Consider the following 144,179-nt stretch of genomic DNA (forward strand, 5'->3'; position numbering starts at 1 on the left):
GGATCTTCCGTCGGGAGTGGATGCCTTTGTTCAGGATTGCAGCAAGGGCCTGCTCTATGCTTTTCCTCCCATTCGGATGATTCCGAGGATGCTGAGAAAGATCCGTCAGGACAAAGCTCTAGTCATAGTAGTGGCACCCTTCTGGCCAAGGAGGGTTTGGTTTTCTTGGCTCAGGAAACTCTCAGTAGCCAGGCCGTGGGTCCTTCTGGAAGTTCCGGATCTTCTATCTCAGGGACCAGTTCTTCATCCATCATCGCTAAATCTTCATCTGACGGCCTGGCTATTGAGAGGCGACTGATGCTAGATAGAGGTTTACCAGATTCAGTCATTGATACCGTATTAGCTAGCAGAAAGAAAGTCACTTCCCAAATATATCTGAGGACTTGGAAGGCTTTTTGTAGATTCATATCTGTCCCGGTAAACGTGTTAATACCCCCAGACATTCCTAAAGTCTTGGAATTTTTGCAGAAAGGTCTTGAATTAGGGTTAAAACCTAGCACATTAAAAGTACAAATATCAGCCCTTAGCGCCTTATTTGATCATAAAATTGCAGACCACCCCTGGATTAGGCGGTTTATTAAAGCCACAGGCAGACTTAGACCCACAATTACACCCAGAACTCCACCGTGGGACTTAAACATCGTTTTGACAGCCCTGTCAGTATCACCTTTTGAGCCATTAGAGGAACTCTCAGATAAAATCTTAACCTTAAAATTGGCTTTTTTATTAGCAATTACGACGGCTAGACGAGTAGGGGAAATATTGGCCTTATCCATTAATAAGCCCTATATGAACATTCTTTCAGATAGAGTTGTCCTGTCCCCAGACCCAGCTTTTTTACCTAAGGTGGTAACTGATTTCCATCGTTCTCAGGAGGTAATCTTACCATCTTTTTGTCCCGAGCCTAAGAACGATGGAGAAAGAAGATTTCATGCATTAGATGTTAGAAGGTGCCTTATCATGTATTTAGAAAAAACAAAGGAATGGAGGAAATCTCAACAGTTGCTAGTCCTTTTTTCCGGCAAAAATAAGGGCCAGTCAGCTTCCGCAAAAACGGTGGCCAGATGGATTAAAGATACTATTTCCCTAACCTATTCCTCTTCTAAATTGGTTCCTCCTACAGGTTTTGGTGCCCATACAACTAGAGCAGTCTCTACTTCCTGGGCCGAGAGGGCTGCAGCATCTATCCCTCAGATCTGCAGAGCGGCTACTTGGAGCTCACCTCACACATTTTTTAGGCATTATAGGTTGCAATTGCCAGGTACTGAGGATCTCTCCTTCGGGAGAAAAGTCCTGCAGGCAGTAGTCCCCCCCTAATTTAGCCTAGTCTAGTCTCCAGGGGTGCTGTCATAGGGCGAGAAGGGAAAACTTAAATTACTTACGGTAATTGTTTTTCTTTGAGCCCATGACAGCACCCCTCTAAATACCCTCCCTATATTAAAAAAAAAAGTGTTTTCTTCACCGGGTGTGTTTAAATAGAGTTTTTTGGTATTATCATTAAACATATGAGATAAAATTAGTCATTCAGTTCTCAAATGAATGTAGAAAGCCTTTTTTCTAGTTGCTTATGCCTCCTTAGGTGGAAAGTGAACTCTCCGCTGAGGGGAGCTAGTTTTCTCTGCTGGAGAGCAGAGTTGTGTTTATTATCTTCTAGAATCCAGGATACTTGTGGAACGAACTGGTGTAAGGGGTTGATGCGGCTCCTTTTAAAGCTTGATTGATTGATTGATTGATTGCCTGGCGGCTGTTTCCTGTCTCATGAGAAGGGGGATGGATGCTCTCCAGGGGTGCTGTCATGGGCTCAAAGAAAAACAATTACTGTAAGTAATTTAAGTTTTCAATGACGATAACTTTAAACTAGTCCTAACTTTAAAGAAATACACTCTATACATTGCTAATGGGGTAAATGACTATTCTAGCTGCAAATGTCTGGTTTTTGGTGCAATATCTACATAGGTGTATAGAGGCCCATTTCCAGCAACTATCACTCCAGTGTTCTAATGGTACAATGTGTTTGCTCATTGGCTCAGAAGGCTAATTGATGATTAGAAAACCCTTGTGCAATCATGTTCACACATCTGAAAACAGTCTAGCTCGTTACAGAAGCTACAAAACTGGCCTTCCTTTGAGCAGATTGTGTTTCTGGAGCATCACATTTGTGGGGTCAATTAAACACTCAAAATGGCCAGAAAAAGAGAACTTTCATCTGAAACTCGACAGTCTATTCTTGTTCTTAGAAATGAAGGCTATTCCATGCGAGAAATTGCTAAGAAATTGAAGATTTCCTACAACGGTGTGTACTACTCCCTTCAGAGGACAGCACAAACAGGCTCTAACCAGAGTAGAAAAAGAAGTGGGAGGCCGCGTTGCACAACTAAGCAAGAAGATAAGCACATTAGAGTCTCTAGTTTGAGAAACAGACGCCTCACAGGTCCCCAACTGGCATCTTCATTACATAGTACCCGCAAAACACCAGTGTCAATATCTACAGTGAAGAGGCGGCTGCCGGATTTTGGGCTTCAGGGCAGAGTGGCAAAGAAAAAGCCATATCTGAGACTGGCCAATAAAAGAAAAAGATTAAGATGGGAAAAAGAACACAGACATTGGACAGAGGAAGACTGGAAAAAAGTGTTGTGGACGGATGAATCCAAGTTTGAGGTGTTTGGATCACAAAGAAGAACTGTGAGACGCAGAAGAAATGAAAAGATGCTGGAAGAATGCCTGACGCCATCTGTTAAGCATGGTGGAGGTAATGTGATGGTCTGGGGTTGCTTTGGTGCTGGTAAGGTGGGAGATTTGTACAGGGTAAAAGGGATTCTGAATAAGGAAGGCTATCACTCAATTTTGCAACGCCATGCCATACCCAGAGGACAGCGCTTGATTGGAGCCAATTTCATCCTACAACAGGACAATGACCCTAAACACACCTCCAAATTGTGTAAGAACTATTTACAGCAGAAGCAGCAGCTGGTATTCTATCATAGGTAATGGAGTGGCCAGCGCAGTCACCAGATCACCACCCCATTGAGCTGTTGTGGGAGCAGGTTGACCGTATGGTACGCCAGAAGTGCCCATCCAACCAATCCAACTTGTGGGAGCTGCTTCTAGAAGCGTGGGGTGCACTTTCTCCAGCTTACCTCAACAGATTAATAGCTAGAATGCCAAAGGTGTGCAATGCTGGAATTGCTGCAAAAGGAGGATTCTTTGACGAAAAGCAAAGTTTGATGTAAAAACAATGCGGGAGATTTATCAAACATGGTGTAAAGTGAAACTGGCTCAGTTGCCCCTAGCAACCAATCAGATTCCACCTTTCATTTTCCAAAGAGTCTGTGAGGAATGAAAGGTGGAATCTGATTGGTTGCTAGGGGCAACTGAGCCAGTTTCACTTTACACCATGTTTGATAAATCTCCCCCATTGTTATTTCAAATACAAATCATTATTTCTAACCTTGTCAATGTCTTGACTCTATTTTCTATTCATTTCACAACGTATGGTGGTGAATAAGTATAGTAAATAAATATATATATATATATATGTGTGTGTGTGTGTGTGTATGTATATATATATATATATATACATACATACAGTGGTGCCTTGGATTATGAGCATAATTCGTTCCGGGACCGTGCTTGTAATCCAAATCCACTCTTATACCAAAGCAAATTTTCCCATAAGAAATCATTGAAATGTAGACAATTGGTTCCACACCCCAAAAATCATTTTATAATCATTATAGCAGCAGTGTGTATAGCTGAGTGTGAGTGCAAGCACATTATAGCAGCAGTGTGTATAGCTGAGTGTGAGTGCAAGCACATTATAGCAGGAATGGAGACGATCGGAAACACAAGGGCTGACAGAGACTGCAGGGAGCATGAAGGAATGAGCAGGGCAGATGTGGACACAGTATAGCAGCACTCTCTGTCCGGGGAGAGAGGGGTTAAAGCTATAAAGAGATTACCTCCACAGTCCTGTCCCCTGATGCAAGCCCCAGCCTGAAGTGGAACTGCTATAAATTGGAAGGTGAGAGAGACTTCCTGGGTCAGAGTACTGTGCTGCAGACCCCGCTATGCAGGCCACGCCCCTCCCCCACTCATGCTCTCACCCAATACCAGGAGCTCTTAAACCAAGTCACAATTTTGAAAAACTGTGAGCTCTTCTTGCAAACGCTCTTAAACCAAGTTACTCTTAAACCAAGGTACCACTGTGTATATATATATATATATATATATATATATATATAATATATTTCTTCTCTGTAGTATGTAGTGGGGAAAATAAGTATTTGATACACTGCCAATTGTGCAAGTTTTCCCACCTACAAAGAGTGGAGAGGATCTATAAACAGAATCTAGAGAATCATATTGTATAATTTTTAAATAGTTAATTTGCATTTTATTGCATGAAATAAGTATTTGCTCACCAACCACCACGAATTCTGGCTCTCACAGGCTTGTTAGTTTTTCTTTAATAAGCTCCTCCAACTCTGCACTCTTTACCTGTATTTATTTCACCTGTTATGATTTTTGTTACCTTTTTAGAAAAAAAAAAAAACACCTGTCCACACACTCACATTCCAACCTCTCCGCCATGGTCAAGACCAAAGAGCTGTCTAAGGACACCTGGGACAAAATTGTAGACCTGCACAAGGCTGGGATGGGCTACAGGACAATAGAAAAGCAGCTTGGTGAGAAGGCAACAACTGTTGGTGCAATTATAATTAGAAAAAAAAGTTGATTATGAATCTTGCTCAGTCTGAGGCTCCATGTAAGATCTCACCTCATGGGGTAAGGATTATTCTGAAAAAGGTCAGGAATCAGCCCAGAACTACACAGGAGAGGACCTGGTCAATGACATAAAGAAAGCTGGGACCACATTCTCAAATATTACCTTTAGTTACTCCCTACATCGTCATAGATTAAAATCCTGCAGGGCACATAAGGTCCCCCTGCTCACGCCAGCACATGTCCAGGTCCATTTGAATTTTACCTATGAGTATTAGGCTATGTTTACACTATGTAAAAGTACGGCCGTTGTTGCCTTTGGTAACAATGGCCGTAATTTGTACGGGGTGGAACACTGACTATTCTTGTATGGGATCTCGGACGGAGCGTATACACATAGTATACGCTCTGGCTGGGATCCCATGTGACGCCGCAAAGAACTGACATGTCAGTTTTCTGCATCCGCAATTCAGTGAATTGCGGCCGCAGAAAGCCCTGTCAGTTCACACAATGAAGCGAGCGGCTCGGGCCGCTTGCTTTATTGTGTGCTGTGTGAAGTTCTGATGCGGGCGCGCGCTGATGCGCCCACATCAGAACACTGCGGCCATTCCGCGACCCTTACGTAGTGGGAACATAGCCTTAGAGTGATCCAGAGGAGGCATCCAGGGAAGGTCACATTGTCAGATGAGACCAAAATAGAATTTTTTGATATTCACTGTGTTTGGAGGGAAAAAAAGGATGAAAACAACCCCAAGAACGCAGTCCCAACTATGAAGCACAAGGAAAGGAAACAACATACTTTGGGTGTCCTTTTGTGAAATGGGGACAGGAAGACTGCACTGTATTTAAGGGAAGATGAATAGGGCCATGTATCACATGATTTTGGCCAACAACCTCCTTCCCTCACTAAAAGCATTGAAGATGGGTCATTGCTGGGTCTTCCAGTGTAACAATGATGCGAAACACACACAGCAAGGGCAACTATGGAGCGGCTCTGTAAGAATCATTTCAAGGTCACACACCGGAAACAAATAGAAGATCTTTGGAGGGCTCTGAAATTCAGTGCTGCCCAGCTGCCCTGCCCAAAACCTTAAAGATACGGAGAAGATCTGTTTGGAGAAAGGGGACAATATCTCATGTGTAAACTTGGTCAAGAACTACACCGTCTGACCTCTGTAACTGCAAACAAAGGTTTCTGTACCAAAAATTAAGTTATATTTTTCTATTGCATCAAATACTTATTTCATGCAATGAAATGGAAATTATTTAAAAATCAAAGAATTTTTCTGTTTTTTTTTTTATTTTTATAGATTCTGTCTCTCACAGGTAAAGTGTACCTACGATAACAGTAAAACACCTCTCCATTCTTTGTATGTGAGAAAACTTGCAAAATTGGCAGTGTATCAAATACTTATTTTCCCTACTGTATGTATTAAATATGTTGGTGTATGCATTGTTCTTTGTAGAATAATATGTATGTATTCTCTGTAGTGTATGTAATATATAGATGTATGCACTGTTCTCTACTTTGTATATATTGGTATATGTACTGTTTTCTGTAGTCTGTCTATCTAATATATATATATATATATATATATATATATATATATATATGTATACCATTCTCTAGAGTACAGATGAGCGAAGCCCTTTGTAAACTCTGAAATCAGTCTGTTTCTATTTAACTGACTGATGCTCTGTGCTGCTCCTCCTCTGGGTGCCGGGAAAAGCTGTATCCAGTCCTGGGAAACTGGCAGAAGTTTTCCAGGACTGATTCCAGCTTTTCCCAACACTCACGGAGAAGTGTCAGTCAGTTAAATGGAAGCAGGCTGATGAGCTGATTTCAGAGATAATGAAGGGCTTTGCTTCTTCGTTATTACTGTAAATTTTCTCATCTATACACTTAAGTATATAACGTGTTTCCTCAAAAATAAGACGGTGCCTTATATTAATTTTTCCTTCCAAAGAGACTCCATGTCTTATTTTTGTCCCCCGGCCTCCCCCCTTGGCTCTCTGCCCCTGGCCTCCCTCCTCGGCTCTCTGCCCCCGGCCCCCCTCCTCGGCTCTCTGCCCCTGGCCTCCCTCCTCGGCTCTCTGCCCCTGGCCTCCCTCCTCGGCTCTCTGCCCCTGGCCTCCCTCCTCGGCTCTCTGCCCTTGGCCTCCCTCGGCTCTCTGCCCTCGTTTCTTTGTCAGCGGCCTTCCCCCTTGGCTCTCTCTCCCCACAGGACATCAGGACGTCGGGACATGTGTACGGACGGACGTGGGGGCCATGGAACAGTGTGCCTGCTGTGTCTGCTTTCAAGATCCACAAGGGGATTAGGTGAATAGAGGGGTGGCTGGGTTGGGTGGGTGGTTAGCGGCCTTACTTTTGGTTTGTGCCTTACTTTTAGGGGGTACCTTAGTTTGGGGGAGGTGCCTTATTTTAGGCTAGTTAGGAAGGATAGTTAGGTAGGATAGTGAGGGTGTCTTATTATAGGAGGATGTCTTATTTTCGGGGAAACATGGCATATTATATATTATTGTGTACATCCTGTTCTCCCTAGTGTGTGTGTGTGTGTGTGTGTGTGTGTGTGTGTGTGTGTATATGTATGTATATACACACATTTGTGTGTGTGTATAAATATATATATATATATAATGTGTATGTACTGTTCTCTGGAGTATCTGTAATTTATATAGGTGTATTTGCTGTTCTTGCCTGTAACGTATGTATTGCATTCACAGTACACATGCCAATCTAGATATCATATGTACTTTTAATTTATACACTGTTTGTGCCTGTAATGTATAGTTATTGGTGCCACGCTGCTTTCTGCCTGTTATTTCTGTAGTATTCTGCCTCTTATCTGATCATTCAGAGATCAGAGTTATTAGTGTAGGAGTGATATGAGGTGGGTGTGATAATGCAGCTTGAGGTGTGGAACATTATCACTTATATCACTGCCACGTAGATAGACTTTGAGCTTCTGGGAAAGATCCTTCTATGATATCAGTTACTTCTCCCCATTATCACTTTGCCCTCCCCTCAGGACCCCAGACACATCATGTTTCATGATTATCTCCCTGCTAATCACAATGGCCCCCAAGAACAAGGTGAGGATAGGGTTAATAACAAGGCTTTCATTACATTCTATGTGCTGCCATGATTCCCAGTGGTACTGGGAGCAGTGCACAATACTCTGCCCATCCTGAGTGTGCTGGTCCATGAACAGAATGCCAGGAGCAGTGCAGACTGAAGGAAACATGGGATGCAATGGTTTAGAACAGTTATTACATGTGGAGAGCTGGTTTCTGTGGGTGCCCCCTTGTGGTCAGATCCCATAGCTGTCCCCGGGAAATGTCTATAACTCAGGATAACAGGATATATCCAGATGTGTGACTCACCTTAGAGACTCATTCTAAACCCCCCCCCCCCCCCCCCCCCCCCGCGGTGATGATGTGAACTCGATTCACGGAATCGGGATCGGAGCTAAATAATCAGGAAAGCAGCTGCTCGGTAAACTCCGTGACCTGGTCCTGTCCTAGAATTCCCTGACATTGTCCTGACACCTCTGTTAGATACCTGCAGTATAAGTAATCAGGCCATAGTCTATGCACATCACGGTTGATGCCCCCACTAGGGCTGATGTACTAGGGCAACACCAGTCACAGTGATTCAGGGAAGGTGCAGCGTCTGGATCCAGGGGGCACTCTTCTCAATGTCACGAGTGGGTCAGATAAGAGTCACTATCAGCTGCAGGGCAGTGTCGCAGTCTTGTGATCTCTTGCTGCATTGTGAGAGTTTCTACAAGGTCACACGACTATATTTGTTGTATGAACACCCAGCAACCTGCTTTTCCCTGTACCTGATATTAGACACGTATACTCAGCTAGAGCCTGACAGGGCTTGGCGGCTCAATGGAATAGTATACAGGGATGGAGCAGATGCATCCTGTATCACTGCCCCGGGGGTAGATATCTGCTGTCTCTTCATGTCTGCATGTACAGATTCTATGAAAGGGGGGTGGTGATGTCAGACGTGATCATATTGTACATAGTCACTGGACCTGTCTGTGGCCCTCTGCTTTGCACGCTCTATAGTAATGTCTATTTCTGAGAACAGAGATGACAACAGCCATAATGCTTTTCACCTCTACTTAATCTTTGGGTTTGTCAATCACATGTGTGATCACACACTAATATCATGTAACATGTGATGAGTCCTGTCTAACTCAGACTACAGTTTTTTCGGAAAAAAATTTGCTGTAACACTAGATTTTTTTGATTCTCTGTAGCCTGAATCCAGCCTGTGAGCAGACCCCATGGCGGTCCCTTCATCTATATCGCTACGATTGGTTTGATAACGCACAATGATAATGGGGCAAAGACCTTAGTGAATCAAGAATAAAAAGTTGGCTAAAGCCTTCCCTGCCTGGGTGGGGGGTTGCCGGGGGTCTTACGTTATGTCCCCAATACACATTACCTCTGCAGGGTCACATTTACCTCTGCAGCTAACTAGGGTCTGATGGTCACACAGAGGGTCTCATGTATCCCCTTCCTTGCCCTGTCCTTTATAGCTTAGATTCTTTTTTCACTTCTGCCAAATTTACGCTGTATTGAATAAAGTTATGTGACGGACCTTGCACTGTGAGCCTTCCAACCCCTTTACTGTAATGGAGGCACAGTCCATGGACAGGGCGAGGGATGGTTGTTGTCTTTTATCTTTCTTCCTCTTTGCTGGGGATTTCTGACTTTCTTCCTCCATGTGATTCAGGACTGGAATCTCGGGAATCCCTGGCTGGAGTTTATAGGAAGAACTTAGTAACCAGGTGACACCTCATTGTGTACTTCGGAATCCAGCAGTAGAGCACGTACCAGGGAGTGTTGTTATGTAGAGGCTTTAGAGGGGGCACTATATGGCTGCAGCCCCTATGTTAGGGTACAGATGTGATTTCTGCCCCTTTAATGTGACCTCTTGTGTTTTGCTGGGGCTGCAAAGAATCACTCTTGTTTGGTGGTGACTCCAGGAGGGGGGTATAGTCACTGCACCTGTTGTTTGTGGTGCACCTAATGATCCCCCCAGCAGATGCTTCCTGGGGACAAAGTCTGAAATCCTCTATTGTGAAGCCGCTGGGAACAGTCTGGAAACTTCCTGACTTCTTACTAATCAGACTCATTCGGAAGTTTATCAGGTGGTGGGGGGCAGTGTTTACATCCTGGGCCCCCAGTGAGAGGAGCTCTGACATCAGACTGGAGGATTGTGGGAGCAGGTAACATCTGAACAGGACAGAGACCCTTGTGTATGATCCCTCTGGACATTACAGATGGAGATGTGATCCAGAGCTGTAATCTATAGGGGGAATGAATAATGTATAGTGGAACACTAAGAGCACGCTGGAATTTGAGCGGGGGCGGGGGGGGGGGGGGGATATTGCGTCCTCAGCATTATAATCATTATATCCATAGAACCAAGCTATGTATCTTATCCTATTTGGCTGTTAAATGATGTCTTATCCTCCAGTCACCTCCAGAGCTGCACTCACCATTCTACTTTTTATATCATGTCTTAAACCTCCAGAGCTGTTCTCACTATTCTGTTACATCATGTCTAGAGATGAGCAAATTTGCAATAATAACTAAGCAATCCACTCATCAGCCTGCTGCCATTTAACTCACTGGTGCTCTGTGCCGCTCCTCCCCGGGTGCTGGGAAAAGCTGGATCAAGTCCTAGGAAACTTCTCCAAGTTTCCCAGGACTGGACCCAGCTTTTCCAAGGACCCGGGAGGAGCGTCAGTGAGTTAAATCACAGCTGGCTAATGAGCGGTTTAAAGAGATAATGAAGTTATTCGCTTTATTACTGTAAATTTGCTCATCTCTAATCATGTCTATTTCTTCAGTATATTTATACAGTAGCGACCTTCAGAGCTCCATTCATAATTCCTAACCAGCATAGAGAGCAGAACTGTCTACAGAACTGTCCATCCTGATTGGCTTATTCCTCTCCTGTAGCAGTAATTGTATATAGCTGTTTGACATCACAGTGTAATATATACCCTCCTGGGGCTCTGTGTATGGGACAGTGGATCCCTACCTTGACCCTCTGTGGATTATAAAGTAGCTACACCCAGTCATTATATTTATAATCTTTAGGTACCGCCATGGGCTCCCTGGTGATCCCAGCTCGTATAGAGGTGGCATCAGATTGACGCAAAGCTCGCGACCAGACCAAACCCCCATAGATTTGTAATATCTATGCGCTCAGGTGCGCTTTGTGTACAGGGATGTATTCTCAGCCACACACCCCTTTTCTTTGTGTCTCTTGCTCCTGGACTAATCCTGATTTGTGCCACATCAGATAGAGCGACACGTGACCCAGGATCAGCATCTGAAGGAGACAATAATCCCGAAGTCCGCAGCTTCCTTGTCTACAAAGGTCCCGACTGATATCCCTGTGCCACCTTACCGATCAGCAGCACTGAAACGCTGATCCCTGCGGGTGCGAGCTGTATTGTGTAAATTGTGATTGGGTGATTTCAATTTCACAAATCAGGACATGATGGTGGGGGCAGTGAGGTTGGGTGACAGGTCTTGGGGCATGTATACACTGGGCTGCGACTTGGGGTGGTTCGCCGTGCTCCTGTTTATCATAATCAGTTATATAATTGCTCCTTCTCATAGAGACAGGATGTGAGATCAGCAAAGCCAACACATCACAAGATCAGGGACAGCCATAGTGATGGTGGTGACACCTCTACTGTGTGTTCCTATAGATGCATCAGACCAAGGAGCCGATTATTATATCAGCTGGCAATGATAATTACAAACTCCATCAAGCTGATGATGTGCCTGTGTTATCCACCATGAGGCAATGTAAAAAAGATACACACTATAGCACTTCCCCACTTCTGTGTGCCATGCTGGAATAAAGTTTTCTTTTTTCCGTATTTCCGCCTAAGTGAGATGCTGTTACCATGCTATTGGATATCCACCAGGAGGCGACATAAGCAAAGACGAGGAAAGTGATGGTGGAGTCAGCAGCAGGACCAGTGACTTCTTCATAATTATTAATCATCATCACTGTCATCATCAGTCATTGTTCATCATCAGTTATCATTATCAATCTATTATGAATTATTATTACCATTATCATCAACCATCGGCAGCAGCTTCATCATCAATTATCGCCATCAGTTAATCATCATTGTCATCAGTTATCACTGTTATCATCAGTCATCATCATTATTCACAATCATCAATCAATTATCATCTTCATCAATTTAATGTCATCAACCATCAACAGCAGCTTCATCATCAGTTATTATCATCTGTTAATTATGACCATCAGTTAATCATCAATCACCATCATCAATCAACTACAATTCTGACAATTTGCAATGCTAACGAAGAGCGTGAGAGAGGAAGACTACACATGAAGGTGAGGGGCACCCAAGCAGCACAGAGGATGGCAGCAGAGGAGTATGCTGATCTTATAGGGGAAGTCATAGGAAGAGAGTTACATGTGAGGGAGCAGGACCCCCAGAAGCACAGAGGATGTCAGGAGAGGAGTATGCTGATCTGTCGGGGAGGTTACAGGGTAAGGCTTTATTCATGTTTGGCATGGAATACGGACGTTAAAGGCCTGAACTGGAGTGCCCCTCCCCCCGGCCGTCAGCATCTCTTATATGCAGCACAGAGGGTATCAGGAGTTGTAGATGCAGTGAGTGCTGGGCCTGTGTAATGTCAGGCTATAATACAGTGTGCACAGTGATTACTCATCGCTCCCCCTGTGTCACTGCGACATTTCGTTTGGTCCTGGCCCTTCCTGTCACTTCTCTCCCTGTAGCTGCTCTGCCCCTCATTGTTTACTCCACAAGCCGAACATAATCTCCTTGAGTCCCAGGAAATGAGCAGAATCCATCAGTAAGGAGATTCCCCTTATTTACTGTTTCCACAACCAGATTTATGTCTAATATCCCCACACGGTCACGTAATACAGAATCCAGCCGTTAGAAATTATAAGGAATATAACACCTCATACTACAGAAACAGCTAAACAACTGCTGACAACCTGCATGTATACCATGTGTGGTAGGTAGTCACAGCCCCGCCTCTCCCTCTGTATGACATCACTGATATAATGTTGATTTGTATTATTTTGGTGCGTTTTACACAGAGAGATTTATCTAACAGATTTTGGAAGCCAAAGCCAGGATTGGATTTGAGAAGAGGAGAAATCTCGGTCTTTTCTTTATGACCTGTTCCCTGTTTATAGTCTGTTCCTGGCTTTGGCTTGAAAAATCTGTCAGATTAATCTCTCTGTGTAAACGCACCCTTACATAGTGCTGTGGATATGACACACCCGCCCCCTGTGTGGTCCTGGATTATCTTGTTTGCTCTTATGAGATGTAAACAGCAGAGAAAGCGTCTAATGGTTTTATATCCGACATTCCTGCAGATTAATCAAATCCTCTGTGTGGGGCAAAGACTGGAAGGTGCGGGCGGCAGAGTGACAGCAAGAAACCAACAGCAGTGCCCTCAGTTAACCCTAGCTCCCTGCCCAAGGCTATCCAACTGTAGAGAGATATGATGCAACAGCAAAATGGTGAGTGCAGCTTTAGAGGTGACTGAAGGATAGGAGATGATGTAATACCAGAATAGAGAGTGCAGCTCTGGAGGATACCACATAATGTAACAGCAGAATAGTGAGTGAAGCTCTGGAGGTGACTGGAGGATATGACGTAACAGCAGAACAGTGAGTGCAGCTCACGAGGTGACTCAGGTATAAGACGTGATGTAACGGCAGAATAGTGAGTGCAGCTCTGGAGGTGACGGGTTCAGGGCCAAAGCCATGTTGGTAGAGTTTTGCTGTGAGGGATCCTCAATGTTACAAAATTGTTTTCAAGGAGATGAGCCTGGCAGCTCACTAGTGAGCGTCGGACAGCAGCCAATACTTAAGGTCATGTCAGCTTGTGGGTGTGCAGGTGGTATGCAATGCTCTCATACCTGCATGTTGGGCTATGAGATCTGTGTGAAGGGTCTGAGGTTGCATAACAGCAGAAAATAGTCAACTGGTGGCCTATTGTAACCTGCACAATCCAGGAGATGGGGAAGAGTCTTCCCCACCGACCATTGGTAGTCCAGTAGCCTGTCGGGTGACCAGTCCAGGATGCAGGGCAGAGCACCAACCACCTTTCTGGGAATGTTCTTTGATCACATGGTCTCAGCTGATGAGGATGACCCTACCTGTTACACAGAGGGTTAAGACTCCATCCAGCAGAGCCCCCAAATTCTCAGAGCTGCCCAACTTTGACCACCATATAGTGTTTACAGCCCTACGCCCTGGAACCTGCTTAGCCTGACACAAATAGCGGTGGTGAGGGGCTGGCGTCTCCTCCTCCCGCTGTCGGTATTTATAATCTGTGTCCTGGGTTGTCTATTCTGGTAACAAACTGATGGTTACGGAGCTCAATTTATAATGGGTAACCATCTGTAATAAACTGCCCCATGTCACGAATCGGCCTTAAATATAGAAACACCTCCCAATAATTGTCTAAAGTGACGTGGAAAAATGCACACCCTCCAAGTATTGTCTATAATCATATAGAATAAAACACACCTTCCATGGACTGCCTCAAGTCACACCTTCCTAGTCCACTTTCCATGTGTGGTGTCCCACCACGGGGGTTGCTATTGATTACAACCTTCGCAAAAATCTGTACTAAAAAGAGTAAGTGGTGATGTAGCAGTGCCAAAGTTTTACCACTAGATGTCGTTGTTACAAGTATTTTTGTCCAGATATTGCACAGCTGTAGGAGCTCAAGAGTTATTGTTTTCTCATGTACCACATGGATCTGTACACCAGTGAGAGTTCTTTCTTCTTTTAACCTATCACATTTCTCTTTACTACTTACACACACACTCCTCACCCACTCACAGCCTAGTTTACACATGCTGTAGGAAGGAAGTCACATGGGTAGAGAAAGTGTGAGGTCTTCTTGCCTTGGATTCGTTGGAGGAAGGATGCAAGATAGGACGCTCCCTACAGCAGTCAAGTTGGGTCCTGGCTCCTGCCAGGTCCCCAGTCCAGAGTTGTGGTCTAGACGTTAAGCATAGCACATGTATATGCGAGACCTTGACACAGATTCCCCTCAAGAAACCTTTTTGCACACTATGCAGTGTTAAGCTACTACTAGAGAGGACAAGTCAGGGATCATCTCAACCCACGCTGTGGACATCGTAACCCAGTGCAGGACAGTATCCTCAAGAAGTAAAGGAACTGATCTGAAGTTGCTAGAAGCCTAATCACTCTATCTCGCACAACAGGTATAATCAGAGAACTCTGACCACTCTGCTCATCCTAGGTAACAAGGTCTGGGGATTGTGTCACCCTCTAGGACGGGTCACCCGACACTGGTGGGTAATAGGTGGTGCAAAGACCAAGGAGTAAAAACACGGGCACAAGTATTAATTCTATTTATTCTACCTCTAATGTTCTGGCAGAACACAGTACTACTTGAGTTGGGACTCTCTCGACATCCTCCTCTCTACTCTTCTGAACCTCTTCTATCTCTCAGCACACAACCCAGCCAGCATGGCTGTGTCACCTTTTCACTCTCGGTACAAATCTGGACTCACATATCAAGGCATAAGTGTATTATATGTTCTCTGTATCAAGTATCTTGACAGTAAACAAGAGTATATTTATTTTAACGGGACTTTCCTTGGGTTATCTCCCCTTTCTGTGGGTGGCAGTGCCAATAGTCCAGGTGGATTACTACTCCACTCCGGACCACTGTGATAATTGCCCAAGGGACCCCCAAACAGCCCGGCAGGTTACTGTCCACAGGGGAAAGGGTATAGCCAGCCCGCTCAAAATAAAAGCGGGTGTGCCAGCATACCTGTGTGCCCAACCTTCACTGGCTGAGCTGTGCCTCGACCAACCACCACCTGAGCGACTGGTCGCACCTCACAGCACGGCATCACAACACATGGGCTTTCTATTGTCATATATGATGAGGCACACCTTCCGTGGACTGTCTATAGTCATAGCGGATGATGAACATTTTCCATATGCTGTCTATAGTCATACAGGATAAAGCACACCTTCCATGGACTTTCTATAGTTATACAGGATGAAGCACCCCTTTCGTGGTCTTTCTGTAGTCATAGAGGAGGAAACACAACTTAGTTGGATTGTCTGTTGTCTTACTGGATGAAGAACCCCTTTCATGGACTGTCATCAGTCATATAAGATTTAGAACCCCTTTTGTGGACTACCTGTAGTTTTATGGGATTAAGCACACCTTTCATGGATTGTCTGTAGTCATATCAAGATGAAGAACACCTTTTATACAATGTCTATGGTCATAAAAGATTAATATCTTTTTTAGATTGTGTATGATCTTATAATATAATACAGAATAAAACACTGGACTTTCAACAGTTCTATTAGATAAAACACACTTTTCATACAGGATGAAGCACACCTTCCATGGGCTGTCTATAGTCATATAGGAAGAGTTACACATTCTGTGGACTGTCTATAGTCATATAGGATAAAGCACACCTTCCATGGACTGTCTGTAGACATATAGCATGAAACACACCTACAGGATGAAGCACACCTTCCATGGGCTGTCTATAGTCCTATAGGATGAAGCACACCTACATGATAAAGCACTTCTTTCATACAAGATGAAGAACACCTTCCATGTATATTCTATGGTTATGTAGGATGAAGAACATGATTCATGGACTGTATATAGTCATATAGAAAGAAGTATACCTTTATTTATTGTCAATAGTTAAATAGCACACAGCACACCTACAGGATGAAGCACACCTTCCATAGAGTTATGTAGTCATACAGCAGTGTTTCCCAACCTTTTCAACCTCAGAGCACCCCTCGGAAAAAAAAATTACCTCGGGGCACCCCTACTAAATAATGTTCTACAAAATACGAAAACCATCATTCAGTCACTCACAGGTGATGTCTTCTTTGATGCATCACTTCCCCTTTTGCTCTCCATCCGGCCCAGACCTCCATGATGATTTCTTCCAGCTACATTTCATCTCTTTAGAACCTGCGAGACAAACATCTAAGGCTCCGCACATTTCTAGTAATGTTCTTCCCTTTCTCCCTCCTATAGGCTCCCATACAGTAGTAACTGCGCTGTTTGGTGTTATGTGCAATAAAGCGAGTAGGAATGTGGGTTGCCCCCTGTATGTAAGATCCCCTGCTGTGCCCTCATATACTAATAATGCCCCCTGATGTGTACCCCCATACAATAATAATGCCCCCTTATACTAATAATGCCCCCCTGCTGTGTACCCACATACAATAATAATGCCCCCTGTTGTGCCCCCTTATACTAATAATGCCCCCCTGCTGTGTACCCACATACAATAATAATGCCCCCTGTTGTGCCCCCTTATACTAATAATGCCCCCTGCTGTGTATACCCATACAATAATAATATCCCTGCTCAGCCCTCATTTACTAATAATGCCCCTTGCTATGTACTCCCATCAAATAATAATGCCCCCTTCTGTGCCCTCATATACTAATAATGCTGCCTGCTGTGTACCCTCAAAAAATAATGCCCCGTGCTCTGCCCCTTGTAATTATTGCCCCCTGATTTGCCCCCCATACTTCTAAGACTCCCACCTGCTGTGCACTAATACTTAAAAAAAAAACAACCAACATACTCACCTAATCCGGGCTGTGTGGCTGCAGGGAGCAGCTCTGCTTTCTCTTCGGGCTCCATCTTGCGAGCCGCGCGGATGGAACCTCCGGCAGGCGTGATGACGTCCCATAGGCTGCTGGCATGAAGTGAATGTGGGAGTGAATGTAAGAACAGGACACTGACAGGTCCTGCTCCTACATTCTGTTCACTTTAATGTTTCGCCCCCGCTCACAGTGCAAGCAGAACATTAAAGTGATCCTACATCCCTAGAAGCTGCGTGGCCACAGCTTCTAGGGATGCTTAAAGTGACAGTGTCACTATTCCCACCGGCACCCCTGGCGGGTTCTCGCGGCACCCCAGTTGGAAACTTACATGGACTGCCTATAATACAGGATGAAGTACACCTTGCATGGGCTGTTTATAGACACAGGATGAATTACTCCTTTCACAGACTGTCTATAATCATATAGGATGAAGCACAACTTCCATGAACTGTCTATAGCAGGGGCTGGGAACCAATGGCTTGCGAGCCAGATATGGTTCTTCTGATGGCCACGTCTGGCTTGCAGCTTGCCGGCCCTGCAATGACAGTATGTATGCACCACGGCCGGCCCCATGCTCCTGCTCTGCCTTTGCAAGCAGGTAATTCTCCTCTGGGGGAAATTTGCTGTTTACAGAGGTGGGGTAGGAGCATGGAAAACACATCTAATCAACACATGCATGGAGGAGCATGCCAGGGGCGCTACATAGAGGTCTGCTGGGGGGGGGGGGGGGGTCTATAAGGTATTACTGGTATGCTTTTTTATGTTTAGTATTATATGAAAAGTCTTGAAATTTTTTAGTATAAATTTCCTCTGTCAAAAAAGAGGACATCATGGTTATGAATGGCATAAGACAATTGCTTGGGATGTCAGGTCCAGTAGTGTGTGTGTGTGTGTGTGTGTGGGGGGGGGGGGGCATCAGGTGGGGTAGTGTGTGTCTGTGTGGGAGGGGGGTCAGGTAGGGTAGTGTGTGTGTGGGAGGGAGGGGGGATCAGTTGGGGTAGTTTGTGTGTGTGTGTGGGGGTTAGGTGGGGTAGTGTGTGTGTGTGTGTGTGTGTGTTGGAGGGGGGTCAGGTGGCGCATTGTGTGTGTGTGTGTGTTTGTGTGTGTGTGTGTGTGTGGGGGTTACTACAAAACTATGCAGCACCAGAAGTCACATTAGTGGAAAGAAGTATAGTCATCCATCCAGTCATATAGGACGAAGTGCACCTCCAAGGACTGTCTGTAGACATATAGGATGAAGCACAACTTTTATGGGCTGTTTTATAGTCATGTAGGATGAGTTACACCTTCTATGACTGTCTATAGTTGTGTGAGTGATAATTCTGGGGGTTCGGCAGGTGCTGTGTTTGCCTTGTACCCCTTGGTCTCTCTCCCTCTGACACGTCTTCTGGCAGTGAGCCGGCTGGATGGACAGATGCTGAAGGGGGCGACGTGCAGGAAGTCGTGTCTGTTGTGGCAGCTGCTGACTGTGAAGTCGGTAGAAGACCGAAGCGCCTGACACCAACACCTGCTTCCCGCGATCACCACTCCACGTAACACCATCCCCTCCCAATCCTATAGACACGAGTAACACTGGCAGCCAGCACAGAACCATCATTATATGGTTATTACATTGTAAGTCTCATCTCATCTCCTGACTGCACATAGGGGCTGGTTAGCAAAGTTATAGACGAATAGCTGTTCCTGTAGTATAAGGTGTGTGGATCTCATGCCTGATCTCCTATCATTATATTATATCAGTGATGACATGAAGGGGACGATGCTCAGACATGATATAGGAGCTGGTTGTCAGTTGTATATATTATATATGTGCTGGGTTTGTCCAGCAGTGAATGGGTTAATTCTGCTTCCTCTATGCAGTGATGTCTCAGTATTGTTTTGCTGTGAGATTTGGGGTGCAGACGTTGTGTCTTGTACATAGGAGCAGGTGTGAGGTTCAGGATTCCTTCCTCTTGAGGAGTCGCTAATCTGGGTATCCTTTTGGGGGCCTGGAGCTGAAGGTCTTATAGAGTTCTGTGGTTTGTGAGCAGTGTGTCTCACCGTGTAGCACAATTGTTATGACCATAAAAGTGGCAGCAAGGATGTCTGCAGGGCATCCAGTCAGGGGCCACATCTGGAGGAGGGGGAATGTGTACAAAAATGGGGGTCCTGACATCTGACTGAAAGTTGGAGACTCCTGGGGATTATAGAGAAAATTTCCATCATACAGGGGAGTATAGGAGAGCAAGAAAAATTATTGGGGAGCCTGCTGACTCCCCTAAGTATGTTTTATGGGTGTCAGGGTTAAGGGGTGTGAAGTGTGATAGGGGGTGAGAGAGTAGGGTGTGTTGTGGGTATGAGGGGTGTGATGGGGTGAGGGAATGTGAAGGGTGGGGTCATGCTAGAAGGTTGGGGGGGTCATAAGGAGTGTTATAGGGGTTGAGGGGTGTTGGGGTTGTTTGGGTCATAATAGGAGGTTAGGGATATGATGGGAGTTGAGTGGGTGTGATAGGGGGTGAGGGGTGTGATAAGGGGTATGATAGGAGGTGAGGTGCATGAGGGATTTGAGGATTGTAATAGGGGGTGAGGGGTGCTTTCTGTGTGTTCACATCATGGAGCTGGTGTTCTTCTCTTCTGCTGCACCATTTTGGTGTCCCCCTTAATAATGCATCACACATGATTAAGGGGAACATGACTCCGAAATGTCGCAGCAGACAGGAGGAACACCAGATGTGTTAGGTCTCTAGCTGCTGGCCTCCTCCTGTTGTTTTATGTATCCTTAGCCGTGGACCATTGTTTGTGGTACTTACTGAATTTAATAATGTTTTAATTAATAAAATGTATATATTTTTGCATAATTTTGGTTTGGCGTTTGGCATTTGTCTATTGATGGTTTAGCTTTAGTGCCAAAATCCATATTGGCTATTGTGCCTTTAACACAAATTTTCCCTACACCCTGTATAGATGGTATATACCTGTCTAGTGGATCTCTGTTTACTATATATTGGTGTATAATGATGTGAAAACACAGAAAGTCTTTTCAGTCACATGGATTGTTCAAATGAACAAATGAAAAATAAAAACAAACTGAAGACAACAGAACCATGAGTCTTACTCTAGTTTATTATTATTCGTTTCAGGCACATCTGGTTTTACCAACTTTGCTTCATTACACAACTCCTTTAAGGGTATAAACCCACACACCGTATAAGCAGCGTATTTACTGCTGCGATACGCAGCAAACACGCAGCAAACACGCAGCAGATTAGGTCTAAATAACTGAACACAGCATCAAATCTGTACCAACAAATCTGCTGCGTATTTGCTGCGTATTTGTTGCGTATCTGCTGTGTATACGGTGTGTGGGTTTGTACCCTAAGGCATTTTGGTTGCAATGGGTTACGGATCTACTTAAAGGGAACTAGACTAAATTGAGATGAGAAGGATCTTCACGGTTTGCTGCTGTGGTTTGAGAAGAGAACAGTCGTACTCACAGGAGAACTGTTCAGAAGCACTGTCACCAAGGTTGAAGTTGATCAGCACTGTCTCTGACTAGAGGCCTACTGAAAGAATGGCGATGCCAGGGGGTCCTTAAGAAGATTATCTAACCCTGGACTACAAGAAGAAGGTTGTATAAACTTGATTCTATTCTCACAGGGTGGACAGGCAGTAGTAATTTGACTTGGACGGCAGGTTGAGGGGCATTTGAGGAAAAATCTTTGGCTTGAACTGTCCAGATGAGAAACTTTATGGTAATTTTGAGCTCAGATGCTAAGTCAAGTCTATGCTTGTCTAAAAAAAGACTCATCCTCAGAATTAATTCTTTTTAATCTTATAAATTACCCATAGGGGGCAGCCCAGTGGTCCAGCAAGCCAGTTATCCAGCAACCCCAATGTTGCAGGACCAAGCCCCCAGGGCCAGAGCCGCACCATCCCGCAGACACGGCAAGCAGAGGCAATGGTCACCAACCAACACCAAATTTGAAGGGGTCATAAAGCTCACTCTATGTGCTCACAGCTAGAGTGGGAGAAAGAGGAGGCACTTACCATGTAGACCGCCTCTTCATAGTTGTTAACATCCTCCTTTAATAAGACCCCACTATCCTACCAACTAGCCTAAAATAAGGCACTCTGCCGTCTGAAAATAAGGCACCCCCCAAAAGAAAGGCCCCTAAGCACCCACCAAACCCAGCCCCCCCCCCCACTTACCTAATCCCCTCTTGATCTTGACACAGGCACACTGTTCCCCCACGTTCGTACGCACATCCCATGCACTGCTGCACGTCGTGATGTCCTGCCGCACTGCGTCCTGATGTCCTGTGAGTATGCCGCTGGGGGGAGAGAGAACCGAGAGGGGAGAGAGACTTACTGCTGTTTTCTACTTGATCGAGCAGGAGTGAGAAGAAGTCAGAGATACTCTGAATGACAGATCAACTAGTACAGACCCATGCAAGACACTGAGGTTATAAAGGAGTAATAAAGTGTATAAGCCGCCAAAGAAATTAAGAGAAAGAAGTTACAAGCAGATATCTGCCCCTATATGTAAAATTTAATTACTACAACACTGCCCCCTATATTTAAAAAATATAACTTTTATAATACTACCCCTATGTATAAAAATATATAACTACTACAACACTACCGGCTATGTACAAGAATACAGCTACTAAAATTATATTCACAAGAGAATAAATCCAGCACTTACCGCCGTTTCAGCTTGAAGACTTTTATTCCATATTCATCTTAATGCGGGTAAGGGATGACATAGGGAGCAGGGGCGCGTCTTGTAGCGACAGCCGTTTGAGGACATCCTTTGATGACAATAATGGATCTCTTTCAATCAGATACCAGTATTTATGTATAGCAGATCTAATGGTGTCTGCAAGTGGGCTAAACTTAAAGTGAATGTACCATCAGGCCCAGGCTGAAGCACTGGGGCAGGCCGACCTACCCCCAGTAGGAGGAAACCCCAGCCCCTCCATGATGCGGCTTCATTGATTGTAATTGAGCCGCATCATAGAGGGCGGGGGGTTCCCACCTCCAGTGCTTCAGCCCAGGCCTGATGGTACATTCACTTTAAAGTGACGCTGTCACCCCCTTTGTGCATTCTGACATCTCTACACAGGTGTAAAGGGTAAATTTAGCGGTTTTCATACGTTTTTTCATATCATACTTCATGGTGCTTGTTCAAATAAAAAGTGTCCTTTTATCAACTGCAGATTGTATTAAGTGGACGTGACCTCGCGGCATTAGCGCCACTTAGCCCCGCCCACAACTGCACCATCGGTCCCGCCCTCTTGACGGCCATTGGTTGGCCGACTGAAAGGGGGTGGGGTCTAGACCTTTCGGCCAGCCTGTTCCAATGGCCGACGAGGGGGCGGGGCAAACTGTAACGTTGTGGGCGGAGCTAAGTGGCGCTAATGCTGGTGCTAATGTCTGGATAGTTGTTTTTTTTTTTTTATTCTTGTGCTAATTCTTGTCTAAAAAAAGGCCCATCCTCAGAATATATTCTTCCTAATCTTTTAAATTTCCCATAGGGCACTGCTTTCTTGGTTGTAGTTGGGTGGTAACTAGAAGCAGCTGTAGATTTTCTATACCCTTCTGTCTTTAAAGCCATGTTCACATTAGTAACCCATACATCCAAAAAATTTAGCACCAAATCCCACTGGGCAGAAAGTACCAATTGGGACATTTAGGATGTAAGGGAGAAAGTTTGGTAGCCATTTTATTTGATAAAACTTCCTTCTCTACTGCCTATCATAAATTTGTCTGTAGGTTCGATTGTACCTTTTTTACAGGGTTAGACTATGTTCACATGACAATTTCCCCCTCCTTTTTTTTCTACCAAAGTACCATTTGAGTACCAATTGACATCCATCATTTTGCGGATTGAGGTCACCCACCATTACAATGACGGCTGTTGGTACATTATTCTAGTTCAGGCCCTTTTGGGTGCAGTTCTTTTTTGAAGGTCCATTGAAAGACGGTGAAAAAAAATGGTGTGAACTATTAAAAATAAGGTCCATTGTTTGCCAAATAACATCCACATAATTGTCATGAACATTAATTTGACTTCTGTGCAAAGAAAGTCCATTATTTAATACACTGTGTACTGGGCGGCCGTCATTCCATTGACTTTGATGCATTTCATTGACTTCAATTATAATTCGGTATTAACGGACATTATTATTTTATTTTTTTAAATGTGCTATGATTCTATGATGTGTCTCAGGGGGACACCAACAGTGAGAGGCAAACAAGGCCGTTTCTACAACCGGGCGGGCCGGGCCACCGCACGGGGCACCGACATCTAGGGGGCACCCGGCAGTGCCCGACCGGCCCCTGCGCACTCATGCTATCCCTCCGGTCAGTCGCCGGATGTAACCTGGAAATGATCTCTGAGGGATCCTCCAGCAGGGGCAGTGATGACGTAGCTGCAGCTGCTGGGATCATTCCAGCGACTGACTGGCTGAAGAGGAGAGAAGAGGGCAGGAGAGATGAAGACAGAGTATAATTATTATTATTTTTCTTTTGAGCAATGCAGGGGGACAATATATCTATATGGGGGACATTGCAGGGAGACAATATATCTATATGGGAGACATTGCAGGGGGACAAAATATATGGGGGACAATGCAGGGGGGCAATATATCTATATGGGGGACAGTGCAGGGGGACAATATCCTATATGGGGGACAGTGCAGGGGGGCAATATACCTATATGGTGGACAGTGCAGGGGAACAATATATCTATATGAGGGACAGTGCAGGGGGACAATATACCTATATGGGGGACAATGCAGGTGGACAAAATACCTATATGGGGGAGAGTGCAGGGGGACAATAAATCTATATGGGGGACAGTGCAGGGGGACAATATATATGAGAGACATTGCAGGGGGACAATACATCTATATGGGGGACATTGCAGGGGGACATTATTACTATATAGGGACAATATTACTATATGGGGACAATGCAGGGGGACAATATAACTATGGGGGACATTGCAGGGGGACAATATATCTATATGGGGGACATTATTACTATATGGGGACAATATTACTATATGGGGACAATGCAGGGGGACATTATTAGTATGTGGTGGGCACAGCAGGGACATTATTGCTATATGGGGGCACAATAGGAAACATTATTACTATACGAGGGGCACAGCAGGGGATCCTACATACAGTGGGCAACCCACATACCTACTAACTTTACTGCACCAAACAGAAGAATTACTACAGTTTGGAAGCCTTTAGGAGAGGAAAAATGAAGGAAGTTGCTGGAAGTGCGGAGCATAAGATGTCTGTCTGTCAGGTTCTGAAGAGATGAATTGGGCCGGATGGAGAGGAAAAGGAAAGTGACCCCTCAGATCAAAGAAGACGTCACCTGTGAGTCCCTGAATGATGTTTTTGTATTCAGTAGAAGACTATTTGGTAGGGGTGCTACACTGTTCTATGCTGTAATACACACGCTGCTTCTTCCTAGTAACCCGAATCCTGATAATAGCCCCCTTTCCTTCCCCTGGGCTGAACTAAGTGGGGGGGGGGCTTTTATCAAGATTCGCCCTGTTGCCAAAATGCCCTAGAAACTGCCCTGGGGGCAAAGAGAGGAGATTGTGTGGGAGTGGAAGACACTAAAAGTGTGGTTGAAGAAGTGAGAGGAGATCCAGTAGAGGGCCAACCTGGTGACACCAAGGAATGAAAGGGTTTGTAGGAGGAGGAGTGGTCAATTGTGTCAAAGGCAGAAAATGGGTCAAGGAGAAGGAGTATTGGCGTGAGGCTTTGACAGTTAGCAGGCCATTGGCCACTTTGGTGAGGGCATTTTTTGTACACTGGTAGGGGCAAAAACCAGATTGTAGGGGAACGAACAGCAAGTTGGATGAGAAATGGGAGAACAGTTGAAGGTAGACATGTAGTTCAAGGTAAGAGTTTTGAGGTAAAGTGGAGAAGTGGGAAGTGTTTATATGGAGATGGTAAGATGCCACTGGTTAGTGATAGATTGAAGAGCGTTAGGGACAAATGCTAAGGTAAGGTTGGGGATGAAGTGGTACGGGATTGGTTGAAGTGCACAGGTGGTGAAGTGCTATGCGGAGAGTTATTTGGAGAGCCGTTCTTCAGTGATGGTGGAGAAGTGAGTTAAGGTTGTATTACACAGCACGATAATCCAGGGAAAGCGAGCGCTGACCTGTCAGCTCAGCACTAGCTTCCCTCTCATTTCCTGCTCGCTGTCTGTGCTATTATATGCAAGGAGCAGTTGGAGGGGCTGCCTGGATGCTCCTTAGACCATTTGGGTGGCCTGTTGAAGTCAGTGGCGTTCTGCTGCCACCAATCCTATTGCATGGAGCGACAGTCGCTGCACTTATCTTTGCATTTCTACATGTTGAAAGACCACAATCAGCCAACATCGTGCATGTCAGCTGATCATGTTTTTTTACATGAACAATTACACCATACGAATATCGGCCAAATACGGCCAATAATAGTTTAGTGTAATAGGGCCTTAGGGTGAAACTCTCCCTGTTATCAGTTTTCTGGTTGTAGAATGTGGGGGTAGAGGGGTAGAGAAGGGAGCTGAAGGTGTTAAACCGTTGCCTAGGGTTGTAATACAGAGAATATATAAGAAAATTAAATTAATACTGCTCCTATGTGTCAGTAATTAGTTTGTCATGGTGTGCTGTCATCTTGCTCATTGAAATTTGTTAGTCTTCACTGTAGTTCTGGAGATATATATTTCAGAACTATTGGGTGTATTTTTGTACACAGCCCCCATGTCCGTGGATATCTGCTTTGATATCCCTGTACTGTGACATCACTGTGTGTCTCTTTAATGTTTTCATATTTTGAAAAGACGGTGTCCATGCTGTAGTGTGGCCCTATTATATATTTAGAAGAGGGGCCCTTTGGTGGTTAAAGGTGATTCAGCGGTGCCCCAGTGGATTCTGGGATGGGGCTGCGATATTGGGGCTCCTGAAGTTTTCAGGTGGAGACTCCTGGTGTGCGGGGGTGGGTCGAGCAGCAGTTTCTGCCAAACCACATGGAATTCTGGGCCAGTAATAATAGCAGTGACCATGGAGGGCTCTCCGCTTATAGCTGCTGTCTCTGTTCTCTGCGGTGTACGGGTCACAGGTCCATGGTGGGATTATTACAGCATGGTTACCATCTGTGCCATAATATACATCCACCCCCTCGCAGCCACCCCCTACTGGAGAAAAAGGGAAGAATCTAGATTCAGAAGACGTCTCTATGAGTAAATACGAGATATGGCTGAGATGAGAAATGGCTGGGGGCCTCTAGCCTGGGTACAATATGAGATATGGCTGGTGGTCTCTAGCCCGGATAGAAAATGAGATGTGTCTGGTGGCCTCTAGCCTGGATACAAGTTAAGATACAGCTGGCCACCTCTAGGCTGGACAAAAGATGAGATTTGACTAGGCACCTCTAGCCTGGATGCAAGATCAGGTGTGGTTTCCCACCACGGGTGTTCCTTATCTGGCACCTGTCGCAAAAGCCTGGTACTCAAACTTAAGGTGGTGATGAGGTTGTATATGAGTTTTACCACCAGATGTCAGTGTTATATGTATAACTTTGTACGTATCTATTGCACAGCTGTAGTCACTATAGGTTTGCTGTTTTTGTTATGTGATTCTGTGGACTAGTCAAGATGCTTCTTTCTTTTCTACCTATGTCTATTCTCCTTTCTATGTACACTCTCCTCCACCACTCACAGGGACTCTTACACACCCTGTAGGAAGTAGTCACTTGGGGAGAGAAAGTGTAGCGTCAGTTTCCCTCTGATTCTCCGAGGAGTAGGACACACAGATCAGGCACCCCTGCTGTACTCTGCCAGGCTTCCTGCTGTGAAGTAGTCAGACACACGTGTATGGAGAACACAGAGACTTTTCACTTCCAAGCTATAGCTACAGACACTATGCAGTGTTAGGCACGAAAAAGAGGACAAGTCAGAGATCACCCCAGCCCACGCCATGAAACCTCTCTTAACAGTGCACGGCGGTATTCTAGCTACAGAGGAACTGACTCGGATAGAGCAAAGCAACTGTAACCAAGATCTACGTACTGTATCTCGCAGCAGAGGTGAAACCGCGACACTCTCAGACACTTAGCTTCACCCAGGTAACTTAGTCTGGGGCTTGTGTCACCCTTGTGGGACGGGTACCCCCCCGACACTGCAGGGCAGAAGGTGGCTTAGTAAAACACGGGCACAAGTATTCGCCTCTTAAGTTGTCTTCTCTTCAGTATTCTTCTCTCGAGTTCCAGCAGAGCACACAATACTACCCTGGGTTGGGGATCTCCCGACAAACTCCTCTACTCTCCTCGGCGCTAAGCTCCACAAGCACTGCTACTCTACCTCAACACTTATTGAGCACAGATTTAGTGAGCTCAAGTCTGTATCACAGAAGTTATCTATTGCAAAGTTATCCTGTATTACCAGAGACTCAGATCAGTAAAGCCATCTTATTTATTCTACTGGGACTCGGTGGTCATTGCACCAGAATCTACACTTACCGGTTACACCTCTTGGGTTACTCTCCCCTTTTTGTGGGTGGCGGTACTAACAGTCCGGGTGGGTAATCTTCCCACTCCGGACCACTGTGACAAGAACCCAAAGGACCCATCACAACCCGGCAGGTCACCAACCATTTCAGGTGACCAGTATAGCCAGCCACCAAACAAAGCAGGTATACCACCACACCTGTGTGCTGAGTTAGTACTGACAGTACCATCACTGGCTAGGCTATAGTGCACTACCAACCACCATAGAAGTGGCTTCACCGCTACCACCTCAGTGTGTGACTGGTAGTAGAACACAACACCAGAGTGTATTACCCACCACACAGGTACGGTTGGGCACCTCTATTCTGGATACAAGATGACAAACATCTGGGCACCACAAGCCTGGATACATGATAAGATATGTTTGGGCACCTCTAGTCTGGGTACAAGATGACAAATGGCTGGGCACCTCCAGTTTGGATAGATAATGGGATACAGTTGGGCACCTCCAGCCTCAATACAAAATGAGATACAGCTGGACATGGAGGATACGGGATAAGATACAATTGAATATGGAGGATACAAGATGGGATACAGTTGTACATGGAGGAGAGAGGATTAGATACAGTTAGACATGGAGGATACAGGTCCTATATTGCGTCCTGCAAGTGCAACACATTCACCCACAGATTTTACAGTTCAGCCTGTAGATCCTGCACACTGTCGATTGTGACGCCATAAATGCTGGCATTGTGTTACCATCTTGAGAAGACATTCCTGGGAAACGTGTGTGCTGCAGCTGGAAGTCATAAGAGACAGCACATACCCCTCACATATCACTTCTAGAAGTGATTACAGTCCTATGTGATAGCTCCTACATCATAATAACACCAGCAGTAGTCAGTGTGCCCTCCCTACATAATCACACCAGCAGGAGCCTGTGTGCCCTCCCCACATCTTTAGACCAGCAGGGGTGCCCTCCCCACATATGACACCAGCAGGAGACAGTGTGTCCTCCCAACATTATGACACCAGTAGGGGGCAGTGTGCCCTCCTCATATCATCATACCAGCAGGAGCCAGTTTGCCCTTCCCACACTATCTCACCAGCAGGGGGCAGTGTGCCTTCCCTGCATCATCACACCAGCAGGGGACAGTGTGCCCTCCCTGCATCATCACACCATCAGGAGGCAGTGTGCCCTCCCCACATCACACCAGCAGGGGGGGGGGGGAGTGTGTCCTCCCTGCATCATCACACCAGCAGGAAGCAGTGTGTCATGCTAAATTTATTAAATTAGTTGTCCAGACCTAGAAAAACACCTATGATTTTTTCCAGAATCGGCGCCTCTCCTGCCCCCAGTTTGGATGTGGTCTTGCAGTTCTATTAAAGTAATTAGAGATAAATTGTACTGTGGTGTGCCCCCTGTAGGTGTTATATTGGAAGGATGCAGGTCACTTGCTAGGTGTTGTAGTGTGACACCACTCCTGTGGTGGATGGCCGAGATACAGCGGGACCTTATTATGTTGTCACGTGACGCCAGTGCCGGGTGGGCACACCTGCTTTTAGTGTGTAAGGCCGGTTGTACCCTTTCCCCCTCTGGTCAGTGTCCAGTGTATTTTTACCATAATAAGACCACGAAAAGTACAGACTTTGGAAACGGTGTATATAATAGCAACCCCCCTAGTGGGACACCACATACTCCCCAACTTAAAATAAGCCGTCCACAGCGTAACACCTTGAGAAAAAGCATGGGTTATCAGAATACTTTACTTTAGAAATACTTATAGGAGCATATACACATATAAAACTGGTTTGGTGTTTGGGAAATACTGAAATCGTCCACCATAAAACTTTTGGGGTTCTGGATGCATCTGTCCATATGCACTCTGAGTAGTGCTGTGATGCATCAGTTCCTTGTAAAAACAGCAATGGTGAGGCTCCTTCCTCACAAGAAAGGGGAATGTAGGGAAGGGGATCACGGCTAGGGGGACACACGAACTGTAGGCGCCAACATGGCTCAACAGAGCAGCTCAGCCGAACTTCCCAAGGGACAGCATAGAGTCCTTTTCAGCATCCTTTTGGGGGACACTCTTTTACTCGCTTGTTCAACATTCAGGGGATAGCCAACCAGTGTGAGATGGTGGGGCCTTAGAGGGCCGATGTTGTGGCTGTGCGGGCTGTAAACCCCGACCTCGGTGGCCCAGGCAGGAGACTGGGGCCGAGTTTGTCCGTGCTTCGGCTTTCAGGCAATAGTGACGCAGCAAATAAAAGAGATAGTCCCAAGGCAATAACGATGGCTCCCCCACGTTTGTGATGACTTATTCTGAGGCACGGATCTTCAGGGCAATAGGTGGTAGATATTTCAGTCCTTTGTGACGTGATGACAGTAGCAGGTACACAGTTCCAACAGTGAAATACACACCATACACAGCTTTCCAAGGTAGTGACAATAAACTGCAACAAGGCTTGTATCCTGTTCGTGACGCCACTTCTGTGGTGTGACTTGCTAGATGTTGTAGTGTGACACCACTCCAAGAGTTGTGGTGAGGTAGAGTAGCAGAGAGGAGGATGCCGTGAGAGTCTCAACCCATGTAGAAATGTGCTCTGCCGGGATGTTGGAGGATACAATAGAATACTTGTAGAAGAAGAAGAACAACAACAACACCTGTTCCTGTGTATTTGCCTTTGTTTTAGTGTTCACACCATCTTATGCCCACCAGCCTTGGCCGATCCATACTAATGGGTGACACAGGCCCCAGAGCTTGTTACCTGGGTTGATCGGAATGCTGAGGGTTCCCTGCTGGCACCCACGCTGCGAGATGGAGTTCATAGGCTTACTGCAACTTTGCTCCACCCTGATCAGTTCCTAGCTTTTTGGCTCTATAGTGGATACTGTCCTGCACTGTGACTTGTCCTTCTCCTTGTCCACAGCGCAGGTTGAGGTTATTTTTTGGCTGGTCCTCTCCTAAGAGGTTTAACACTTCATAGTGCTTTGTGTGGGTACTTGAGAGAAAGTTGGTAACAGCGTGCTGTCTTCCATCCTACCCATGCGGGGCACTGGCTAAGACTGAACTACACTTCCTCCTTCCAGCGTGACTTACTTCCTCTACAGCGTGTAGGGTGCGTTGTGATTGGGTGAACAGAGTGCAATAGAAGAATAGAGAGAAAGGTGATAGGAAAGAAGAAAGCAGAAATCCTACTGGTTCACAGATTCTGGTACACACAAACACAATAACCCTTTGCGGTCCTTCAGCTGTGCAGCTTCCATACATAAATACATAATACAGCGACATCTAGTGGTCAATTCTTAATACTACCATACCATAATAAGACCACAAAAAGTACAGACTTGTTCAAAGGGTGTATATAATACCAACACCTCTAGTGAGACACCACAGTACCACACACAACCTGGAGAAAGGGGTGGTGCTGTTTTTGCAAGAAAATAGCAGATTTTTAAAAATTGTATCTCCAGGAGAGAAGAGAGGTGGTAGCCAGGATCCCCCCTGTATTCCCTTCTGTCAGTAGTGATGGGTGGGTGGGGGGTCATATAGCAGATGGAGGAGGCTGGAGGAGTTAGGAGCCTTTATTATCGGGGTGTGCAGGTTGTCAGCAGCAGTGCGAGGGTTAAGCCCCGCTGTCCTCTATCTGGGTCTGGGGATTCAAGTTTCAGCTGATGCTACGTGTCTCTGGTGGCGTCCGCACAGGATAAGAGCAACAAGATGGGCATTGTGTCCTCCTGTAACACGGCCCCTGCAGGAAGAGACCATACAAAGCCGCTTCTCAGCAGAAAGACCCCTTTATATTGCTGCCAGGGGCCTGCACATTACCCCTATACTGCACAGTGGAGGATGGGAGTAGTAGTGCTGAGTGCAGGGATAGAGATAAGGGCCATAGCGACACCTAACCAACCCTCTACCCTATACTATCACTGTAGATAACTTTTCACTTTATATATGCTGGTTGTAATCCTCAGTATCTGCTCTTATTCTGTATATAAGGACACTGCACAGTACCACTTCTCCTGTCCTGTATACTGGGTGTAATCCTCAGTATCTGCCCTTATTCTGTATATATACACTGCACAGTACCACTTCTCCTGTCCTGTATGCTGGGTGTAATCCTCAGTATCTGCTCTTATTCTGTATGTATATATATATATATATATATATATATATATATATATATATACAGTGCACAGTACCACTTCTCCTGTCCTGTATGCTGGGTGTAACCCTCAGTATCTGCTCTTATTCTGTATATATGGACAGTGCACAGTACCACTTCTCCTGTCCTGTATGCTGGGTGTAATCCTCAGTATATATATATACTGCACAGTACCACTTCTCCTGTCCTGTATGCTGGGTGTAATCCTCAGTATCTGCTCTTATTCTGTATATATGGACAGTGCACAGTGCCACTTCTCCTGTCCTGTATTCTGGGTGTAATCCTCAGTATCTGCTCTTATTCTGTATATAAGGACAGTGCACAGTACCACTTCTCCTGTCCTGTATACTGGGTGTAATGCTCAGTTGAACTGTGCATCTCTGAAGGTAAACAGTGTGGAGTGCTGCTGGGGGGGGGGGGGGGGGGGGGGTACATATTTCTGCAGTGTTTTCTTGCTGGGGCACCTGGGCACTGTGCCCTTGGGGTCCGGTCCTGGCTTGCTGTCAGGAATGTGCGGTGGGGACGGATTATTTGCAGCATCTCGGCCAGGAATTGTTGGCTCAGGAAGTTTCGGTTTTGTTGAGATATTCTGAGGATGACAGAAGTGACAGCGCTGCCAGCCACCAGTCACATGACTGTGGGCAAGAGTGCTGTTACAGACACGTGCAAATAGATGAAGATACTACAGTATACACCACTGATCACCAGGGACAGGATTATGTGTGCACCACTGATCACCAGGGACCAAGTTCTGTATACACCACTGATCACCATGGATCGGACGCTGTGTATGCCAGTAATCGCCATGGTCTGAACACAACTGATTACGGAGGACTGGGCACTATATACACCACTCATCACCATGGACTGGATGCTGTATACACCACTGATCACCATGGACTGGATGCTGTATACACCACTGATCACCATGGACTGGATGCTGTATTCACCACTAATAACCAGGAATCAGGACCTGTATACACCACTAATCACCAGGGACCAAGTTCTGTATACACTACCAATCATATTGCACTGGACGCTATGCACACCACTGATTACCAGGGACTGGGCACTGTATACACCACTGATCACCATGGACTGGATGCTGTATACACCTCTGATCACCAGGAATCAGGACCTGTATACACCACTGATCACCAGGGACCAAGTTCTGTATACACTACTGATCACTATGGACTGGACGCTATGCACACAACTGATCACCAGGGACTGGGCACTGTATACACCACTGATCATCAGGACCTGTATACACTACTGATCACCAGGGACAGGTCTCTGTAATTACCAGCACAGTCACCGTTCTTCCACATTGACCTCACAGGAGGTGTAGCGGGAGGACGATGGGATTATGGTAGCAGCGCTGCTTACTTCACCAGAAACATGTAAAGTTTCGCCGTAACTGGAGACCTTTGCCCTTCCTGACAGGACGCAGTATATGCCAAGATGTATCAGACCAGAACTGGTGTGATGAAAAACTGACGTGTCCGTATGTGCGGCTAAGTGTTCTGAGAACTAAGACATTAGAGGAGCAGAAGAGCAGTACCCTGTCCCGTCTGCAGCTACTACCCCCAGCAGAGTAAGGACAGAGAAACTACTTATTGCCAGGTCAAAGCAACACTTTATACTACAGGAACAGCTAGATGGCATCAGTTTGCCTCTGCCGGGCTGAAGAATTCCACCAGTTTCCTTCTCCTCCAGTGTCAGTAGACCGCCAGCTGGAGGAAAACCAAAAAACAGGTACTTACCTGTTACCCTTTCCCCAGCAGCTCCTCTCCTGGCGCGCATTCTCTCATCTTCCAGCGCAGGCAACGTAGTATAGATGTGGTGTCCCACCATGGATGTTGCTAATAGTTACACCCTTTGCAAAAGTCTGTACTTTTTGTGTGTAAGTGGTGATGTAGTAATGTTAAACTTTCGCCACAAGATGTTGCTATTGTAAGTATGTGTAGTTAGTTGTTGCACAGCTGTAGGATTGAAAGGGTTATTGTTTATATATATGTCACATGTATCTGTAGACCAATGAGAATACTTTCTTCTTCTGTCCTATCATTTCTCTCTTTACTTCTCCTATATGCACTCTTCACCCATTCACAGCACACCTTACAGGGGCTGTAGATAGGAAGTCACATGGGTAGAGGAAGTGTAGTTGTCTTTTGTCGCTAGACGCTATAGAGACTGGCCGCTACCCACCGTCTCTTCTCGAGTAACTAACACTATGCAGTGTTAAACCCTCTAAAGATCATCTTAACCCACGCTGTGGACAAGGAGAGTCACAGTGCAGGACAGTATCCACAAAGAAAAGTAAAGGAATTTCTCCGGATAGAGCAAAGTTGCTTGAAGCCTATGAACTCTATCTTGCAGTGCGGGTGTAAGCAAGGAACCCTCAGCATTCTGCTTGTGTCACCCACTAGGGCGGGTACCCCGACCCTGGTAGGGCAATAGGTGGTGCGAAGACCAAAAGAGTCAAAACACGGGCACAAGTATTCTCTCTCTTCTCAAGTATTCTTCTGTTTCTACCTCCGATATCCCGGCAGAGCTCAGTACTACTTGGGTTGGGACATCTTCCCATCCTCCCTTGGTTTGAGACATCCTCCTCTCTGATCTTCTACTCTCAGCACGCAACTCAGTCAGCACGACTGTACTACCTTCTACATTCTCACTACAGATCTGGATCCTAAACTATTAAGAGTAAAGACGTATGTCAATGCAAAGCTGTATGACCTGCTGCTTACAAATACCTTCAGAGTAAAGCAGATTTTATTTATGATAAAGAGACTCAGTATACACACATTCCTTGGGTCATCTCCCCTTTCTGTGGGTGGCAGTGCCAATAGTCCGGGTGGGTCACTATTGCACTCTTGACCACCGTGACAACAGCCAAAAGGACCCCGCAACAACCCGGTAGGTCACTGTCCACAGTGGAACAAGGTGTAACCGGCTCTTTAAAATAAAACCAGGTGTGCCACCATACCTGTGTGCCCAACCGACACTGGCGTCACGACATAATATTATTGGGCCCGGCTACATCTCCATCAACTAGCATAGAACTGGCATCACGCTTTACCATCTGGCAAGTGACTGGCCGTACCTCCTCACTGGGGTTCACCACATAGAGACACTGCCTGAATCGGATATCCCTTGCAGTTCACATCACATTTTGTCGGGAATAAAAAAAAAAGTATGGTGATGTGCAGCATGGCATGTGGCCAACAACCCCACTGACGTGAATGTGCATGACAAAGTCATTTTGTCACTACATTCTGTCCATCTGCCCGACGGATACTTTTTTGTTCAGGACTCAAAAGCGTGGACCTCGTATACGTATACGTTCGGCAAATGAACAGAACATAGTCACAAAATGACACCGTCCTGGAGGAGTGGAGGAGAATAGGAAAAGTGAGCAACTCAGATAAGAGAAGACATCACCTGTGAGTCCTTGAATTTAACTGCAGTGTAATCAGCAATGTGGGGGGAGGAGAATGGTGGTAGGATTAAGTTATGGGGGACCCAGGCCCATTATTTGTGCTTCAGTTTTCTGCAGTCTGTGTCTACCCCTGTTGACAGCTATTGCGGTTTTGACTCTCACATGAACTAGTTCAGGGGTCCTCAACTGGCGGACCGCGGTCCGAACCCGGACCGCGGAGGCCAGCTGTCCGGACCCCTGGTCAGACCTCCTAACCGCCCCGGATCCGGTCCGTCCCGCTCCCCACCGCACTGCCTCCCGCCCCATAGGCGTACTGTCCTTAGATGTCAGTACGCCTGTGGGGCTGGGGGAAGTGTCGGTCCGGCCCCCGGCTGATACGCGCTCTCTGGGGATGTCCCGGGGATTCCCCAGCAGAGCGCGCACCACAGACCTCAGTGTACGCTGCCGGCCTGTCCTTCCCGGAAGTGACGCTGAGGTCACTGATGCGCGCTCTGCTGGGGAATCCCCGGGACATCCCCAGAGAGCGCGTATCAGCCGGGGGCCGGACCGACGGGAAGAGACGAAGACAGCCGCAGCGGGGAACGAGGTGCTAGGTGAGTTGTTTTTGTTATTTTTTTTTTTCTGTCTGGGGGGCATCTACAAGGGGAAAGCGCACAGGTGGACTATATACTACAGGGGGGACCTCACAGGGGGCTATATACTACTGAGGGGGCTATATACTACTGGGGGGAGCGCACAGGGGGTTATATACTACAGGGGGGACCTCACAGGGGCTATATACTACAGGGGGAAAGCACAAGGGGGGCTATATACTACTGTGGGGGACCTCACAGGGGGCTATATACTACTGGGGGGAGAGCACAGGGGGCTATATACTACAGGGGGACAGCGCACGGGAGGGCTATATACTACAGGGGGAGCTCACAGGGGGCTATATACTACAGGGGGGAGATCACAGGGGGGCTATATACTACTTGGGGGGAGCTCAGGGGGGCTTTATACTGCTGGGGGGAGCTCACAGGGGGCTATATACTACAGGGGGAGAGCACAGGGGGGCTATATACTACTTGGGGGGAGCTCAGGGGGGCTATATACTGCTGGGGGGAGCTCACAGGGGGCTATATACTACAGGGGGAGAGCACAGGGGGGCTATATACTACTGGGGGGAGCTCACAGAGGGCTATATACTACTGGGGGACAGCGCACAGGGGGCTATATACTACAGGGGGAGAGCGCACAGGGGGGCTATATTCTACAGGGGGAGAGCGCACGGGGAGGCTATATACTACTGGGGGGAGCTCACAGGGGGCTATATACTACAGGGGGAGAGCGCACAGGGGGGCTATATACTACTGGGGGAGCAACAGGGGGCTATATACTACTGAGGGAGAGCGCACAGGGGGGGCTATACACTACTGGGGGAGCAACAGGGGGGCTATATACTACCAGGGCAGTCACCCTCTTTGTACCTAATATCAAAGGCCTGGTGAGAGAGAAAAAAATGCAAGTTTTCCCGCTAATAAGCAGCAATTCTGTATATAAATAGTTGAACGTTTGTGACAAAGTAACAAAACACGTTTCCTACTGATGTTCAGCTCGGACCTTCACCTGACAATAGACCCCGGTAAGCGGACCTTCACTAAAAGTTGTTGAGTACCCCTGAACTAGTTAATAGTACTAATGCTATGTGACAGCATTAATATTATTAAAGCACATGTACAATCTGGTACATCGCTTTGGGTTATATACTGGATCGGAGCGGGGATTCCAGAGACGCGGTCCTTTAAGAGCATTGCTTTGGTTTAAGAGCTACCTGTACTGGGCAGGGGAGGGGCATGGTCTGCATAGCGGGGTCTACAGCCCTGTACTCTGACCCAGGAAATCTCCCTCACCTTCCAAATCATAGCAGATCCACTTCAGGCTGGGGCTTACATCAGGGGACAGGACTGTTGAGGTAATCTCTCCATAGCTGTAACCCCTCTCTCCCCGGACAGAGAGAGCTGCATGTATGTGCCCACATCTGCCCTGCTCATTCCTTCATGTTCCATTCAGTCTCTGTCAGCCCTTGTGTTTCCCATCCTCTCCATTCCTGCTATAATGTGCCTGCACTCACACTCAGCTCTACACACTGCTGTATAGAAAAGTTTCTGTCACTGTCTTCCTGCACAGCTCTGTGTGTCTTACTTCCTGATTGGTCCAGGCGGAACCCCCCCCCTCCTCATTGCTGTCATGTGACCACACAGACCTCTGACAGCAGCCCTGCTTCTCTATTCTAGCCTGTTGTACTACGCTCCTGCATTATGGGGATCTGCAGTTCCATACTCTACCTACAAACTGCTGCTGTTTTTTCATTCTTATGCACTTACTATACATTATACTCCACATACTGATTGCTATACTGTACAGTAACTTATAATATCACTTATTCAACTGTTTCTAAATGTTTGTTTCATTAGTTTTACATGTTATTCAGAATTTAAAAAAAAAATATTTTGGGGGTGTGGAACCAATTGTCTGCATATCAGTACGGAACAAATTTTGCTCATAATCCAAGGCACCACTGTATATCAGAGTTTGTACAGTGGTGCAAACACTTGTTTTTATGTTCCACTTTTATTTTTCTTCTGTGACGATTCTCTCCTTTTCATTTGAGAGGAAATGATGTGGAAAGAGACAAAGTAAAACAAAGAAATTGTTCTGTGTGGCATTGATGCAATGGTTGGGGGGGGGGGAGATTTGTTTGTGGGCTGGTGGGGTTTGTGTGCCAGGACTGCTTTTTAGTCCCAGTCCAGCCCTGGTGACAATGACCTGACCCATGCTCTAGGTGAGGTTACAGGTGAAAGTCCCTACATGTAAATATCTCTCTCAGTAAAGGTAAAGGTCTCTCTTGGAGAAGCCACAAGTGAAGGTCTCTATAGGTGATGCTGTAGGTGAAGGTCTCTCTAGGTGATGCTACATGTGAAGGCCTCTGTAGGTAAAACTACAGGTGAGGGTTTCCTGGGGAGTTCTTGACCAGGATATAAGGATCAGCCGCAGCACTGTTACTGTATACAGCATATTTCTGGCATTTCCTCTTCTCTCTCTTGGCTGCGTGTCCTGGTATCACCTCAGCCTTTTCTCCTTTAGGATATTAGGGATCCTAATATTTGCCTTCCTGGGCTGTGGCTTGTGTACACACCAGGCTCGTGTTTCTGTTATGTAATAAGCCAAGCCCTGGGAGGGAAGCGATGAACTCACAAGATGTGTACTGGAGTCACAGGAAGTATCATCATCTACTGCTGTGATATCACTCTGTATATTGGTCTGCCCCTTGTTGGCCATTAGTGGTGGTCACCCAGCATAGTGAAAAGGAAGTAATCTCCCACAACAATGGGGAAGTCATGACCTTGAACCCACATGTGTCCATCAAGTCCAACCCTGTAGTCATAACAGCATATAATATAGAGTCTGCAGGAGGGCCCCAATGTCTGATGGTGGTTTTAGTGGATGTCCTATGGCCCTCATTCCTTATTCATGCGTCTGTACAATGAAGTGACTGGTAGCAGAAAATCTATAAGTATACAGATGGGGAGAGACTAAGGTATGGCGGCACGCACCCACGTGAGTCACGGCCTCCACATGCCCTGTGAGTCATATCAGAGAAAACACTATTACAAGTGGGAGGAAGTGACCAGGTAATCGGGGAGGAAGTCTATATTTGCTTTTATACAAGGGATGGGTGACATCAGATCATGGGTGAAGGACCTGCAGTATTTATCACCCACAGAATGTTAGTAACGTCATTGTGGATCATGACTACATCATCAGTTGGGTAACATCTCCTCAGTAGGTGCAGGGTTAACCATGACACATTATCCACCAGTAAAAATACTCCAGTATCTTCACGATTTGCCGTTACATCTCTGTCCACACTATTAAGTTCTCAAAAACTTCTTCATGGCAGGATTATCATAAAAAGACATAGGGAGCGTACCGCAGGAAGGCGATTCACCCCAAACCTCGCCCCCCCCCCCCCCCACACATACTGGATCACCAATGGAGGCTTTTTAATGGCATTTAAATGCAGTTGTCAGTTTCTGGGTCTGAGTGTTCAGACCCGTACCGATCGGGAGATAGAGCGGTAAGAGGACCACAGCTGCAGTGCGTAAAAAAAAAAAAAAAAAAGAGTTGCGCTCCATAGGAGCCCATTAGAAGTCTGACTTTTTTAAAATTCTCCCAGCTCTATCTCCCAATCGGTCTGACCCGGACGGATCAAAACTTTTCGACATGTCTATGACATGTCAACAGTTTTTTATAACAACAGGTACACTTTAAGGGATTAAGGTGCTGATACAGCACACAGTAACAGTCTTTAGAACAGTGTTTCTCAACTCCAGTCCATAAGACCCACCAGTACAGTACGTCATGTTTTGCGGATATCCCATACAACGAACAGCTGTTACAGTTACTGGGGCACTGACTATAATTATATCACCTGTGAAATCCTCAAAACATGACCTGTTGGTGGGTCTTGAGGACTGGAGTTGAGAAACATTGCTTTAGAAGATACAATAATTTGTTTACAAGGGAGAATAGCTTGAGAGCAGGTCTGTCGATTAGTTCCCCTTTAACAGTACTAAAGGTGGCAATGACTGATTGGTGAATGATCAGTTGGCCCTCTGTTAAATCTCCCACCTGTCCGCCCCATACACTGGAGCGCTTTGCACGGCATTGTCTATGTGGGGCAGTAGCAAGAGCGCTCTAAAGTGTTAAGTGTATGGAGACCTTTAGAATATTGGTTTTAGAGACTTGAGAATACTTGGGATAGTCTCTGATTCAAGGGCCTTTTACCGCGGCAAAAAATTGTTCGAGTTTAAGCAATAATCTTCTGGTGTAAATGCAGCAATGATCAAACGACAAAGGAAGATTCATTTGTATGTCATTGATCGCATTTTTTAAGCTGACCTCAAAATCATTGTTAATCGTTATCAAGTCCTTATTTGTAAACACTCATCGTTCACTGTATATAGATATAAGCGCAATTACGATCATTCGCAGCATATACACAAACACAATTATGATCATTCACAGTATATAGATACGAACGCAATTACAATCATATGTACGAACATGAAAACTTGAATACAGCCTATGGCTGTATCCCAAGAATTCAGGGTTTCGCAAACTATCTCTAGTCACAGGATCTGCATCCTTAGGATTGATTTTTGCCACAGTTTTCCAGGTTTACTCCACAAGTAGCATCTGATCAAAAGGTGAGACAAACTACTGAGGTCATCAGGCCGAGCTTCCTGGTGCGACCTCTGATACACCCTGGTGATTAATAATACAGAAAGTGTCAGGACTTGAGATGAGCACAACTGGAACATATAAACATATATCTAAAGCTATATATAGATCCCATCCATACAGAGCAGACATAACCAATCCATCCATGTACACATCCCATCCTACAGAGCAGACATAACCAATCCATCCATGTACACATCCCATCCATATAGAGCAGACATAACTTATCCATCTGTATACTGGTCCCATCCATACAGAGCCGACGTGACTAATCCATCCATGTACACATCATATCCATACAAAGCAGATATAATCAATCTATCCACACCCCATCTATTCAGAGCAGACATAACTACTCCATCCACATACACATCCCATCCATACAGAGCAGACATGACTAATCCATCCACATACACATCCCATCTATACAGAGCAGATATGATCAATCCATCCACGTGGGTTGGTTAGACATGTCTGCTCTGCATAGATAGGATGCGGAGGGATTAGTCATGTCTGCTCTGTATAGCTGGGATGTGTATGTGCCTGCTCTGTATGGATGGGATGTAAAGGTGGATGGATTATTTATGTCTGCCCGGTATGAATGGGATGTGTGCGTTGACTGGTTAGTTATGGTCGCAGTGTGCACATGGTTTAGCTGGTAGTGGGGAGGTGTTTTGCCACCCTCCTGTTTGGTATGGTCAGGGTATGGCCATGGGTTGATTGGTCAGGTCTGTTCTGTATGGACAGGGTATGTCCATGGGTTGATTTGTTTGGCCTGTGGGGTATTTTCTTTGGTTGATTGGTCAGGTTTGTTCTGTATTGAAGCAGTATGTCCATGGGTAAATTTATTGTCTGTTATATATGGACTGTTTATGTCCAGGGATTGATTGGTCAGGTCTGTTTGTTATGGAAGGAGTATGTCCATGGGTTGATTGGTCCAGTCTGCTATGTATGGATGCGGTATGTCCTTGGGCTGATTGGTCAGGTCTTCTTTAAGTGGGGTTCTCCTACATACAGAGCAGACAGTCCTGACATCAGTCCCTGATATTTTAGTAAAGAACTGACTCTAGCTGCTGTTTGAAGAGCGAGAATTTCCTCCACCTTATTATATGCGACTCTGCGGACTCCTTACCCATTGGAATCTCCAGAAATAATCCCACAATGTGAGGAGGTTAATGTGAATAAGATGATAAAGCTGACGGTGAAATCTGTGGCTGATGCAAGCGGGCGGCTGGAAGTGACGAACAATGAGACATCTGATGCAACTGCGGGAATGTAATAGGGCAGAGATAGGGGGAGGGCATTGATACCGGCTGATACCAGAGACAATAGCTACACCATGAGGAAACAACGAGGAACTATTTCATCAGAAATCCCCCATCTGTGAGGCCATTCTGTTCATTCTCAGCCTCTTTTAAAATACAAAGACCCAATTAACATAAGAATTTATAGGAAGCTTGGATACGGTGGAGCTGAAGGCCGGCACTTTAGGCTGTGTTAACATGGCGAGGTATTTGTGAAGATTTTGCCTTAGAATCTGATGCACATTACAGAAAAAAAAATGTGGATTTTTTATGATACAGAATAAGATATTAGCTACTGGAAGAGTATAGGAAAAATATAGGCCCAGAACCCTCTGCTGCTCTATATGAGGGCGTTGAGACCTCAGACTCCATGATTGATGCCTCACAATAATCCTAAGAGGGTCCAAGCCTACATGGTGGCTCAGAGACTGGAGACCAGGGGCCCTAAACTGCGAAGAGCAATGTCGGGGATGGTGATGAAGTGATGGTCAGGAAAGGTCAGAGTGTGAGCTCCACTACCGCCATTCACCATTAGATGGCAGCTGCGCTCTTCACCTCTCTTTTACCCACCGTGCAGACCCGCTTTAGGACTGTAAGATTATGGCACAAGTTACAAAATGCTGAACAGTGTGAATGGTTTTAAAGAGTGGAGGACACATACCCAGTCCATCAGGGAGACCACACGTGGGTGCTGTATAGGATACAGTTGGATCCTCCACCTCCCAGGATGCACCTGGCCCCTCAGTGTGGCCCTTCAGTCCTGTGCCCCCCCCCCTCAGGTTCACAGCCCCAGAGCAGACTGCTTCCCCTCTGCTAATATTAACCCTACAACTATGCTCAGGCCTCTCCCAGCATCACTCACCCCTGTTCTGCAGAATAACGATAAGACAAGGCAATGGGGGACTATAATTCCCAGCATGCTCTGGATTTCTCACGAGAGCTCCTGGTGCACAAATGTCAGTCCTGTCAGACAGGATAGTACGGTAGATGTCACAGGTTCTCTGGGGTCTGCTGACGACACCATAATTCATTAGCATATCAGATAAGAGAAATAATAAGGGTGCGTTCACACGTACAGGATCTGCAGCAGATTTAAAGCTGCAGATTCAAAGCTGCTGCAGATCCTTTACGTGTGAACGCACCCATAAGGTGATTATCAGCGTCTCCGAGGACTGGCTTCCTCTGATGGTGTCTCATCATCATCCTTCATCATAATCAACCTTCATCATCGCCCTCATCATCATTCTAATCCTCAACCTTTATCATCATCATCATCATTCTAATCCTCAACCTTTATTATTATTATCATCATCATCATCATTATTCTCCTCCACACCATTGTCATCATCCTCCTCATCTTTATCATCCTCCTCCTCATCAGTATTATCATCACCATTCTCATTGTCATCATCATCATCACCAGTATTATTATCATCATCCTTAACCTCAACCTATCATCATCATCATCCTCATCATTCAAATCCTCAACCTTTATCATCATCATCATTATTCTCCTCCTCCACCTCATCGTCATCATCATCATCATTCTAATCCTTTTCCTTTATCATCATCATCCTCATCAATATTCTTCTTCTCCACATCATCGTCATTATTATCTTCCTCCTCATCAGTATTCTCATCATCATTCTCATCATCATCAGTATTATCATCATCATCATCATCAGTATTATTATCATCATCATTATCCACCAGTATCAAGTTACCAACCCCACTGCCACTATACATATTGTCCCCTGCAGGTTTATGATGTGACTGAAGGGGTAGCGGTGCCAGAAATCATAAGGTTAAGAAAGAAAGTTACAGAAGAACGATGAAGCTTCATATATAAAATACTGTAAATCCCCAAATAATATAAGACATGCCGAACAATCCCCCATCTCCCACTCCAACACCCTTCTTATAGCCTTCTTATAGCCACCTGCAGTGATAAAGGATTCTGCTCACCGACTGCACTACCGCTGAGCGCCTGCAGAGGGCAGCAGTTACATTGATTTGTGTGTATTCACTATATATTATATTACAGTGTTACATTATGTTATATCATTTTATATTAAGTTACATTCACATTACATCATGTTGTATATTTGATGGCTTTATTCATAATTTGATATTTTTTAAAGTAAGGTTTATTATGTTACATTGTATCTCATGACTTTACGTTACTTTATATATACTCTTCTATTCTATAAGTATCAGCCCCTGACTAATCCTGACTTATTTCTTCCTCACAGGCTCCTACACCCAGCGATGCCACCATCACACAGCCCATCGGGGACTTCAGATACATGGACCCTGAATGGTTGACAGGTCATGTGATCTCTGTATACGGCTCTGCCTGTGTCAGTCCTTACTGCAGATCTGGGATTGTAGCCCATACAGATGGCTGTGTCTGATACTACAGCTCTGCAGCCTTATAATTCTGCTGATAGGCCGGGGTCCTGGAGATTATACCTCTACCCGTCACTCATTCATGTCTATGCTGAGGGCGCCCCCTGGAGGGACTCCCTGGGGGTCTGGTGCCTGTACACACTATGTGCTCCAGTGCATCACTGACATCTCTAGGTGACTCCAAGGTGTCAGTGCATGGAAACCTGCGTCACAACTGCAGCGCAGAGGGGAGCGAGCGTATCACCCCAATGCTTTATATAGTAGAGAGGACAAGGTCACCGAAACCGCCATCCATCACTGTCTACTACACTGCCTATATCACAGAGCAGGAAGAGTTTCTGTGCACTGTCCATATATACAGAATAAGAGCAGATACTGAGGATTACACTCAGCATACAGGACAGGAGAAGTGGTACTGTGCAGTGTATATATATATATACAGAATAAGAGCAGATACTGAGGATTACACTCAGCATACAGGACAGGAGAAGTGGTACTGTGCACTGTATATATACAGAATAAGATAAGTGGTACTGTGCAGTGTATATATATATATACAGAATAAGAGCAGATACTGAGGATTACACTCAGCATACAGGACAGGAGAAGTGGTACTGTGCAGTGTATATATATATATATATATATACAGAATAAGATAAGTGGTACTGTGCACTGTCCATATATACAGAATAAGAGCAGATACAGAGGATTACACCCAGCATACAGGACAGGAGAAGTGGTACTGTGCACTGTATATATATACAGAATAAGAGCAGATACTAAGAAGTGAGAAGTGGTACTGTGCAGTGTATATATACAGAATATAGCTGGGTTCACACTACATATATTTCAGTCAGTATTGTAGTCCTCAAAACCAGGAGTGGATTAAGAACACAGAAAGGATCTGTTCACACAATGGTGAAATTGAGTGGATGGCCGCCATATAACAGTAAATAACGGCCATTATTTCAATATAACAGCCGTTGTTTTAAAATAACAGTAAATATTTGCCATTAAATGGCAGCCATCCACTCAATTTCACCATTGTGTGAACAGATCCTTTCTGTGTTTTTAATCCACTCCTGGTTTTGAGGACCACAATACTGACTGAAATATACGTAGTATGAACCCAGCCTATATATTCTGTATATATGGACACTGCACAGTACCACTTCTCCTGTCCTGTATGCTGGGTGTAATCCTCAGTATCTGCTCTTATTCTGTATATATGGACAGTGCACAGTACCACTTCTCCTGTCCTGTATGCTGGGTGTAATCCTCAGTATCTGCTCTTATTCTGTATATATATACACTGCACAGTACCACTTCTCCTGTCCTGTATACTGGGTGTAATCCTCAGTATCTCCTCTTATTCTGTATATATGGACACTGCACAGTACCACTTCTCCTGTCCTGTATGCTGGGTGTAATCCTCAGTATCTGCTCTTATTCTGTATATATGGACACTGCACAGTACCACTTCTCCTGTCCTGTATACTGGGTGTAATCCTCAGTATCTGCTCTTATTCTGTATATAAGGACACTGCACAGTACCACTTCTCCTGTCCTGTATGCTGGATATAATCCTCTGTAGCTGCTCTTAGTCTGGGTTCACACTACGCATATTTCAGTCAGTATTGTGGTCCTCATATTGCAACCCAAACCAGGAGTGGATTAAAAACACAGAAAGGTTCTGTTCACACAATGTTGAAATTGAGTGGATGGCCGCCATTTAATGGCAAATATTTGCTGTTATTTTAAAACAACGGCTGTTATATTGAAATAATGGCCGTTATTTACTGTTATATGGCGGCCATCCACTCAATTTCAACATTGTGTGAACAGATCCTTTCTGTGTTTTTAATCCACTCCTGGTTTGGGTTGCAATATGAGGACCACAATACTGACTGAAATATACGTAGTGTGAACCCAGACTAAGAGCAGATACTGAGGATTACACCCAGTATACAGGACAGGAGAAGTGGTACTGTGCAGTGTATATATATATACAGAATAAGAGCAGATACTGAGGATTACACCCAGTATACAGGACAGGAGAAGTGGTACTGTGCACTGTATATATACAGAATAAGAGGAAATACTGAGGATTACACCCAGCATACAGGACAGGAGAAGTGGTACTGTGCAGTGTCCATATATACAGAATAAGAGCAGATACTGAGGATTACACCCAGCATACAGGGCAGGAGAAGTGGTACTGTGCAGTATATATATACAGAATAAGAGCAGATACTGAGGATTACACCCAGCATACAGGACAGGAGAAGTGGTACTGTGCACTGTCCATATATACAGAATAAGAGCAGATACTGAGGATTACACCCAGCATACAGGACAGGAGAAGTGGTACTGTGCACTGTATATATACAGAATAAGAGCAGATACTGAGGATTACACCCAGCATACAGGACAGGAGAAGTGGTACTGTGCAGTGTCCATATATACAGAATAAGAGCAGATACTGAGGATTACACCCAGTATACAGGACAGGAGAAGTGGTACTGTGCAATGTGTAGTCATCACTGCTGTGTGATATTGGCACGTTTCTCCGCTGTGGTCATGTGATTACATGTCATTGTTACTCTTTTCTTTCTCTTATATCCATGTGTCAGTCTGTGACCAGTAAAGGGTTCACTCTTCCACCATTCAGTGTGATTTAACGATTTAACCCCTAAGTGCCCTGTGTTCTGGATAGTGGTGGGTGGCGGTTTGGGGGCTGGCAGGGGTCTCATCACTTAGGATCGTTCTCGCAGTCGCCGTCTCGTGGTTTTCTTCTCCATGTGATCTCCCCACCGCACTCCCCCTTAGTATGTGATGATATCAAGTGTCAGGGATTGGTGGGGAACCCTGTCACTCAGCACACACCCCCCTGCTGGCCCCGCCCCATCCTCCTGCTCAGGCTTGTCCTGTAATAACTGTGTGGAGTTACATCACTGTGGGTGGAGGATGGGGGTGACCGTACCAGCAGCTGACCCCATTGTCACGTACTGGGGGCTTATCCCTCCCATGACACTGTACATACAATACATTGTATCCGGGGCTCAGCTCCGCTCTGACGCAATGTAACAAATCAGCCCCAGGAGAAAGTGACAAGTGTGGGATCAGTAGAACTTATCCTACGCAATCCAGAGCTGAGATGGCGACCCCCAACCTGACAGCAGGCGGTGATGACAATACGGAGACCCCTGACTGGACGCAAGAAGGTGATAACATTATAGGGACCCCTTACTAGAGCTCAGGAGGTAACAACAGTATGGGAACTCTTAACCGGAGATCAGTAGGTTATAACAATATGGAGACCCCTGACTGTAGAGTAGGCGGTGATAACAATATGGGGGACCCCTGACTGGAGATTAGGGGGTGATAACAATATTAGGACCCCGGACCAGAGATCAGGAGGTGGTAACCAATAGGGGGAATCCCTAACAGGGATTAGTGGGTGATAATATGGTGACCCCCTAACCAGAGATAACGAGGTAATAACAATATGAAGACCCCCGACTAGAGATCTGGAGGTGATAATATAGACCCCTGACTGGAGATCATGGGGTAATAACAATATGGGGACCCCTAATTGGAGATCAGTGGGTGATAACAATATGGAGACGCCTGACTGGAGATTAGTGGGTGATAACAATATGGAGACCCCTGACTGGAGATTAGTGGGTGATAACAATATGGAGACCCCTGACTGGAAATTAGTGGGTGATAACAATATGGAGACCCCTGACTGGAGATTAGGGGTGATAACAATATGGAGACCCCTGACCGGAGATAAGGAGGTGATAACGAGATGTGGAGCCCTAACCGGAGATCGGAAAGTGATAACAATAGGAGGACCTCTGACAAGAGATCAGAAGGTGATGGAGACCCCTGACTGGAGATTAGGGGGTTATAATATGAATACCTATAATTGGAGATCAGAAGGTGATAACAATATGGAGACCTCTAATTGGAGATCAGGAGGTGGTAACAATAGGGGGATCACTAACCAGACATTAGTGGGAGATAATATGGAGACCCCTGACCAGAGATCAGGAGGTGATAACAATATGGTGTCCCCCAACTAGACATCAGGAGGTGATAAAAAGATTAGGAGCCCTAACCGGAGATCATAATGTTATAACACTATATGGACCCCTGATCAGAGATCAGGAGATAATAACAATAAGGGGGAACCCCTGAACAGCGATAAGGAGAAGAAGAGGACCACTACCCCGGGGGTGGTAACACAGGGATAGGCAGAAGATTTACCATTCAGGGGTGAGGGAGAGCTGAGTGACACCCCCAGTGAGCTGTTTGTCACCCATCTTTCCCAAATCCAGGGATGGGCCTCAGCAGCTGTGTGGTGTCTGCAGCCCCCCTCCCCCGGTGGACGCGCTGTTCTGCAGATTACAAGACGTGCTGAGCCCTCACTGCGTCCTTCACCGACACCACTCACTGTGGACACATGTGAAGCCTTCAGCAATACAGACACTATGCGGCCAACCATAGCGCCCCCTGTAGCCAGAGACGGGGGACAGGACCGACCCATTATAAACTATAATCACCTTCCTGACCTAAATGATAGAGAAATGCAGTGAGATAAAGTGGGGGTGCACCATGTGACATGTATCACCCCCCCCTAAAATTCATGTGATCATTACATCATAAGCGCATCTACTTCACGATCAGAATGACTGTTCAAAAACCTGACTACTAGCCTGTATATTATGGGTGAGAGGTAGTCACAGCCCCGCCCCCTGTATGACATCACTTCTATAATTCAATGACGTGATCAGACAAGAGATCCACACACCTTATACTACAGGAACAGAAATTCAACTAGCCCCTGTACCATGTTAGACAGGTAGTCACAGCCCCACCCCCTGTATGAAATATACAATAACCTTAATCATATTATATATTATACATATTTGGTGATTTCATTACATTGGTTTCAATATTCTTTTTTAGATACAATGTATCAAGGCCCTGTGTCATATATTCCTTGCTGTCCTGATCCGTCACATTACATTGTTTGCTCTGTGATCACTGGCATCTTGTGATGATAACTATGTGCACGTAGCCGGGGGGGGGGGTGTCTGAGGAGAGAAGAAGCATCACCACTGGTGCCACATGTCTTCACTGTCACCGAAACATGATTCCCGCATAGAGACGCTTCATGCCAGGGATGTCTCCTGTTTATGTTGTTTGTGTATTAGTCAATAGAATGCTCTCTGTATTGTGTATCAGTCAATAGAATGCTCTCTGTGTTATATATCAGTCAATAGAATGCTCTCTGTGTTATATATCAGTCTGTGGAATGCTCTCTGTATTGTGTATCAGTCAATAGAATGCTCTCTGTATTGTGTATCAGTCAATAGAATGCTCTCTGTATTGTGTATCAGTCAATAGAATGCTCTCTGTATTGTGCACCTATAATTAGAATGTTCTCTTTATTGTGTAACAGTCATTACAACGCTTAGAATGCTGCATTGTGTATGTTACTAGAATGTTCTCTGTTTTGTGTATCAGCCAATAGAGTGCTCTCTGTATTTTGTATCGGTCACTAGAATGTTCTCTGTATTATGTATCAGTCAGTTGAATGCTCTCTGTTTTGTGTATCAATTAGTAGAATGTTCTCTGTTGTATCAGCCACTAGAATGCTCTCTGTGTTGTGTACCAATTAGTAGAATGCTCTCTATTATACGAGTATGTCACTATAGAGTGCTCTCTGTACTGTATAATAGTCACTAGAATGCTATGTGTATTGGATATGGGTCACTAGAATGCTCTTTATATTTGGTTTTAGTCACTAGAATGCTCTCTGTATTTGATATCAGTCTGTGGAATGCCCTCTGTATTGTGTATCTGTCAGTAGAATTCTATTTCTATTGTCTGTCAGTCAGTGGAATGAACTCTCTCTTGTGTTCAGCCAGTAGAATGCTGTGTATTGTGTATCAGTTAGAATGCTCTCTGTGTTGTATATTAGTCAGTTGACTGCTCTCTGCATTTATATCAGTCACTATAATACCCTGTGTACAGTATATCAGTCACCAGAATCCACTCTGTATTGTATATCAATCAGTAGAATGTTCTCTGTATTGTATCTCAGTCACTAGAATACTGTCTGTGCTGTATATCAGTCATGGGAATGCTCTCCTTATTGTATATAAGTCACTAAAATGCTGTCTGTTTTGTATATCAGTCAGTAATATGCTGTCTGTGCTGTATATCAGTCACTAGAATGCTGACTGTGCTGTATATCAGTCACTAGAAAGCTCTCTGCATTGTATATCAGTCAGTAGAATGCTCTCTGCATTGTATATCTGTCAGTAGAATGCTCTCTGCGTTGTATATCAGTTGCTATAATGCTGTCTGTGCTGTATATCAGTCACTAGATTGTTTTTTGTATTGTATATCAGTCACTAGAATGCTCTCTGTAGTGTATATGACTTACTAGAATGCTGTCTGTGCTGTATATCAGTCACTAAAATGCTCTCTGTATTGTATATTAGTCAGTAGAATGCTCTCTGTATTGTATATTAGTCAGTAGAATGCTCTCTGTATTGTATATTAGTCAAAAGAATGCTCTCTGTATTGTATATTAGTCACTAAAATGCTCTCTGTATTGTATATTAGTCAAAAGAATGCTCTCTGTATTGTATGTGACTCACTAGAATGCTGTCTGCTCTATATATCAGTCACTAGAATGCTTACTGTTTTGCATTTAGCATTCTGAGCTGTTATGTTATGACGCTCAAGTTTTTTGTCTTTCTTTCACAATGTTGGTGCCAGAGGATGGTGCTTACTCCGCAGGTCCCATGTTAAGAAGTGCTCTATGAACACTTGTGGACTCCAAGATTGTGACATGTTTAATTTGTCAGTCGTCTTGTCCGAGGCATGAGAACTATGCGGAGATCTTATCTGAAGTGCGTGTTGCATGTGTAGTGACGGTGATGGTGTAGATAGCACACACGCCATGTGGTGCCCCGTTTACCCGGTGATGACTATCCTTACGATGTGAGAAAATCCATTATATCCAGAATACAGGATTAGTCTCTCCTAAAGCTTATGCTTTGCAAATGCTGAAGATCTTAAAGGAGAACTACCCCTCATAATGTATGAGCTGAGGTGCACGGTGTAAAGTCTTCCTTTTCCCAGTAGTCATTGTAATCTGGTTCCTATAGCAATCTGTGGCTGTTATGATCTCCATGACAACTATTTTCTCACTAATTGTAGTCAGGCTCCGTACCTTATCATTTTTCATAGTGTAGATGTATCATGGCTGCCATACCCAGGCGCAACTTTATTTCTATGTGTGGTGTCCCACCACGGGTGTTACCAGTATGTTACACCCTTCGCAAAAGTCTGTACTACAAGTAACTGTGGTCATGAAGTAGTACCTAAGTTTGGCCACAATATGTCACTATTGTATGTTACTGTACTTTTGCACAGCTGCACGTAACCAAAGGGTTATTGTTTATTGTGATCTGTACACCAATGAGGATTTTCTCTTCTTCTCTACCTAGCCCTAAACTCCTTTCTTTTCTATGCTTTCTTCTCCACCACTCACAGCACTCACAGGGGATATTACACCACCTGTAGGAAGTTGCCACAAGGAAGTATACACCCAGGGCTGGTTCCAGGTTTTTGCGGGCCCTCAGATGACAGAGCCTAAGCGGGCCCCTCATCTATCCACTATGCACAATCACTTGAGATACCACTAATCTACACAAACACATTATTGACACAGACACTGACTGACTGACTGACACACTTAGACACTGAAACGCAGCACTTACAGCTCAGTCTTCTCCCTTTTCCTCTCTGTCACTCTCCACACTGTAAGGTTGAGGACCTTCAAGTCATGTGATCAGGTCCTTCACCCTTTTTCTCTCCGTACAGGTCCTGCTCCATCTCCTGCGTCTTCTGATTGTCAGCGCTTACCCTGCACTACAGTGATCAGGCTGAACATTAGGAAACTGGGCCCCTCTCTGGAACCCTAGTGAGGCTGTGGGCCCCAGCACTTGCCCAGGTAAGCCCTGTGCTGATGCCAGCCCTGTATATACCCACACTAGTCAGTCTTAGTCAAGTTCCTGTGTAGAGCAGATGCACATGGGAGACCCAGACACCAGTTTCTTGAAAGCAGCACTTCTGCTCACTATGCAGTGTTAAGCTACTCAAGGGAGAGACAGGTCAGAGAAACCCCAACCTACGCCAAGAACAAGTCTAAAGGTGCAGGACGGTATCCTATAGCAGTGGAACTGATCCGTATAGCGCAAAGTTGCTAGAAGCCTATGTACTTTATCTCGCAGTGCGGGTATAACCGGGAAATCTTGGCCACTTTACTCAACCCAGGTAACGAGGTCTGGGGCTTGTGTCATCCTCACAGGCAGGTCACCCGGCACTGGTGGGCAAAAGGTGGTATAGCGAAAAAGGTCAAAACACGGGCACAAGTAAAAGTCTACTTTCAAATCTTCAGTATTCTACTTCTTCTTCTAAAGTTCCGGCAGAGCACCCTTCTACCCTGGGTTGGGACTCTCACGACACGCTCCTACTCTCTACTACTCTGAATTTGCAGTACAAACTCCTCTCCACTGTTCTGGACTCTCAGCACAAACTCCTCTCAACTCCTCTCAGCTCTACTTCTCTAAAGGTCCTTAGTACAGCTCCTGTCTTGTCAAGTCTACAGTCTGCTATCAGCTATTGTACAAAGTATTTCTATACAAAGTATTTTTATAGTAAAGAAGATTTATATATGCTAACAGGGCTCAGTGGTTATTGCTCAAGCACCTACACAGTAGAGACCACATCCTTGGGTCATCTTCCCTTTCTGTGGGTGGCGGTACCAGTAGTCCGGGTGGGTCACAACTCCACTCTGGACCCCCGTAATAAGTACCCAAGGGGCCCCCTCACCGGCAGGTCACCGACCACAGGGGAAAGGGTATAGCTCGCCACTCTAAACTAAAAGCAGGTGTGCCTCCATACCTGTGTGCCCACCTGGCACTGGCATCACAAAATTTATCATCTGTCTGAGCTATATCTCGACCAACCACCACATCAGTGGCGTCACTCGTTACAACTCGACCACCGTAAGGCGGCATCACATATGGACCATAAATGTATGATGACGGCCTTACACAATAGCATTGGGAGCAGTAGCCCCAGCAGGGGGCAGTTCTCATACTGGACAGGAGCCTCACTCCGGCAGTTCATAGCTGCTCTCCTGTGGGGCGTGGACTCTCATATCCTCATCCTATGTAGGATCCTTCCCCGGAACGTCTCGGAAAGCGATCCAGACTGATAACACTGTAATCTGGAGGATGGAAAATGTAATGTTTATTCCCATTAATCCGCAGGAGAACAGAAAGAATATGTGGTAATATACAGAGCGCATCTGGAGCGTGCTTATCTGCTGGGCGGAATATTTTACAGGATACTCACTATGTGGAAGGTCAGGGGACTGCTTTATGTCAAGAGTTACTGGTGCAACTTAAAGAGCCGGTGCACAAAACATTCTGCAGCTAGCTATGTGCTCAAGGAAATGTATCATTTGTTTTGCATGTAAACTGTGGTGTAACGTGCGTGCACCAATGTTTTTCTTGCACATCTCTAAACCTTGCACTCACTATTGTCACCTGTTTTTTAGCCTTTATCAGATTGCTGCTTTCAATTTTCAGATGCCTTTTTTAAAATTTAAAGTTGGAGTCTGGTTGCTATGGGCATTGGAATTTGTTTGCTATGGGCACCGAAATCTTATTGGTTGCTTTGGCTACTGCAATCTTATCCATTGCTGTGGGCACTTTAATGTTATTGGTTACTATGGGTATAGGAATCTGATTGGTTGCTATGGGTACTTGGGAATCTGGTTGCTATGGACACTGGAATCTGATTGGTCACTATGGGTACAGGAACCTGGTTGCTAAGGGGACTGGATCTGATTGGTTGCTATGGGTACAGTTATCTGGTTGATATGGCCACTGGAATCTGGCTATGGGTACTGGAAATGACTCAATCAAAGGCTCATAAGTGGTAGACTATACACTAGGTTATATAGTGCAATACAATTTTTATTTGGTAGACAAAAAATAATAACAGTGCTTCATATGTACAGTGACTCGTTTTCTTTAAAGGGCGAGGTAGCATCCATATTAGATAGTAACTGAGCAATATATGGATTAGTAGGTAGGTGTATGTCCACAGTAGAAGTGGCTATTGCACCCTACCTCACTCTAGGAGACCGCTGGGACTTAAGCAGTCTCAGTACCCAGCGGAAAATGTCCCTATTCTTTTGGTAAGTGCACAACAGTTAGTCTAGGAGTGGTGTTGTCGTCACCTCCTATCAGTTAGTAGTGGTCATAAGTCCGTACAATGTGTGTAAATACAGGGCTGTACAGTGTCTGTTCAGCATAGATTATGGTAAATACTGAGATCAAAGACAGCAGTTTGAATCATTCCACAGGTCATCCGACGCGTTTCCCCCTTGTTTTTATTGGTAGGAATAATTGGGTTCATCAGGGATGTTTCGTTTGTGGATGGTCAGCCGTGTAGCAGATCTCTCATATATGTCAGCTCCATGTAGTAGTTGTTGCCCAGAGATCCAATAACATTAATATGGATGATAGGATAGGATGATTAATGGCGTCATTTTTAAGCCACTGGAGATGTATGCCGGTATGGGGTAGCAAGATATTCCCCCAAATCAGTATAGATGCGGGTGCCTGAGACGTGGGTATATAATGAGTCCCTCCAATATGATTGTTGGATGAGCAGCCCGGCCACGTGGAGACCCTCGTTTTGATGAAGAGGGAAGTCCCGATGTAGCGCTTCTGATAGCCGATGTGCGTCTAGACGCACATCGGCTATCAGAAGCGCTACATCGGGACTTCCCTCTTCATCAAAACGAGGGTCTCCACGTGGCCGGGCTGCTCATCCAACAATCATATTGGAGGGACTCATTATATACCCACGTCTCAGGCACCCGCATCTATACTGATTTGGGGGAATATCTTGCTACCCCATACCGGCATACATCTCCAGTGGCTTAAAAATGACGCCATTAATCATCCTATCCTATCATCCATATTAATGTTATTGGATCTCTGGGCAACAACTACTACATGGAGCTGACATATATGAGAGATCTGCTACACGGCTGACCATCCACAAACGAAACATCCCTGATGAACCCAATTATTCCTACCAATAAAAACAAGGGGGAAACGCGTCGGATGACCTGTGGAATGATTCAAACTGCTGTCTTTGATCTCAGTATTTACCATAATCTATGCTGAACAGACACTGTACAGCCCTGTATTTACACACATTGTACGGACTTATGACCACTACTAACTGATAGGAGGTGACGACAACACCACTCCTAGACTAACTGTTGTGCACTTACCAAAAGAATAGGGACATTTTCCGCTGGGTACTGAGACTGCTTAAGTCCCAGCGGTCTCCTAGAGTGAGGTAGGGTGCAATAGCCACTTCTACTGTGGACATACACCTACCTACTAATCCATATATTGCTCAGTTACTATCTAATATGGATGCTACCTCGCCCTTTAAAGAAAACGAGTCACTGTACATATGAAGCACTGTTATTATTTTTTGTCTACCAAATAAAAATTGTATTGCACTATATAACCTAGTGTATAGTCTACCACTTATGAGCCTTTGATTGAGTCATTTCCTGTTTGATATACATAAGTGGGGACACTGTAATCACATATTTCTTATCTTTAGGGATCACATATCTTTTCCTAATTTTTGTTTATGGGTACTGGAATCTTATTGGTTGGTATGGGCAATGGATTTGCATTGGTTGCTTTGGCACTGAAATTTGATTGGTTACTATAAACACTGGAATCTTATTGCTTGCTATGGGCACTGGAATCTCATTGGTTGTAATGGGTTTACAAATATCATTGGTTGCTACGGGCACTGGAACTTCACTGGTTGCTACGGGTGACCACCCCATAGCACCAGTTTTGATTAATCTCCCTATTGTATATTGGTTTGCACCATTCTTGGTGATGATGGCAACCAACAGGACAGGAACAACTGCCAGAAGACAATACAACATACTAGGAGACAAGTCACCAGCTCCAATTCAACAGAAAAGGGGTAGCAATGGCCACCAGCTGTGTAGCAGATAGGAAGCAGCACTGTACAGCCATGGTAGCGGATGCTGATGTTTCCTTCCGTATCTAGGATCCCTCATGTACTCACACCCCCATCATTTGCTGACATAAGGCATGGCCAGCCGCCAGCGCTGACACAAGTGCCACCTGACAGCCTCCATTCCTGGAATACCTGGTCCTGTCTCTCCAGGTGTCGAGTCTTTCCTGACGCCGGCGGCCTTGCTGGTATTTTGGAACAGTTTCATCAGCTCCTTGAGGAGGTGGCAGTTTTTGGTCACTGAGAAACCGGAAGACACTTCACTTTTCTCTGTATATTTGGTTGCATCATGGAGGTTGGGCAGGTTCATCACCATCATCACCTTACTGTCACCTCATTCCTACTTAGTACACAGCTGAGGATTTCAATCCTCGGGGTTTCGATGTATCAGGTCCTGTGACAAGGCGTTCCGTGTTATCCTGGATATTACACCCTCCAACAATACATTTCTGTATCTTAGTCATTATTATAAGTCCTGGGAGATGACACGTCTTCAGCATCTGTGTGGCTTGAAGTGTCCCCTACCATGCAAGATATTGTGGAAATCTAGACGCCCCCATAGTAAGGTGCAGGCTCGGACTGGCCCACAGGGGAGCAGGGGAATTCTTCTGTGGGCCCTACCCTTGGTCGGCCTCCCTGTTTATTAGCCCCAGGATGACATATAATCCCCCAGCACTGCTGCATGCGCCTGTCACTTGGTCACTCACTGCCTCTATATAGTAACCTGTGGATTCATCTTATTATATTGAAGCAGCAAGTGACTAGGGTGACAGACTGCAGCATGTAATGTGAATCACTGGTCATATACAGAGCTCTGTGCAAAGTCACTAACGTGAAAGGTTTGGCACTGGTTATATCTGGTGTATGAATGGTGGGCCCCTAGAATCATATGGCCTGGTGGGCCCAAGGTACCCCAGGCCGACACTGGTAAGGTGCCATGATTCTATGAACAGTGAGGAATAAGTGCTGCTCTTGAGGTCGTGAATAGAGTCTTATAGCAAATAGTATATAAATATATAAATGTATAAAAAGTATATAAATAGGCTCTAAACATTCATCCTCCAGTTACACAATGCAGAGACCATATGTACACTAATCTGTCCGGGCCTAGCGGTTCACCCGGGGGACTGCATTGTGGATGGGAGGCCACATCTATTGTCAGTGCTGATGGCAACACCGCTCTGTGTAGAAACCCGTATGACATATGGCAAAGAAACCTTCGACAAGCTGGCACATGGAATGTATTGGTAAATGTAAAGCAATGTACAGCAACAGTCAGAGGCGTAGCTGGAAGGGGGGTGCCCCGTCCTCACCCCAGGATGATCACATACCAGACTGACATTCTGATAGGACACGATGAAAGATAAAAAGGAGGATGTGAGTATACAAGTTATCCAGAAGTTTAATAGCAGCACTCAGTGCCAGGCAGCAGCTGCAGAAGCAAATACAATTTTAGGTATAATAGAGAGGTAAGGATCCATGAGTCAGTATCAAGAAGATGCCTGGCACAGACCTATAATTCTCTGTATCACATGGGGGTCACACCTTCTCAGACTCTGGGTCATACATGGTGCTTCCTCCTGGGTACTTGCCCATGTGACGGGACCTGTGCCCACAAGGTTGGTACAAGGTGACCATGTCCTGGGCTTATATTAGTACTCGGCGCCCAGTGACGACACATCATCTGTCTCTTTCCGTGTGATGCGGTCTCATGTAGTCTCTCAGAATAGACACAATCGCTTCTTATTGTGGACATCTCAGACTGCTATTTATATCCTGGCTACTATATTTACCAGTGAACGGCAACCGCATATAACAGTGCAGTGTCAGGGTCTACCCTGCAGGGGGCATATCAGGGCTACAAATGGCTACCTTACAGTCTAGTCATAGAAAGATGACCATGTTACTATGTAAAGGTAGAGAGTAGATAGATAATATACACCGGCGGAGCTATAGGGGGTGACTGAGGGGCCCAAGACCACTCCCCTCTGTAGGAAGCCCCCCAATATTATTGATAGCACATGGTAGGGTTGAGTCCAGGTTCTTGTAGGTACCCCTCTGTAGATGTGTGGACCCCCATGTCTTCTGGTCACTCTCGCCAGTTCACATTACCCCTGCAGTCACAGTTCCAGTATGGTTCTAGAATGTAGAATCCTGAAGTTGTTCTCCCCATGCCAAGTGACCAAACCCAGCAATATAAACCATTGATATGGCAGTCAGAGGGGAGAAGACCCTGTGATCGGCCCTGGGCCCACAGCTATATTGATGACATGAAAGAACTAAGTAACCTAAGAATTTTTTGTAGGAAAATTCATACTCTAAAAGGAAAAGGTGATGACCACTGGGAATGGCGTAATGGCTCACCCACTCCTGCTGCAGGATGACAACTGGGAATGGCGTAATGGCTCGCCCACTCCTGCAGGATGGCAACTGGGATGGCGTCACGACTCGCCCACTCCTGCAGGATGACAACCAGGAATGGCGTCACGACTCTCCCACTCCTGCTGCAGGATGACAACCGGGAATGGAATAACTGCTCAGTCATTTCTGCTGCAGGATGACAATTGGGAACGGTGTAACGGCTCGCCCACTCCTGCTGCAGGATGACAACCAGGAATGGAGTAACGTCTCCCCCACTCCTGCTGCAGGATGACAACCGGGAACGGAGTAACGTCTCCCCCACTCCTGCTGCAGGATGACAACTGGGAATGGAGTAACGGCTCGCCCACTCCTGCTGCAGGATGACAACTGGGAATGGAGTAACGGCTCGCCCACTCCTGCTGCAGGATGACAACCAGAATGGAATAACGTCTCCCCCACTCCTGCTGCAGGATGACAACCGGGAACGGAGTAACGTCTCCCCCACTCCTGCTGCAGGATGACAACTGGGAATGGAGTAACGGCTCGCCCACTCCTGCTGCAGGATGACAACCAGAATGGAATAACGTCTCACCCACTCCTGCTGCAGGATGACAACCAGAATGGAATAACGGCTCAGCCATTCCTGGCCATGCAACAAGCCATGTAATGTCATTTCACCCAGCAACATTCATAGAGCTCTCAGTACAATCACATTGTGTAGGAGGGCAACAGGCAAGACACTTGCACTTAACCCCCCCCTGGAAATTATGTGTCACATCTGCTATAGAAGCTGTAGATGGCGCTATAACCCCTCTCATTCTGGATTGCTTCCAGCTCTCACCTTTTACTGTCCTGGAATAGGATATTGAATGAACCCCATCTGAGGGCAGCCAAGCGGACCAGGGCACCACATGGCACATGGCGAAACGTCTTCATCATATTACAAGACAATATGTTGCTTTTTTATAGACACAGAGGAAGCTGTTCTCTAGAGGCCACCATGATGGTGGGTACTGGGAGCAACAGGAGGCAGAGTCAGGGATACAATATCGGGGAGTGTGGAGCTTGTCGGGACATCATTGCCTACAAATACATCATCCACCCATCCTGCAGTCCTCATATCTGTACCCATGTGGCCGCTACATGTGCAGTCTTTGGCAAAATTACAGCCTTGTGAATTCTAATATGTGATATGCCTTTACCGCTCTCCATATATACTGTAAGTTACACTACCGTTCAAAAGTTTGGGGTCACCCAAACAATTTTGTGTTTTCCATGAAAAGTCACACTTCTTCACCACCATACGTTGTGAAATGAATAGAAAATAGAGTCAAGACATTGACAAGGTTAGAAATAATGATTTGTATTTGAAATAACATTGTTCTTACATCACACTTTGCTTTCGTCAAAGAATCCTCCTTTTGCAGCAATTCCAGCATTGCACACCTTTGGCATTCTAGCTATTAATCTGTTGAGGTAAGCTGGAGAAATTGCTCCCCACGCTTCTAGAAGCAGCTCCTACAAGTTGGATTGGTTGGATGGGCACTTCTGGCGTACCATACGGTCAAGCTGCTCCCACAACAGCTCAATGGGGTGGTGATCTGGTGACTGCGCTGGCCACTCCATTACCTATGATAGAATACCAGCTGCCTGATTCTTCTGTAAATAGTTCTTGCACAATTTGGAGGTGTGTTTAGGGTCATTGTCCTGTTGTAGGATGAAATTGGCTCCAACCAAGCGCTGTCCACTGGGTATGGCATGGCGGTGCAGAGTGATAGCCTTCCTTATTCAGAATCCCTTTTACCCTGTACAAATCTCCCACCTTACCAGCACCAACCCCAGACCATCACATTACCTCCACCATGCTTATCAGATGGCGTCAGGCATTCATCCAGCATCTTTTCAGTTGTTCTGCGTCTCACAAACGTTCTTCTTTGTGATCCGAACACCTCAAACTTGGATTCATCCGTCCACAACACTTTTTTCCAGTCTTCCTCTGTCCAATGTCTGTGTTCTTTTGCCCATCTTAATCTTTTTCTTTTATTGGCCAGTCTCAGATGTGGCTTTTTCTTTGCCACTCTGCCCTGAAGCCCAAAATCCTGCAGCCGCCTCTTCACTGTAGATGGTGACACTGGTGTTTTGCGGGTACTATTTAATGAAGATGCCATTTGGGGACCTGTGAGGCGTCTGTTTCACAAACTAGAGACTCTAATGTGCTTATCTTCTTGCTTAGTTGTGCAACGCAACTTCCCACTTCTTTTTCTACTCTGGTTAGAGCCTGTTTGTGCTGTCCTCTGAAGGGCGTAGTACACACCGTTGTAGGAAATCTTCAATTTCTTAGCAATTTCTCGCATGGAATAGCCTTCATTTCTAAGAACAAGAATAGACTGTCGAGTTTCAGATGAAAGTTCTCTTTTTCTGGCCATTTTGAGCGTTTAATTGACCCCACAAATGTGATGCTCCAGAAACACAATCTGCTCAAAGGAAGGTCAGTTTTGTAGCTTCTGTAACGAGCTAGACTTTTTCAGATGTGTGAACATGATTGCACAAGGGTTTTCTAATCATCAATTAGCCTTCTGAGCCAATGATCAAACACATTGTACCATTAGAACACTGGAGTGATAGTTGCTGGAAATGGGCCTCTATACACCTATGTAGATATTGCACCAAAAACCAGACATTTGCAGCTAGAATAGTCATTTACCCCATTAGCAATGTATAGAGTGTATTTCATTAAAGTTAGGACTAGTTTAAAGTTATCTTCATTGAAAAGTACAGTGCTTTTCCTTAAAAAATAAGGACATTTCAATGTGACCCCAAACTTTTGAACGGTAGTGTATATTTTACAGGAGGTGACATCACTGCTCTCCAGATATAAGTTATATTATACAGGAGGTGACATCACTGCTCTCCAGATATCAGTTATATTATACAGGAGGTGACATCACTGCTCTCCAGATATCAGTTATATTATACAGGAGGTGACATCACTGCTCTCCAGATATAGGTTATATTATACAGAAAGTGACATCACTGCTCTCCAGATATAGGTTATATTATACAAGAAGTGACATCACTGCTCTCCAGATATAGGTTATATTATACAAGAAGTGACATCACTGCTCTCCAGATATAAGTTATATTATACAGGAGGTGACATCACTGCTCTCCAGATATAGGTTATATTATACAGGAGGTGACATCACTGCTCTCCAGATATTAGTTATATTATACAGGAGGTGACATCACTGCTCTCCAGATATCAGTTATATTATACAGGAGGTGACATCACTGCTCTCCAGATATCTTTTATATTATACAGGAGGTGACATCACTGCTCTCCAGATATCAGTTATATTATACAGGAGGTGACATCACTGCTCTCCAAATATCAGTTATATTATACAGGAGGTGACATCACTGCTCTCCAGATATCAGTTATATTATACAGGAGGTGACATCACTGCTCTCCAAATATCAGTTATATTATACAGGAGGTGACATCACTGCTCTCCAAATATCAGTTATATTATACAGGAGGTGACATCACTGCTCTCCAGATATCAGTTATAATATATAGGAGGTGACATTGCTGTCTAGATATACTGCAGGTTATATTATTCAAGAGGTGACATCACTGCTGTCCAGATATATATATTATATTATACAGGAGGTGACATCAGTACTCTTCAAATTTTTTTTTTTTTTTGTAACTTTCTAACTTTCTATGTGAACACGGCTGGATGACTCAGTTGCAGTTGCAGGAGATGAGACAGACCTGACACTTATTACACTGATGATGTTCTACCAATTATTCTAACTACCACCCATGTTGAGACACCAATAAGCAAATGCAGTCTGTTCACACAGCGTGATTAAAGACGTACACCCGAAGGGGTTAAAGACTGGTTAAGAGAAGCTGGAGTGCACACCGGGGCAGTAAAACTCTGCAGTTTGAGCAGGCTAGCGTCTTAGTTTCTGTCAATGAGAGGTAGTCAGGTAGTCCCCCAGATACCGGTAACTTTCAAATACTGTCTGTATACCAACTAAGCAAAGGAGACCTGTGGTACTTTGAGGGGAGTGGAAACTTTTCTTTGAAATGAAACATCAGTAACTACAAGTGGATTATTCAGTGGGGCACGTACGTGCTTTAAAGCAGGCCGGGAATATGTTGTCTTGAGGTGTCAACAAGGCCTATAATGAAAAGAACACCATTCCTACTGTAGAGCACGGAGGTGGATCGCTGATGTTTTGGGGATATGTGAGCTACAAATGCACAGGAAACTTGTACAGATGAATGCAGCAGGTTATCTGCAAAGGACGTTTCAGCATGACAACGATCCAAAACACAAGGCCAAGTCGACCTGTTATTGGCTACAGCAGAACAAAGTGAAGGTTCTGGAGTGGCCATCTCAGTCCCCTGACTTCAATATCATTGAGCCACTCTGGGGAAATCTCAAGCGTGCAGTTCATGCCCAGAAATTTACAAGAACTGAGAAAATAAAGAGCCTCATCCACAACTACCACAAAAGACTTGAAGCTGTCATTGATGTTAGAGGGGGCAATACACAGTGTTAAGAACTGGGGTATGTAAACTTTTGATCAGGGTCATTTGGATGTTTTTGGCTGTCATTTTGATTTAAAAAGAGAAAACACAGTAGTTTGACAATAAATGGCTTCAGCCAACCTTGAGTGGGAAATAATTTTTTGTGTTATTATTCATATTCCCTGAAAAAAGGACAAGAAAGCAAAAATTCTGCCGGGGCAGGTAAACTTTTGAGCACAACTGTGGGTTATATTATACAGGAGGTGACATCATTCCTCTCAAGTTCTAAGTTATATTATACAGAAGGTGACATCATTGCTCTCAAGTTATAAGTTATACAGGAGGTGATATCAGTTTTATTCAGGTATAGGCCGGGGTTCACACTACGTAAAAAACACAGCTGTATTTCAGAACAACGGCCGTATTTGCACAAACAATGGCCGTTATTTGCAAAGTAAGTTTTTTACGTAGTGTGAACATAGCCATAAGCTATATTACTGCTCAGTCTCCAGCTGATTCACTCTGCTGTGCTCCTATGGGTGCTGCATGTTATGGTGTTTTTATGTTGTCAGCAGCGGTGGAGGTGTATTCTGTAAGAGAGGATAATGTCTGATTTGTATAGACACTTTGCTGGTATCTGGTTGTTGGTTTCCGGGGTGAGGTTGTGACATGCTGCCCTGATCGATGCCAGAATCATTAGTCCTCATTACCAGCATTAACCTACATAAATAACATCTTGCAGCAAGCAATTACAATCCTGTTCTGTAGATAGATTGTGAAAACATCTGCCCAAAATAATCTGGGGTCATACAATGAATACTAAGGAGGGAGGGGGGAGCCGCAGCTGCAGCTTCTCATTAATGTCTGTGTTTCTGTATGAGTAACACATGATTGGTCAGAACACAAAGCACAGCTGTGACATCACATGAGGAAAATCCCATTCACAGGAAAGAGAAAGTGTGGGGGGTGGGGGGGGTCTGTGGCTACCTCTCACATGTGATATACAGGCTGGTTCTCAGCAGTAATAGAGAAATAGCAGTGTGTATGCTGTTGACGCGACCTATGACTGTCTAGTTAATTATACCTTATAGAACATTCCATTGTTGCTGCGAGATCATGCTTCATCTCAGATGTGAGTGATGACATCACAGGATCAGAGCTGACGTAAACTCTTGAGATTATTTTGAGCAGTTACATTTAGTTACCTGTAGGTGGTGCTCTATGTTATTGGTAAAGAATAGAACTATCTCTAGAGCTGACACTTGCACAGCGCCCTCTATAGGCTAAACTTAAAGAAAGAGGTCGAGGCTCCTAGCAGCCATATAGATGATGTACATTACATAACAGTAATAACCTATGACCAACCATATCTGAGTGTGTGATATTTCGCAGCTAAATACAAGTGGTATCTGCGGAGGCCTCACAATCTGGAGCAATCAATACAAATAATCAGAAAACAAAGTGCAAGCCGTAAGTTGAAAGAAGCTGTGGCCGCCATAACAGGAGAGGAAATAGCAGGTGTGGCTGGTGCCAGATCTGGTAAAATGTGGACTTTACCCTAAAAATCGGTGTAGTTCCATTAGTATAGATGCAGTGTCCCGATACCTGTTTTACCTGCTGTATGTATGTAATTTTGTGTGGCTGATAACTTGCTTTGCACTCTGTATAGTCTTTTTTGGTATGGTATAGTTTGTGTATGTACTGCAGATTCATTTGTCACACTGCTTAAGGCTATGTTCACACGGGGTAAGAGAGTGGCTGTTCCGTGACCCGGCCAGGTCACGGAACGGCCGCTCTCTGCCCGGATCATCCCGGGTGATCTTTCCGGCTGCAGGGTTCTGATGCGGGCATGCGCTGATGCTGATCCCACAGCACACAATAAAGCTTGCTTCATTGTGTGAACTGACATGTCAGTTATTTGCGGCACCGCACGGGATCCCAGCCGGAGTGTATACGATGTGTATATGCTCCGGCCGGGATCCCATAGAAATGTAGGCAATATTCCACACTGCATAAAGTACGGCCGTTGTTGCCGTACTTTTTTGTAGTGTAAACATAGCCTTAAGGGGTACTCCTGAGAACTTTTTTCCTTATACATTTCTATGATAGTTATATAAGGTTGGGTTTACACTGTGTTTTTGCAATTCGTTTTACGTCTACGTTTTATGAAAAAAACTGATACATTCGTTTGGATCCGTTTTTCCATTGACTTTTGTTATAAAAGAAAAAATTGGATCGAAACAGATGCGTTTTTTTAACGGACACAAAAGTAGTGTTTCCTGTCTGTTAAAAGTAACCAATTAAAAACGGATACGCTGAACGGATTGCAAAAACGCAGTGTGAACCCAGCCTTACTTTGTTAGCTAGCACAATGAGTGGTGATAGCAATCACTGCTTGCTATGGAGAGACTACTGCACACAGTGATCGTGTCTGGCATCTTCCCCCGTGTATTGTACATAAGAATATACAATACATAGGGAGAATGTGCAACAGCACTAGATCAGAACAGGGGATCGGGAACCGCAAGGCTTAGGCAGCCCTGCAGTTCCCGACACATATGGTGGCAGCAGAGGGGGCTGTGTCACCACTAAAACTATACACTTATTTTAATAGTTATATTACAACCTTTCACATGTAGAAGTAAGATCATGTGGTCATGTGATATTTCTTAATAATCGGTTCATGTCTTTGCTATTCTATAAAAGGGTGGACCTAAACAGGTCTGGACAAATCTAAGCCTAGCTCTTAGCCATTGTCTGCTCAGACTATCCAGTGAGCTGTAAAGTTTAAGTCAAGCCTAGAAAGACTTTTCCCTCCTGCTACAAACAATTCACTACCTGTCCATGCTGCAAGGATTCGAATACATTCTTCTTCCTTTAGACCAGGGTTGGAGAAATTGCTCAAGTGCCCCCTGGCATTGCTGCCCTCTATTAGACCTACAGTTGGAGAAACTGCTGATCGACTTCCGTGATTGTAATATAGTCAGTTAACCTGCTATTGATTTTCAAAGGAAAAGTGAAAAAAATCTCCTTACTATCAAGTGTTTTATCTGTATTCACCTTGTGCTTGTGAGACTATGTAAGTTTATTGGAATTTACACAGGAACTGATTAGTAAAACTTAATGGTGCGTTCACACCTACAGGATCTGCAGCTGATTTTCTGCAGCAGATTTCATTTAAATAACTGAACACAGCATCAAATCTGTTGCAGATCTGCTGCAGATCCTGTAGGTGTGAACGCACCCTAAAGTTGTTTCAAGGAATTTTAAGGTCAGAAGTCATTTGCTTGCATTCTGTATGACTAAAACATGACATTGAAAAGGAGTGTGTGTGTGTGTGTGTTTGTGTGTGTGTGGTAATCACAGGGCACTAGCATTACCACTTTGCCACTTGACATACATTACGCACTACTACACCCAGCTTGCCCTGCACTATACTACCCGTTGCAGACCATCGTGCTTACCACATGAGCGTGACCTGTGCAGTTGCCTCAGCTATAACGCTTCATTTATAGTGGTGGCCTCTACATATATGGAAGAAAAACCTTATGGGCCTCTCTGCACCCCCTATAGCTACACCCCTGAGTATATTTGGCCATTGTGTATACCCATGTGTAGTACACGGCTCTGTACTGTTAGGGGCGCCCCTGCAGCCTCCTCATTCTGCACACCAGTGTGTAGTTCTCAGCACTGTACTGTTGGGTTTGCCCCTGTTCAGCCCTGCAGCTGTGTCCCCTGCAGGCGAATGACTCTTAGTAACCCTTATGCTGATGCCTTTCCACCCTCCTATATTAGGACAGAGATCTGATGACTCTACATAGATGTTCAGCTCTGAAATGTTTCTAGGAACATAAAGCCCCCGATATAATGTCTGGGACCCGAAACTGCAACTCTATACAGAGACTGGACATCCTTCACAGAATCACTGGTCCAGCACAGAAGTCCTGGACCCTTCAGTAATGACCAGATCAACAGGTCCCGAGACAGCAGATATACTTAATCTGTGCTCTCCTCCTCCACCATGTATGATGAAGTTCCCGGAGGGTGTTGCTACACTTTATATACTTTTATCCCCAACAATCTGTGTCCTTAAAGGGGTACTCTAGTAGCATGGGGGCACTTTTTTGCTGGGAACGGGGAGGAGGTGGCCGAGGGAAAAGACATCCACTCACCTCCGCAGTTCCAGCGGCGGGTCCCGCATCGTGGCGCTTCGGTGCCCGGTTCCCGAACGCTTCCGGGTGTCTGACGCAAGACCGAGACGTGACGTCTCAGGTCCGCTCAGCCACTCAGTGAAGGAGGCGGGATCTGAGCGGACTTGAAACGGATCCCGCCTCCTTCACTGAGTGGCTGAGCGGACCTGAGACGTCACGTCTTGGGCCCGCGTCAGACACCCGGAAGCGGCCGGGCACCGGAGCGTCGCGATGCGGGACCCGCCGCTGGAACTAGGGAGTTGAGTGGATGTCTTTTCCCTCGGCCACCTCCTCCCCGGTCCCAGCAAAAAAGTGCCCCCACGCTGGAGCACCCCTTTAATGGTAGGAGAACAGCTAAAGATCTGATACTCTGAAGGTGTTCTCTGTACCTACTTGGATTGATGTGATCTCCACAGGAGACCCTAATGAGAAATATGGACCCTCCAATACTAGTCCTAGAAAAGCCACAAGACACATGGATGGAGTATAGTCGTGAGCCCTTTTTCCCAGTAGCTGGCACTTTGTCTGGAGATTGTTGTCATTGTGAGGTCAGATGATCAGACATTCCATGGAGGTTGCCCTGCGGCTCTCACCCTCACACCATGTGCCCGGTCTGACATTTTAGCAGCTAAGATGTCAGGTTCTCCATTGAACAGAACTGGGTCTATAATTACACTCCTGTTGGGTTCACATTACACTTACCACATGGAGAGGCAGTGTACTGTACAGCAGATAATACAGGTGTATACAGCATGGAGGGGTAGTGTTCTGTATAGCAGGTAATACAGGTGTATACAGCATGGAGAGGCAGTGTAGTGTACAGCAGATAATACAGGTGTATACAGCATGGAGAGGCAGTGTACTGTACAGCAGATAATACAGGTGTATACAGCATGGAGGGGCAGTGTACTGTACAGCAGATAATACAGGTGTATACAGCATGGAGAGGCAGTGTACTGTACAGCAGATAATACAGGTGTATACAGCATGGAGAGGCAGTGTAGTGTACAGCAGATAATACAGGTGTATACAGCATGGAGAGGCAGTGTAGTGTACAGAAGATAATACAGGTGTATACAGCATGGAGGGGCAGTGTAGTGTACAGCAGATAATACAGGTGTATACAGCATGGAGGGGCAGTGTAGTGTACAGCAGATAATACAGGTGTATACAGCATGGAGAGGCAGTGTACTGTACAGCAGGTAATACAGGTGTATACAGCATGGCGAGGCAGTGTACTGTACAGCAGGTAATACAGGTGTATACAGCATGGAGAGGCAGTGTAGTGTACAGCAGGTAATACAGGTGTATACAGCATGGAGAGGCAGTGTACTGTACAGCAGATAATACAGGTGTATACAGCATGGAGGGGCAGTGTACTGTACAGCAGATAATACAGGTGTATACAGCATGGAGGGGCAGTGTACTGTACAGCAGGTAATACAGGTGTATACAGCATGGAGAGGCAGTGTAGTGTACAGCAGATAATACAGGTGTATACAGCATGGAGAGGCAGTGTAGTGTACAGCAGATAATAGAAGGTGTATACAGCATGGAGAGGCAGTGTCCTGTACAGCAGATAATACAGGTGTATACAGCATGGAGAGGCAGTGTCCTGTACAGCAGATAATACAGGTGTATACAGCATGGAGAGGCAGTGTAGTGTACAGCAGGTAATACAGGTGTATACAGCATGGAGAGGCAGTGTACTGTACAGCAGATAATACAGGTGTATACAGCATGGAGAGGCAGTGTACTGTACAGCAGATAATACAGGTGTATACAGCATGGAGAGGCAGTGTAGTGTACAGCAGATAATACAGGTGTATACAGCATAGAGGGGTAGTGTTCTGTATAGCAGGTAATAGAGGTGTATACAGCATGGAGAGGCAGTGTCCTGTACAGCAGGTAATACAGGTGTATACAGCACGGAGAGGCAGTGTAGTGTACAGCAGATAATACAGGTGTATACAGCATGGAGAGGCAGTGTAGTGTACAGCAGGTAATACAGGTGTATACAGCATGGAGAGGCAGTGTACTGTACAGCAGATAATACAGGTGTATACAGCATGGAGAGGCAGTGTAGTGTACAGCAGGTAATACAGGTGTATACAGCATGGAGAGGCAGTGTACTGTACAGCAGATAATACAGGTGTATACAGCATGGAGAGGCAGTGTAGTGTAAAGCAGATAATACAGGTGTATACAGCATGGAGAGGCAGTGTAGTGTACAGCAGATAATACAGGTGTATACAGCATGGAGAGGCAGTGTAGTGTACAGCAGATAATACAGGTGTATACAGCATGGAGGGGCAGTGTCCTGTACAGCAGATAATACAGGTGTATACAGCATGGAGAGGCAGTGTAGTGTACAGCAGATAATACAGGTGTATACAGCATGGAGAGGCAGTGTCCTGTACAGCAGATAATACAGGTGTATACAGCATGGAGAGGCAGTGTAGTGTAAAGCAGATAATACAGGTGTATACAGCATGGAGGGGCAGTGTACTGTAGAGCAAATAATACAGGTGTATACAGCATGGAGGGGCAGTGTCCTGTACAGCAGATAATACAGGTGTATACAGCATGGAGAGGCAGTGTCCTGTACAGCAGGTAATACAGGTGTATACAGCATGGAGAGGCAGTGTAGTGTACAGCAGATAATACAGGTGTATACAGCATGGAGAGGCAGTGTACTGTACAGCAGATAATACAGGTGTATACAGCATGGAGAGGCAGTGTACTGTACAGCAGGTAATACAGGTGTATACAGCATGGAGAGGCAGTGTCCTGTACAGCAGATAATACAGGTGTATACAGCATGGAGGGGCAGCGCTCTGTATAGCAGATAATACAGGTGTATACAGCATGGAGAGGCAGTGTACTGTACAGTAGGTAATACAGGTGTATACAGCATGGAGAAGCAGTGTAGTGTACAGCAGATAATACAGGTGTATACAGCATGGAGAGGCAGTGTAGTGTACAGCAGATAATACAGGTGTATACAGCATGGAGAGGCAGTGTCCTGTACAGCAGGTAATACAGGTGTATACAGCATGGAGAGGCAGTGTACTGTACAGCAGATAATACAGGTGTATACAGCATGGAGAAGCAGTGTAGTGTACAGCAGATAATACAGGTGTATACAGCATGGAGAGGCAGTGTAGTGTACAGCAGATAATACAGGTGTATACAGCATGGAGGGGTAGTGTTCTGTATAGCAGGTAATACAGGTGTATACAGCATGGAGAGGCAGTGTAGTGTACAGCAGATAATACAGGTGTATACAGCATGGAGAGGCAGTGTAGTGTACAGCAGATAATACAGGTGTATACAGCATGGAGAGGCAGTGTACTGTACAGCAGATAATACAGGTGTATACAGCATGGAGACGCAGTGTACTGTACAGCAGATAATACAGGTGTATACAGCATGGAGGGGAAGTGTACTGTACAGCAGATAATACAGGTGTATACAGCATGGAGGGGGGGCAGTGTACTGTACAGCAGATAATACAGGTGTATACAGCATGGAGAGGCAGTGTACTGTACAGCAGATAATACAGGTGTATACAGCATGGAGAGGCAGTGTAGTGTACAGCAGATAATACAGGTGTATACAGCATGGAGAGGCAGTGTACTGTACAGCAGACTGATGACATCTCAGGACATTGGTTGATGTTGCTGTGACATCATGGTGAGCTCTGGTTGATCATGTAATAGACCACAAACCTCACACTCCCCCTCTATCCCATGTCATGCCGTGTCCTCCGCCACATATTGCATTTCATGCTCAAGATCTGACTCCAGGTCTGGTCTTGAAACTTGAGCAGGGTCTCCTGGAATCTATGAGGTCACCATGGGCATTTAACCTTTGCCATGGCAGGTGGGTGGCTGAGCTCCTGAGACAGGGCCACAGCTGCAGACCCCCCATATTTTACAGCCTGTGGCAACGCGCACCAAACAAATTGTACTTGGTGACCATGGTTGGTGGCGCCTGTCATGGACATCATGAAGACGACTCCTAAGGGACTCCAATATTTTCTACACCACAGATTCCGGAAGACCTGTGCTGGACGTTGTTGGCATTCCTAGAGAGGGGACACTAGATATTATTAGGACCTAAAGGTGCAGAGACGGGTGGCACATGATCTCATCCTCTAGTAATTCTTAGCATGAGGAGCGGAACAGGCCCTGATGTGTGGGCACAAAAACGTCTCTTTCACTGACTCTCTAAATCCATTTACAGACCCTGATGTGCAGGCACAGGAACATCTGTCACTGACCCTCTAAATCCATGTGCAGGCACAGGGACGTTTCCGTGACCAACTCTTTACATCAATGTACAGAGCCCGATGAGTGGGCACAGGAACTTCTTTGTCACTAACACTCTAAATCCATATAGAGGCACCAATGTGCGGGCACAGGAACGTCTCAGTTATTGATCCTCTAAATCCTTGTACAGACACAGGAACGTCCCTGTCACCTAGCCCTTTAAACCATGTACAAATCCTGACGTGCGGGCACAGGAACGTCTTTGTCACCAACCTCGTAAATCCATGGAAGACCCCATGTGCACACACAGGAATTTTTGTGTCCCCTACCCTCTAAACCCATGTGTGAGCACAGGAATGTTTCTGTCACCAACCCTTTAAAGCCATGTATAGACCCCGACATGTGGGCACAGGAACGTCTCTGTCACTGACACTCTAAAACTATATGCAGACTTAGATGTGCGGGCACAGGAATGTCTCTGTCACCAACCCTATAAATCCATGTACAGACCCCGAGGTACAGGCACAGGAAAGTCCCTGTAACGTTCCTCTAAATCCATCTTCCACTGGCCGGGCTTCCTGCACCTTGCCTAGTGAATATACAGCCAAATCTCAATAAATAAATGCTGAACATAAAAATTCAAAAGTTGATGAGATTGACTTATCTTTAGTTTGGTAATTTTTCTGAGGATCCTCTATAGGAAACCTATGTGACTGCTCATTGTGGTTGTAATACCACTAACCTGTCACTAGATGGTGAAACTGGCCTTCAGTGGTCACCTTCCCTGGCTCCTGTTATCCCTACTACTCAGATACCCCCAGGACTGAGCGTTGGGCAGAAGTATATGACATGTAGCCATAATAGATAATAAAAAGCATATATGAGTGCTGGCAGGTAATAAGATGATGAGAGGAACCAGATATGATGGAATGGATGATGCAACAAACAAATGATGATGATGGTGGTGGTAGTCATAAATAAAGCAGATAAGGAACAGGAACAAATACAAAGACTGTCCCTAATCTTTCCCTAGGTCTGTCCCTGAACTCTAACCTAAAAGCAGAAAACTAAACCTCACTGTCCCTGCAGCATCCCTGTGGAAACCATGGACTATTTCTTTCTATTAGAAACAACAAGATGGCTCCAGAACCCAGAGAAACAAACTGAGAAAAACCCCAAACTCTGAATTCTGCAAAACTACAGCAAGGTTCAATACAAAGACCAGGATACTGAACAAGAACTGAGCAACAACAAAGGAACTAGGAACAAGTACATAGACTGAAAAATACAAACCCTATGACAGATGCACAGGCATATGCCATCATCTGCTCAGCCAAGGAGGCTAACCAGTGGTAAACCCAACCCACTATCCTAGCCTAAGCAATCATTACCTGATCCAGAGCAAAGGATCAATATTGAGATGGTTCAAAAGCAACTCACCAAAACAACTAGTAGACACAAGAGGCCGAAATAGCAGGATGATTCCTGCTCGTCATAATGGGGGTCCGGTCCAATCAATGGTGGTTGTGGGATCATCTTAAAATCTAAGGTCTATGGTGGGCAGGTAAATAGTGAATCCCCTGACACTGGCTGGATCTGCCGAAATCAATTCCGTCTACAGCAGGTGTTCCCCTATAGGGGCAGAATAGCTATCACAGGGCCCAAAACTTCAGCCCCTCCCATGCGGTAAGCAAAAGGGTCTGCAAATGATGTTGTAATGCTGGGCTAGATGGGTGCAGTGGTTCGATGTCAGAGGGGTGAAGCTAGTGACCCTATGTTTCCACACAAACTTTTCAAATTGCTTGTTCCTGTCTTACAATGTACTGGGGAATGACAACTTGAGCTTGCTTGGGAGTAGGTAAATCTGGTCACTTTCCCTTTAAGAGCTCTCGTAGAGCAGGTTAACTGAGGAATTTGGCTCTGAGACATTTTAGTGGGAGAAAGTGTGGTTTAGTTGCTAAGATAGAGGACTTCCTGAGAGAAGTCTAATTAGTATAGGACTCTGCAGACAGGGACCTTCACAGTTTAGCTTGCTGTGACTTCAAGAGAAGAGAAGAATCATAGAATCATACTCACAGGACAGCTCTCACATCTGTCACACAATACCCGGAGGGATGTATTTCTGAGCCTAATCATCTTCAAGAAATCTGGAGATCGGAGATCTGGAGGAGGATGGAAAATCTGGGGGTGGGGCGGCAAATGGCAATTTCTCCATCCCTGGTCTAGACGAAGAAGATGAAGATGGGTTCTTGCAATGTGGACTGATGACTTCACTGGATAGATCACACTGGCCAGATGCCAGGATCTGAAGACTGACTGACTTGTTTCAGTCTGCCCTTATTTACGAACGACAGAAATTGCTCCCATTGGTGGAGAGATGTGAGGTGATAAGGGCTCTGACTGGCTTAGCGACATGAAGATCAATGTGATTGGACTAGAGAGGGGTGGTGACCAGACTTACATAGTCCCTTACTTCTGACAGGGTGTGGTATCATGAAACAGTGCAATTTCGTTAACCCTTGCACCAACAAGACCCTTCAGTGTATGCTATTGGCAGTGTAGCAAGTAAATATACAAACAAGCACATATAGACAATACATGGTCCACCAAAATAACATGGAATAAACACCAAGCATACAACAGCTGTGTAACGGGGACTGAGACACTGCACCTGTGTATGAACCATGATAGGTGGGGGCTGAGGTTTAGGAGCCACAAGGTGCTCCTCTGGTCTATAATGTCTGGTCCATGTGGGTAAACTCAATAGGCAAACTCATGAGCAAGTAAAGGTCAACAGATTCAATGGGATCCACTAACCCAGTGATATGAATTCAGGTTCTCCAGCTGATACAAAACTACAACACTCAGCATGCCCAGAGAGCCAATGGCTGGGAGTTATAGTTTTACAACAGCTGGGTATCCACAGGTTGAAGAACACTGCTATAACCAAACCACAATGGAAGTAAAATATTAACATTCTTACCTGTATGTTTTTGGTCTATCTATTGGGATTTTGCACCAATCACCTTCACTCAATAGTAAGCTGTACTCTGCTGCTGGTCACGGTGGCTCCACTATATTATATATTATACTTCAGAGCTGCATTCACTATTCTGCTGCTGGGCAGTATAGTGGGGCTCCACTATGTATGTATAGTTGGGTTCTGTGGTTCTCACTGTGTTGGGGTTTTGGGGTTAGAGATAGAGTTAGGGTCTTTACATCACTATATGTGGCACTACCTTCATTAACTATATGGAGACCTATGGGGGGGAGAGGGGGTTGCTGATCCCTGACACGTTTGTTTACAGAATTTTTTAACAGGGAGACTTAAGGAAATCGGACACCGTTCACACTGGGGTCATGTTCCATGTGTGACTAGTCTAAGTAAAGGAACAAGGCGGCACAGTTATGGGGAGGACGTGTTAACAGGAACATTGCTTTATCAACTTTACGTCTCCTGCACAAATTATATTTACTGTCAACCAGCAGCGTGGGAAAGACTGCTACACGAGGAGCCCTCAGACTGCGAGAACATGACAACTCTCCATGTACACACTCTGTGGGGGGAAAAACTGCAGAAAGTACCAGAAGGGAAATGTACCATACAAACTACCAGCCCCAACACGTGTATCACTAATGCTTTATACTGTACTACCATAGTATAGATACTGTACAGTTCCACTTCTCTTATTCTGTATATATATACACTGCACAGTACCACTTCTCCTGTCCTGTATACTGGGTGTAATCCTCAGTATCTGCTCTTATTCTGTATATATACACTGCACAGTACCACTTCTCCTGTCCTGTATACTGGGTGTAATCCTCAGTATCTGCTCTTATTCTGTATATATGGACAGTGCACAGTACCACTTCTCCTGTCCTGTATGCTGGGTGTAATCCTCAGTATCTGCTCTTATTCTGTATATATGGACAGTGCACAGTACCACTTCTCCTGTCCTGTATGCTGTGTGTAATCCTCAGTATCTGCTCTTATTCTGTATATATATATACACTGCACAGTACCACTTCTCCTGTCCTGTGTGCCGGGTGTAATCATCAGTATCTGCTCCTATTCTGTATATATAGAGAGTGCACAGTACCACTTCTCCTGTCCTGTATGCTGGGTGTAATCCTCAGTATCTGCTCTTATTCTGTATATATATATACACTGCACAGTACCACTTCTCCTGTCCTGTGTGCCGGGTGTAATCATCAGTATCTGCTCCTATTCTGTATATATAGAGAGTGCACAGTACCACTTCTCCTGTCCTGTATACTGGGTGTAATCCTCAGTATCTGCTCTTATTCTGTATATATACAGTGCACAGTACCACTTCTCCTGTCCTGTATACTGGGTGTAATCCTCAGTATCTGCTCTTATTCTGTATATATATACACCGCACAGTACCACTTCTCCTGTCCTGTATGCTGGGTGTAATCCTCAGTATCTGCTCTTATTCTGTATATATAGAGAGTGCACAGTACCACTTCTCCTGTCCTGTATACTGGGTGTAATCCTCAGTATCTGCTCTTATTCTGTATATATATACACCGCACAGTACCACTTCTCCTGTCCTGTATGCTGGGTGTAATCCTCAGTATCTCCTCTTATTCTGTATATATACAGTGCACAGTACCACTTCTCCTGTCCTGTATACTGGGTGTAATCCTCAGTATCTGCTCTTATTCTGTATATATGGACAGTGCACAGTACCACTTCTCCTGCCCTGTATGCTGGGTGTAATCCTCAGTATCTGCTCTTATTCTGTATATAAGGACACTGCACAGTACCACTCCTGTACTGTATGCTGGGTGGTCCCATTGGTCGCAGTCTGGCATCGTCAGCGTCTCTTGTGGTGGGGTCCCGGGGGTCTCTTGGCCCTTGGAGGAGTCTCCTCTCCTTGTTATTCTTTCATTAGGTGTAGCCATGCTCAGTGATTAGAGATTCGGATGGTCACACAGTCAGTGCCGGGGTCAGGGGCACCCAGTAATATTCGAATCGTTCAGCGCTTTATTCTCCTCAATCTGAAGGTTGATCTCTGCTGATCTATTCATCTCATCCTTATACATAGCAACTAGATCAGACTGTGCTCCTCAGGAAGACTATTATACACAGCCTGTGCTCCTCAGCAAGACTATTATACACAGACTGTGCTCCTCAGCAAGACTATTATACACAGACTGTGCTCCTCAGTATGGCCATTACATATAGACTGTGCTCCTCAGTATGGCCATTACATATAGACTGTGCTCCTCAGTATGGCCATTATATATAGACTGTGCTCCTCAGTATGGCCATCACACATAGACTGTGCTCCTTAGTATGGCCATCATATATAGACTGTGCTCCTCAGTATGGGCATTATACACAGACTGTGCTCCTCAGTATGGCCATCATTTATAGACTGTGCTCCTCAGTATGGGCATCATATATAGACTGTGTTCCTCAGTATGGCCATAATATATAGACTGTGCTCCTCAGTATGGCCATAATATATAGACTGTGCTCCTCAGTATGGCCATTGTATATAGACTGTGCTCCTCAGTATGGGCATTATACACAGACTGTGCTCCTCAGTATGGCCATCATATATAGACTCTGCTCCTCAGTATGGCCATCGTATATAGACTGTGCTCCTCAGTATGGGCATTATACACAGACTGTGCTCCTCAGTATGGGCATTATACACAGACTGTGCTCCTCAGTATGGCCATCATATATAGACTGTGCTCCTCAGTATGGCCATCATATATAGACTATATAGACTGTGCTCCTCAGTATGGCCATCATATATAGACTGTGCTCCTCAGTATGGCCATCATATATAGACTGTGCTCCTCAGTATGGCCATCATATATAGACTGTGCTCCTCAGTATGGCCATCATATATAGACTGTGCTCCTCAGTATGGCCATCATATATAGACTGTGCTCCTCAGTATGGCCATCATATATAGACTGTGCTCCTCAGTATGGCCATAATATATAGACTGTGCTCCTCAGTATGGACATCATATATAGACTTTGCTCCTGTCAGTATGTCAGTCTGGTTACCACCCCTCTCTGGTCCAATCACAGTAGTCTTAGAGTCACTTCATCCTCAGCCATTGAGAGTGCAAATCACCTCACTTCTCTCCACCAATAGGAGCAACCCAGTAGCAAGTCAGAGAGTGGAGTCACCCCAAGATTTTGTGTCCTCTTCTAGGTGTCTGGTGGGAGACCAGACCCAGGCTGTGCACCTCAACATGACTATCATACACAGACTGTGCTCCTCAGCATAACCATCATACCCAGGCTGTACACCTCAACTTCACTATCATTCACAGACAGTGCTCCTTAGTCCGGCTATTATACACAGACTGTGCTCCTCAGCATATCCATCACACATAGACTGTGCTCCTCAACATAACCATCATACCCAGGCTGTGCTCCTCAACATAACCATCATACCCAGGCTGTGCTCCTCAACATAACCATCATACCCAGGCTGTGCACCTCAACATGACTATGATACACAGACTGTGCTCCTCAGCATGACCATCCCACATAGACTGTGCTTCTCAGCATGACCATAACACATAGACTGTGCTCCTCCGTATTACCATCATATATTGACTATGCTTCTTAGCATGACTATCATACCCAGGCTGCTCACCTCAACATGACCATCATACACAGACTGTGCTCCTCAGCATTACCTTCATATATAGACTGTGCTCCTTAGCATGACCATTATACACAGATGGTGCTCCTTATCATGTCCACTATATGCAGTCCAATCCACCATGTCTGACCACAGTACATAGACCGTGACCCGTATCATATTCAGCTCATAAACATTGCTATACAGATGTAGCAGAGTTGAGTGCGTTGGCTGTGAACAGAGTTACTGGTTTCCATGCATTTCTATAAATGTCCTCAGATAACCCTGGAGCCACATAACCAACTCCTCTCTGCCACACCTGTGCAGTTCATGGTGTTGAATATGTTGTGTCACTCCTCTTATAATATATTCCTTTTGTTGAAGTTGAGCCATTAGCGCTGTCTTATCTGTCAGCTGACCATTGCCATTGCTCCTCAGCACACAGTGTGTATATCCGCCAGCCACCCGTATTCAGTCCAGGGCTCGGTGTGGATTTCACTGCAGATTCGGTCTCTTTGCTTTTCCCAGTATCCGACGCTGATCCAACAAACGTGGCGACGTTCCAGACACATGTATCTTATTTAAAAGGGGACAACAAAAGATGTTGAGAAGGGTTCTTTGCTATAGGCGCCCAAACAAAAGACCGGCTTGTGGTTCCACGCCATTAAAGTTCTCGTATCTCTGCCCAACATCAATGAATACAAGAGGCCAAACAAAGGCGGCAAGACGAGACACGCTGCCTGAGCGCTGCTCTGGATTTGCCAGGTATGGGCACTGCCAAGCTTCACACAACACTGTCTGGCCTGGCCACCCACCAGGGCTCAGATTACATGGCAATGACTGCCAGTCTCCAGGGCAAGGACTAATAGGGGTTAACATACAGTAGAGTTCTGAGCACACCACACCGACAGAGCCTGTTTGAGAGGAAACCATCAGCATTTTAGAAGCATATAACATGTTATGTCCCTATCGTGCACGAGGTGCTAAGGATAAAGACAAGTTTCATCCTTGGTGCAGTTTCTGGGCTATTAGGAGTTTTGGTGAACTGGGGGCAGGACTACCACCCCCAGTGCACTGGGCGGATTGGTGCAGGGGGCTAGGTAGGTGCACTGTCTCACCAAGCAAGCTCAGTAGTGCACAGCAAAAGAAAACCTTATTAACAGAAAAGAAGCCCTCCTTGTACCCAGCTTGCCATACTCCAAAAACCTGATCTTTTCAAGGTCACCATTCCTTTTCCTAAAGACCTCCACCTTGGAGACAACTCTTCGCTATATAGATGCTAGACAACATGCATGCTACAAGTAGTACCCAACCACTATGGTGATGAATAACAACGTGCACCAATCTCAACCACCCAGGTTCCTGAATGCTCCTTAGGCCCACTCCCACTCCAGGCCCCACTTTAACCAACCCTAAGATCTTGACCTAGGCAGTCCCTGATCTGGGGTAGTTAAGCCAGAAGATACTCATGGGGTGTACAAAGGTCCTTCACTCACCCTCCTGTGTTTTCTAAGAACACCACAGGGTTCACCATGGACAAACCTCCAAGTGTCCTTGTGGGGTACGAAACTTCACCCAGATGCCTCTGAGTAGTGGTCCACTTCTGATATCACTATATTGGCTTCTTGAGGACACAAAGATGCTAACATCATCAGCATATGCTACCAGTCTCGTGGCACCTTCTGGCTTCTCCAGGATCATCCTGACCGTTGCCAATAGTCCACAACAAACCCACCATTTGCTGGGCTGTATAGCTAGAGGTATAACCAGTAGGAAGAAGGAGATTGTGATCCCGCTGTATAGAGCTCTGGTGAGATCACATCTGGAATACTGTGTCCAGTTCTGGAGACCTCACCTACAAAAAGAATATTGACAAAATGGAATGGGAGACGGATTACAAAAATGCTGGAGGGTATCAGGCATAAAAGATATCTGGAAAAATTTAAGGATTTGATCTGTATAGTCTGGAGGAATAAAGGGAAAGGAGTGACATGATTAAAACCTTTGAATATTTTAAAGGACTAAATAAGGATAAAGAGGAAAGTGTTTTTAGAAAAAAATGGACTCAAGAACAAGGGGACATAGAGGGAACTGAGGCAACATGGGTAGATGCTAGGAACAAACTTCCCGCAGACGTGGTTGGTAAATCTACAATAACAGAATATAAACCTGCCTAGCATAAACATGTATTTATCCTAAGATAATAAGAAAGTGAATACAAAAAAGGGCAGACTAGATGGACCAAGTGGTCTTTTTCTGCCAGCAATCTTCTATGTTTCTAAGCAAAGGATTGATCAAGAACACATATAACAGCGGCCTCAAAGGGCAACTCTGGCGAACACCAGACCCAACCTCAAAAGGTAGATCTTTCACTCACTGGCGGGAAACTCCCTGCCCCTGCATAAAATATCTTAAGCCAATTAACAAAAGTTTCTGACAGGCCATTTCTCTGAAGTACAGACCAGGGGTACTTGTGGTTTGTCCGATCAAATGCTTTACCTGATCCACGGAATCAAGTATCCCTTTCAAAGACCTGTCTCCCTGAAACTAAGGACAGCTCTTAAAGTGCTTCGGCCTGGAACATAGCAGTGCTGAGCCTCTGAAAGGAGATGGGGTGCAAACTGCACCAGCCAACTGAACAGTATCTTGGCCAGACACTTCCTGTCTGTATTGAGAAGAGATCTGGATCTCCAATTCTCAATACGGATTGGATCTTTACCCTTTGACAGAAGAATCAGGACTGACCTCGGCAGGAGAGACACTCATTTAAGAGCGGGACCAAGATGTACCAGTCAGATAGTAGGCCATCTTGACCTGGTGACTTCTTCAGGGAAAGACCTTTAATCGCCAGCCTGATGTTCTCTTCCTTAATCTCTTCTGCAAAAACATCAAGAGAGACTCAGAAATGGTCTCGGCCAGGAAACACGTAGCCCGAGCTCCAGGAGAACTCTCCAGACACCCGGAGAAGAAGCAGCACAGAGCAGATTCCCGAGCTAACAAAGCAATTCAATTTGTTTGTATTTTAAATTAGCTCATTTCCATTAGCTATAACATACAGTATATACAGGATGTAATGTACAGCACAGATATAGGGTATAATGTACAGTACAAATCTAGGATGTAATGTACAGTATAGATTTAGGGTGTAGTGTGCAATATGGATGTAGGGTTGAAATATACAATACAGATGTAGGGTATTGTGTACAGTACAAATATAGGCTGATATATGTATACTGGTGGTTGTGGTTCTCTTTTTCACTGGATCCCTTTACACATGTAATTTTGCTGTGATTTTGTAATCATGTTAATAAAAATTTAAAAATGTATAAGTTTAAGCCGTATAGTTTGTTTGTGTATAGCTTAGTTACTAGTATACTGTGGACAAGAGACATGAGACAGACGCCTTTTATATGTGTGTATGACCATTGTAATTTTTGTGTATAAAATATAGGGTATAATGTACTGTACATATATAGGGTATAATGTAAAGTAAAGCTTTAGAGTGTAGTGTGCAATATAGAGGTAGGGTTAAAATGTACAGTACAGATGTAGGTTGTAATGTACTGTATAGAGATAGGGTATAACACACACGGGGCCGACTCCAGGTTTTAGTGGGCCCTTGAGCGACAGCCTCAGCGGGCCCCTCATCTGTCCACTATGCACAATCACTTGAGATACGACTAACATACACAAACACACACTCACTGAAACACACACATTAATGACTGACACACATTACTAAATGACACACACGCACAAACACACATTACTGACTGACACACACACATTTCTGAGTGACACACACACACACACACCACCACACACATTACTGACTGACACACACACACACACACACACACACACACACACACACACACACACACAGAGCACTTACAGCTCAGTCTTCTCTCTCTTCCTCGCCACCCAACTCCACACTGTAGTATTAAGGACCTGCAGGTCATGTGATAAGGTCCTTCAGCTATCTCTCTCTTTATCAAACATGGTGTAAAGTGAAATAGGCTCAGTTGCCCCTAGCAACCAATCAGATTCCACCTTTCCTTCCTCACAGACTCTTGGAAAATGAAAGGTGGAATCTGATTGGTTGCTAGGGGCGACTGAGCCAGTTTCACTTTACACCATGTTTGATAAATCTCCCCCTTAGGGTTTAATGTGCAATATATTTGTAGGGTATAATATGCAGTACAGATGTAAGGTATTATGTACACTTTAGATATGGGATATAATGTACAGCAAAAAATATAGGGTATAATATACAGAATAGCTATATGGTATAATGTGGTATTATATGGTATTTTGTACAGTAAAGATATATGGAATAATGTACAGTATTGATAGGGTATAATGTACTGTATAGATGTAAGGTATAATGTAAAGTATAGTTATAGGGTTTAATGTGCAGTATGGATAAAGGATTTAAAGCACAGAATAGCTATAGAATATAATTTGCAGTACAAATATAGGGTATAATGTACAGTAAAAGGAAATAGAATATAAAGTATAGATATGGGATATTAAGTATAGAACAGATACAGGGTATAATGTACAGTACAGATATGGGGTATAATGTACAGTATAGATATAGGTGTATCATACCATATAGATAGTTATAAAGTCCAGTATTGATATAGGATATAATGTACAGCGCGGGTATAATGTACTGTATAGCTATAGGCTATACTGTACAGTATAGCTATAGGGTTATAATGTACAGTACAGATATGGGCTATAATGTACAGTATAGATAAAGGGTGTAACGTACAGTATAGATATCAGATATAAAGTACAGTATAGATATAGGGTACAATGTACAGCACAGGTATGGTGTATAATGTAAAGTACAAATATAGGGTATAATGTACAATAAAGATTTTGGGTATAATGTGCAGTATAGATATATGATATAATGTACCGTACAGATATGGGATAAAATGGACAGTATAGATATAGGGTATAATAGACAGTATAGATATAATGTGCAGTATAGATATAGGGTATAATGTGCAGCAAAGATATAGGGTATAATGTGTGGTATAGATGTACAGATATGGGATAAAACGTACAGTATAAATATAGGGTATAATGCACAATATATATCGGGTATAATGTGCAGTATAGATATGGGATAAAAAGTACAGTATAGATATTGGGGGGAAAATTATCAAACATGGTGTAAAGTGAAACTGGCTCAGTTGCCCCTAGCAACCAATCAGATTCCACTTTTCATTCCCCACAGACTCTATGAAAAATGAAAGGTGGAATCTGATTGGTTTCTACGGGCAATTGAGACAGATAAATCTCCCCTCTAGGGTATAATATACAGTATAGATATAGGATCAAATGTGCAGTACAGATATAGGGTATAACGTACAGTACAGTAATAGGATGTAATGTACAGTATAGATTGCTCCGCTCTGACACTCTCTTATGTATAATCATAGCAGATGCAGAAAGACTAAATACACAACAGTCACAACATGGCCAAGGCCAAAACACCGAGATCTGCCTGTGGCCCTGGACAGGAGCCCTAAGGAACAGCTGCCTTATTCCATGTGACATCAGACAGACTTAACCCCTTCAGATGCCGCTGGGCTCTGATGACATGTAAGGCCGGAGACAATGATGAGCTGTCCGTGCATCATGTGATGTGATCGGTGCTGACACATTGTGAGTTAGCCTGCAATAATAGTGGTTAAAAAGGGACCCATATTGTATAGTGATCATATAAGCCGGGGCAGCTGACCCTCATAAGCCAGAGCTGGTTATCTCCTCCCCCATCCAAACCCTCCAGAGTAAATTACCTTAATAAACACCCCAGATCCCCCATCTACAGACCCCCTGAGTTGACCACCGTAATTCAGACCTTAGATCCCCAACTACAGATTCTCGAGAGTAGACTACCCTAATACAGACCCCAGATCCACCAACTATAGAACCTCCAGAGTGGACTACCCTAATACAGGCCCTAGATCCACCATCTACAGACCCTCCAGAGTAGACTACCCTAATACAGACCCCAGATTCACTAACTACAGAGCCTCCAGAGTGGACTACCCTAATACAGACCCTAGATCCGCCAACTACAGACCCTCCAGAGTAGACTACCCTAATACAGATCCCAGATCCACCAACTTCAGATTCTCCAGAGTAGACTACCCAAATGCAGACCCCAGATCCACCAACTTCAGATTCTCCAGAGTAGACTATCCTAATACAGACCTTAGATCCGCCAACTACAGACGCTCCTGAGTAGACTAACCTAATTCAGACCCTAGATCTGCCAACTACAGACTCTCCAGAGTGGACTACCTTAATACAGACCCCAGATCCCTCAACTACAGTCCCTCCAGAGTGGACTACGCTATTACTAACCCTAGATCCCCAAATCAAATACCAGCCCTCCAGAGATTCCCCAGATCTCCCAACTACAGACCCTCCATAGTGGACTTCCCTAATACAGACCCCCGGGTCCCCCAACTACAGAACCCTCAGAGTGGAAGACTGTAATTCAGACACTAGATCCCCCAACTACAGATCTTCCAGAGTAGACTACCCTAATACAGACCCAGATCCTGCAACTATAGACCATGTAAAGTGGAGTACCCTAATACAGAACCCACTGACATAATCTGAAAGACCTTAAAGAAGACTCCCCTAATACAGACAGCAGACCAGATTCAACCTAATACTGATCCCTAGTCCAGGCTGCCCGTCATACAGATTAAGGCCCAGTTACACAGAGCAATAATCTGCCCAGTCAGGTTGATAGGTTGATTATCACTTTGTGTAATAAAGACAGCAATTAGCCAAAGAAACATCATCACGTATTACCGAACCTGACACTCTGTGAACTTGTTTGGCAAAAAGTGGTCTTCCTCATCACTGCTTATTTCCAAAAGTGAATACGAGAGTTTTTTTCTACACTCAATCACTACAAAATATCCCAGCAGCGTACTGCACTACCTAGGCAAAGTCCCCAAGGCAGCCCCCTAGCCTATTCAACTCAGCTACATTTCCTAACCTACTCAGCTAAACCATGCTTCTTCCCTTAGTATTTTCACCCCAAGCACCCAAATTGATTATGTGTTGTCCATCAAGGGAAAGCATGTTGTTAACTCACATTATTTTGGCGCACTTTCTACTAAAAAGTATTTAAAGAGGCAGTTCACCAAAAATTATTATTGCCGCGGGATCGCAACAAGGCTGCGCCACGGGACACCGATCAGCTGCGGATAGTATACCTGACAGCGCCTACCGGGGGGCCAATAATTTTTTGTGAACTGTTTTTTTAAGCAAAGTTAAATTCTGGTGCTGTGCTCATTACTCCGTCGCACCTGCACACACACATTGTGCTAGCCTTACAAAGCCCAGTGCCCGTGTGTCCGGGGGTGGGTATCACCACTTCTGGGCACCGTGACCAAGCAGAAACACCACCTAACCCAGTGCTGTTACCACCTAGCAACCCCGGGCCATGGCATAAAGTTTAATATTTTACACGTAAGGCAAGCGCTGCATGGACATCACTAACAATGTCTGTGCAGCCCTTGCTGCGCCATTATCGAGCCGTGAAACAGACTCAGTAAGCAGGAGCCGATATAGTAGATCGGTGCTCACTTATCCAAAATATCAGGCAGTGTAATAGGGCCCCTAGACTCCTAAATAAAGACCACAGAGCAGACTTACTGTAAATACATACACCAGATAAGACTATCCTATATAACGACTCCAGACTAGCATATATATAGATTCAAGGACAAACCACCATTAATATAGACCACAGACCACCATAAATTTAAACCCTATATCCATCATAAATGCTGACTCTCCAGTCCAGAACAAAAATATAGAATCCAGACCACCAGTGTAGAGCATCGTAACTACAGACTGCAGACCACCATAAATATTGATTCCAGACCAAACCACCATAAATAAAGACTCCCTATAGACGGTAAATACATACAGCAGATACGTCTACCTTACATACAGACTCCAGACCACCATAAATACAAACTCAGACCAAACCACAATAAATACAGACTCCAGACCACCAAAAATTTCAACTCTGTATCCACCATAAATATATACTCTAGACCAAACATCATAAATACAGACTCCAGACCAGATCACCAGAAACATTCACTCCAGACGAAACAACTAGAAATTTAGACTCTCGACCACAACCCCACAAATACAGACTCCAGACCAGAACCCCCAAAAATTGAGACTCCAGGCCAGACCAGCCGATCGTGGTGTCCGGTGATGGTACTGTGAATCACCAGCTCTGTATGATCTTCAAGTTCTGTTTCTTGCAGAAGACCTTGCAGAAGAGATAGTGGCAAGGTACCATTTATATTCCGAAGCATTTGGCATATATCACCAATCATGTGTCTTATCATGAGGTCATTCTATACAGCGGCGACACCTGGTCACCATGTTTCTCTTGTTCTGACTATTAGTTTTCGTTGTGGTTTTACTAGTGACATTTTACTCAAGAAAACCGACCCCCAGAAAGTCTGACACGTATCGTCTCCTTTACTTTGCATCATTTCTGATTTTGGCGTTGTCATTTCTAATTCTATGCAGTATGCTCTGCTGTTGTCACCCAGTCAGATAACTCCCTGTGTGTAGGGGATAAGGTTGTCTTCTCTGATAACACTGCTGCACTGACATTGCTGCCATGTAGCAGAGCTGACACACTATAGTCCTGGTATAGTAGAGAGGTGACCTTGTGTCAGGACAGGTGAGCGCAGTGAGTGTAGTAGGTGTGTGCTCACATGGTCTGGTGACCACCAACCCCTTGCCTCTATAAGGACATTATATGGCACAGGGAGCCGTATACGTGCCGGGCAGAGTGCATTACAGTGTAGTGGGGCAGGAGGGGCGGAGAGCGGTCTACGTGAGCTTCTAAGTTTGGTCTGGAGGGGACCTTGGTATTCGGCCCCCACCTTTTCCCACAGACTCATGTAACTCACAGGTTCAAGGCTGCTCCACACTGTTAACATATCAGCTGCAGCACAACAGGGGCCTGGGAAGGGTTAATGCAGCCCAAAGTAAGGGTCAGTATAACATATGGCATTAAGCCTGGACCCCACTGACTCCTCAACGTCTCTGCTTGCTGTCAGTGAACGAAGACTTCATTATTAACATCCAAGTCTCATAGACTCCTATACAGTGATCTGAGGGCTACACAGCTGAACTTGACTGACAGAGGTGCGTCTGCTTAGGTGTCCATTCTCCGCTGGATATCTGGTATCGCAGCCCAGTCCTATTCACCTGAGTAGGTGGCGTCCCCCAACATAAGGCCCCTTCCTTTACCCCACAATGCCCTAACAGTGACATTTACAGTAAATAGGATGGACTACCCCTTTAGAAGTCCAGCACATGGACCAATAGCTGATGTTTACGGCATGATGGGAGTTGTAGTTTTGAAAAAGCTGTAGAATTGCACTTTGGAGGGCATTGTAGATGGTCAATCTGTAAGACGTCTCATATACGGTTCTTGGGTCCTGTCTCATGTCATCTTTGTTTCTTCTACCAGAGGATACAGCAAGTAGACTGAGACTCCTGAGTACATTATAGGGACAGTAGTGGATGATGAGAATTCTGACTACATTATAGGGACAGTAGTGGATGATGAGACTCCGACTGACTACATTGAAGGTACAGTAGTGGATGATAAGAGTTCTGCTACATTGAAGGGACAGTAGTGGATGATGAGACTTTTGACTACATTATACGAACAGTAGTGGATGATGAGACTCCAGCTGACTACATTTTAGGGACAGTGGTGGATGATGAGAGTTTTGCTAGATTGAAGGGACAGTGGTGGATGATGAGAGTTCTTCTGACTATATTATAGGGACAGTTGTGGATGATGACACTCCGGCTGACCACATAATAGGGACGGTAGTGGAAAGAGATGGCCATGTTGGGAGCTTTGCTGGGATCTTCAGCACCATGGACAGAGACATGGGGCATGGAAACCCTCTGTATTACAGTAGGCAGCCCCCCTTCATAGTTCAGGTCATACCCCGGGGGTATTATGGGGACCACCCCAGGTCCCATCACTGCATATAGGCAGGAGTATAGCCTCATCACCTGCTCAGCTCCTCCATCTTCTCATCATCCTGTTGGCTCTGGTGGTGAATTTGCGGCCGCTAGGGTCCTCTGGTGCCCACACTTATCCTTCTTCTTGGTAACAGATGCCTGATATGATCCATTTATCTTATTAAATGACATCATCACCTATATCCTGGTTACATTTAAGGATTTGGTGCAGTAAAGGCCATGGTTATCTCCATTGTGTTAATGAAAGGGCTGATCCATCATGAAGAAGGTATCTTACAGTGATCAGTGAGGGATGAGGTCCCATTGCTCTTACCCAGCAGTTTCCTGAACCATCCATGCGGCTCAGTGCCCCTACAGAATATAGTGAGATCCTCACATCTACATTCATAGGGTAGGGATGTCCATAGGGGAGGGCCTCTCCTAAAAGGTTCTATGACCCCCAGGGTTGTCACTTAAAATTTAGCCTGGCACCATGTTTCTCTTTCCATTCCACTTTTAAGACTTGGATGGACTTGATGACCCTTCAATGTCCATAGTGATGGAGATGGTGTCTATTCTTTGTTCTGGACATTACCCTAGATTTTGGTACTTTGCTTTGATCAGTGGGAGCCCAGCGACCTACAGCAAGTGGATAATTATTATAGTGGGTAAGGGGCCCGAAGTAGGGGCCATGTACTCTAAGACAGCACTTCTCAAACATTTTCTACTGGAGCCTCACCCAACAGACCATAGGGATACTTGGGCCTCACCAGACTGATCAAGAGGATCAGTCAATAATTTTCCTTAACCAGAGATTGTTGCCACCAGGGAAAGGAGTGTGCAGCTGATAAAACTGCCTCCCCAGCTATGCCTCACCAACAACTAGGGGGCGCCTCACAGTTTGAGGAGCACTGCTCCAAGATGTCATTGAGACATTGACCTAGGTTCGTTCTTTGAGACTGAAATGTTTGGGGCAGATTTGGACTCCCCTGGGGCTTCATGGGAACATGACTCTGCTCTAATAAAGGATAACCTCCATCCTCCTGGCAGGATTCTGCCTTCTGCTGATTATACATTCCCTTCAGGACAGTTTACTGGAAGACTCCAAATATAGAAGTGACCTTATTGTAAATGGCAATGAGGGGGCGTCATGTGGAGGCTTCACATTGTGACCACCAGACTGTACCGTGTCATGTATGGAACCTGCAGGGTGACCACCATACTGTACTGCGTCAGGTATAGAGCTCGCAGGGTGACCACCAGACTGTACTGCTTCATGTATGGAACCTGCAGGGTGACCACCATACTGTACTGCGTCAGGTATAGAGCTTGCAGGGTGACCACCAGACTGTACTGCCTCATGTATGAAGGCCACAGGGTGACCCCCAGACTGTACTGCCTTATGTATGGAACCTGCAGGGTGACCACCATACTGTACTGCGTCAGGTATAGAGCTGGTACCATTTTGATGTCCTCATCGAGGCATGTCCAGTCCTGGGGTCTGTCTCTTAGGGGATGGTATTCAGGGTAAAATCAACCTTTATACCGGTGACGCAGTTTGGTGTGAGGTGGGGCCTAGAGCATCCTAGGCACATGTGCTGTGTGAGTTTCCCCCTCTGCTCCTGACTTGTGCAGGATTATGCATATTACATTGTGTGCTGGGTGAGTTTCCCTCTCCCCCCTGACTTTTGTAGGGCTGTGCTGATTACATTGTGTGCTGGGTGAGTTTACACCTCCCATCAGTTTATGCAGTACTAGACACATTACAGAATATGCTGTGTGAGTTTTCCCCTCCCCCCAGTTTCTACAGAACTGTGCAGATTACATTTTACACTGTGTGATTTCCCAGTGACATGTGCAGGTTTGTGGAGATTACAGTTTTATGCTGTGTGAGTTTCCCTACCCCCGGCCTTTGCATGACTGTGAGGATTATGGTGTAGGCTGCATGAGTTTCCCCCACCTCTGGCTTGTGCAGGACTGTGCGAATTATGTGTGCTGATAGAGTTTTCCCCTTCTCTCCTGACTTCTGGCTGAGGAATAGCCCCCAATCAAGATCAGTCACACAGCTCACTACTCCTGGGCCTATGGACTACAATGTCCAGCAAAACACTTCTTTGTATATGGTTCTTTACTTTAGTGCACAACAGTTCTTAGGAGATTCCCTATGTTCCCTTTCCTGTAATGGAGACAAGTATACTTACTGTGCAGCAGATGGTTGGGAAGTGATACCCTGTGGCTCTGGCTCCTCCTCACACTCCTTCTGTCTCAGCCCCCTCACATCCTGTGTGCATCAACACCCAGCACCCGGATCCAGCCCACTGCTGCTGATAGACACACCCACCTTCACAATTTGCCGTGGCCCTCGGTGCTGGATGGCAGATAGTTGGGCTTCTTGCATTTTCTCTGGGGCACGTGTCATGGTGGCCAGGAGTGGCGATACCCACTCCTGGACACTGGGCTTTGTAAAGTGTAGCACATTGTGTGGGTGCAGCGGAGAAAAATAGGTCCAGTACTTAACCAGGAAAAAACATTTCCTTAGAACCTGCAATACAGGTTAGGAACTTGAATAGGTACAAGTGCAGGTGTTGATAGTGTCCAAGGTAGTCCAAGGCCAAGGCAGTATACAAGAAGTAGTAGAAGTAGTGTTGCTTTACTGGATAAGTTCAGGGACTGTCTTGGGGACCTTGACTAACTAGTGCAGTACTCTACTAGAATAGTGGTGTAGAAGAACTTGGTATAGAAAGAGAAGACCTCATTTAGGAGTTAAAGGGGAACTTCTGGTAGAGGTAAAAAAAAAAAAAAAGAAACTTCTGCAGAAGCATATAGCATTACTTACCTATTTATCTATCTTAGTTTTGAAACTACCAAAAATCCATTTGTTTTGGGGGTTTTTTGTACTGTGTTGTGTGGTTGTATTTCTAGGTTTAGCAGGTGTACATATACGCTGCAGTACTGCAATGAGACTCCAACATGTGTAAACATAGCCTAAATTTCCCTGCAGAGTTTTGCACAATTAGCGAAGTTGCAGCACCTGCTTCTGGCTGGTCAGAGATGGTGAATCACTCAGGGGACTGGGCACAGAGGCCATTTTTCTACACTTCATGGATGTCAATTAGCTACCAGTGTGGCAGAACTGTATAGTAATACATTATATAGACAAATCTATATAACTTTTAATGTACTTTTAATAGAAAACAAGTTTTCCTTATGTGGAGTTCCCCCTTAAGAGAAGGGGAAGAGAAGGGAACAGGATAGGAAGACAAAACAAGTCCAGCGAGTGTCAGGTTTGGTAGCACGAGTCCCAGGCTTGAACTACTCGGCAAAGCTAACCTCTCAAGGTTCCCCAAGAAGGTCGAACAATTATCAGTGGAATACATCAGCTTAGGCTCTTTGTTCCACTGTGAATAAATCTCTGGCTGTATAGATTGTCCTGATTTTTTAGAAGGATCCCTGGCGTAGGCAAGCTTGAACCCAGGGGACAGTTACGCCACCTTTGGGTTTAACAGCGCTTTGTTACTCACAGGGTCTTAACAACTGTGTCTCTCTGTCTCTTACCAATTCCACTATGGAAGATGACTATACCAGGGCCCTGGCTGTAGACTGCAGCAGCAACTTTCTCTGTGTCTCCTCCCTGCAGCTAACTGGACAAAAGACCCTCCCACCAGGAACTAACTCACTTTTATAGGGATGACCGGGTTTAATCTCCTATTGGTGGGAATCATACTAGAAAGAGGAGAAGGAAGATGTGTAATAGGTTAGTGTGATTCTGGTACATGCACCAGTAATTGGCTAGAACAGTGAACACAGAACAAAGCAGTCAACCCTTTTTACCTCCTTCCGCTGTGCACAAGATACGGGAGAGTGAGACACCAAGTGGTGACGGAGTGGAAAGGCACCCATCATCCCAGAGCTTGACACCTTGGACAGGTGACATAAAATTTAGTGAAACACCCATACTGGGATACTACACACTCACCATGGCCACTTCTAATCTGTAGGACATCCTCAGCCACCCATAACAGGATTACAGTGTATGCTGTATGCCTCTCCACCTCTAGTTTTGCTTAGTGGATGACATCTTATACTGTGTGACTTCCCCCCTGTATCCCTGTAGTTTATCATGTTACAAGTCTCTGTATTTTGGTTTTCTGCTCAGACTTGATTTGTCTCTGGGTCCTGTTAGGTAGAGTTAAGGCCCTTTTACACAGGCCAATTATTGTTAACAATCCTTCCTAGGAATGCTTATTCATCAGCTAATGGCCTGTGTAATAGGACAAGCAATCGATTACTGGCTGATTGGATCTTTTAGGCGGCTGCACATCTCTCTAGGTTTAAACAGGGGATGTGTCGCCGATAATTATGCATTTTAAATGGGCGCAAAAATGATACATCAATCGTTGATGCAGCCCTGCCGCTTGATTCATTGCCCTGTTTAAAGCGAATGTACCATCAGATACATTCGCTTTAAGCATTGCACATGAATAGAACGGTGCGCGAGGATGCCGGTCCTTTTTTTTGAGCCACAGCCTGATTTCCGCCCACGGCGCCGGTCTTTTCCAGAGCACCAGCCTGGGCTGAAGCACTAGAGGTGGGCGAGCCCACCCCCAGTGGGAAGAAATCACCACCCCTCTATGACAGGGCTCCATTGATTTTAATGGAGCTGTGTCATAGAGGGGCAGGGGTTTCCTCCCACTGGGGGTGAGCTGGCCCAGTGCTCCGAAATAGAACAGCGCTGGGCTGCAGTTTTAAAAAAAGGACCTCGGCACCGTTCTATTCATCTGAAACACTTATAGCAAATGTACCTGATGGTACATTTGCTCTAAGTGGGTCCTTAGTCCAGGGTTTCCATAAAGACGTTGCAGGGACATTGGAGTTAGTTTGTTAGGTGACAGGTTAGAGTTCAGGGACAGACTTAGGAAAAGATAAGGGCCAGTCCTGCTATTTGCTTCTGTGTCATTTCCTTCATTTCTGGTTGTCATTATCAGTGTGAATTATTATCCACTCATCATCCTTTGGTTCCTTTTATCTATTGTTATTTTGATGGTATTGATGTTTGCTTTGTCTTATTATTCAGCTCTACTACAGTATAAGTATCGGGAGCTTATAGATTACACAGGAAGTGAAAGTAGCATTCTAATCTAGTTGTCTGCCCCACCAATGTCCACTGTCCGGTTGTTGGACATTATGGCCCTGAGCACTTGCACTGATGACCCAGTTGTGCTTCTCCCCCATGATCAGGACAGGATATGAGACCTCCTGTTAATCATTGCAGCCACCCCCCTCCCCTCCCAGGGCAGGTGAGTGACTGCATCCTTCCCGTACAATGGCCGCTGTGTTCTCTCTGCATTTCTCATCCTGATGATCAATAAATATAAAATATCTGCACAATGAGCTGTACCTGGAGCGTGGCCCAAACTGCCCCGGGGCGTGTGAACGGCCGGACCTCCGGACACTGTGCTGATATCTTGTGTAATATTTACCGGGAAGAGACTTGCCCCCCGACCACCCCTGAACCCAACCTTAATATGTCCTGGGAAGAAGCTGCTCCAGAGATGACACCATAAGGAAGAGGATGAGGTGCTGCAGACTTTTACATATTATATGGAACAATTGTCTGTCTACCGACACGCAATGTATTATAGCGGTAATTCATACTAATATCAGTGACGTCATAAAGGGGGCGAGGCTGTAAGTTATTTTATGCACATTGCTCAAAAAAATAAAGGGAACACTCAAATAACACATCCTATTCATACTAATATCAGTGACGTCATAAAGGGGGCGAGGCTGTAAGTTATTTTATGCACATTGCTCAAAAAAATAAAGGGAACACTCAAATAACACATCCTAGATATAATTGAAATCTTCTCATTGAATACTTTGTTCTGTACAAAGTTGAATGTGCTGACAACAAAATCACACAAAAATCATCAATGGAAATCACATTTATTAACCAGTGGAGGCCTGGATTTTGAGTCATACACAAAATTAAAGTGGAAAAACACTCTCCAGGCTGATCCAACTTTGATGTAATGTCCATAAAACAAGTCACAATGAGGGTGAGTATTGTGTGTGGCCCCCAAGTACCTGTATGACCTCCCTACAATGCCTGGGCATGCTCCTGATGAGGTTAGGGATGATCTCCTGAGATATCTCCTCCCAGACCTGGACTAAAGCGTCCGCCAACTCCTGGACAGTCTGTGGTGCAACGTGACGTTGGTGGATGGAGCGAGACATGATGTCCCAGATGTGCTCAATTGGATTCAGGTCTGGGGAACAAGCGGATAGTCCATAGCTTTAATGCCTTTATCTTGCAGGAACTGCTGACACACTCCAGCCACATGAGGTCTAGCATTGTCCTGCATTAGGAGGAGCCCAGGGCCAACCACCCCAGCATATGGTCTCACAAGGGTTCTGAGGACCTCATCTCGGTACCTAATGGCAGTCAGGCTACCTCTGGTGCGGCTGCCAAAGAAATGCCACCCCCCACCATTACTGACCCACTGCCTAACTGGTCATGCAGAAGGATGTTGCAGGCAGCAGATCGCTCTCCAGGGCGTATGCACACTTTGTCACGTCTGTCACATGTGCTCAGTATGAACCTGCTTTCATCTGTGAAGAGCACAGGGCACCGGTGGCGAATTTACCAATCCTGGTATTCTCTGGCAAGCGCCCTGCACGGTGTTGGGCTGTGAGCACAACCCCCATCTGTGGACATCGGGCCCTCATAATAGCCTCATAAAGTGGGGTTCTAACCGTTTGTGCAGACACATGGACATTTGTGGCCTGCTGGAGGTCATTTTGCAGGGCTCTGACAGTGTTCTTCCTGTTTCTCTTTGTACAAAGGCGGAGGTAGTGGACCTGCTGCTGGGTTGTTGCCCTCCTACGGCCTCCTCCACGTCTCCTGGTGTACTGGCCTGTCTCCTGGTAGCGCCTCAAGCCTCTGGGCACTACGCTGACAGACACAGCAGACCTTTTTGCCACAGTCCGCATTGATGTGCCATCCTGGATGAGCTGCAATACCTGAGCCATTTGCGTGGGTTGTAGAGTCCATCTCAAGCTACCATGAGTGTGAAAGCACCACCAACATTCAAAAGTGACCAAAACATCAGCCAGAAAGCATAGGTACCAAGAGGTGGTCTGTGGTCCCCACCTGCACAACCACTCCTTTATTGAGTTTGTCTTGCTAATGGTGCGTTTACACAGGCAGATTTATCTGACAGATTTTGGAAGCCAAAACCAGGAATGGATTTGAAAAGAGAAGAAATCTCAGTCTTTCCTTTATGACTCGTTCCCAGTTTAGGGTCTGTTTCTGGCTTTGGCTTCAAAAATCTGTCAGATAAATCTGCCTGTGTAAACGCACCATAAGTGCCAATAATTTCCACCTATTGTCCATTCCATTTGCACAACAGCAGGTAAAATTGATTGTCAATCAGTATTGCTTCCTAAGTGGACAGTTTGATTTCACAGAAGTTTTACTTACTCAAATTTGTTTTGTGTTGTTTGTGTTCCCTATTTTTGTTGAGAATTGTATATAGGGAGCAATATTATAGTTATATTCTTGTATATAGGAGCAGTATTATAGTAGCTATACGAACTGGAGAGAATGGAACGGCTGCACATCCCATCTATGGCTGATACTAATGCCGCTAGGCCTATATTAAAAATCAACACCAGAGTGTCTGTATATGAATTGATCAAGCCATATTGCCCCGTGTACCACCGCGCAGGTCCTCTGGTCCACACGGGTCCCTACGCTAACTCCACACCGTGTCGGTCAGCGACCGCCAACCCCGCAAAGCGTGCACATGCAGGGAAGGGAGGCCATGGAACGGCCCTGCAACCCCAATGTCACTGGACCAGACCCAAAAAGCCCCACCAAAACCCAGCCAGCACCACCGGCGGGGAAGGCTGCCCCCAAACGACACAAGTGCGGTGGTACACGGGGCAATATGGCTTGATCAATTCATATACAGACACTCTGGTGTTGATTTTTAATATAGGCCTAGCGGCATTAGTATCAGCCATAGATGGGATGTGCAGCCGTTCCACTCTCTCCAGTTCGTGTATTATAGTAGCTATATTCTTGTATATAGGGAGCAGTATTATAGTAGTTATATTCCTGTATATAGGAGCAGTATTATAGTAGTTATATTCTTGTATATAGGGGCAGTATTATAGTAGTTATATTCTTGTATATAGGAGCAGTATTATAGTAATTATATTCTTGTATATAGGAGCAGTATTATAGTAATTATATTCTTGTATATAGGGAGCAGTATTATAGTAGTTATATTCCTGTATATAGGAGCAGTATTATAGTAGTTATATTCTTGTATATAGGAGCAGTATTATAGTAGTTATATTCTTGTATATAGGGGCAGTATTATAGTAGTTATATTCTTGTATATAGGAGCAGTATTATAGTAGTTATATTCTTGTATATAGGAGCAGTATTATAGTAGTTATATTCTTGTATATAGGGGCAGTATTATAGTAGTTATATTCTTGTATATAGGAGCAGAATTATAGTAGTTATATTCTTGTATATAGGAGCAGTATTATAGTAGTTATATTCTTGTATATAGGGAGCAGTATTATAGTAGTTATATTCTTGTATATAGGAGCAGTATTACAGTAGTTATATTCTTGTATATAGGAGCAGTATTATAGTAGTTATATTCTTGTACATAGGAGCAGTATTATAGTAGTTATATTCTTGTATATAGGAGCAGTATTACAGTAGTGATATTCCTGTATATAGGGGCAGTATTGTAGTAGTTATGGAAAGCAAAGGAGGATGCGGTGCTGCGGGGTTTCCTTGTCATGATATCAGGTGCCTGAGTCTGTCATCCCCCAGTGCATACTATACAGTTGTAGCGCACTGTCCACACCTATGACGTGGTTACTACATCTGTGTCACACATGTCGATGGCCTGGCCAGTGCGGGGTTAATGTCATGTTTCTCAATTGCTTTATCTGGAAGTATCTGATAGTAGCTGCAGCTGAGTTCACCGTGACCTTGTTCTGAACATTAAATCACACGTCTGACCAACACATGGAAAGCCGCAAAGAGCGGCTTTATCTTCAAAGCTGCAGGAGAAATACTCCTATCTGACATGTTTTCTGCTCATATCTCAAGTATTTATTGATCCTTCTATATGTATATAACGCTCTGTGCCTCATTATATAACATATCCTACAATTACTGACCAATGGAATCAATGGGAGATGGTTCTTCATGTAAAACTGTGAACAGCAAATTTATCTTCAGAGCTGCGGGAGAAATACTCCTATCTGACATGTTCTCTGCTCATATCTTACGTATTTATTGATCCTTCTATAGATATAAAACGCACCGCAGCAATTGCAACAGTCAGTAAATATCTTCTATTATATAACATATACTGCAATTAGTAATCAATAAAATCAATAGGAGATGGTCCTTCATGCAAATCTGCAGTGATCTTGATGTAAACCCGGAAAGTTAAATTGGTAAGCATGATGCCAACTTTTTCTCATAGTGACTTCCCGGAGTCTACATCACAGCACATCCAGAGCCCTGGGAGCCTATGCAGCTACATCACAGCATAGCCATGGGTGGAGGGCCCTGGGAGCCTGTGCAGCTATATCCATGACTGGGGGGCAGAGGGCTTTGCAGCTTTATCCATGACTTGAGGTTAGGGGGGGGGGCTGTGCAGCTGTATGCATGAGTAAAGTTTGGATTCTTCACCTTTTCATGAGATTGTGGATGGTTTATCCATCTTATTGGGATATGGTGGATGGTCTGTCCATCCTAAAGTGATATAGTGTATGGTTTCTCCATCTTAAAGTGATACTGGTGGATATGTTTCCTCCATCTTATTGTGATATGGCAGATGGTTTCTCCATCTTATTGTCATATGACAGATGGTTTCTCCATCTTATTGTGATATGGCAAATGGTTTGTCCATCTTATAGTAATATGGTGCATGGTGTCTCCATCTTTTTATGATATAGTGGATAGTTTCTCCAACATTATTTGATACTGGCATATGGTTTCTCCATCTTATTGTTATATGGTGGATGGTTTCTCAGATGTACTGTGGTATGGCAGTTGTTTTCCCTATCTTAAGCCCCTATTACACGGGGCTATATTGAGGAGCAAACAATCGCTATCGGCTCTCGTTTGCTCCTTGTTCCCCGCTCCCTGTGAGCGAGTGAGAGACGGGGGGCTGCAGAGAGCTGCGGAGGGGCTGCCCGGGTGATTGCTAGATCGTCCGGGTAGCCCATAGCAGATAGCAGCAGATATTCCACGGCCCAACATGTTGAAAGACAAACAACAGCAACGTTCAGCCGACATCGTTCATGTCGACTGATCGTTGTCTTCTATTACACCAGACGATTATTGACCATAACACCCGATATCAGCCAAATATGGCCGATAACCGTTTTCATTGTAATAGGGCCTTTATTGTGATATGGCAAATGGTTTCTCCATCTTTTCATGATATGATGGATGGTTTCCCCATCTTATTGTGATATAGCAGATGGATTCTTCACCTTTTTTATAAGATAGCGGATGGTTTCTCCATCTTATTGGGATATGGTGGATCGTCTGTCTGTCTTATTGTGATATGGTATATGGTTTCTCCATCTTATTGGGATATGGTGGATCGTCTGTCCGTCTTATTGTGATATGGTATATGGTTTCTCCATCTTAATGTGATACTGGAGGATGATTTCTCCATCTTATTTTGATATGGCAGATAGTTTCTCTGTCTTATTGTTACATATAGTTTTTCCATCTTATTGTGATGTGGTGGATGGTTTCTTCATCTTAGCGTGATATGGCGGATTGTTTCTCCATCTTGACATAATATGGTAAATGGTTTCTCCATCTTGGTGTAATATGGTAAATGGTTTCTTCATCATATCGTGATATGGCGGATGGTTTTTCCATTTTATTGTGATATGGCAAATGGTTTCTGCACTCAGTTACTGTATGTTGTGTCTCTTGGTCACGGGTTCCTGTAATGTTCTGTGTCTCCAGTTGGCGTCACCCGACTCTTGTCTCCTCTTGCCTCCATCACACAATGCCGTGTCGTTCAGAAGGAGATCGCTCAGATAAATGCTGGGTTTCTTATCAGTGTATGGGTGATAGTAGCAGATGGGGGTTCTGCACCGTCCCTGCCAGTCACGCTACCCGAGCCATCCCCCGCCCATCATCGTAGCTGCTGTGATTCATCTAGAGGATAAAGAAGAGGATTCCCTGAGTAAGAGAACAAAGAGATAAAAGGCGATAGCAATATGTGTGTAAGAGATAGCGGAGGTGTGCACAGGTGTTACCTCTCACTGTCTGATCTCTACATCCACACTGATCTTATGCAATCTGCCAATCACCACATGGAAACTCCTCCCACTATAGCAATGCTAATAATGGAAGGAGGGCCTTTTTTATGCGTCACATGACGATTTGTCATAATGACCACCTAACAATTATCAATATGATCTGACCTTGCTTCATCATGTGACAGTTCAGGCCCCTCCCCCTTGGTATGGCTCCTCCTCTTAGTCCATGTGCTGCAGTTTTTTAGTTTTCACAGGTGGTTTAGTTCATACTGACAATGTCGCAGGTTAGGAGATGCCCCATCTGAAGCAGGGAGGGTAGAAAGGAGCAATCTAGGTATCTCAGTGAGTGTGTGGGGGATGTGCAGTAAAGATGACCAGGATGACCCAAACCTATCTGGCGACCCAGCATCTGCACTGTTTATAGTAGTATTCTGGCCCTATAATTTCTGATGATATTTTTTGTTACTGTATACTCACTGTTTATGGTAGTAGCTAGGCCCTCACATCCCTGAAGATTGTTTATACTGTATACTCACTGTTTATAGTAGTATCCCGCCCCTTACATTCCTGATGACTGTATATATTTTATACTTATATATACTGAATAGTAGTACCCCAGCCCTCACATTCTGATGGTTTTATATATTGTATACTTTCTGTTTATAGTAGTATCCCAGCCCTCACATTCTGATGGTTGTATATATTGTATACTCGATGTTTATATAGGATCCTGGAGATACATAATCAGTGATTGGGCAGAGATAAAAGGTTTGTACCTACAAACACTGGGATGTGCCAGGACTCGCTCCCAGAGATCGGAGAGTGATGGCTCCTCATAGACTTGGCTGCAGTAAAATCACAATATAACATACAGATGCTGGAAATAGGGAGCAAGGAGAGGAGTGTAGAGAGTCGGGCAAGTCAGGGCACCGGGGTGGGCACTGATAGTGGACAACTACAGTATGACTAGTAATATTAGTGGATCCTTTGGTATCATTAGAAGGGTCCTTTGATGATATTAGTTGGGTTCCCTGTCTAAAGTCAGTAGTGGGGCCCTCTTACCAGTATTATTAGTGTGGTTCTTTGACGGTATTATTAGTGGGCCCTTCTGTCTGGTATTATTTGTGGGGTCCTCTGGTGTTATTAGTGGGGTCCTGTTGTGTCTGGTATTATTAGTTGGGTCCTCAGGTATGATTAGTGGGGTCCTCTGTCTGGTATTATCAGTTGGTTTCTCTGTCTGGTATCACTAGTGGGGTCCTCTGCCTACATGGAGGTGGGGGTGGGGCTAACTACCAAGAAAGATGCCTACTTGGGTGGCCATCTAAGAGGTGGATGACTACATGGGGAGGGTGCTAACTATCAGGAAAGATTCCTACATGGGGGGAGAGGGGTTATTTAACAGGCGGGTGCCTACATGGAGGGAGGGGGCTAACAACAATGGGGATGCTTATATGGGGATTATATCTGCTGTAAGGGGCATTACAGTGGGGTGCCTACTACATACTGGGGGGGGTTAACTACCAGGGAGATTGCATATAGGGGGCTATCTGAATTGGGGGATACTATCTACTTGGGGCTTACTACCATGGGGATGCCAATGGGGGTGATAACTACCAGGGGATTACCTACAGGAGGTAGACTACACAAGGAATACTACTTACTGGCAGTGTTACTTGAAGAGGAATTCCTACCTTAGGGTGCGTGCACACTACGGAATTGCCGCGTATAACCCGCGGCGTATTCCGTCACTCGTCCCTGCATGCAGCGGCGCGCATTTCCGCCCGTGCCATAGACACTATTCTATGCACAGGCGGATTATGCATTCCGCCGAAAGAATTGACATGTCAATTCTTTTGACGGAACGCGGAATCCGTCCGTGCACAGAATAGTGTCTATGGCACGGGCGAAAATGCGCGCCGCCGCGTGCGGGGACGAGCAACTGAATATGCCGCGGGTTATACGCGGCAATTCCGTAGTGTGCACGCACCCTAACAGGGAGACTACCTACAGGGGTTAGCTAAATGGGGGATACTTCCTACTTTGGCGCATGCACAGGGAGGCCTAACTACTATATAGATGCACACATGGGGTCTATACTTGGGCACAGGGGGACCTAACTACTATATGGAAACAGAGGGAACTTACTACTATATGGGGACCTAGGGAGACCTAATTATATGAGGTTCGGGCACAAAGAGCACCTATAATATATAGAGACACAGAGGAGCCTACTATATGGGGGCACAGAGGCCTAGAAAGTTTTAATCTTTATATGAGAGACATAGGGGTCTAATTAATATATGGAGGCAGAGGGGCCTAATTACTATATGGAGGCACAGAGGGGCCTAAACTACTACATGGGGACACAGAAGGGCCTATCTTCTATATTGAGACAGTGATGGGGCTTTTTTATTATATGAGGACATAGATGGGGCCTTTTCTAATAAGGAAGGGCATAGAGGTAGCTTAAATACTGTTTAAGGGTCCAAATTGGCCCAAAATACTACACACGGGTACAAAATGGATTGAATGGTCCTTGATTGTGGTATTCAGTACGGAGGTGTGGGTAGCAGCGTCCCTTCCTTGATAGTGTGTTTTAAAAAGGAGTATGGCTTAGGAAAATGCCGTAACGGCATTAAAACACGTATTGATAAAGAATTTCTATAAACCACTATATGCACCTGCACTTTCTTCTGATTCTGCGCAAAAGACTTATGGGATCCATTTTGTTCCTGTTTGCATGTCCTGTGTGTCAGCACCCTTTCCCCAGTCTGGCAGTGGATCAATTATTCAAGTTCACTTTAGAGTTCTGCCTGCATATCAGCACAACTCCACCAGGTTAGTGCGGTTAACACTTTCTCTGCTGTTGTTTGCACTTTGTTAGCTGATACTACACCACAAGGTGCCCCCTTGTGCTTTTATTTTCTGTCTGTTTTTAAATCAAAGAGAAGAAATCCTGTCCAGTCTAGTATAGACTGAGGGGCACGTAATCCGCCTTCTTCCATAGTTAGCCCTCTGTGTCCAGGACCATTTAGAGTACATCTGCAGCGTATAGGAACAGTTTCTCCACCAATGGGGAACTAGCCCAGGTTTAGCTCTTTTTTTTATAATTGTATATTTATTGAAAAATGTTTCACATTTTTAAACACTAAAAACAATAGCCATATTCCAAGTGCTAACAGAAGTCAGGAAGATCAAAGTCCAATACAAATACAAGTCCTTGAGAACCAAGGGTTCTAAGATAACAGACCAAAACAGTTTTCATCCATAATACCAGTAAACACTGTGTATAGCCCTCGGTATAACATAATTGAGAAATAAGACATGGACTACAATGTTTAGGGGAGACATAAAGGGAAGAGGGGTAAGGGAAAGAAAGAGGATAAATTCTCTACCAATTTAGGTGGCAGTGGGAGAGACATGGTCATCCCAAGGAGACCAAATCAATTCAAAAGCTTCCATTGAGTTGATAAAGGAGGCCTTCATACGCTCAAGAGACTGCATTTCTTTGATTCTACCAATCACACAATTAATGGCCCTATTTCACGGGTCGTTTAGAAGAGCAAACGAGCGCTCTCAGCGCTCGTTTGCTCCTCGTTCCCCGCTCACTGCCGCCGCTATTCAACGCGGCAGCAGCGAGTGGGTGAGTGCGGGAGGGGTGGCGGGGAGGTGCGGGGGGGCTGCCCGGGTGATCGCTGATCGTCTGGGCAGCCCATAGGATACAGCAGCGTATGTTGAAAAACAAGCGACTGCAACGATCAGCCGAGATGAACGATGTCGGCTGATCGTAGCACTCTATTCCACGGACAAATACGGACGATAATCGTTCCGTGGAATAGGGCCTTAAGAGAGGGGGAACAATTTGCTTCCAGGCCCTGGCAATCAGCAGTTAGTATAATGCTGCGTTTACACGAATCGATAATTTGCCCAATCAATCGTTTAACGATTTTGAAGCAACAATGTGGTTTATATAACGATCAGCGTTTACACGAATAAATCGTTAGAAAAAATGTTAGAATATTCGTAAGAAAAATCGTTATTGCGATTGTTTTTAAGATCGCTTAAGCCCATCTTTCACATAGGGTGAATCTTTGAAAGACTGTTTACACGAAGCGATCTGCGAATTTTTAGTGAACGACGATCGACGATTTGAGAACATGTTGAAAGATCAAAATGAAAGATTTCTCGCTTGTCGCTTGATCGTTTGCTGTGTTCACATGGAAGGATCATAGCTCAAATGCAATCGTTATTGCGAAAATTCGAAAGATAATCGTTCCGTGTAAACGCAATTTGGAGGCTTTTGCCCCCATCGTTTTAGGAGGTAGATTAAGAAGGCAAAGTACTGGGTCTAGGGGGGATATTTTTGTTTAAAAGCCTAGTAGCTAGTTCACATACTTCAGACCACAATCCCTTAATAAGGAGAAATTCCCAGAAAATATGATACAGTGATCCCACCTCCCTCAGGTAGCGCCAGCAAAGTGGAGAAATAGAGTTATACAGTTTGTGGAGAAGTTCAGGGGTGGGGTATGGTACCACATAATCATTACCTTGTAATTCGCTTCCTTGTAAGTTGTACAGATCGATGATGTGGCAGCCTTATCCCAGATAATACTCCAGCATTCTGGGGGAAGTCGTCTACCCAACACCGATTCCTATCGATCCATATACTTATGTCTAATCGGGGTGTCCCCCACAGAAGAGTTGAGAATATTATATATGGCCAATATAAGCCCCTTAGTAGATGTTCCCATGCGAACCAATTGCTCAAAAGCCATCGGTTTAGTAATCGTTAGTTACCCTAGTCGGTCCATCACAAACGTTAGAGAAACGTTCTCTAATAGCTATTTCATTCCTCTCCACCAGCTTCTCAAAGGAGAGTAGTGTACGGGATAAGGGGTCCACAATATCCACAAACTGAAACAATCACCTAGAGGACCACGTCTTAACCATAGCGGAATCTAACCTCAAGGAGTTAAGAGGGGAGGCAGAAGAAAACTGCTCAAATCTGAAGGCACAGGCCGACCAAACTGAAAGCATAAAACGCATTGGACCCAGGAGAGAAAGATGGGAGTAGCAGGGAGGAGACTTATGCCAAACAAAAGAATTAGGGTGAAATAGGGGAAACCATATCTGCTCTATTTCCACCAATTTTTTGTAGGCATGATACTTAGACCAAGCCACAATCTATCTCAAGTGGGCTGCCCAATAGTAATACTGTATATTAGGAACTGCCAATCCCCCCTGGGTTTTACTGCTTATCATGAAAGTCTTTGGAATGCGGGGCCTTCCCGAATGCCATATGAATTTGAAAATGGCACTCTGGATAGCCTTAAGCTCTCTTACAGGTATACGCACCGGTAAGGTCTCAAAATGGTAGAGAAGTTTTTGGAAGCACATTTTAACTGAAGCAATACGACCCAATAGGAACAAATAATGTGAGGACCACCAGGTTTAGCTCTTATACAGAGTAGTGCTTAGTTCTGGGTCTTGTTATCTATCCTACAAATGTGTTTTTGCCAAGTCTCCTGCACAAGAGAGAGTTGCCTCAAGGCCTCACCCTTGTGGCCAGATGCCTGCTCCTGCAAAAGACAATTCCTTCACAGGTGTCTTCAACAGAATTATACCCTAAAGAGGGTCAACTAACGTTAAGGGGGATCCAAAACTTGTCCACACCTGGGGTGACTGAATGTTCTACAAGTATTTTCTCAGGAAGTTCTTCAGCAGACCAGAACTGTCCCCAACATGTTGGTATCTTCAACAGAATTATACCCTAAAGAGGGTCAACTAACGTTAAGGGGGATCCAAAACTTGTCCACACCTGGGGTGACTGAATGTTCTACAAGTATTTTCTCAGGAAGTTCTTCAGCAGACCAGAACTGTCCCCAACATGTTGGTTAAGTTGAAACTAAAGACAAAGTACTCCGCTAAATGTTCAATCGCCTTGGAAATTCTCAAGGGCCCGAGGCCAGTGTACCTAGAAATGGCACTTCGGCTTCTGCTCCGACTATACGTGGTATTCTCTAAACAGTGAATGGAGATATTGTTCTATCAAGATTCAAGTCTAAAGCTCACCCTGACAAAGTTCTGCACTGCCTGAACAGGTCCCCTCTGGTAGCCCCCTATCTACTCTGCAAGTCTTCTATCTAAAGGACCTGAACCGGCCTTATACTCAAAAATCAGGCGTGCCATCACACCTGTGTGCCCTCCAGGCACTGGCATCACATGACCAAACCCTAAGGTCCGGCTGTATCTCGGCCATCCACCACAGGAAGTGGCTTCACACTTCCATCTAGCAAGTGACCGGCCGTCCTACTGCTACAACATCATCCGGGCGCTCACCACAATTGACTAGATGAATCTACAGTACAAACACTTGTGTCACATTGCTGAGCCTCGTCATGTAGGGTTGCAGAGACCCCCCCCCCCACCAGGTATGCAATATGTGCAATGTGGCATTATTATAAAAGCAGCATTGTGTTTCAGTGATTAGCAGCATAGCGACTCAGTGGTTAGGAGCACAGAGGCTCAGTAGTTAGCAGCATTGTGACTAAATGGTTAGTAATATGGTGGCTAAGGGGTTAGCAATATGGTGGCTAAGTGGTTAGTAGCATGGTGCCTCATCCCTTAAAGAACAAAGGGGTCGGGCAGTGATTTTCCATTACACATCATTTGTCAGTCTCAGGAGACCCCCATACACTGTATACTGACAGGGTCAGTGGTGGGTTCGGCCATCAGCATAAAGGGTATGGGGGCCTTAAGATTATAGATGTGACTGGTGACAATCTGTGTACAGCGCTGTGGAATATGTCAGTGCTATAGAAGTAAATATGTAGCATTAATTACATTAGTAAGTTTACTTTTCACATCTGGATGCAGTGGCTTTAGGCAACACCTCGGGGTGGGGGATGAGGCTCGTTCCCAGCAGAAGGCCCCAGGGTCCATCATCAGTATAATATGGGCTGGTTTTATTGATGCCCCTTGAAGGGTTTTCATCACACTGAGTCAGCTGATCTGTGTTTTTTCGGGTCTCAGACACAGCCTCAGAATGAATCAGCAGTGATGGCAGTGGTGGCGGCACTTATCTCCTGACACATCGCTCGCTTCTGGACATGTTAGAACTGACATGTAATTCACGTGCAAAGACAAGTACGAGAGGGAGCGGCGTCCGTGGCTGATAGGGGCTGTAAGCGGCAGGCACGACACCTCCACACAGCAGAGTCGCACAGCAGAGTCACACAGCAGAGCCAGTGCGTAACCCTCGCAGAGCTGCACAGCAAAGCCAGCACTTTACCAGAGGGCCACACAGCAGAGCCAGACTCCCTGATTCTGAGGGGCCCTCTCACATGGTCCTGGCCCCCATGGCTTCGTACGCCCAATCTCCTCTTTTATGTCCCCCACATTTGTCTGTAACCTTAGATACGATCAGTGTGAATCACCGTCACTATAATAACTCAGATGTTATACAGTACGGATAAGAGGGGCAATATTCCATTTATTAGGCTATGTTCACAAATGGCACAAACAGCGGCCATTGTGTGACACGGCCATATGACAGAACGGCCGCTGTCTGAGATGTTCAACCGTCCGATACTGCAGTTATGGCCGGGTGAACATCATTTCATCTTAATTGGAATACGGGCACATTCGGGTGTACCCACACTACAATTAGCCATACCAGACAATGTAAAGTACATCTGGGAACCGCACTTTACATTGTGTGCACAGTCGATTTTGTGCGGCCGCTGTTTACTGAATAGTGTCCGCACAAAATTGACATGTCAGTTTTCCGTACGGCTGAATGGAAGCCATGTCGTAGTGTATACAGTGTGTATACATTATAGCCGTGATTCCATAGGCTGTACTGTAATCGGCCGCTGCAACTTATGTTGTGTTACTGTGGCCTTATATCTTCTAAACTCCGCACCAGCTTGCATGACTGTGGCAGCTGGCTGTGGTGATGTCACAGCAATGATGTCACATAGCTATGACATGCAGACGGAGGACATAGGGACTGGCAGCATCTCTGAATGTCTGTAGGGATCTAATAAGTCTCACAGCTGAGGGTGTGTGGCAATGTATCCATTAGATAAAGACACCAGAAGTGGCAGCATCCATTTACCGACTGTCATCGATGTTCATTTTTTTTTTGGGGGGGGGGGCAGTGCTATACATACAGCTATTGAAGATATTCTAACAAACTTTGGAGGCAACCTGGCATTGACTAACTTTATTGGGGGACCCTGGTGCTTTACAGTCAAGGAAACTGCTGCTTGTTTGCTTCTTAATCAGCCATCAAGCACTTCAGGGAGAGGTTTAGTTGCAATGAAGGCTTCAGAGCACCCAAGAAATTCCATCTAGTTCTAGGACTTCTCCTAAAGAGGATTTAGCTACAGGATTTGTTCTGCACGAGTATGGCGGCAGGCAGGGGTGAAGTATGGTAGGGGCTTGGGAAAGGTGCATCCAGGACAGACGCAGGACGTACAAGGATCTGACTGCAGTACATTATTTTCTCTGATGGCGCCCCCTGCAGACCGTACAAGATATCTGCAGGAATGTTTGTCCAGAGAAGAGAAGGTAAGCACCTCCATGTGTCCTGTGCCTTCCTACAGTAAGGCCTTCTAAGACAAGTCATGTGTGGGGGGCTTCTCATCAAGGGAGGGGGCCTACAGAACACGGCCAAGAATACATAACAGCATGTACACGTCTTCCAACCTCTCCCAATCATCCTGGAACCATGTGGTGTTCTCCAGCATGATGGATGCCATGTCACAAGGCGATAGCAATAACTAAGTGGCGCGGGGGTCAAAACATTGACATTTTGGGTTCTCGGACAGAAAACCCACAAATCTGACTGAGAACCTTTAGTCAGTCCTCAAAACGGTAGAGAAAGAAAACCAGAGAGATTGTGATGAACTCCCAGAAGTGACTGGGCCGTAGAGGGCTCCATCAGCCAGTATCTGGAGTACGAGAGCTTCTCCCTCCCCCATCTCCGGGTTTGCTACCAAGTATGTAGCTGGGGAGCGGGAAAGTGTTCTACTCTGGTAACGGCCAAGAAGAATCAATAAGCAGTAGAATTTTTCAGATTTCCATCTTTTCTCTATGTGACATTGTCCCCAGCATCCTCGTACCCTGGAGATGGATACCCTGGAGTCAGGTAAGGGTTACTAGGACGCAGATTAACCTATGGCTGTGACCGGATCCTGCAACTGCACCATCGATTAGATAGCGCACAGAAATATTTTCATTGTAAAATTTTCCTTGTTACATGTGGGTCAGCAGAAGGGTCACGTAATGATGTCATCGGCAGCAGTCATGTGACCAGCATGAGATAGCAGGACGCAGCACAAGGACATTCCCAGTCTTAGGCCATGGAAGGCAGCACTGTGATTCCCTTCTAGGCAGATTAACTTCTTCCCGTCCACACTGGAATGCAATAATATGGAGAGGGATCAGTTATCCTCCCTGTATATCACATATTGAAGGGATAGATTAGTTCGGAACCAATCTTTTGCCTTTCATCTGATCCTGATCTTATCCTGTCCAATCATCAGATGGGCAGTGGTTTTAGATAAATTTCTATTTCTTAGGTTACAGATCTGGAAATCGCTCTTGTTCCCTTACTGGGGACAGATGAAACACATGATGGCAACACGTCTGTAAGTATGGGGGCATATAGGTTTGCACAGGAGCTGTGTACACAAAGCGAGAGGAGACGACACTAGCCGTGGCTGCAGAGTAGGAGATGTTGTCTGATGGGCCCCTCCCCCAGCCGCACCTTATCACTCCTCAGATTTATGCCCCTTATAAAGGGTAATTACAGGTTATCTGGGTGCAGAGCGGAGAACATCAGCGCTAATTACTACAACTCTCATCCTTAATTATAGATCTCCCTGAACATTGTGTCACATCTTACATAACAGAGCAGCGTTATATCCACACTGAGCACCGGGTCCTAATAGTGTCAGCTGTCTTCTCCACTTAGGACACCAAGAACTGCCCCTATAGAAAGTCCTCTATAGAGAGTCCAACAATTTCCTCTACAGATCAACACAGGTGCCCTAGAGATTCCTTTACAGATCCCCCCACAGGTGCTTCCTATAGAGATTCTTCTACAGCTTCCCTATAGAGATCCCTAGTGATTCCCCTATAGATCCCCCCACAGATGTTCCTATAGAGAGTCCTGGAGATTCCACTATGAATCCTCCTTTAGAGGGCCCAAGAGTTTCCCCTATAGATCCCCCCACAGGTGTTTCTGTAGAGAGCCCTGGAGATTCTTCTACAGATCCCCCACAGGTGTCTCCTGTAGTTATGTAGTTAATAAAGTTGAAAAAAGAGTCAATCAAGTTCAATATACAAGGCTACTGTGTTAATCCAGAGGAAGGCAAACCCCCCATGAGGCATGTGCCAATCCCCGTATGTGCTGGTGGTGAAACCTTCTTTCCTCTAGACGTAGAAGATGCCCCCTTGTCATGGTTATAGACCGAGGTGTAAAAAGATTCATATATTTGTACATTGTGATCAGATCGCCCCTAAGACATCTTTTTCAAAACTAAGTAACCCCAAGCTCGATAATCTGTCTTGTTACTGTAGACCACCCATTTCTTTAATGACTTTGGTCGTCCACCTCTACACGTGCTCTAGTTCAGCCATGTCTTTCTTATATACAGGTGCCCAAAGCTGTATAAAGTACAAAGTATTGAGGGCCCTGGAGATTCCCATATAGATCCCCCTATAAAGAGCCCTAGATATCAATCTATAGATCTTCCTAAAGGTGCTTTGAGTCCAAGAGATTCCTTTACAGATCCCATATAGATCTCCTACTAGTGCCCCCTATAGATATTTCTCTATAAATCCTCATACAGGTGCCCCTATACCATGCCATAGAGATTCCTGTAAAGATCACCAATAGATCCCACTATAGATTCTTCTACAGATTCCTTATAGATCTACCCACAGATCCCCTTTAGATACCACCACAGATCCCCATAGATCCACCCCTAGGTGCCCCTTGGAAATTCCCCTATAGATCTCCAATATATATTTCCACAGAACTCTTATAGCATCTGCAATAGATTCCCTACAAATACCTAAACATCTTAGTTTCTTCTACAAATTGTCTACAGATACGTACGCAGATCCCTTATATATTCTTCTAAGCATCCCGTATACATACCCTACAGATCCCTTATAAATTCTTCTTCACATCCTGTATACATACCCTACAGATCCCTTCTAGATTCCTCTACACATCCTCTATATATATACTTCATCCATAATAGATACCTCCATGTATACATACATTCACAGCTCATTTATAGATTCCCCTATAATTACCTCCACAGATCCCTTATAGATTCCTTTACAAACCACCTATAGATACCCCCACAGTCCACTGTTGATTCCTCATGGATTTTTGTACATATTCCCTATACTGTAGATACGGTCACAGATCCCCTATAGATATCTCCACAAATGTCCTATACCAAAACACAGATCTCTAACAGATTCCCCTACAGATGCTTATACAGTGGATTCAAGACCCCCCACACCCCTCAATATAGATCTCCCTATAGTGTAGTATCCAAGAATCCCCAATAGATCTATACATAAATGTAGCATTCAGTTAAGAACTGCTCATATAGTAGATTCTTGACCCCCTCCCCCACAGTGCTCCTTATAAATTCCTCTAAAAAACCTTCCAGAGATGCAACATTATTACCGGTGATCTTCATCACATTATTTGTACAGTCCCCGTGAAGACTATTGAATAGGTATTCAGACAAATGGAACACAGAAAAAAAAAAGGAAAAAATTGGTCAGCTCTCCTAGAACACTGTTCACACTAGGCAGGAGCACGTTGCCATGGCTGAAATTGCAAACACACAAAAACACAGAAAAATGCAACAGCTCACCGCAACAGCAAGATACAGACCCACCATAGACATGAAAATAATTGAAAGCAGCCCCCCCAACTGCCCAAAAAATTCCCACAAAAATAATGAGTCTCTTGGTTACTATTTGCAAACAGCGTAAACTGCCTCACCAGGTGGACTCATATTGAGGCAGACCCTACACTGTATGTACACTATGGCCTCTCCATGGCGTATAATACGCCTATGCTCTGGGCATGCAAGATCCGTCTAATACCTGCAAAAATAATTGCATCACCTTATCGTGGTGAGGCAGTTTACGCTGTTTACGCTGCAAATAGTAACCAAGAGACTCATTATTTTTGTGGGAATTTTTTGGGCAGTTGGGGGGGGGCTGCTTTTAATTATTTTCATGTCTATGGTGGGTCTGTATCTTGCTGTTGCGGTGAGCTGTTGCATTTTTCTGTGTTTTTGTGTGTTTGCAATTTCAGCCATGGCAACGTGCTCCTGCCTAGTGTGAACAGTGTTCTAGGAGAGCTGACCAATTTTTTCCTTTTTTTTTTTTCTGTGTTCCAGTTGGGGGAGTGGCTGCCTCTATTTGGTCGTGCACTTCACCTGTCTCACCCAGGTGATGCAATTATTTTTGCAGGTATTAGACGGATCTTGCATGCCCAGAGCATAGGCGTATTATACGCCATGGAGAGGCCATACAGTGTAGGGTCTGCCTCGATATGAGTCCACCTTATCGTGGTGAGGCAGTTTACGCTGTTTGCAAATAGTAACCAAGAGACTCATTATTTTTGTGGGAATTTTTTGGGCAGTTGGGGGGGGGGGCTGCTTTTAATTATTTTCATGTCTATGGTGGGTCTGTTGCATTTTTCTGTGTTTTTGTGTATTCAGACAAATGGGGCAGATTAGCCTTGGGGGCACTGTTTCATTTGTTTCTATGGCAGATGTTATCACTATTAGTGGTGAGAAGCGGTAGTACAACTAAGCTTTACAGTAAATTATTTTATGATTTGAGGGGGTCAACCCCCCCCCAGAACACAACTAGCCTCTTAGCAATTCAGTCCATTTCATATAAGTTGAGCCCCCTCCCCCAGTACTGTTTACTCTTCAGCGCTGTATAACTCGGGGCACATTGCTCTGCTCCTATGGTTGAGGTATGGCCTGTAATAGCCTGTAATACATCTGTTCACTTAAAACCCCCAGTGGGAATGTTTCTACAAGAAATTTATTTTCCAATAATTAAAACATGACATAAATTCTGCTGAACAGAGCAGGAATCCCAGATGTTCTCGCTTTGTGGTCGTTCATTATTAGTTAATGGGAGGGAGCAGAGATCCTGGGCTTGTTCTATAGGGACGGACCCCCGGCCTGTGCCCGCTGCCAGCGAATTAATGGGGGACACAGTTTACACAAAGCCTTCTCATCTATTACATTTAGTAACATGAAGTTTGTTTTTGTTCCCACTGTTCCCATGTGAAGATCTGATAAACGTCGTCTATGTACCCGTCCATTATAACAGGGAGAAGGAGACAGATGGGGTTTATGCAGGGAAATATTTTCTTTGGTCAATTCCAGTTTATTTAATAATTATGGAGGACAAACAAGAAGTTGATAGAAGTCATATAATTTCCTCACCCAATGTAGCGCTGGATTGTGACTAGGGATGGATCAGCAACAACCCAGGTGCCACTACTTATCATGACTCTGCCCTCCACAGAACTGCCTCATCTTGATATAAAAAGGCATTGGATATATGACTATCAATTCTATCAATGCTGTTATGCTCACTCAAAGGGAATCTGTCACTATGTTTATGGTGCTTTAATTGAGGGCAGCATAAACTAGTGACAGAAATGCTGAACAAATCGTTACATTACTGACATCATTCTGTTCAGCCGTTCCCCTAATATGCAAGAGAATAGGAGTCTTGCCACACTCTTCCCCCTGCCCTCCAGCTGCTGATTGACAGTTGACTGCCTATTCACAGCATGGATAGATAACAGCAAATCAGCAGCTTTTGGGCGGAGATTTCTGCGTCTCATGAATATTGAGGACTACTGAGCTCATGCACATAATGGAGAAGACTACTTATTGACCATATCTCTGGATCAGCTGCACAGAACAATGTAAGTGATACGTCATTCTGTACAGCTTCTCTGTCATTGGTCACTGGTTTATGTTACCCTTAGATAGGACAGCAGAAACCTACTGACACAGTCTCTTTAAGCAATTCAGTTCTGCCACAATGTGAACTGATCCACAGATTAATCAAGGATCCACACTCCTGAGTCACTTGATTATACCTACTTAGATCTGGAGCTATCCTTTCTGTGCAGCTCTAGTAAGTCAATAGTATAAAGACTCCACTCTACTCCACTTTTTCAGTCATTTTCGTTTTCTTATTTATTTCCTTTTGCCTGATCGTTGTCGTTTATTCCAGCCTAAAAATCATCATGTGATGACTGTGTACCAAAAATAAATAAACCTTATGCATACCTCTTCTCCCTCCCTGGTGTCCTTCTCCCTGGTTTACCCAACCTCACCTGCACTGGGGAACACAGAGAGGTATGTGTAAGGTTTATTTTTTTTATACTAGGGCGGGGGCTGCACGGACATTGCTAACAATATATATACACAGCTCTTATAGCCTTAGGGTACTATTACACGGGCCGATGATGGCCCGATAATAAATGTAAACGAGCACAGATCTACTAGATCAGCGCTCGTTTAGTGGGCCTATTACACGGCCCGATAATCGTTTAAGGGCTGCAGGGACCAATTACCGTTACCAATGTCCTTGCAACCCTTGTTTAAACTTTATACATTACCTGTCCAGGCTGCAAGGCTCCTCTTGCTCTGTGCTTCTCCCTGAGTCCGCGCGCTTCAGCCTCAGAGCGGCCTGTCTCAGCTGAGAGTCCCGCGGCGGTCCCGGCCAGTGATTGGCTGAGCGACCTGTCAGCTGAGACAGGCCACTCTGAAGCTGGAGAGCGTGGGACCCTGGGAGAAGCACAGAGCAAGAGGAGCCCTGCAGCCTGGATAGGTAATGTATTCTTCTTTGTTAATTGTCAGTGCCGGCCGCGCACCGCTATTACAGGTAGCGGTGCACGGTTGGCGCTTGACAATTATAGGTCAGAACCTATATCAACGATCAGCCGATGACAACAATCATCAGCTGATCGTTGTCTTTATTAAACGGAACGATAATGTGCCAGATAGGGCTGATTTGGCCAATTTTCATTCCATGTAATAGTACTCTAAGGTTCTACTGCACGCACCACTAGAGGGGGTAACATTGATTCACTTAATTCAGGTTTCATTATTCAATGATAATGTCATAGCCACTTATGATGATATCATGTTGTAGGGGATCGATTTTAACTAAGAATGTCAGACTCACCTCCAATACCCAAAGCTTCAAACGTGCCCTCAAAACTCATCTTTTCAAGCAGGCTTATCGGGGTCCCTAACTTAATTGTTCCCCCCATACACACACGCCAAGCACTTAGGCACTTAGCCCTGTTCATATGGCATTGGTTGGTGGCTGTTTCACCAAACGTCACCTGCACTGCCTTATTTATAAAGATGGTCGGACCATAGTAACAATGAAGAACTTCTGCCCCTCCGTCTTTTGTCTCCAACCCCTTCCTCATAGTGTGTAAGCTCTTGTGAGCAGGGTCTCACTTCTCATCTATGGCTTGATAGCTACATGTGTATGTCTGTTTTTTGTCTATGTATGTACCCCCAAAATTGTAAAATGCTATGGAATTATTATTAACATTATTTATTAACTATCATAGGGGTGAACAATTAATTTTGGGCCACGTGATGGATTGAAATGGGCACGACCAATATACTGAACTCAGTTCTGTTGGGGACGGAGTTAAAGAGGACCTGTCATCCCCCCCCCCCCCGTGCCTGGGTGACAGGCTCCCGACCCCCCCCCCCCCCCCCCCCCCCCCGCTAGAGCCCCCTATACGTACCAGATCCCGCCGGGTCCCGCTTCTTGATTCGTGTGATCCGTGTGACGGAGATATCAGCGCCCGAAGCCCGCCGCGCGCGCTCCTGAGATGAGTCCAACTCTCATAGAGAATGACTGGTGAGTCCGACGCTCTGTCATTCTCTATGAGAGTTGGACTCATCTCAGGAGCGCGCTTCGGGCACTGATATCTCCGTCACCCGACCGAATCAAGAAGCGGGACCCGGCGGGATCAGGTACGTACAGGGGGCACGAGGGTGACAGCTTTCCTTTAAGGCAGGAGTGTTTCCCAACCTTTTCCACATCAGGGCAGCACAACCAAATAATGTTCTACAAAATACAAAAAAGATCATTGAGTGACTCAAACGTGACATCTTTTTTTGATCTGAGGCGTCACATTTACTTCCGGCCCAGGGCTCCATGATGATTTCTTCCAGCTACAATTCATCTCTTAAGAACCTGCCAGACAAACATCTTAGGCTCCACACTTTTCTTTTAACTTCCTTCCCTTTTTCCTACCTATAGGCTCCCATACTCTAGTACATGGGTCTCCAAACTGCAGCCCTCCAGCTGTTGCAAAACTACAATTCCCATCATGCCTGGACAGCTAAATCCAAAGCTTTAACTGTCTAGGCATGATGGGAGTTGTGGTTTTGCAACAGCTGGAGGGCAGTTTGGAGACCCATGCTCTAGTATTATGTAAATTAGTGTCTTTTTCTGTTTTTCCTCTTCTGTTTCTTCTTTTTCTTCCTTTTTCACCTCTTCAGTTTCTTCTCTTTTTTTCCTTCTCCCCTGTTTCTTCTTTTTTCCTTCTCTGTTTCTTCTTCTTTTCTTCTCCTGTTTCTTCTTTTCCTCCTTGTTTCTTCTTCTTTTCTTCTTTTACTCCTCCTCTGTTTCTTCTCTTTTTTTCTTCCTCTTCTACGTCCTGTTTTATGACGATCTCATTCTTCACATATTCATTATATTAATGCTAAAGATTATCTTGGATAAAGGTTTAGCCAAACATAAAAGTGCCTCCTAACTGTGCACTAATCCCTTTATACTTTCCCAGCTGCTGCCTGACACTGGGCACTCATAGGAAGTGATTACTCAGATCAAGAGCTCTCAGGTCAGTGTGAATGGAGCCTTTATGGTGAAATATGCGGCCTTATTACCTGTCAGCTCTGGGTTTATACAGATGACTCTGCTGAAAGCTTAAATACTTGATGAAAATGTATAACAGTGTATCAGTGTAGACGATCCTGAGTGAGGTAACTGCAGCAACACTGCTGAAGGTCTGTTACAGTGTGTCAGTGTAGACCATCCTGTGTAAGGTACCTGCAGCACTGTCTGCCTTTATCATCCTGTTCACACAGCTGAGGGTCTGTAACAATGTATCAGTGTAAAGGATCCATTGTACACTTTCCAAAGCTCTGGGCCCTCAACTTTTCTTGTTGAGATGAGGATGAGTGAGAGAGATGGACAAGAAACAAAGAGAAGACAATGACAGGAGATAGCTTAGATATGGGAGAGGAGATGAGTGTGGCGTTTTTTCTCCCATAGACTTAAACGGGGTTGTTCCGGTTCACTCAAAAACAACATTGCTGCCTGTAAGAAATTTTTTTATGGGGTTTTTATCACATTTTGTGGTCCAGCAGCTGGGTCATGTGATGGTTGAGGGGAAATAAAAAAAAAAAAAAAAAGATACAGAAAAAAACACAAATGCATAAAAAAACACAGCATTTTTGGGGGCCTTAAAAACATCAGACAAAAATAGTTTGTGAGGGAACCCTTAGCGGCTATATTTCACAGGCAAGTTAGATCATTCTATCTATTAATAAAGGGAATCTAAGTGTTTCCTATGTAAGATATACGGAATGTATATGTTCTTATATAATCTCCGGCCTATACAGGATACTGGTGTAAAGTAGAATTGGCTTAGTTGCCCCTAGCAACCAATTAGATGCCACCTTTTATTTTCCAAGGAATCTGTAAAGAATGAAATCTGGAATCTGATTGGTTGCTAGGGGCATCTGAGACAGTTCTACTTTACACCCTTTTGATAAATCTCCCTCTATATGTTTTTATATCATCTCCAGCCTATATGCAGGGCCGTATTAACAGCTGCTGCTGCCCTAGGCACTAAACCTGAAGACGCCCCATCTTGGGGAGAGTAGGGGACAGTGTTTTCGGCCACATGCATTTCTCTACATGTAGAAACACTGTCTGAATCGCATTTTTGCTGGTTTTTAACTGCTTAAAACATAAATTGAATCAATGCTTAGAGCAGTGTGCATATTGTGTGAATAAATTCTCAGCACAGGATTGGTAGATTGGTAGGTAATAGCTCCAGACCTGAACAATTCCATCACACCTCCCCCCTCCCTCCAAAAGACAACAAATTTAAGTCTGAATGGGAGGTGGGAGACTAAAAAAATAAAAACAAACAAGTTGTTTCTTTCCCCCTGCTCCCTGCTGCTGCCCCCCTGCAAGGTGCTGCCCTAGGCACCGGACCACGGGTGCCTAGTGGTAAATACGGCCCTGCCTATATGAGATACATGGGCTCTGTTTGTTCTTATATCTCCGACCTACATAGAATGCACAGGATCTATATGTTTTTATATAATCTCCGGCCGGGATAAACACGTCAAGCTTATACAGGATACATGGGATCTGTAAATTCTTTGGTCTATACAGGATACACAGGATTTATATGTTTTTATATAATCTCCATCCTATACAAAATACACAGGATCTATATGTTGCTGCCACCTTCACCAGGGTGAGCCATCAACAACCCACCGGTATCCTAATGGTGGGTGAGCCATCAACAACCCACTGGTATCCTAATGGTGGGTGAGGCATAAACACCCCACCGGTATCCTAATGGTGGGTGATCCATCAACAACCCACTGGTATCCCAATGGAGGGTGAGTCATAAACACCACACTAGTATCTTAATGGAGGGTGAGTCATCAACACCCCACTAGTAACCTAATGGATGGTGAGTCATCAACACCCCACTGTTATCCTAATGGTGGGTGAGCCATCAACACCTCAATGGTATCATAATGGTGGTTGAGTGATCAACAACCCACTGGTATCCTAATGGTGGGTAAGCCATCAACACCCCACTAGTATCCTAATGGTTGGGTGAGCCATCAACACCCCACTAGTATCCTAATGGTGGGTGAGCCATCAACACCTCAACGGTATCCTAATGGTGGGAATGGATCTGGGTCTGATGGAGGTGGGTGCAGCAGGTCAGATGCTGAGCAGGGAACTGCAGGCCTTATCGCACTCAGATCAGCTCTTTATTTTCACTGCGGACTGCCGGCAGGTATGTGCATATTTACCTTTCCTCCCGGCCGTGGCGTGTTACTGAACGTTTACCTCCGCCATCGGTTTGTTTTGCGGAGATGTCTGTTCTGCCAGGAAACATGTCTTAATGTGCATACAACAATGTCTGAGACAAATGAAGGTAAACATGATGAAGCAGAGTGTAGTTTGTGACGGTGTAGCAGTGCCACAGGTCACCAGCGGAGGCGTTCTGGCTGCTTTGTGGTGGTATGTTGATCTCTCTGCTTCTTTATCATCATTGTATAACATGATATTCTGTGATTGCTCAAGGTTTGGCTTCTTCACCTGACTGCTATGTATTTACCCAGGAGACTGGGGTGTGAGTATGAGCGCAAGGCCCCGGGCATGGACCTTAAGTGTTATTTCATGGATATGAGCTGGCATAGATATCAACTGTTGACTTCTTATGTAAAGTTTGTTATATTATCCACACAGGGAATATCTGACGTCTTTGGCTGCCCATTCCTGATCCCTCCTCAATGGATGTAGATATAAAGAATGATCTCACTTTGGTTACCGTTCCTTGTGGACCACTAAATCCTTCTCTCAAGTCTTTCACTAACAGACCAAGAAGGCAGGACGCTCACCGACTGACCTATACGCTAATGTTCCCTGTAACTAAAGATCATATATGCACTGTTCTTTAATGCACGTATCCTGATAAAGTCTTAATAGCAACAATTATAAGTCTTGAGTGTTTTATACTAAAATGTTCTATTCCATAGCTGGTCCATGAACTAGTGAAACATTATCTGCCCTGCTGTGATGCAAGAAGTTATCCAAAGTGGACAAGCCCTTTAAGAAATGAAATTGTGCCACTTGACCTAGATGGCTACTTCTTTATCGTTGCCATGGTCTGTATTATGTCTCACACCTGTCACAGGTAAACTCGCTGTGTGACAGACCCTGGGACGTCTGCTGGCACCACTCCATCTTAGCACAACTTCTCAAGTAAAATACCTTCAAGTCAATACAACTTAAACAAGAGGTGAATTCCGAGTGGTCGGAGGAGACATAACCGCACTTCCACCTTCCTGCCGGCACTTGAAAGCTGAGATGAAATAATTCAGGGTGCTGATAAGATCCTTATGGGGCTGTTAGGGCTGCACTCGAGGATGAGGAGATAAGGGCCGAGCACCTCTCTACCTCAGCAGAGATGTATGTGCCTGTCTGATGGCTGCTCTCTCCTCATGCCATGCATGCTTGTTTCCAAGCCAAGAGATTTTTTTGTTGACTGAAGGATCAGACGCTCCAAACAAGTCTATTGCCTCATGACAGGGTGCAGAAATATTCCACAATAAAGCTAGCGTCTGCACATAGGGGGCACTAACACACAGGGCAGCGAATCTATCACACTGTAAGGTTAGAGAGTATTAGAATGATAGTCTACTATTAGGTGAGGATATTAGGGATGAGATGTCTGGCTGGCTCCACTGCCTTAGGTTATTCTTGCCATGATAATGTAAGTGATTAGAAAAGCTGTGGGTCTGGATCTTATATATGCAAAAGAAGGGTCTGTGGAGTCTCAGTTACGATTATGATTTTTTTGTCGCTGGTCTCCCTGAGCTCAGCGATTGCTGTGTTTTGTTGGTCTATTTTTCATTGCCCCTGTTAGCCAGAATCCTACTTCACACTGACGAGGGGCAAATACCCCGAAACATCTGTCTGTGGATGGATGCCTAGCCTTGGTAAACCCTTGTCATGTCGCAATACTCGCCACAGAGTTAGACTTTGACATATAAGGGGCCACCCTGGTATTTCCCTATTTATGTTCCAATACTCGCAACCGAGTGGGACTTAAGGGGCTACGTATCAGGGTGGTTTGGTGATCTCCCCACTGGGAGGCACCCCCTTGCCAATAGGCTTCCCTCCCTGGAGGGATATCTGGCTATTCCCGTGTTTTGAGACTCGTAACTGAGACTCCACGGACCCTTCTTTTGCATATTTAAATTTATAGGGGGCAATGCATCAGTGGAGACTCTTCAGTGAGTACTCCATTTAATTTTTTTGTCGCTGGTCTCCCTGAGCTCAGCGATTTCTGCGTTTTGCTGGATCTTATATAGAAACAAGAACATTATAAGGAATATCCATCAGTAGAGAGGGCACAGTCCAACACGTATGTAACTGTCTGACTGTGGGCTGCCATGGTGCCTCTTGCCTTTACCACTTATAGAAACACAGCTGCCCCTATATAGTGCAGACATGAGGCCTCAGCTCCATAGCCCCCCCAGCATCTTCCCTGCTCATCTGTCAGGATGCGTTCCGGATTACGCATGCACAGGACACGGGTGTTACACAGTATTCATGTAGGATATGTTCCCCTGATAGAAAAGAGAGAATGAAAAAGAGTCAGGCTGCATGGGGTACAACTGTGTTCCCAACTAAAACTCCCTTCATGTCATGCTGGTAAGCCCCAGGCTGGGAACCTCTGGAGGTTGTTGCGCTCTTGTCTAGTTTGTACATTCAATGGTTTTTTGTCTGTTCACCTCTCCTTTACACAGTGGACATCATTTACAATTGCCAGAGTTTAGAGCCGCACCATGTATATGTTACATGTCTCGTGCCATAAAAGTGATTAGTGTGCATGTTTGGGGGGAAGGGGGTCTTATTTTGGTGGTCCTTATTTCTGGCTGAACAGTTTCTAGGAAAGTCATAAGGGTAAACGGGATAAGTAGCTAGTTGTGTGCACTCGGCCGTTTCCACCTTGCATATCTTCTTCAGTAGGAAAAGGGACAGGACCCTATGACCCTTAGGTTAATTGTGGGACCCAAAGGTTGGCCTATACCTATCTACTATGGACCATCTAGTCAGGAGGACATTAACCCTACATTGTAGATGAAGGCTGACTTGCATATCCTGCTAGTCTATATTGTAAGGGTTAATGAATGGTTCTTATCATGGAGATGTCCAAAAGATTCTCTCTGCTGCAGCTGTAAAGACTAAAGTCAGTCCCACCAGCACTACTTTAGTGTAAAATCTCCGTGACTTGTATGATGTAATTCCCACCTTGGGTCCTTGGTAGGGGGATGCAGGAGTCCTTCATGCATGTATTTCACTGTAGTCTGCCTTGTAACACTAACACTGTAAGTCCCTCTTTATTATCCGGACCCTCAAACTCTCCTCCTTGTGCCTGCAGCTGCATCTTGTCATTACGCAGCAGAATAAACCTCCTCCTTATTCTTGTAGCGTTCACAGGGCAATGACGTCAAGAGCAGATGGCGTCCTCCTCCTCCAGTGCCCAATAGGTCAGAACCATTGAGATTGTGCTGATAAAACTTATCTCCCCATCAGAGAAGTAATTACCGTGGTCAAACTCCTGCCAACCTCTCTTGGCCAGGAAGCCGACTCTGTACTCTGCCCTCCCGGTGAAGCCACTCGGAGACACCGGGTCACTTCATTCTGATTACAGAGATCACAATCTCCGCAACAATGAAGCCATTTTCTATTCCCTTTCATTGTTCGTCAAGGTCAGACGAGATGAGCGGGCGGATAAACGTTTCTTCTCTGTAGCAATTTGGAAGCTTAATTCTTATATTAGTGGTTAAGTAACTACATGGAGGAGTCCAAAGCTGCAAGGTTCCTGACGTATTTAAGGGAACTTCCCTTTATTATATCAGAGTGCACGTCCGCCAGAGATTCACAAATTGTATGAGGGGTAAGGGGCAAGAGTTTATATACCATACTGAAGTATGTGCAAGCAGGGAGTAGCATGGTGGCTCAGTGGTTAGCATTGTTACCTTGAAAAGTCTCTTTACTATCCCCCTGTTTCCTCCAGGTTTTCCGGTCCCCCCCCAAACTGAGAGGCTCTTTACACCATGAACCATATTGGAGACCATGGCAACAAGCTTTAGCGCTACATATAAAAGTAATATTATCCATGGAGAGGAAACCAACTTAGGCTTCCTGGGAAGTAACTTGAACACAGATCCAGTCCAAAAAATATACCATATATACCAGGGCCTCCACTCATCATACAATATGTCATTTATACCACTGGTGTTTTCTGGTAAAGGGGCATTGAGACCCCTACTGACTCTGACCCCAAGTTCTAAACATGTTCTTCCCTCTCTACCATTTTTAATTTTTCCTATGGGGCTGACTCTACACATGAGCAGTGTTACTAACCCAAGAGCCATGTTCTAGAGGCATGGTTATTGGGGGTACAGAGGTAGCAGTCAAAAGTTGATCCTGGTGCCTGTGCAGTCAACCAGTATTATAAATGGAAAAACCCTGCTACAGATTGTTTTGGAGGCCCTGGTGCCTCATGTTACATCTCCAGATTAAGAAAAATAAGTCGACTCTTCATGTGCTCGTGGGTAAGTGGGTAAGAGCCGAAGGGGTCACTATGGGGTCATTTCTAAGTTAATTTCTGCCAATTATTGGTTACTGGCCATATCACCAGTAATGTATTCTATTCCATGGCATCAATGGTCCCAATACCCCAATCATGTCAGGTGTGGGGGTCAGGTGCAGAACATGAGGAAGATAGATAGCCAGCAATCCCTCCCCTTCTTTCTGGAGTTACAATTCATTGACTTCCAAAGTTCCTTTGTCACCATAGAGAACTGGTATAGCCATTTGCATCCATGATCAAGCACATTTTATCCAAGCTACATTACCATTTGTAGCAGTCAGCTACTCCTCCTTTTATCTTGGCCAAGGGCGATGAGAGTGATAAAATGGGGGACATTTATTAAGACTGGTGTAAACGTAAACCAGACTTAAATAAAGCCCCGTCCCCATTTTCCTAACCGGATTTACTAATGGTACTTTTACACGGAGCGATAATTCGCCCAATCGCACGATTAACGATTTTGAATGAACAATGTTTTTTTATAACGATCAGCGTTTAGAAGGAACGATACATCGTACGGAAAAATCGTTATGTGATCGTTTTAGCCTATCTCACACATAGGTGAAATCGTTGAAAGACTGTTTACACTGAACGATCTGCGAAGTTTTTGTGAACGATCAATGATGATTTGAGAACATGTTGAAAAATCAAAATGAACGATTTCTCGCTCGTCGCTTGATTGTTCGCTGCGTTTACACGTACGATTATCGTTCGAATTAGATCGTTATCATGCAAATTCGAACGATAAATCGTTCCGTGTAAAACCACCATAAGAGATGCACGCCTCTTAGTAAAGCCAGACCTGCACCTGCACAAAAATCTACACCTGTTCTGGAGCAGGTGTAGACATTTGCTTGGTTTATGCCTGTTTCCAGGCATAAACTATGATAACTTAGGCGCAGGAGGAGGCCATGCTTCTTCCCTGCCTTGACGCCCACCCATCAGGCGAGCAGGGCGTTAAGGCTGGCGTACACCATAGAGAAGGTACAAATCTGTGCCTTTTCCATGGCAGACACAAGGGGTGTAACGCTGATAGGTGTCCAAATGTGTCATACAGGGTGTAAACTTCTAGAGTCAGTTGCGATTGTAGTGATATATGGATTGGATTGGATACGGAGATTAGATTGTGATCTCCTATATTTTTGTGGTTACGGCACAGCATGGCTGGGATGTAGTAAGCATCAATGGAGCTTCTTCCCAGCACAGCATCATGATCTTCGGGACAGTCTTACCCCAGCACAGACGTCTCGGGATGAAGCCATATCCCTCCTGTAATGGCTTATTTAATGCTTACTCTTTGCTTGAGATCCCTTCCTGTGTTTTCAGAGTAAATACGCATTTGGCGTTCCCAGGCTTACATAAGGAATATTTTTATCTGTGTGAAAGAGTCTTTTATTTAGGTTCAATTCTCCCCATGTCCAGAAGATGTGTGCAGCGTGGGACAGATAACTGGCTGGCACCGTGCCACGTACATCCATGCTATGGCCGCTTCACTGGTGACCCCGGCTTCCACAGTCCTTCAAGGTTTCCTGAGAATATATGTAAAGCTCCATTGTGTGACAACATTTAATGGGATCATCTGGTTCTTCCCATGAAAATTTCTTTCTGCAAAGTCTCAAGATCAAACGTTCATAGCTGCAGAGCAAGCAATAAGGAGAAATAAAGGCAAAACTCTTATGAAAACACATTATAAAACCGGAGAAGGCATGAGAAAGTTCTAGTACCGAGAATGTCTATGATCATTATCAGAATAGGGGAACACTGCATGAAAACAGAATAGTTTGGTCCCGATGTGTATTCGCTAAAGCCAAAAAACGCCCAGTTCTACAATCAACGTAGAAAGTCAGAACACGGATCACTTTCCCTGCAGATGCCTCCGTGTCCCGTTAACGTCTCAGTCATGTGATCAGCTTGTCCATGTCTGTACCTGCTTATGGTCATGCCACTACTAGTGGGTTCAGTGATATATGTACACAGATATATCCACCTGCAGTTTGGAGACCACTAAAATGACATGTCCAGTGACGTGACCCTGGTTGGGTCCCTGAAGTCCAGCCACAGGTTGGAGACCATTTGCATTAACCCTTTTACTTCATTAAGTCCTGGGTTAATCCCAGGTGACGATTTTGTGAATTCTTCTAGTCAGTGTTGGAGTAGTTGCTCCATTCTTCAGATCCTCTTTTGCCTTTGCTTCCAGTCATGTGACACATCTGAACTGAAGCCATCAAGGGTGTGCGAGGAGCCGGATTTAGCCTCAGTGCCTCTGTGTATTCATATCATTCTGGCTTCTCCTGGCTGCCCTTCAGCACTGTCTCCCCTGAATGTATAATGTCAGGCGCTGAGGTCAGGGAGATGCCAGCCGTGCCCACCTGGAGGCTGCCTGCCTGACCCGTGCCTTTCACTTTTCCATTACACGCAGTATTATGAACAGTGGATGACAGGGAAACACATGAGATCAGAAATTAGCGGTGATATTGATCGGTGGTAACTAAGATCTGCCAATAAATCCATCTGATAAATCTATCTGCCAGTAAAGATCATATTTACCAAGGGCATAAAATACTCACACCAATAGCTTATATACCTACAAAAGTGCTTTACAAACACACAGTAAGTGAGAGTGCTTAGGCTATGTTCACACATTCTATTTAGTTAGTGTTACTTAGCGCTATTTTGCGGATTGCGCAGTCGCCGTAAAATAGCGCTAATTAACACTGCGTAAAGTAAAATTGGCTCTGTTGCCCCTAGCAACCAAGACCCTGGCTTAAAAATCTGTCAGCTAAATCTCTCTGTGTAAACGCACCATTAGATCCCTGCACAAGGTGCTTACATACCTATGCATGTAGCTTAGATGCCTACACAAGTAACATAAATGCCTATACAAGTGGATTAGATAACTACACAAGAGGCTTTTATACCTATAGCAGTGGATTAGGTATCTACACAAGCAGCTTATACACATATAAATGTATAGCTTAGATAGGGCTTAGATAGCTACATAAGAGGCTTCGATACCTTTTACTTCTTAGAAATGGGACTTGGTTTTTCTTGGTTCTTCAGGACACTGGGATTAGGTCTATATTTAGTAATAATAACCCCAGGACTGAAGAATCAGTGAACACTGCCCAGCCACACAGGACAGACATAACTAATCAATCAGTGACCACAGCCCAGCCACACAGGACAGACACGGCTAATCAATCAGTGACCACAGGCCAGCCACACAGGACAGACATAACTAATCAATCATTGTCCACAGCCCAGCCACACAGGACAGACATGGCTAATCAATCAGTGACCACAGCCCAGCCACACAGGATAGACATGGCTAATCAATCAGTGACCACAGCCCAGCCACACAGGACAGACACGGCTAATCAATCAGTGACCACAGGCCAGCCACACAGGACAGACATAACTAATCAATCATTGTCCACAGCCCAGCCACACAGGACAGACATGGCTAATCAATCAGTGACCACAGCCCAGCCACACAGGATAGATATGGCTAATCAATCAGTGACCACAGCCCAGCCACACAGGATAGACATGGCTAATCAATCAGTGACCACAGCCCAGCCACACAGGACAGACATAACTAATCAATCAGTGACCATAGCCCAGCCACACAGGATAGACATGGCTAATCAATCAGTGACCACAGCCCAGCCACACAGGACAGACATAACTAATCAATCAGTGACCATAGCCCAGCCACACAGGATAGACATGGCTAATCAATCAGTGACCACAGCCCAGCCACACAGGATAGACATGGCTAATCAATCAGTGAGCACAGCCCAGCCACACAGGACAGACATGGCTAATCAATCAGTGAGCACAGCCCAGCCACACAGGATAGACATGGCTAATCAATCAGTGACAAAGAGCAGACATGACTAATCAATCAGTGAAGACTGCCCATCCACACAGGACTGACAGGGCTAATCAATTGGTGAACACATCCTAGCCACAAGGAAAGACATGGCTAATCTGTGGTGCATTTAATGTTTATACAGAGCAGACACAAGCAATCAATCCATTTCACCTGACATAGAAATGGGACTTCTCTGCCCTTCTGGAGACTGGGCATTAGTTCCTTGCTCTATATCCAGTAATAATAACCTCAAGACTCAATCAGTGACCACAGCTCAGACACACAGGATAGACATGGCTAATCAATCAGTGACCACAGCCAGGATACGCAGGACAGACATGGCTAATCAATCAGTGACCACAGCTCAGACACACAGGACAGACATGGCTAATCAATCAGTGACCACAGCTCAGACACACAGGATAGACATGGCTAATCAATCAGTGACCACAGCCAGGATACGCAGGACAGACATGGCTAATCAATCAGTGACCACAGCTCAGACACACAGGACAGACATGGCTAATCAATCAGTGACCACAGCTCAGACACACAGGATAGACATGGCTAATCAATCAGTGACCACAGCCAGGATACGCAGGACAGACATGGCTAATCAATCAGTGACCACAGCTCAGACACACAGGACAGACATGGCTAATCAATCAGTGACCACAGCCCAGACACACAGAACAGACATGGCTAATCAATCAGTGACCACAGCCCAGACACACAGGACAGACATGGCTAATCAATTTGTGACCACAGCCCAGACACACAGGACAGACATGGCTAATCAATCAGTGACCACAGCCCAGACACACAGGACAGACATGGCTAATCAATTTGTGACCACAGCCCAGACACACAGGACAGACATGGCTAATCAATCAGTGACCACAGGCCAGCCACACAGGACAGACATGGCTAATCAATTTGTGACCACAGCCCAGACACACAGGACAGACATGGCTAATCAATTAGTGACCACAGCCCAGACACACAGGACAGACATGGCTAATCAATTTGTGACCACAGCCCAGACACACAGGACAGACATGGCTAATCAATCAGTGCCCACAACCCAGCCACATAGATATGGTGAGCTAATCTGTGAACACAAGCCAGCTACACAGAACAGATTTGACTAATGAATAGGTGAACACAACCAATCTACCGAGAATAGGCATGGCTAATCAACCAGGGAACCTAGACAAACCACTTAGGACAGACATGGCTAATCAATCTGTGAACACAGACCATCCTCACAGGACAGACATGGCTAATCAATCTGTGAACACATCTCAGCCACAAGAACAGACATGGTTAATCTGTGATGCATGTGACATCCAAACAGAGCAGACACAACCAATCAATTGGTATACAAATCTCACTGATTAAGGGTTAATTAATTCATATACACAGCCCACCCCCACAGAACAGACATGACCAGTCAATATAGATATATGCACATCCTGTCTTACAGGGCAGACATGGTCAATCAATCCATGCACACAGAAAAGGCATGGCTAATCAATCTGTGTACACGCAGAGCAGACATCACCACTCAATTCATGTGCACGTCACATCTACAAGAAGACATGGGCAAATATTCACGAACCGAACCCCATCTACACAGAGAACTTGAAGAGATGACCAATCTAGGAACTGTCCAGTCAATGACAGCTCTGCGCAGTCGCCATAGTAATAAGATGGAGGTTGGTTTATACTTATCTATATGTGTATGATCAGCTGCACACTGTATACAGTGTGTAACTGTACAGAAGAGGGGATATCGTGCCCAGCTTTGTTTGCATGTGAGGATTATATTGGCCCGGGCCCCTGCTATTTACATTCTGGGGGCTTGCTCTGGGGGACAATATGTACAGTATGCTCTCTGTCTGCAGACAATCTGATGATCTGTATCATGGCTGCGCATCAATCAATAACACAGCACGGAGACACGCGAGGAGGACGAGGAATGTGCACACTCATCCCAGGACCCTCCACTACCGCATGATACAGGGGGGATGGGGAACCTGCTAAAGATATGGCTTTCCAGGCACGATAGGAGTTGTAGTTTTGCAAGTTTGCACCAGTTGGAGGGCGGCAGGTTCCCCATCCCTGGTATATAGGGACAATATCCACTAGAGGCCATTGTTCTGTATACAGGGGATTCCAGCACTGGACAAGCATCTTGACTTCTTGACCTCTCCTGGTGACTTAGCCACCATGTTAGATGATTGCAATACAATGAGCAGAGTGAAGTGAAAGCTTCTGTATTGTTGTACCCAGATGTTGGAGACAACACAGCCCATTACCTGACAGCGGCGGCTGTGTCACCAGGGCAGGTCATAAACTGCAATACCCTGCATATAATGACCAATGGCCACACAGAGTTAGCAATGTTGCGGCAATCGTACAGCCATTGCGGGGTGTGTTCTCAACCGGTCACTTGCTAGATGGTACCATGTGACGCCACTTCTATGGTGGTTGGTCGGAGTATATCTCAGCCGGTGGTTTTATTGTCGTGACGCCAGTGCCAGTTGGGCACACAGGTATGGGGGCACACTTGCTTTTAGTTTAAGGTGGCTGGCTATACACTTTCCCTGTGGTCGGTGACCCGCCGGGCTGTGAGGGGGTCCCTTGAGTACTTATCACAGTGGTCCAGATTGGAGTTGTGACCCACCCAGACTATCGGTACCACCACCCACAGAAAGGGGAGATGACCCAAGGATAGAATAGTTACTGTGTAGGTGCCGGAACAATGATCACTGAGTCCTGTTATCATAAATAAAATCTTCTTTACTGTGAAAACACTTTGTACAGTAGCAGACCATAGACTGTAGACTTGACAGAACAGAAACTGCGCTAAGAGCCTTTGGAGTAGAGAAGATGAGCTAACTTGCAGTAGAGTAGAGTGAAGTTAGTGAAGTGAGAACAGTAGAGAGAAGTTTGTACTGCGGCGCGAAAACCCGGCTTTAAGCTCTAGGGCCTGGGTATGACTGATATGTTCCCCCCCTGTAGAGTGGAGTTGTGACCCACCAGGACTATTGGTACCGCCACCCCCAGAAAGGGGAGATGACCCAAGGAAGGTGCCATTACTGTGTAGGTACTTAAGCAATAATCACTGAGTCCTGTTACCATAAATAAACTGTATTTTACTTTAGAAATATTTGATACAGTGATATACAATGGACTTCTGACTTGACAATATACTTTGGACTTGGCTGACAAGACTTGTGCTGAGAGCTTGAGAGGTAAAACAGCCGTGCTGGCTTGGTTGCATGCTGAGAAGTAGAGTAACTGCAGAAGAGTAGAGAGGAGGATGTCAAGAGAGTCCCAACCCAATGTAGTACTGTGCTCTGCCAGAACTTTAGAAGTAGAGTAAGTAGAGTACTTGAGAGTAGAGAGAATACTTGTGCCCATGTTTTGACCTTTGTCTTCGCACCACCTATTGCCCACAAGTGTCGGGTGACCCGTCCTAGTGGGTGACACAAGTCCCAGACCTTGTTATCTAGGTTGGGCAGAGTGGCCAAGGTTTCCTGGTTACACCCGCACTGTGAGATAGAGTACGTAGGCTTGTAGCAACTTTGCTCTATCTGGATCAGTTCCTCTTTCTTAAGGATACTGTCCTGCACCATTAGACTTGTTCACGGTGTGGGCTGGGATGATCCCTGACTTGTCCTCTCTGAGAGTGTCTAGCACTGCACAGTGTGTGGAAGTGCTGCTTTCAAGAAAAGAGTGTCCTTGTTTCCCTTGTGCATCTATTCACTACCACACCTCAGACTACACTGGACTTTGGCTTTAACAGGGGACCTGGAATAAGCCAGGGCCCAATGTGACCATTGTAGGGACCGTTCTGGCTTGTGTCCTCTATGTACAGGAACAGACTAAGACTCCCTAACACTTCCTCTCCCCATGTGACTACCTTCTACAGGGGTTGTAATACCTGCTGTGAGTGGGTGAAAAGAGAGTGCAGAGAAAGAAGGAGAAAAGAGATAGGTAGAGAATAGGAAAGCTCTCATTGGTGCACAAATCACAAACAACAATAACCGCTTGAGTACTATAGCTGTGCAATACTTAAAGGGAACCTGTCACCCCCCGTGCCGGGGTGACAGGCTCCCGACCCCCCGCTACAGCCCCCTATACTCACCTGATCCCGCCGGGTCCCGCTTCTGGATCCGATCGGGTCACGGAGATATCAGCCCCTGCAGCCCGGCGCGCGCTCTGAGAGATGAGTCCAACGCTCATAGAGAATGACGGAGCGCTGGACTCGCCTGTCATTATCTATGAGCGTTGGACTCATCTCTCAGCGCACGCGCTGGGCTGCAGCGGCTGATATCTCTGTGACCCGACCGGATCCAGAAGCGGGACCCGGCGGGATCAGGTGAGTATAGGGGGCTGTAGCGGGGGGTCGGGAGCCTGTCACCCCGGCACGGGGGGTGACAGGTTCCCTTTAAGTATACAGTATCCATACTAGCGACAGCTAGAGGCAAAACTTAGGTACGACTGCATCACCCCTTTTACTTAGAGTACAGGCTTTTGCAAAGGGTGTATACATCAGCAACACCCATGGTGGGACACCACAGCTGCACTGAGGCCTAAATAGAGGCAGCCCCCGAAGTGGTACAACCACAAAGAGGTGAGCTGTTCTTATTTTTGTGGCAGACAGAAGCTGTGCAGCTGTCCAGAAGAAATGGGGCTGCACCCCTGAAGAGTGTAGGTGTTTGGTCCAACACTTGTGTACAAGATAATCCTTAGTATATCCTAAGGAAAGCAATCGGTGTGTGTATATCCATATTATATACAGCCCTGGTGGTGTCAGGACATTAGAGGACGGCCATCCATTATCCATCAGCCTATACATCATTTGGCATGCATCCCTACCATACAGTCTGAGTACTGTACACATGAAAAAGGTACTGGACTGGGCTAAAATGTTGTATGTGTAACTCCAGTATAAAGACCATACGGTAGATTTTATGTTTTAAAAATACCAATAAAATGCATAAATTTCGATATGGATCCACATGGATTATATAGTCGTTACTTGTATATGTATATATAGGAGTCACATGTATATAGGAATCAGTTGTATACAGGAGTCACTTGTAAAAAAAAATATTTAAAAATCAAACTGTGATTTTCTGGATTTTTTTTTGTCTCTCACAAGTGAAGTGTACCTACAGACCTCTCCATTCTTTGTAGGTGGGAAAACTTGCAATAACGCTAGTGTATGAAATACTTTTTTTTCTCACTGTAGGAGTCACATGTATATAGATGCTGTGCAGCAGTCAACTGAAAGCTATAAAGAAAATTGAGGACATCTGTCAAGACAAGAACGCAAGACGGTTGACTATTCAGCCGCAGGATATAGCCCCCTAACCTGATGGAAAAGGGGTGTAAATCTTATATGATTACTGTACAGTACATCGTGGGCTCATGTCTGATTCCAGAGTTAACATTCTCTTACGGCGCCTTTCTTTACACAACCAGTTTTCTTTGAAATCTAGTCCTTAATGTGAGGAAATGGCGCAGAAAATCCACATTTTGATCTTTGTCAGCATGAAAAGTAAAGGAAAACAAGGGCTCCTTCTTACCGTCATACTGAAAGTTACAGATAAAACAATGATGGAGGTGATGGGAGAAGAGCCCTCGACATTCACTGCAGGAACAGTGGGCCAGGTGTGTGAGGTGGACATGGTGCATTCTTCTGGGGGCCTCTTATATAAGTGATCCCTGGTGGTGACCCCATGAGAACGTCCTGAGATCCCGCAGAAGAATAGTCACCGGTAGTCAGTATAGGCAAGCACTCAGGCGTGACGGTGACAACCTGTCACTACCGCACACTTGTATTAATTGGTTCTGAGATGGTCTCCTTGTCGTATTCTTCTCTTCTTCATCGTTAGAACCTTCTTAATTGCCAGTAATAGTCACCCTCTCCATGAAATAACTTGATGTCGCTCGAAACTTCCTCTTCCACAAGCACAATGAACTAAACAGAAGCTTTATCCAATTCTGAACATGTTAGAAGACTTGGCTTACTGGAGAAGACAGTTATGGTGCAAAACGAGAATGATGGATGTGCAGAAAAGGCAATCAGTAATGAGGTTGATGAAGACATTGAGAATACCAATGGACCTAGAGGAAACCCAAAAAGAAGTAATGACGAGGCCGATTTGCTAATGTTGTTCCATCAGAAAAATGTCGGTTTTCCCTGGCGGTTTAATGTTTCGCCTTATTTTTCAATGATGTGCAACACAAAAATCCCAGAAACCCGACTCTTTTAGGAGTCGATCAGTCATCGATCAGAAGACATCAACCATCAAAGAAGATTATTGCTCATATCGTATTAATGATGAAGAATAAACTGATGTAATTATGAAACTCCATTTATGTGACAGTGATGAGCAGACCGGGTCCCTGCTCAAATCCACGTGCGTGTATAGGTACCTAGGCCTAATTTTGGATTTCGGCATCAAAATCCATGGTCCAGTGTTTGTACTGTTAATAAAGTTTGTTGAAAACTTTGCAGTTTGAGTTGCATATCAATCACAGCCATGCCCTGTATGGACATTCCACTCTGCTGTTGAATACAGTAGGGAGAGGTTGCTATGGCTAGGCAGGGACATATAGGCAGGGAAATTTTACACAATTCCTATTTCAGGGCACAAAGACGCCGTTTTTCCAGTACATCTGTGTAGCTCAGTACATCTGGGTTTGCCGCAGTTAGGCCATCAGTGCGTGGCTAAAATATGCAAGTCTTGGCCCGGGTGCATGGCTAATATATACAAGTGGCTAATATATACAAGTGTTGACTCCATCATTAGGCCATCAGTGAGTGGCTAATATATACAAATAATTTTCTAGAGAAAAAAACTGCAGCCATTTTTAGTTAGGTACCGACACGTATCAACAACCTTAACGTGGTGTGAGAGCTTACGCACTTTAATCAAAATGTGACTAACTCCTGATAGTAGAATATAGTGCTGAGAAGCAGAGTGATCAGTGATGAGGACATGGATGTGCTACCATCTCTGTTTGTTCTCCAGAGAATTATGATGTATGATGTGATGGTGGCACAGGAGGAAGCACACACCACCATCCAGTCATCCACACCACTGTGCAGCCAGGGGACAGTTTTGGAGGAGGAGGATTTGTCCTCAGAGCAGGGTTGCACCCAGAGCAGCTCATGGGCATCACTGCACAACTCGGGGGATGCAGAGGAAACACCTTCCACCTTCCTCTGGGCAGCCTGGCTTACATGAGCAATTAGATGCTGCAGTGCCTGTGCAATGAGTGCCAAGTTGCCAGGATGTCACTAGTTCTGACTACCCTGCTGGATCCTCAGTAAAAGGACAACATTGCATCCTTAATACAATCGTTTTTCCCTTACATTACATTGACTTATAGGGCAACTTAATATAGTGGTTTCCCTACAGGAGCCACCACTTGGCTGGGTCCTTCCCGGAGGGATAGAGTAGAGCCATAAGATAAACAGATCACAGATCTCAAGGAGACCAGCCAGTGCTCCACACTGATGAGGGGCAACACCCCAAAACAGCTGTCTGTGGATGGGTATCTGGCCTTGGTTTTTCCCTTGTCATTACATTGACTTATAGGGCCCCTTAATATGGCGGTTTTGGTGGTTTCCCTACAGCAGCCACCCCTTGGCTGGGTCCTTCCCGTAGGTATATCTTGCTAGTCCTGTGTTTTGAGACTTTTAAATGAGGCTCCACAGGCTCTTTTTTTGCATATTCATGTTTCCCAGGGAGCAATGCACCTAAGATATCATTGCATTGAGTGCTTTAATTAGCAACTTGCCAACGCAGCTGGGGGACCAGAACCTTGGAAGGGAAGTTGAGCATGGCTGCAATGTGGAAAACATTCCTCAGTACTCCACAACATCCACCATCACCATGTGATATGGCATGTATTAGCAGGAGAATTTTAGCTACATGATGGATGTATGTGTCCAAACATCTCTTGGTACTGGGATTTCTTGGTTCCTAAACTGGGCACCTGGCCAGAGCTTGCCCCTATGCCTTGGAGGTGCTGGAACAGGGGACGTCATCCACAGGCAAGGTGGACAAGCTGGCGTTCATAAAAATGAACCAAGCTTGGATCCCACAGGACTTGTCCCATTGCCTGATTGAGAAGACAACATGCAAATCTCTAATCAACAGTATTAGCTACCTCCTCTTCTACCTCTTCCACCTCCACCTCCTTCTCCACTTGGATCTCCACATCCACCTTCCAAATGATTATTTAATTTAATTTATTTCTAACAGAATCTAGCCCAATATGTCCTTTCTGTGCACTGGGCTCAGAGGATGAAGGTAAGTTTCTTACCTTACAATTTGTCTCACAGCCAATAGTTTCCCTTAAAGAACTTTCTCTACCCATTGTCCTGTTTTTCCTCCATTTTCCTTAACTTTTCAGCCACCTACCCCTTCCTGCACCCATTCTACTTATCATCATAGTCTGATACTTGGACCTACCAGTGCGTTTTGTAAGAAGACGTTCTTCTAGTTATGCATTTGCTCAGGGTTCCCAGTATTTGCCATAGTACAAGGTGACTTCTCTTTTTGTGTCTTCATGGTCCAGACAATTGTCTGCTGTGGTGTCTACAGTGTCGACTGCGAGGCCTCTTATGGTTGGTGTTGATGGAATAGATGAAGCATATGAGCTTACACTATGACTATGGAGTGTCCTTGATGGATACTATAGAGATGTTGAAACTTTTCTTGTCCTTGTGTCCGGAGCTTCATTCACAGCTGCAGAAGTGTAGATAGATTTGGGAATACTGTAGATGGTTGAGGACGGCTAATTAGACTAATCCCCTGTCACTGTTTCTTTTTCAGACAGCCATAAAAGCCGAGGATATATTTAAGACGCGGTGTGTAATTACCGTGACATCATAAATGGCTCAGGTTTCAGCAGAGTCATGGGATAGTAAGTGTACATCTCAATGTAACCAAAGACTTATCAAGGTGGAAAGGGTGAGAGGAGCAGGAAAGGGAACTACAAGAAAAACTACAGGAAGAAGGGATATAGAAGAAAGGAAATACTAAGTGTACAGCAGGAAGAGAGAAGAGAATGCCAAGTGTACAGCAGAAAGGGGAAGAATAGAATACTGAGTATATAGGAGGAAGAGGGGTAAGAGAATACTGAGCGTACAGCAGGAAGAGAGAAGAGAATGCCAAGTGTACAGCAGAAAGGGGAAGAATAGAATACTGAGTATATAGCAGGAAGAGGGGGAAGAGAATACTGAGCGTACAGCAGGAAGAGAGAGAAAGGAAGGAAATACAGAGTATACAGCAGGAAGAGGGAATAGAATACTGAGATTACAGCAGGAAAAGGGAGAAGAGAAGGAAAGAAGTACTGAATATATAGCAGGAAGAGAGAAGAGAATACTGAGCATACAGCAGGGAGAGGGAATAGAATAATGAGAATACAGCAGGAAAAGGGAGAAGATAAGGAAAAAAAATACTGAATATATAGCAGGAAGAGAGAAGAGAATACTGAGCATACAGCAGGGAGAGGGGGAAGAGAAGGAAGAAAATACAGAGTGCATAGCAGGAAGAGGAAGTAAAGAGAAAAACAATACAGGAGTACAGCAGGAAGAGAGAGAAAAAATACAGGAGTATAGCAGGAAGAGAGATAAAAAAAATACAGGAGTATAGCAGGAGGAGAGAGAAGGGAAGGAAATGCAGAGCATACAGCAGGAAAAGGGAGAAGGGAAGGAAATACAAGGAGTACAGCAGGAAGAGGGAGAAGGGAAGGAAATACAAGGAGTACAGCAGGAAGAGGGAGAAGGGAAGGAATACAAGGAGTACAGCAGGAAGAGGGAGAAGGGAAGGGAATACAAGGAGTACAGCAGGAAGAGGGAGAAGGGAAGGAAATACAAGGAGTACAGCAGGAAGAGGGAGAAGGGAAGGAGATACAAGGAGTACAGCAGGAAGGCTACGTTCACACAGAGCAAAAGGAGCGGATTACGCAAGGAAATATTTCCGCCTGAAATCAACTGACGCTGAATTCCGAGCAGAATATAAGCAGAATGTAAGCAGAATCCCTGCGTATTCAGCTAGCAAAGTGTTCAGCTCGTAATCAGCTCTTGACAAATTCAGCGAGGAATACTCGAGGAATCCGCGCTGAATCCGCATGCATTCAGCGCTGAAATTCAGCGAGTATTTGGTGAGTAAACTAGACTATACCAGAACATATACTAGAATCCTCCCCCCCCCTTTTCCCCATTTCCGCGCTGATTCAGCGAGTAATTTCCGCTTGTATTACGCTTGTATTCCGCGCTGAATCCGCGCTGAAACAGAAAATCAGAGCCCCATTGATTTGTATAGGCTTCCGCTAGCGGAAGAATGAACATGTTCATTCTTCTGGCGGAAAGCGGATTAGTTCAGTGCGGAAATTCCACTGTGTGAACTGCAGAGCAGAATTTCCATTCAACACAATGGAAATTAGCTCTGCACCTATTTTAACGGCTGAAATTTCAGCGCTGATTCAGCGCAGAAATTCAGCTGCTTTTGCTCAGTGGGAACGAGCCCGAAGAGGGAGAAGGGAAGGAATACAAGGAGTACAGCAGGAAGAGGGAGAAGGGAAGGAAATACAAGGAGTACAGCAGGAAGAGGGAGAAGGGAAGGGAATACAAGGAGTACAGCAGGAAGAGGGAGAAGGGAAGGGAATACAAGGAGTACAGCAGGAAGAGGGAGAAGGGAAGGGAATACAAGGAGTACAGCAGGAAGAGGGAGAAGGGAAGGAGATACAAGGAGTACAGCAGGAAGAGGGAGAAGGGAAGGGAATACAAGGAGTACAGCAGGAAGAGGGAGAAGGGAAGGGAATATGGAGCATACAGCATGAAAACGTGGAAAAGGGGTAAGGAAATACTGAGCATACAGCAGGAAGAGGGAGAAGGGAAGGAAGTACAGAGCATACATCAGGAGAGCGGGAAGAGAGGTAAGGAAATACTGAGCATGCAGCAGGAAGAGAGAGAATGGAAGGAAGGAAATACTGAGTGTAAAGCAGGAAGAGGAAGAAGGTAAGAAAACACAGAGCGCATAGCAGGAAGAGGGAGAAGGGAGAGAAAAAAACACACCTAAGGGGAGATTTATCAAACATGGCGTAAAGTAAAACTGGCTCAGTTGCCCCTAGCAACCAATCAGATTCCACCTTTCATTTTCCAAAGAGTCTGTGAGGAATGAAAGGTGGAATCTGATTGGTTGCTAGGGGCAACTGAGCCAGTTTCACTTTACACCATGTTTGATAAATCTCCCCCTAAGTGTACAGCAGGAAGAGGAAAAGGCAGGAAATACCAAATGTACAGCATGAAGAGGGAAAGAGAAGGAAGGAAATAATGAGAATACAGCAGGAAGATGGAGAGAAGAAATAAGGAAACTTCAAGCAAACTGCAGGAAGATGAAGAGAAGAAGGAATAGAATACGTAGCAGGAAGACGAAGAGAAAAAGGCAAAAAATACAAATAAAAAATAGAAGGAAGGGAATACTGAGTGTACAGCAGGAAGAGACAGAAAAGAAGAGAGGAAATACAGTGTATAGCAAGAAAAGGGATGAGAAGAAATGGAATACTGAATGCACAACAAGAAAAGGTATAAGAGAAGAAAGAGAATACTGAGAATACAGCAGGAAGAGGGGGAGAAAAAGGTACAAAATACAGAATGTACAGCAGGAAGAAGGGAATGAAAAGAAAGGGACTACCGAGAGTACAGCAGGAAGAGGAAGAAAGGAGGAACAGAATACTGAGTGTACAGCAGGAAGAGGAAGGAAGGAGGAACAGAATACTGAGTGTACAGCAGGAAGAGGGAGAAAGGAGGAACAGAATACTGAGTGTACAGCAGGAAGAGGAAGAAAGGAGGAACAGAATACTGAGTGTACAGCAGGAAGAGGAAGAAAGGAGGAACAGAATACTGAGTGTGCAGCAGGAAGAAGGAGAAAAGAAGGAAGGGAATACTGAGTGTACAGCAGGAAGAGGAAGAAAGGAGGAACAGAATACTGAGTGTACAGCAGGAAGAGGAAGAAAGGAGGAACAGAATACTGAGTGTACAGCAGGAAGAGGAAGAAAGGAGGAACAGAATACTGAGTGTGCAGCAGGAAGAAGGAGAAAAGAAGGAAGGGAATACTGAGTGTACAGCAGGAAGAGGAAGAAAGGAGGAACAGAATACTGAGTGTACAGCAGGAAGAGGAAGAAAGGAGGAACAGAATACTGAGTGTACAGCAGGAAGAAAGAGAAAAGAAGGAAGGGAATACTGAGCATAGAGCACAAAAAGGCATAAGAGAAGGAAGGGGCTACTGAATTTCATATTCAAGAGAAGGAGTGCAGCAAGAAAGGTCTTAGAAATCAGAGTTAGAGGTTAGAGTAAGTAAGATAAGGTGGGGGGGTTGTAGGGAGGGGAAGTTAAGGAGGCAATATAGGGAGGTGTAGCACTGGGTAGAGTTCTGTGGGTTACAGTGATAAGTGTAAATTGTGTTCTGTAGTGAATAGGCAGCCAGTGCAGTGACTAACACAGGAGGAGGCAGCAGTGCAGTGACTGACACAGGAGGAGGCAGCGGTGCAGTGACTAACACAGGGGCAGGCAGCAGTGCAGTGACTAACACAGGGGCAGGCAGCAGTGCAGTGACTGACATAGGGGCAGGCAGCAGTGCAGTGACTGACACAGGGGCAGGCAGCAGTGCAGTGACTGACACAGTAGGAGGCAGCAGTGCAGTGACTAACACAGGGGCAGGCAGCAGTGCAGTGACTGACATAGGGGCAGGCAGCAGTGCAGTGACTGACATAGGGGCAGGCAGCAGTGCAGTGACTGACACAGGGGCAGGCAGCAGTGCAGTGACTGACACAGGGGCAGGCAGCAGTGCAGTGACTGACACAGTAGGAGGCAGCAGTGCAGTAACTGACAAATGGGGAGGCAGCAGTGCAGTCACTGACACAGGAGGAAGCAGCGGTGCAGTGACTGACAGAAAGAGGCAGCAGTGCAGTAACTGAAGTGGACATATTAAGTAGATGACGAAATTCAGTTTATGAAAAATTATGGGAAAGAAAATGTTGACAGTTTATATATTAGGAGGTAAAGTGGAGAAAAAAAGCGAGGACCCCAGATTGATTGTTGAGGAACCACGAAAGCTTAGAATTTAGTTTATAAGAATTTAGTATGAACAGTTACCATAAAGTGTAAAGCGGAAAAGACCTGATGTAACAGCAGAATTGTGAGTGCAGCTCTGGAGGATAAAACATGATGTAAAAAATTTCAGCTCTGGATATACAGGTGCAGCTTGGCTGTTCTACATCCTTGCAGTCTGATGTTTTGGTGCTGACGCAGCTGTTGTCCTCCACCAGTAGATGTAAGGTTTTTTCCCCCCCGTAATGCCCAGGTATTCTAACCACTCACAGACTGAACTTTCAGGTTGTTTTCTTTCTCAGACGCAGTTGCCCCTAGTTTAATAATCAGGAACAAGATCTGCTGGCACAGGCTTCACCAACCTCAGCTAATCTCTCCTTTGTTACTTGCTTTTATGCTTCCCTTGAGTTGGGGGGAAGGGGGTATAATATGGGGGCTGGTGTGTACGTGGAAGGAGAGGGCCCACTTATTGATAACTTCTGACATATCTGACCCTTTTCCCCCTCCCCTCGGTGTTCCAGAACGTTCTGTCACTTTTGTTCCTCTGGTTTCTGGCAGCTTTGGCTTCTTGAGCAGATTTTAGTTTCAGAAAAACCGTAAGCGAGGAAGAGTTGCCCAATTAGCATCCAAATGTTTCACTCATTGCTGTAAAATTACAATTTTCTTTTTTTTTCTTGTTTCAAGTTTGGCTCCAGCTGCACATGTGATATTGTCCATCAGAAGGTAAACAGCAATGGACTCTCACCCATGACTCCCCCTCAGGACCACAAACTGCAACTACAAAGAGCGTCTCTAGCTCTGGAGAATCTGGCATGTCCATATATTACAGAGATAGATGATAGATAGAGATGAGCAAACCTTGAGCATGCTCGAGTCCATCCGAACCCAATCGTTCAGCATTTGATTAGCGAGGGCTGCTGAACTTGGATAAAGCTGTAAGGTTGTCTGGAAAACATGGATACAGCCAATGACTATATCCATGTTTTCCACCTAGCCTTAGGGCTTTATTCAACTTCAGCAGCCACTGCTAATCAAATGCCGAACGATCGGGTTCGGATGGACTCGAGCATGCTCGAGGTTCGCTCATCTCTAATGATAGATTTTTGCAGGATCTATGTAATGCCTTATTCATCCTGTGGGGGCGCTGCAGGGCAAATAAGCTCTTGTTGCCTCATTTTCTTACAGATTATGTATTGTGGCTCAGAAGCTTCAATTACAACTCTGAACGGCCTGCATAGTAACTGTGTGTAATATATAGAAAGTGACAGATATGGAGGCTCAGAAGCCTCAGCTGTATGGTGTTTGCAGCACCTCCCGCTCACACAGCTGGTTTCTGGCTGCTTACATCCGAGGATGAAGAAACTCTATTTACAATGTAAAGGAGGAAATGTTCCTTTGGGAGATTCCTGAGCCAAGATCCCATCAATAACAATGAAAAACAGTCCAGGGATTCTGAGCAGCAGCGGCTTTGGGGACTCTGAGCAGTGACAGCTCCAGGACTGTTGCTTGCATTGGGCTGAATTAATTAATAACATGGAATTTATTATAAGAGTAAAGAGATCAAAGAACCAGGAACACTCTGGGGGACCAGGGGTTCCAGGACCAGAAGACACAACTAGAGGCATCCTGGACAAGAGGGCTTCATGCTCAGGGGCTACCAAGATCAGAGTCCTCCAGGAGGAAAGAGGATCTGGTGGAACCAAGGGTACAAACCACATGTTATACAACCCTGGACATTATATGGTGGGCGGAGGGGGCTGTGGCCTATGAGAGGGAATTTCAGGGACTTTTAGTGAGCAGTTTTCCAGATAATATGAAGAAGGATATTGTAACGTAGCAGAAAGACAACTCCTATCTTATTTCCTGTTACTTATATCCATCTATATTCATATAGAGCCAATATATTCTGCAGTGCTGTACAATTAGGAAGGTAATAAAAAGGAAAACAACAAATAGGCCACAAAAAAAGAAATAAGGTTATGCTGTGCTGGAGTGGAAACTCTCGGAAAATGCAATGTCTGCAGAAACTGGTAGTAAGAGGCTCCAGGCAGTGGCGTAACTACCGTGGTCGCGGGGGTCGCCGCCGCGACCGGGCCCGCCACAAAGGGGGGCCCGCGGGGCCCTCAGGGCCCCGCAAGGCCCTCCCGATCAATCACTCTTGTGACCGCAAGCATTGTTTTGCTTGCGGTCACAAGAGTCCGACTCCGTCTTCCCCCGGCTGCTGCGCGGCTGCCGGGGGTGTCGCGTCTTATCCCCGGCAGCGCACGCATCCCAGAGCTCCCTGCGCGCCTTGGGCCCTGACTTCCGGTTCCGGCGCGCAGGGAGCTCTGGGATGCGCGCGCTGCCGGGGATAAGACGCGACACCCCCGGCAGCCGCGCAGCAGCCGGGGACAGACCGAAGGAGTGAGGATCAACGTGGGAGCGCGTTGTCAGGTGAGTTAAGTTTTGTTTTGTTTTTTATCAGCCTGCAGGGTGGGGGGAAAGAGGGGGGCATCTATGAGGGTGGGGGGGGGGAAAGAGGGGGGCATCTATGAGGGTGGGGGGAAAGGGGACCATCTATAAGGGAGGAGGGGGGGGGGGTGAAGGGGACCATCTATAAGGGAGGGGGGGTGAAGGGGACCATCTATAAGGGAGGAGGGGGTGAAGGGGACCATCTATAAGGGAGGGGGGGGGGAAGGGGACATCTATAAGGGAGGGGGGAGAGGGGGCCATCCATAAGGGAGGGTAAGGAGAGAGGGGGCCATCCATAAGGGAGGGTGAGGAGAGAGGGGGCCATCCATAAGGGAGGGTGAGGAGAGAGGGGGCCATCCATAAGGGAGGGTGAGGAGAGAGGGGGCCATCTATAAGGAGGGGGGAGAGGGGGCCATCTATATGGAGGGGGGAGAGGAGGCCATCTATAAGGGAGGGTGGGGGGGAGGGGGCCATCTATAAGGAGGGCAACATGGGGGGGAGAGGGGCCATCTATTTGGGGGGGGGGCAACATAGGGGGAGAGGGAATACACAGAGGGGGGCATATATTATTAGGGGGTCACACTAAATGAGGGTGTAAAGGGGCCAATACAAATGTGCAGTGTGTATATAGATGAGGATGGTGCCAGAGTGAGGAGCCTAATATGTCTGTCTGGCAGATTCTGTGGATTCGTGGCTCGGAGAAGTTCTCATAACGGCCCAGGACGGATGGAGAAGAAGATGAAAAGGGAAGAACTCCGATCAGAAAAGACGTCTCCTGTGAGTCACCTGATATAACTGCACTGTAATGTATATGGTGTATAGAACCTGTGTAGAGCTGGGGCCACCTCTATATGACTGGATGAGGTGATTTAGTATACTGGATTTGGTCAGTAACAATATGGTGGTGATGGTTGTGGTTGTGGTGTGGCGGTAATGTTTCCTCCCTATATACTGGTATTACTGGTAATATTGGTCTCAGTATACAGGATTTGGTCAGTAACAGTATGGCGGTA

At 45.2% G+C, this 144,179-nt stretch overlaps 2 long non-coding RNA genes across 2 annotated transcripts; one reads left to right on the forward strand and one right to left on the reverse strand.

Moving 5' to 3' along the window:
* Positions 1-20,792: 20,792 nt before the first annotated feature.
* Positions 20,793-91,038, reverse strand: LOC138774413 (uncharacterized). The gene is made up of 4 exons (XR_011360309.1): positions 91,014-91,038; positions 22,116-22,221; positions 21,620-21,741; positions 20,793-21,139 (listed from the first exon to the last, which is right to left on the reverse strand). It is a non-coding gene; the product is annotated as an uncharacterized lncRNA (long non-coding RNA).
* LOC138774412 (uncharacterized) lies at positions 47,610-120,010 on the forward strand. The gene is made up of 3 exons (XR_011360308.1): positions 47,610-47,765; positions 52,453-52,582; positions 119,773-120,010. It is a non-coding gene; the product is annotated as an uncharacterized lncRNA (long non-coding RNA).
* Positions 120,011-144,179: the final 24,169 nt, after the last annotated feature.

Source organism: Dendropsophus ebraccatus, chromosome 15, assembly GCF_027789765.1.
Source record: "Dendropsophus ebraccatus isolate aDenEbr1 chromosome 15, aDenEbr1.pat, whole genome shotgun sequence".
In the NCBI taxonomy this organism is placed as follows: Eukaryota; Metazoa; Chordata; class Amphibia; order Anura; family Hylidae; genus Dendropsophus; species Dendropsophus ebraccatus.